Consider the following 141114-nt stretch of genomic DNA (forward strand, 5'->3'; position numbering starts at 1 on the left):
AATATTACATAACAAAATTTACTTTACAATCAAATACAAATTAAAGGAAGGTCCTCCGTGGTTTATATCATTGCCTGGTAAATTATAACTTTAAAACAATGTTCCTATAAAAAAACATCGATAATTTAGACATCCCTGCATTATACCGTATTTATTTGAATAAATGCCCGGGGTTTTTTATTGTTCAAGAGGGTTTTTAGAATGAGTTTAATATTCAGGGAGGCGTTAATTCGGGCGAGGAGTATATTTTGTTGGTGTAATAATATGGTAACATGTATTTCAAAAATATATATTAATATGAAAAAAAATATAAACATAATTATTATCAAGAAGTGATAAAATACAGTAAAATTTGGATCAAAATGCTTGGTAAATTTTAGATCATGTCAATCAATACAAATAGATGTGTTGCATGTGGCGGGGCATTTATTCAAGAAATAAATAAACGCCCCGGGGCGTTTATTCGAGGGGGCGTTTATTCCAAATGATGTTCTATGGAGGGGGCGTTTATTCAAATAAATACGGTATTCACCTTTTGGTATAAAGATTGCTTCAAACATTTATACTGAATCTAGTTTCAAATAATGTGCTCAGCGGATTGGGATGAGATGAGGATTGTGGGATGTTGGGACCATCGGGAACGTTCACAATTCTTCTCATAAGTAAAATTGAAAAACTGATTAAATAACAACAATAAGCTAGATATGATTATATCTGTAACTATTCTGATCCTCATTAACTATACAATACGATACGATTTAATGATCTTTAATTCATTTTACTAACATAGTAAGATACCGTAGTTTATATAAGCTGTTAAAAAATCAGGTTAATACATGGATGGATGTATATCCTCCATGGAATGCGTCCAAAACAATGGGGAAATCCCCTTATGAGCCCTCTGTGCTGTATCCGTACGTACGTTTTTACTGGAATATATACTAGTATTATTTTGCTACTAATCTTATCCAAGTGTCTATTGTTTTATATGAATTAACGTTAACAATAACTACTAAATTCAAATTAGGAAGGGGTGGGGGTCTGCTGTCAAGGCCGTAGCCAGCGTGAGGCAGACGAGGCGCTCGCCCCGTTGATCTGAAATGTTCAATTTTAACTACCTACCCAAATTAATTAATAATTATATTTAAAGCATCTTTGCCTCGCTTGCTATACGGCCTTGCTGTTGCGGATGCACTCCTTTTTTGGGTACCAAAAGCAACACCAATCACGGAGGCTAAAATAAAACGCATTTACTTTTAAAGACTAAAACTCATACGACGTGCGCCCCGCCTCACCCCATCCCCTTTTTTAAAACCCAAATTTTGCGATAGCAATAAATACCCACCAATAGGCCTACCCTCCATCGTTCTAAAAAAAAATATACATTATTTCAAAATCCTGGATTCGCCAATGGTATTTAATTACACATTACTTATTACAACTGACGGAATTATCATGACATGGCTACGTACTACGAATATCTTGTGAATTAATGAAGAGCCGCACATTGCAAATGAACAGTATACGGCTTTTTACAATCGAGATAATATCGCACCTTGCAGCATAAAGCTGGTTAATAAGAAATGCAATGAGCGATGACAACCAACATTAAAAGGCTGATATGATATTGAGCATAAATAATATATAGTTGAAATCATATACCGTAAATTTAAATTTAAAACCACAAACACAGGAATATGGTAATTTAATATTTATTGATATATTACCAAAGATGGATATTGTTTTCTAATGTACCGTACACACAATAACATTTTATATCCCATAAAAAGGGGGTTAGCGCGCGGGGAAGGGGAAAAGGGTAACGATCGTTAAAGTGACATAATGGTCATTCCTACATCTGTAATATTATCATCTTTGGTTTGTTTCGTAGTGTTCAACTTTTGAGCGATGACAATGGAAACATTAGAAGTGTATTGAGCATTATAGAAATCCATACAATACTGTAGATTTCAAACAAAATACAGGAATATTAATATTTTATGAGACATTAGTAAAGAATGAAAAAAAAATAATTTTCTAATTTAAATGATGGGCAACAACTATAATAATTATTTCATATTAATAGACATTTTCAAATTACAATGCTCAATGCATTCTATTTCTTGTTTAAATTAGAAGACTTGGTAATGTCTTTCATACATTTTAAATATTCATCAAGTGTTCCCATGTTGGGCATTTGGCCATCGGGTCTCTCTAGTGCAGTTTGACGGTGACAAAACTATTAATAAACATTTTAATTACGACCAATAGGAACAAGTGTAACTATATAACGCATTACATAACGTGTGTGTGAAACTGTCCTATCAGAAAGGGTAATTCCCCTGATACAGGGGCTATTTTGTGAACAGTTCACCGGGGTAAACCCCTACTCGTTTCAAAAAAACATTTTTTTTTAAAGAACAAATGGTTCAACAGTGAAAATACGTAATTTTTTTTTTTTTTTTTAAATATTTTGTACATAATTTAGTTTCCTTGTAAAATAGGCTATTGTTAAATTATTATGTTTTCTTTAACTTTTACTTACTCTGAATGCAAGGTATATAAGAAGTGTGCCACTGTTTCAAACGTGTAGCTTCCATATATATATTATTTTTATACACTGGACCTACGGTAAGAAGACTTAACATAACGCATGTATCCTACACCTAAGTTATCTTGTTTCATTATTGACGGTTGCACAAATTCGGCCAACGTTTAAACAAATGTATGACACGCCACCGATGTATTTTGAATACATTAAATACATAATGCATAAATGAAAACATTCTCAACCTTGTATGATCATTCAATTTTAAAGCTACGAAAGAAATGTTAAACGTTTAAATACGTTATTACAGATTTTTAAAATGTTATTGATCAATTAATGTCAGACGAAATTATTGTATGTAAATAGACAATACTGTACTATTCAAGTTTCATTAAAACAAGTTTTGAAAAAAAATGTTTGAATGGATTGAGATCTGTATTTATTCTAAATGTAGGAAATGTAGGGAATGAGCGAGTGTACATTAGGTGGTCAGTGTACTACGATGATGTCATATCAGTACCCTATTTGGCATATCACTACCATATTTGAGTCACATCACACTTTTTTGTCAAACTAGTTTGATAGTGTAGACAGAGATTTATCATGGAGTAATTCTCCATGGCTTTAGCCTCCATCCTTGGTATTTTTTCAACCAGGTATTCATTTACATCTGAGTGCACTGGGAATTGAACCTAGGTCATTCTGAATGACAGTAAAGTATCCTAACCACATGGCTACCGTATAATGAAATACAAAATACATTTTTTAAATGCAATATATCTAGACGAATTATTACATCACCACATGGCCACCGTATTAATGAAATAGAAAATACATTTTTTAAATGCAATATATCTAGACGAATTATTACATCACCATATGGCCACCGTATTAATGAAATAGAAAATACATTTTTTTTAAATATGATATAGGCTATCTAGATAAACTATTAGTAAATGACCACACACACAATACATTCACATTGTACATATCCTCAGACTTGATTTATTTTAACGGAAACATACAATAAATATTATAATTTTGAACCTGCTATCATCTGTTTAAAAGGAACTGAAAAATTCCCACATGATTTAACACTGACATTTTCAATTAAATAAAACATCAATTTAAATTTATTTGACTGCAATCATTTTTTTTTATCTTTTGTGTTGACTATAATAATCGTATAATTTGTTTCCAAGAAAAGTACTCCACATGATCAGTGTATTCTCCTCAAAACAATAAAATAATCAACATTTGAACACTGGGTGTCAAAGATAAAGTCAATTAAAAATTAACTATTAAAGATATATTGTCCCCCTGATTTACATGAAAAAACTGCAATTTAAAGCAAAAACAGTCAGATTATCAGTCACACAATGGTTTTAGTTAAGTTTAACTGTTTATTTTGTCAAATGTGAAATCCTTATTTTTGTTCAGGTTTTTTTTCTATGGAACAATTCAAAGTCTGATTTAATTAAGCTTCATTTAGACAATACATTTTTTAACAGTTTTATTAATTAGCGGAAAATCAGTTTTGTAGCGCAAAAACCAACAGTTTGGAAGCGCTACACATTTCTAGCAATATAAATGGACCAAGTTGATGTAATTTTCAGAAACATGGCGACAAAATCTTATTATTCCATAAACAATTTCTTATTTTATTTATTTATTTATTTTATTTTATTCAGTTGTCAACCAACAGCGATGAAACCGCCACTAACAGGTTGAATTCTATTATATAGATTACAAACCACTAAACCAACAAATTAAGGACAATTAAATAAATAAATTAAGTACCCAAAAAAATAAGATAAATCCATAAAAAAATACTTAATTTTGTGCGTGTCATCAATGGTAGTTCTAGCTTATCATTGGGGAGCTTTCGATTTACAACAATTACCTAATAAGGTAAGGTCAAATGATGTGTCATCGCTCATCATGTGGACTTAGAAACCATCAATACTGTATTGATATGGGTAGCATGGAAACGCATCAATACAATATAGGCTCCACAGTGAATAACATGACATACTTTGGCCATTGAAAATTAAAAGCTCCCTAGTATACCACATTCAGATCATCAAATGTATATATCTTCTACATTTCTGGAATACAGTCTACCATTAATTTAACATCCAATCCTCATTATTAGATGGATGTGATATCAAGAAAATACTGGTGAAGCATTAAATTAAAGCTTTTGTTCAAATTGCTCCGAGTGTGACTTTTTAAAGTGGAAGAGTGTTGTTGCATCTATGTCCTTAATGTGTCCCAATGCCTCTGCAAATAACTTGACAACCTGTAAAATATTAAAATATTTGTTGCTCAATAGTATAATATAATCATGTAATAATAATAATAATAATAATGCATATAATAATATAGTTATTCTCATCAACTTTTAATTACTGTATTATTATGTTACCTTAACTATTTCAATTGAACAATTGAAAACCAAGAAAGACATCAAACAACTTAAAAAACTAGCCAATGAAAGATCAGATTGGAAGAAACTGGTAAAAGAGATTTACGGAGCAGCCCAAGCGGAAATGTCGGCAGACTTTTCAGCGGAGAGGCAGTAATCATCATCAACTATTTCAATTTGTATATTTATTATATTATGTACTTATGTTATGATAATAAATATTTTTTACATGATTTGTTTGATATCTGCTTGATGCATGTAGTTGTCTATATTTCACACTATTATATTGATGCTTTTATTCTTATTGATGCTTTTTACTATATTTTCATATAGAAGAATAAAATAAACTTGAGTGAGTGAGTGAGTGGCCGAGTGGTTTAGACATGGAACCGTAATCCATAGCCTTATTTGCAAAGGGTTGATGCTCACTCGCTCCATGGTTCTGAAGATCCAGTGAAACTTGAGTAGGGGTTACCGCAATGTACTAGCTCACATTGCCACCGTCGGACAGACGAAATAGCGCCATAGTTGACATGACGTGACCACTAGGCAGAACCATGTTGTTGAAAAGTGTAACATCTATAACTCCATAGCGCACTTAGGTAACATTTTTGTGGAATGAGCTATAAATATATTAAGAATCATTAACATTTATAATATGGCGTGCAGAGCAAAACTTTCATTCATTCATTGCATGTATACTATACTGTACATTTTGTACAGTAAACTGCAACTACATTTTATGAGATACACTCATTGGCCCTGTTTCTGCTGCCAAGTAAATACCGTATTTACTACGGTATTTTTTTAATACCGTATATAGTATATTTTTGGAAGCGGAAATGGTGCTCATAAAAAATTTACCGTATTTTGTATATCAAATTTTCCCCACCAAAATTGTGGATAAAATACGGTATTTGTAAATTTATACCGTATTTTGGGTACCCCTTTCTGCTGCCAATAAAAATACCGTATATTTTGATTTTCTGTAAGCTTTATACACATGGATGGATAATCTATAGTCAACGAAAGTAAGGAACACCACCACAACATGCAAATAATTGAAAGGCAGGTTGGGTAAAAAGATATAATACTCTTGACATGTGCATATCATATTTTGGACTACAATCTTAAAACGGTAATCTCATCTTACATTATCTCTGTGATACTTGACTGACGTCAAGTATTTGTTTATATTTTTTATAATTTTATATTTTTAATTTATGAGGATATTGGGTTTTCTAGAAATCAAATTCCTTTTAATAATAGAGCTTATTTCTCCATGTTGTAATATAAATGATGATGATGATTATATTAAGCTGTATGTTTGTTATCCTAAACCATTGCTTAAATCATATTTTCCAATAAAAAAAACGTTGGTGTCAATTATGTACATTAAAACAGTCAATGTTCACCATTACTTCATGTAATAAGAAGATGCTGTTGTCACGTTTTATGGCACCGAAGAAAAATTGATGGCTTGTTTTCAACAATTGTACATATAAATCAATAATTTAAATCAAAATCAATAATTTAAATCAAAATCAATCATTTAAAGCAAATATATGTTTGGTTAACCATTGACAGAAAAAAAAATCTTCATGCTTAAAAGTAGAAAGTCTTCGTTCGTATTGTTGGACAGAGAAAAGCTTATTTTACTTTGCAAGACAATTTGTTAGAAAAAATATATAGATTAAATAACATTATATATATATAGGCCTACACATCTGTATACTATATTATTCAAATACATTTTTAAATAAATTCATTTATAACAAAGGACATTTTTTAAATTGCATGTTATCAATTACTGAAAATATAAATAAAAGAAATAATATACCATAATCTATAAAAGCTGGAGTAATATTTCTCATTGCGGAAATATGTATTCATAAAAGCTTTGCTTAATAAACTATAATGGCCAGAGCATTGCATGGGGCCTAAATTGACATAGATGAATGAAAAGTGAAGGCTGTAAGAGATGTAAAAATATTGTAAAATTTCAATAGCTTTGGCAACCCTTCCAAGAACTCTTACTCCCCTCAGACCTAGGTTATTGAATACCAAATAAAATTGATTTTTATGAAAGTGTGAATTGTCGTGGGAGCAGTGGTTTGGTAGCATGGCAATCAAATAAACCTGCCACCTAGGGGCACCTCAAAAGTTAAGTGACATCTCAATTAAATCTTCTAAAAATACACCTGAAATACAAATATTTAATTTCCCGTTTTTCTTTCTTTTATTTTCTTGTTTTGTACAAACTATTGTAATGATATTATAGTCACTCACAAAACGAAGACTTGTATGGTCATTATAATGCATGTTATAAAACATGAAATGCAGACACGGACAGTAGTTTACACATGTACAGTATAGTGGTTTATACTTTACAGGATTTTGGACATGTATGTGTATATGAAGATGGTTTCATAGTAGACCCACACTCTACAAGGGTTGGGCAATCAAGAAAATGGGCAAAGATAGCTGGGTTAAAAGAAGTGGAGGCAACGTTTAGGGAAAAAGATAATTAAAATAGCGTCGCTATTTGATTTCACACAGATTTTTCTTTTCGTACTATTACACGATCATTAAATAGAATGTACTATTGCATGTCAGGTGACCCACAACTGTCCAATCAAATGACAGGAATTTATTTAGACGTTAATAATTCTAGTTATTCCTCAGATAATGGATTCTAGTGAATGGCAAATTAAGCAAGTTTGACATTTCTTGAGGGAACAATAACCATTCATGTTAAAACCTTTCAGTAGGAATGTTCAAGTGAATGTCTAAGAACATAACCTTTTTTTTTTTTAAATAATAGTTTTGCTGATTCGTATTTATTTAACAGCTGCAATTATGAATTGAAATAAGTTTTCTTAAATGATTGACAAGTAAATAGACCCAAAAAGATAAGATGCCAATATGCACCTGATCATTAATCATAAACATATGGTTTTTCAAGAGTGTTTATGATGTCTCTTTACCTAGTTTGCCTCAGTGCATATACAACATTCAAAAACACTTGAAACTTGATAGGTTGCCAGAAAGAATTTCTTAATTTTCACTTGTAATATAAGGGCCTGTTCAGACCTACAGAGTCATGCTTTCATATTGTACGCGACGTACAACTCCATAGGTCTGAACCACCAAAAAATTAGTGGAAGCCACCTCGTACGACACTGATCTTTCGTTCGTTACAACAGCTCGAGGTATAGGATTAGTGGACAACAATTACGAAACAAAAGTCATGCATCAATGATTTTGACCTCTAACCAATCAAAATTACTCCTGCATACCAGATGTTCACCCAAATCGTTGACACTTCAGTTTTAAACGAAAGCGTTAGGTAGGCAAATCTGAACACTTTTCTGTTAAAGTAATTATAATAAATATAACATTGCTTGCGATACGAAAGCATACTTCCATGGATCTGAACATACCCTAAGTTTATCAAATACATTTAAACTTTGTTCTAATAAAGGATGAGATTTAGAACCAGATGTGAATTTACATATCATTGTTGTTAGCTAGTTAACTTTCGCATGGGCTCGTCATACAATTTTAAGCATGTATTATCCTAATCAGTGGCGTAACAGAGAGAGAACAGACCACTGGTTTAGCACTCCTAAGGGGTCCACCAACACTGGGTAGATTTATTGGGGCTGCTTATGCCTGGGCCCTGGATTTAGTCAGTGAGTGCTCCTAGCTGTTATGCCACTTCTCCAGGTTGCGGTGTAAAATGCTGTCTAAATTGGGCTTGCAATTTAATCTGAAATGTTTATCGCTGCCTAAGCAGAAAAATATGACTGGAGTGAAGGTGAATATGTTGAGAGAAAGGCACAACAACAGGTGTATCGTTCTTTTTCCTTCCTGCCAAATATCGTTTATAAGTGCAAACATATTGATTTTTTTTTTCAGTAACCACCACGGCAACTTAAAATTGATTTTCTTTCAAAATGATTCAAATCTCATAATATGACATTATTTCACAATGATTAGAAAACACAATGCACTATATTTACCATTCATGGTAGGATGAAAAATCAAACTTAATGGTGTGACATAATTATAAAATAATAATAAAAAAAAAACAATTTTAAGCATCATATTACCTCAAAGTTGGTCATCAATGGTGTTCCTGTATCGATAGCTGTTCGACGAATTAAATAGTTATCATAAAGAAATTGTGTGTTATGATTTGGTAGATTAATAACTAGATCGATCTGCCCATCCATAATCAACCTATTAAAAAGAGAATAATCAAATAAATTAACACAACATTATTATTAATAACAAGTGTGACACAACATAGCACATGGCATAATGCATTTTTATTAATATTCATAATAGTATTTTATTTTTAAGAAAAACAAATAGCCTAAAACATAGCAGGCTGAATACTGAATTACAAATAATATTTACAATATATCAGCTTGAACATATAGTAGCATATTTAAAAGAGCTATCATAATCAATTTATTTACAATAAGAAATAACGAATGATTACCCATAAGTACCCCAAACCACAAATTTGTTTGCGTTTTGATAATCAAACTCATAATTGTTTATTCTGTAAATTAGTCTTGGCTGCCCCTCATCGTGAAGTTACATTATTATAATAAGTTAACCTTAACACATGTTCAGAATTATCAAAAAATCATATTTAAATTTTTATTTAAATAATAGACTATAACAGTAATTGACATTGATGTATACGTAGTACAGTAGCAAGATTGAAGGAACACAAGAAACCTCAAACTTTATTCTTGTGAGTTTAATAATTGAAAAATTGAAGATCATTAAAGCGTCATCTAGTCTACTCCTTAAGGTGTGTTTATCATAGTATTCCAGTTATATTTGCAATATGTGAAACCAGTCTTCCGAGAATTGGCATGGACCCAAACATAGCCTGTATGGTTAATGAACTGTCGGTATGTTTCGCCCCTTGGCTTCGTAGCCTAGCATTCCTTTAATAAGGTCAAGCTTAAAAAACCTGATTTTAGAATTCATTTCTGTCAAAATCAATTGATACCAAACATTATCTGCCGACACATTTGGTGTCATTTCAGAACTTAATATTTTAATCCCATAAATTATCACGTCTTGTTTTTCTACATCACAATGGTGTCTAATTTCATTTTCAGCTTCATTATTAACTTATCATCTACTTTCTATGATTTCTAGTACAGTAGAACACCTATTAAGGGGACAACTTTGGGACCAAAAAAGTGTCCCCTTAATAGTGGTGTCCATTAAATAGAGGTGTCCCACTGTATTTATATTATAAGAGACAGAGACAATTTTTGTATCTGAAAACTGCTCTGGATGGAGTAGGGGAGGAGGTTCTGCTCTGGTGTGGATATCATTTCTAGTAAAAAATAGATTAATAAACAATATAAGTATCAAAAAGTATCAAAAGGAAATTTTCTCAACAATTCAATCTTTTTATCTTAGTTTCTTCATATACAAGTCTAAAAAAATACCTAATCATCCAAAAAATATATAAGCGGATAAAAAAAAGCTGAAAATAAAATAAAAGATAAATTTATACCGGATTAACTTCTACAATCATTGATTTATTTTCAATTCATAAATAGGGAAAACTGAAAGTAACTATTTTCACGTTCTAGGTCATGTTATAAAATGAAGGAGAGGCACGCTATAGGTGAATATAAAATTTACAACATGAAAACCTTACAAACATAATAATGTTAACCATAAATTCTAAGAGGAAAAGATTTTTGCCGGACAGGTGCAATGCCAATCAATTGGTATCAAAATGTTCAGGGATTTGATTTCACATGCTGAAGAATTATCAACATTACTTTTTGTATCGTAGAATACATTTAACAGCTTTTACTCCAGAGGGCGCTTCTGTAAATACTTCAAAACTTTTCTAAAAGTTTTGCTACTTTTTCAGCATTCAATACATGACAGAGAGGAATCAGTATGTCTCGTAAACTAACGATGATTAGATAGTTTATATTATTGTTATTAAGTAAATTAAAGACACTAGACTAACAATTTTTGATGTTTTGTACAAACAATGCATATACTGTATATTACTTTAAGAACATTAAACCAGTTCATTCCTTATCATAAATGTACGTTTTATGGTTGATTATGAAAAAAAGAGACACAATGCAAATACCTAAGTAGCTCGCGTCGAATGTCCTCTCGTGAATGATCTTAGGTCTATCTTAGCTAGGCTTAGTTGTGTAGTTGTGAACATATTAAAAAAAAAGATTTTTTGATTATAGAAAGATTGATAAACAATTCAAAGATTCACACAAAATAAACATTTTTTAATGTTTATTTTTAAAAATGCCCAAAAGAATGATTCATTGTTTTATATTGGTTGGAAATGTTCAATAAAATTGATTGTTTCTATATGAAAAATGTTTGTAAAAGTTATGAATATGAATACTATTAAAATCAGATTTAAAGCTTATATACATTGATAAACGATTCACTAATTCACACAGAAAAACACTTACAGTATAATTAAACATTGGTTGGAATTGTTTAATAAAAATGAAACTTCTTAAGATCTGTGTATATGTGATGGATAATGTTATTCTAGACTTAGTTACTGTATTTTAAACTGTCTTATAAATGTATAACAAAAACTCCCTTTAGCAAGGTAAACAGGGCAATGTTTCTTGAAACCACTTTCCAGCACGATCTCTTCATTAGCTAGTGGTTCAGGGCCTGCAGGTTAAACACATTGGGCTTAAGATACCAATCTCGATTTGAAAGAAGAATGTATCCTTTTCAAGGTGAAACATTTTCTTAGAAATCCAGCATTGATAAAATATGAATTCCAGTGTCTAGCCCTAAAGTCATTCCATAGAAATCCCTCGCTTATTGGGAGTTGCCACCTGGATTTTAAACCCAGAGTGTCTTAGATTCATTGGTGTTCGTAAATAATATTTTTACTTTATTTTATGTATTTAGGCACATATGGCCAAGGATAACCAATAGTAACTTAATCACTGTCCTATCAGATAGGTGGTAATCCCCCTAGCTATTTTGTGAACTAGTTTACCGGGGTAACCTCCTACTTATCGCGAATGATGAACTGGGTTCTTTAAAGAGCACACAGGTAAACTGTGTACACTGGACCTACGGTTTATAGTCCTTATCCGAGAAGACTTGTTCCACCACCAGAAGGAGCGAGTCTGCCTCGAACCCATGCCAATATTATACTAGGCGCTTTAGGTATGGTAAACATCATTCCTGCCTTAACCACTCAGCCATTTGACTCGTTATATAGTGTTAAGCATGTTCAAAATCGAAAGTACAGTAATTATTAAATATAACTATGACATTTTTGAAATGATAAATTAGCATAACAGACTTTGAATACAGATGATGGCACTTTAGTATGAATACCAACATATGCCTTGGAAAGTTAAAAAAAATGAATTGTAAACAACAAACAGAACATACAAATGCCAAGTACTATTTAAGAAAACAGTAGTAGCATTCCATAGCACAAATCTCTGGTGTGTCAAAAAGAACTACGTATTCTATTTAGACCCTGTTCCAATTGGCTTTTTGCCTGTCTTGATTCATCCATAACTTAATATTTTAGGGGGGAGCTGAGCTTAATCAAAAAGATACATAAATTTATATATAACGCTTTTACTTACTTTTATGACTTTTAATTTTACCCAAAGGAACTGTTGGTACTCAATAATCTATTTAAAATTGGTAAATCATTTTTGTGCATATTCAAATTGTTTGAAGTGAAATTAAATGTTACCTTTTATAGCCTTTAAGTCAGAAAACTCTCCAATGGGATTAGTAAAACCATCTATCTGATTATGTACCTGAGTAGGGGTTGGTCTTAACAAATTGGGTAACAAATATATTTCCGATTTCACAGAAAAGTGTACCATGGGTTCTACTTCATTTTTCAAGCACAAGATAATTGATATGAAAAAAAAAAAAATAATAAAAAATAACAGATCAGATTTCTATATAATAATATAATACTACTCTATTTCTACGTTTGTCTCCTCCACCCCCAGAAAAAAACTTGGAACTTTGGAAAGCAAGTAAATTAGTTATTCCGCTGAAAAATAAAAATTGATTAAATAAATTTGAAGGTCAATGTCATACTTAACAAACGTAACCAACAATTCTACAACCACAAAGGGGTTAAATCCCTGTTGTAATCAGAGTTCACAAACGCCGAAAAATAATTTCACGGATATTTAGCAACGAAGACCTACAACCTTGTCCCTAACCTTGATGTTTATCTCATTCTTTATCTGTGACATTAGATTATTCTGGAAAATATCCAAAAAACAGTTGCAACAGCATCAACAAGAACTCAATCTTACTAGGATGTAGAGTTTATTTAAATATTTATATAGTTTTAGATTCTATAAAAAGAAAATTTGTAAAGCAAATTAAAAAAAAAAAGATTCTAGTTCAAGTTTTATTGAACATTTATACCTGTCATTTATTTAAAAGCATAGTTTGATGGGAAATACATATTCAGAAACTGTAGCATTAATGTACATCCGTGCTCAATAAAGTTAATTGCGAATGATCGTAATAACATAGTGACCAAAGTGATATGTATGTTGGCCAAAAAAGAATAATTTAAAGGATTGAAAATGTATGCAAAGCATCATTTAAACACATTGCAAAGTAGTTAAAGCCTTTTGTACGCAAAATGCTTGAGAACAGTGCATCATGATTAATCAGTGACTTGTGTCAATCAAAATGATTATTATTGGTAAATAAAAAACATTTTACTTGGAAAACTGTTTGCCTGTTATGATTAAGTTTATATGAATTATTTTTAGCACAACCAATCAATTGTCAGTAAGTGATTTTTTTTCTATAAAACTTTGCATTATCTTTTGATAAGGACACTTTATTGACAAAATAAATTATGAACTTATAATTTGGTGACAATCATCATTCAAGTCCATGTGTGTAAATTGTAAACACATCAATAACAAAAAGTATTTTAAAAGCTCTTGATGAAGTAGTCTAATTGGTAAAACTTAGCATAATAATTTATAAAACAGGTTCAATATAGTTTCTAGGAAATTTGCTATTTGTTTTAAAGCTTGTCAACTGAACTTGGCTGATTGATTGATTGAACTATACTATAGAACTAGAAATATTTCATGCAAATCTTTTTTCCATGTTTAATTTATTCTAAATTAAGTTTGAAAATGTTATAATTATATCATTCAATCAACATGCACCTTAATTGCTGGCGTTTAATGAATGTGTATCAATTGAATTGATAATAATTATAATAATAAAGTAATTACTGATTCATCTCAAGATAAAAGCTAATTCTCAAATTTTGAGCAATTGAGCACAAAAAAAAAACCACTAAATCAGTCAGTCAATCAATCACTCAATCAATGCATTTATTCATCTTATTTTCATACAAAATAATATATAAAACTTAAAAGAAAGCACATTTTAATCAATAAAATAAAAGGTAAACAGCATAGAACACAATAAAGATAGTCCTAGGACAAATGCTTATCCTAAGCGAGGACTAGCCAAGCTAGGAACAGGGGGAAAATTTCAATAAAAACAAATTGTATTATTGCTCTTAGAAAATCTTACCTGGATGCATTTTGGTAATCATTAGAACCGGAGTTCATATCAGCCAGAGGCCATGCGACAGTTGTTGCTGGTATATTGTGAGAAGACAGATAATCAGCTGTTGCTTCTGTTGCATACAACTACAAAAATATATAATAAATCAGATCGGTAAAATTATTCCATTGACTACCTAAATTTAAGTTTAAATATCAACCACCATTTGAGTTTTTTTTTTAGTTCCATTCCAATATTGTTTATATCCCTACCAAGCTATCTTCTTAGTATTCCACCCCGTATTCCACTCTTACTCTCTTCACCCTCTATTCACCAGCCTGTGCCTCCTTTGTTTTTATTTCTTTTATTCCAGTCCACTCAGGGAGCACTTTTCTGCTTTATACTATCTACTTTGTCCAAGTACTCACACTTGCACTGATCATGGAGGAAATATATTTCCGCCATGCACTGATGAAGGGCTAGTGGGATTTTGGGCTAGTGTTGCTCGAAAGCTCTGCTAATTCTTCTAGCTGTTTTACTTAATCGTTTTGATTTATCCTTTTGAATTAGCGTTTTGCTTAATTTATTTTGTATCTCCATTGAAATCAAGCCACTGATACCCACAGCATTGTCATTATTTTCAGTAATTTGCCTTCAGATTTATACATAATAAATCAGTATATTTTCAATGAAACTGTAACTAAATTGTTTTATTGTATTGAAGAAGGTATAAAACAGTAGTTGAGTCAAACTTGTCTTAGCCCTTCACCATAATCATTTGGATGTGAATTGTTTTAGTCTTAAATAATCTAATGAAAGCACTCAGAAACTGAGTGAAGTGCTTGGCAAAATGCATCAGGGAAAACTATATTCGGAGGGACAGGGCTCACTACCTTATGTCTCGGCCCATGTTAAAGGGATATAGAGGGCGTGCTATTTAATATTTCAGCCTCATATGGAAGATACATAACTCAGATTTTAATATAATAAGCTTTTGTTATGTCACTAATATATCGATTTTCCTGAAAATCAATAAGCATGTACTGTGAGTATAAACCAATTAACACCTAAACATTCAGGATAATAACTTAAAAATTGTGGATGCTATCGTGCGAACAAACAAAGCACAACAAAAAAACTATACTTTACTTGGCCAAATTCTATTTTGCCAAGTAAAAACAAAAAGATTTCTATCCCAATAAAATTCAGATTAACAGTTTTCATTCAAGTCTTCTGCCTTTTGATAAAATGATTAGACTGCTATTAAAAAGTGGCACAAGCTTCAATCTTGCCACCATCTCTAGTCAATTGCCGCCACCTGACATTGCAAACTCATCAATTATCATTACTTCTGACAAGTAGATAATAGCGATAATCTCCCAAGGTACATCAATCATATCTGGGCACTAACTATTTAGATAATAATTGATTAAACTGCCAATCATAATAAAAGCAGGTGAGATCTTAATTATGTAATTATCACACAGTAACGAATTAAACCAGCATAGAATGGAGTTAAACTGATCCAAGTCATAGAGTTACAACCGACACAAGTGTTTGTGATCAGTTAACTCTGATAAACTCAGAAGTATATCTGATATAATTCCTATAGATCTCAGATGCATCTGTAACATCTATATTGATAACTATTACATAAACATAATATTCTTAATATAAAATTAATAAAATAAAATCTGCACATCCTCAATTTGCGCACGCTCAATCTGCGCACGCTCAATCTGCACACGCTCAATCTGCACACGCTCAATCTGCACACGTTCAATCTGCACACGCTCAATCTGCACACGCTCAATCTGCACACGCTCAATCTGCACACGTTCAATCTGCTCACGTTCAATCTGCACACGCTCAATCTGCACACGCTCAATCTGCACACGCTCAATCTGCACACGTTCAATCTGCACACGTTCAATCTGTGCACACTCAATCTGCGCACGCTCAATCTGCACACGCTCAATCTGCACACTCTCAATCTGCACACATTCAATCTGCACACATTCAATCTGCACACTCTCCATCTGCACACTCTCCATCTGCACATGCTCAATATGCACACGCTCAATATGCACACGCTCAATCTGCACACACCCAATCTGCACATCCTCAAGCTGCACATCCTCAATATTCAGTTATAGTCTGCACACACTCACCTTATATAATAATTCTTGATCTACACACCTTTATCCAGCACACACTGAATACGGAAACCCTAAATGTGCCCCAATGTATGAATTAGGCTTGCATGCATCCGGAAATTTAGCCATGAATGGATGAGAAATAAATAGGATCAATGTCTTTGCAAAAGTATTGGCTTAAATAAGTAACTAGCTATGTTATACACTTCCAAGATGTACTGTACTGTATAATGAGGTGATAGCAATGATATGTTGATGACATTGCCTAATAATGGATAGGATGATGCTACACAATGCCACCACTACACATTTATCAAATGGTATACCCAAAAACGCAATACAAAATTTTATTGATAAAAAAAATCAAAATTTCTTAATGAAATGCTCTGGAATGATGATAATGATGATGATAACGTTTTCAGAAAATGTTAAGTGTGGTGACAAGCCATTCCGCATATACAAGTTACAGGAAATGGTTACGATATAAAATTGACGTTTTAAAAGGAATTTCATAGAATTCTATCGGCTTCTATGAAACGTACACATTTCTAATTTGAATAACCAGTGACACTGACAGTTACAAAGAAAAAGATTTAAACGAGAACTAGAATGATTTAATTTATTTTAATGACTTGAAACTGTTCCATGCTATTGACATTTTATATTCTCAAGATTCTTCTCCAAGGTGTGTTCTTGTTTTTATCCAATTAAATCATTTAATTTGTAAGCTTTGGTAGTTTTCTTTTTCAGCTATTTAAACATAACACAGAGAAAGTTTTTATTGAAATAGATGTGTGTCCCATCCAAAATATGTATTAATGTTGTATTAACAGGTGCATCTAAGTCCATATCCCTGGTGTGTGCACCCTAGAATGGTTCCATGGGGTTAACAAAAAGCAGGCTATAGGTAATTTCATTACTATTTTCAGTAAATGGTAGCAGTTATATTTATTTTTGTCGTTTTGTCTAATAGTAATGATGATTTATGTCTGTAGTAACCTATTTTTGCATGACATTATAAACGAAGCTTTACTATCCATGTCACTGAAATTGAGTAAAATTGTAAACAATGTTATTTGAGTTGAACCTAAAAAAATTAAAATACCTCAAACCAATAAGGATGAGAAATATATATAGAATCTACTACTGTAGTAGTCTATTACAATAAATCACTAAAGAGTAAAATATCTAAAAATAAGACATAAAAAAACAACCCACAAAAAAAATATGTTTATGATAATCTTTCTCTTTTAAATCATCAATAAATTTGGATGCAACTGGGTAAAAAAAAAAAAAAAAATAAGTAAAAACAAAGTAAAAAATGTAATTGGGATTATCTTGACCTCTACCCTTTTATAGCTTTTCATATATTTTGATAGAACTTTTTAGAATTTTTTTACCAAGAAGATCTTAATTTATTTAATGGCAATTTCAACCTCTGAAATGTCTGGAGTGCCATAATTCATAGTAACTTACATGTGTGCATTCAACCCTAACTGATACTGGGTACAGCAGTAGTGAAAGGAATCTCCGTAGAGACATAATCAATTGAAAAAAACATGGGATTGCACTGACCGCAACAAAACAAACCAGAAAAATATTGTAAGATAAGTAATTATCATGTTGTCAGTAATAATAAAACAGCTCAATAAAAAACCTTTGTTTATTTTTTGTTCACTAATAATAGTGCCGCTTAAATACATAATATATTTCCTTGGCCCTGTTCCAATTTCAAATTTTATTTATTTTAAGCCCACCACGAAAAACAAAAACAACAACAAAAAACAATAAATAAATGTATACGTAAAATAGCAAAAAGAGCCTCCTTGGTTTAAACATATACCAGTACCTTAATTTTTCCATTTAAAAGAACATAGAGAATCAGAAAAAAATAATCATTAGTATTTTCTATAGAAAAATAAATTAATTATACAATTTGGGCAATCTACTGTTTAGTAGCATTGACTCGGGAGAATTGAACACCTAGTGATGGAAAGATGAGAATGATACGTTTTAACAAATAAGCATGGAGCCAAAAAGAAAAATGCACGCAAGACGAATAAATCAATCGATATTGATTTTTGTAAAGAGCGTATTGGATATACGTATTAAGAATCTCCTTCATTTATCATTTTTTACATTAAGTGACTTACTTTTATTTACATTTGAAAGAAAATAAATATCTATTTGATTTGGCTACTTTGATTAAACCCTCCACCCCCCACACACACCAAAAAACACTTAAACTATGGAAATACAACTTGTTTTAAAGCCACCTGTAACTCATTCAAAATTCCAAAAGTGATTCCAAATGAACAAACCTATCTATAACACTATTACCATTCAACCTGAACAGATTATTTGAAGAATCCTTTTCTCATATGCAAAATCGATTTCTTTGACATACTTGGCAAGCATCATTATATGGTTCAAGTGATACCAAACCAGAAAATGTGTTCAACTGTGAACAATTTGACCAATGCACTTATTTTGGTTCAATATTATGTGGGCTACAGTAAAACCTAAAATTTCATTTTATTGATTGCACATATGATATAATTTTTAAAAGTAATTATGATAGGACTGATCTAATATATATTCTATTGTTATATTTCTTTTATTCCTGTCCACCCAGGCAGTACTTGCCAACTCATATGCTATGACTTTATCCAAATTCCCTCACTTGCACTGATGAAGGGCTAGTGTTGCCCAAAAGCTCTGCTAACTTTTCTGGCTGTTTACTTTATCGTTTTGATTTAGCTTTTCGCTTTTTATTTTTGTATCTCCATTGAGATCCAGCCACTGATACCCACAGCATTGTCATTTTTTTCAGTAATTTGCCTTTGGATTTATATAATAATAATCTTATATAAATAATGCCTTTTTATTATTATTAGCGGTGGAATTTATAACATTGTATTCATTGGTCAGATGTTTGCTCTACTCTGACCAAAATGTATACATTACACCAAAGTACATTGAACTCAAACAAACTCCAGCTCATTAGCCTGGCGTTCATACCTCTAGACCACTGAGGTTGCGCTGATGTCAATTCAATTCAAAAGACATTTATTTACGTCCAAAAGACAATAAGTATATAAATGAAAGATTGAGATTATTGAAAAAAAATAGAGTAGTTACAAATTACATCAAAATAGGACAAACATCTGACTTATTACTCAACTCCCTGACACAAAGCTAGTATTATCATTCTATTGTAAAGGTAAAGGGCGAGTCCCGTGTTCTCTGAACGTAGGGGAATGAGCTGTTAGGAGCTCATTGTACTAAGCCTCGGCATTATGTGGTAGGGTGGCCAGTTCCTTTCCACGCCGCCTTTTTTCTTCCTAGTATTTTCAACCAGGTACTCATTTTACAGCTGAGTGGACTGGGAGTTGTTGGGCATTGAACCCGGGTCTATCTGTACGACAGTCAAGTGTCCTAACCACTCGGCTATCCAACTCCTCATTGTATTGTATTGTTTTAATACATAAATCCAGTATTAAAATGGATGGATGTGTACCTATCTGTGATTATGAGCCGCTGGTGGCGCTATAACTCTGCTTGATAACAAATGAGGTTCGGAAGTTCAGTGGTTATTAATGGCTTCAATATTTCCCTAAAGCCTCCAATCACTAGGCAGCTCAAAGTCTTTTTCAACTATAATAGCTAATCATATTTGAAGGGAGAATTATTATCATTAAAACATATTAAAATGTAAATTAGGCCTAAAAATGTTTTTAAACTGTATTTGTAACTTTTTTTTCTACGATAAGATGCTTTTATGAATTCTAAGAAAATATGAGTACAATTTGGCTCATTTCAAATTTTTTTTATTGTAATACAAAGGTCTAATTATCCAAAATTAATGTAAAAAATATTAATTCAGTAGAATTCTCGTTCTTTGGAACGACCTTGAGATGATTTTGAGATGATAACCTGTGTTCAATCACCATACGTGACAGAAGTCATAAATGCACTTCCTTGAATTCCTTTTTATTACTTCGTTTATTGCAATCATCTAGCAATCGTTTTAAAATGAATTTGGCAGTCGGTGCAATTCAATTGATATATCTTCATGAAATGCGCTAACTCTTCACGTTCACTTGTTTCTTTGAAAATCAGATACGGTCAAATTGTCAATTTACTTCTAATAAATAATGACTTGTTTACTGTTAGGTTAAGGTAAAGTGTAATATTTATGCAAATGCTTAATTTCATTTAGTCTTGGATGGAATAAACATACTGTAAGTAAATCAGGCGATAATTGTGAATCTAAATGAACAAAAAGTATAGCTCAAACTTTACAGACTAATACTAAACCTGCTACTAAACCAATCTCGAAATTGATGGAGGAAGACCGATGTGGTCAACCTTGGACACTAAAATAAAAATCCTGATGTAATGAATAAAGCCATGTCTACACTATCAAACTAGTTTGACAAAAATATGTGCCCAAATATGGTAGTATATATACTTAAATATGGTAGTAATATGCTTAAGTATGGTAGTAATATGCTTAAGTATGGTAGTAATATGCTTAAATATGGTAGTAATATGCTTAAGTATGGTAGTAATATGCTTAAATATGGTAGTAATATGCTTAAGTATGGTAGTGATATGCTTAAGTATGGTAGTGATATGCTTAAGTATGGTAGTGATATGCTTAAGTATGGTAGTAATATGCTTAAGTATGGTAGTAATATGCTTAAGTATAGTAGTGATATGCTTAAGTATTGTATTAATATGCTTAAGTATGGTAGTAATATGCTTTGCGGTTTCTGACTATCCTGGCGGATTGTCAGAAAGCAAAAATATCGCTGTGGAAGACTCTCTCTCCTCCTCTCTCCCCGATATGACATTATCATGTCCATATATGGCCACATCATATTTTGTTGTCTCTAAAAATTTCCCTATGCTTATACACAGTGCCTTCTCCTCAATGTTTATGTTGCAAAGCTAACAATTCCTGACAGGAAAATGTTGATATAAAGATACACCACATATATATAGTTCTGTTGACTCAACAGTTCTTTTCAAAACTATATCATTTGTTGTACTGCAAACTTTATAACAACATATGATTTCACCATGCAAACCTTCAAACGATAGGAAAATGAAAACTGAGTGTAGACTCTAGGCCCACTATATGCACAGGATATTATATTTTGGCCTTCTAACCATACCACAGCGTTACTTGCACTGTATTTTTTTTACCCAACTTGGCAATTTAGAGTGACATTATATCGGTTCACTATTTCTGTCTATTAACATTAAAATATTTTTTTTTCTAATAGTAGCCTACTACATGACTACATCAGTTGCCTCCTGTTTAAATCCATATCCTACCGCAAAATTTGCAGATATGAAATTTACCAGGTTAGCGTTGAAATTATAATTTTCCAGAAACTGACACTACAGTTTTAAAAAGATGATTAATTGTTACAATATCAACTGAATAAAAATGTCAAATTGAAAGTAATAAATCATAATTGAAAATCTATAAATGATATGTCTATTAAAATAGGATCAAATATTCTACTTTAATCCCTGCCACTAATATGTCTCTGAAAGGAATTGCAACCAGAAGTTAATCTCCTTGCAGACAACAATCTAACTATCTATTAACAATCAAACATTAATAATTACCACAAGTTGCTATCTGTGTATTACCATCTGAAACATCCTATTCTGACCTAGATACTAAGAATAACTGACCTCCGCGCTAGCCCCTATTAAGGATCAGTCATCTATATAACCACAGACGCTAAGAAGCAATGACTTCCATCATTGCAGATACGAAGAATTAGACCTCCTATGCGATTGCTTGAATTCAATGACTTCTGTATGTTAATTTACAAGTAATCTTTCGATTGACCATCAGCAATTAATTTAAAGCGATCAACTTGGTCGGATAAACTGATTGAACTCATTACAACATACATCACTGCACATTCTATAATAGTCATCTATTGCAAGTCAATTCAATGGTGGCTATAAAGAGATGCGGCATTAAAACAAATTGGAAGCTGAATTGTCAAACTAAACAATACATACTTATGATCATTGAGAATCGAATAAAATGAAAACATTAAAAACAGTTTATAATACTCTAGATAAAAAAAATGTTGTTATAACTTATAAGTAGTTGTTATAGGTAACATAAAAATTATATTGTATAAATGATATAAATAAATTGTATTAAAATAAATTAATCTTGATTAAATTTACAGCAAAAAATTTTTAAAACAGAGTTAACCATCAAGTATTGTGACCGCGGTTCTCTATGGTAACATAACAACAAATCAGATGTTGCATTATAACATTCTTGAGAGTAATATGACATACAGAAATAATTTAAAGTCTGTCTAGTCAAGCACATGTTAGAAAACAGACATTCATAAAAAAAAATTTATTTGGTAAACATTCAGGAGACATTGGTGGGTAAAGAGTGCAAATAGTTTAAAGAGGTACAAGTGTAACCTGCATATCACAGTCTATGTTTGAACACCCTATGTATGTTGGCTCTACCACATTTCAGCAAGCATTGCATATACTCACTTTTTAATATTAATATCATTTTAAATCACTCTTAGCATTCTTGGTTTAAAGATATGTTATGTGTTAAATCGTTATTCAAGATTGGAATTTGGATCATCAGTCAATATTTAATTCAAATGATTTTTTGATATGTAAGGTTGTAGCCTTTACATCTACAACATTCTGACTGCCTATCTATAAATATCTATGCATTGTAACCAGGTGTGGACACACTTATTTTATATTTTCTTTTCAATAATTGAAATAGGTTCATATTTTATTATTCTAATTGTTTAATGTTTTTAGCCCTTATTATTTGACTGGAATATAATATATGTAATGCTTAAAGTCTCACCCACTCATAAACGATTTACCCACAGTGTTGTTAGATTTTAAATGTAGGTCATCGATAAATAATGTAGACTTTTTAGTGGAAGCTCTATTTAATACATCATTTGTTACAGTATACTTGTGTGTCAACAAAAGGTTGAAAAGTAAGACACCTGTACAAGGGTCAATCAAATTTAGCAAGAGAAATGGAACACTAATATAATTAATGTCTACCATTTGGACTTAAGATAATGTTCTATAAATAAAGAAATTATACAAATTATGCCTCAATGTAATAGTAGAGTAGATGTGTGTAAATGAGTTTTGTCAGTCGCAGAAAATTCAAGATGAATTATCTTACAGTAATCAATATACAAAAGGAAATCGAAAAACATGGAATATTTTAGGTTTTAGCTAAGGTACAGTCAATATATATCAAAGAAAAATTCACTCTTTAGTAAGTAAGATATAGGATTTATTATTATTATTCCAGTCAGATACTTCATGATGGAATATGGTCTATAAGTAATTTAAAGCAAGAATATTACTGTATGTCAAGAAAAGGTAATAAAAAAGGAAACGTAGTATCTTAAATTAAACTCAAAAGTATTAGAGAGAATAGAAAGACCATTAAAGTATTTAGTTAGATCAGAGAGAAGATGAAATGATCAAACTGGCATTAGCCATTCCTATGTAATTAATCCCTATTCACATTTCAACAATAATCTCCAACATGCAAAAGGTCAATTATGAAATGTTTTCGCATCTTCGCAAGAGTTGAACAAACAGAATATACATTTCAGAACGTAATCAGACGTCTTTTCTTTAATTTAGCTTTTTGTAAATATAGAAATTGCAATTCTAAGAAAACGTTTTGTGTTTTATGTATTTTCTTTGGCAGAGCATGACGTCAATGATTAACAGTCTCAATGCAAAGTAATTTTCCTTCTAAGATATTTGTCAAAATCATTTTTCAAAAACATGTTTTTACAAAATTGTCTATGACTTTGATGATTTTTACCATTAATACCCTCTAGCAGTTTACTGTGGTGGTAAGGTGTATTAAGTTGCCATCTATTCAAGATCATATGCTAACAAGTCAACTTACTAGATGCAACTTCATCAAGGCCTGCTTCATTTGAAGTCTATAACTTCCTACTTTGTTTATTGCAGATTACTTGTGTAATTGATTGCAATGTCTATGATGCCACTCAAAACAAAACAAAAATATTGTGTATACTTAAAAGTAGCATTATTATAAATGCCAACCTTATGTCAATGGCTACCAGATGTGTCTATGTAGATGGTTACTTGTGGCAGTACCAGTTCTTATTTTTTATTTTATAGCGAACGATTAAAATGAAAAAGTATAGGATTTCTGGTTTGAAACGGACACAATAAAAAAAGAGTATATACTTATTCCTAAACAGAATCTGAAAAGTTTATAATAAATTTTCAATCCATTGTGCAATGTCAAAGCTTCTATGACCCGTTTTTAGGCTACATTCATGTGCATTCCTATCAACATACAACATCCACATATCTCATCCACCAATAAAAGATTTCTTATATTTTTTAACTAGGCCAGCCTAAAATAAAATCCACACCAGGAGGCAGGTCTACTTACCTCATATCCCATTTGATGGAATTTATGAGCAGTTGGCAAAAACTTGGGCTGGAAACTCTTCTGGATTCCAATCATGATGGTTTTCTTTGGAATTTTAAAACCAGTTGACATGATTGCTTTCAGGAAAGCAGTGTGGATATTTGAGCCATAACATGCAACCTACAAAGATCATTCCATATGTAAAACCTCTAATACAAATAAGGTACTGTACATGGTACATTTTTTCTTGATGTCTTTAAGCATATGTGGCCAAGGATTACCAATAGTATATAAACCACTGTCATATCAGGTGGTAATCCCCAGATACAGGGGCTATTTTGTGAACTAGATCACTGGGGTAACCCCCTATCCGTCTCGAATGATGAACTTGGTTCTTTTAACTGCAAAGGGGGTTAAAACTACGGTATAGTCCTTATCCGAGAAGACTTGTTCCACCACCAGAACTAAGAGCAAGTTCACCTTGAACCCTTACTGGTATTGCTAAGGTAAGCGGCACCCCCTTAACGGCTAGGTTTTCCTTGATAAATTTGTTGTAAAAGAGTAGATTTATTGTGAGGAAAAATAATAATCAGAAGGGAGTATCATTATCATACAGGTCTTGGAAATGCAACTGTTACCAAAGAAAAAAATTTGGCATTTTAGATTAACCATAATAAAATCAAAGCTAATAAATAATCAAAGAGAGCAGTAAATATACCTCTCCTGTTGAAGCCATCTCGCATCTCAGTAATGGATCTGCATCACGCAGTCTGGGCCATGAAAACATTGGAGCCTAAAATAGAAATTTATAAATAAGCTTTCACACATTAATTTGTAAGTGTTTTATAATTTCCACAAAGGGATTCGTCTATACACATTTTCAACAATAGTACAGTTTTGTAGAGCTATTGAATGTTTTTAGTTTATTTCTTCTTTGTGACCTTTTCAGTACAAGGCCGTTTTTAAATACCCCTTCCCTACAATTTGTGACGTTTTGTAAAAATAATACATATATATTACTTTAAAAACATTAAACTAGGTCATTCCTTGTCTTAAATGTACATTTTATGGTAAAGTATGGTAAAGTATGATAAAAAGTGAGAAACAATGCACGTAGCTAGTGGCGAATGACCTTTTGTGGATGGTCTTTAGGCCTAGCCTAGCTAGGCTTAGTTTTTGTAGGCCTAGCTGGTAAACATCGGTAACGTACGAACATCGTACGGTAGCTATATACCTAGCCTGACGTTGTATAGTTGCTGTATTAATTGTCTTTCTATTTTTGCCAGACTCTGTTGATACAAATTTGGGAAAACCCGGTAATTTTGCTGAAAAGTTAGAAGTCTTCCATTTGTTTTAGCCTCACGATCGATCAAAAAGTGGGTGAATTACAGAAGAAAAACAAAAATATCAATCTGCAAGCAATGCATTTTGGGATTTATAGCGGGCCGCTATAATTATTAGAATCGACTTATTTTTCACATTTTTAACATACAGTATTATTTTTAAATTAAATATAGTTTGTGATCTTAAATTAGATCTAAAAAACGTAGGGAAGAGGTCTTTAAGTTAAGTGTTTAAAAATAGTGCAATGTACGTCCATAGGATCAATAACCCATCCAAAGAAAGTCAAGTATTTTGGATACAAGCCATATGGCACAGCCTCTTGCATGCTGATCCGATAATATTTTACCCTTATGCCATACCACCCTCTAATATCATTACCTTGATTCCAACATAGCCCTTGGGAATGAATGGATGGTCAAGTGTTGGTAAGAGGCTAGTGTCAATTGCTTCTCCCACCATTATCTTTGTTGCTGTGTCAATGAAATCACAGTTGATGGTCTTTGAAACAAATGGGAATGACCGGGATGCTCGCAAGTTGCATTCAATGACCTGAAAGATAATATTAATTCAATTCTGGGTCTTCATAACTTAAAAACAAAACTCCAAATGTACAATATTTCCTTTGGGGTTTCCTACATCAATCAATAGACTTCAAAATTGCAGTGTTTTGTTGTGAAAATCAATTCATTAGACCAGATTTTACCCCAGAAGCTTAGATACACCAACCTGCAATTGCCCTTAAGTTCTTTGCAGGGTAAATAAAATATTTGACATAGTCTAGACAACTGATGTTCCTAATATGGAATCACATGTTATCTGGTAGTAAACTACAAAATTGTGATGATTGTATATTTTATTATTATTCTTTTATAATACATTAGAAACTACTGTTACATACTTTGGATGCATAAAATTCAATGTTTTCAAAACGGAAATTTGAGAATGTCGATGGTGTACTAAATACCTTACTGTGCAGAATACAAACATATTACCATTGAAGTTTAACTCTGAAACTAAGATATACTTTATTTCATTGGTGCCTCTAACTTACCATTACATCATTATCTTTGGCCAAGAACTGCATATTGAAGGGTCCAGATATTTGAAATCTTCTTGCTATTTTTTTAGTGGCATCTCTCACCTATACAAATATTTAACAATAGATAATAAATAATATTAATATAATACAATAAAACTCCTCCTTTGAGACACCCCTATTAAATGGACACTTTTCTGTGAAACGAAGGGAAATATATATGTTCAACCCCTATTCAGGGGATGCCCCTATTAAGGTTTCTACTAGGTGAGGAAGTTTATAATAAAACAATCTCTCATTTTGACTTTTCAATTTAATTTTAAAGGGTGGAGTTGTGGCCTGGTGGTTATGATGCTTGGCTGCCAATCCAAGGGTCCTGGGTTCAAGTCCTGTCATATGTCAGGATTTTTTCTAATGACAATTTACAACTCCACTCCCAAAGACTTGTAATAAAGACTTTGTTTATGTAGAGCATTGTGTGTATATGTTTGTCTCGTGAACGGATTGCCACCTTTAAGAAGGATAGTGATTGAATTTGCTTATGGTTATCCTTGGCAATTTGCCTAAATATATAAATTTAAAAAAATAAAAAATCAATTTTGGACACTGGTTAACGATTCTGGATTTAGCAAAGTATTTATTTATTCTTTCTTTCCACTGGATTGCATTTTCTGTAACGTAGTGCTGCTTTTCAAAAAGGTTTAAAAGGAAAGATAAAATATACATAACACATGAAGCTTGACGAATGCATTGGTCCCTTATGTTATAGTAACATAGGAACCAAAAAAAAAGCATATCAAATTTGAAAGATATATACAGTTACATTTTCTTTTGTATAAAAGACATTACATATATACAATGAAAAATAAAAAACTTTATATGCAGGATATCGTAAGGATTTCACTGACCTTCTGCAGGGCATCTTTACCAATAGTCTGTGTTGGCAGGATCAATGTGGCATCACCAGAATGTACACCAGCATTCTCAACATGCTCTGTGATGGCATGACAAACAACCTGGCAAATGTGTAAATCATGTTAATTAGATTCTCAAAAAATTTCATCTGGTTCCTAAAAATATAGATGATGCGCGAATCACTGAGCCATGACGAATGACAGATGGTAATCACAGAGTCATTTGCATATACCAAGGCTACTGAAAATAGCCGAAACGTAGCAAGTGAGTACTTGATAATTGGTTTATCGAAAGTTAAATTGTTCATACAACATGTTAATTAGGCTGTTCAAGAATGAAGTACTAAATTTATGCGCAAAGATATTTATAGTAGTGATATGCTTAAATATAGTATTTGTATGACATCATCATGTCCATATATGAGCACCGTTGTTTTGTCCCATAAAGTTTGATAGTGTAGACAGAGCTTAATGAGTACAACTTTAAATTGACTAATAACTTGTATCTGTTTAAACTTTTATAAAACTTTCATACCACCCCTTTCTTTGCTACAGCGTCCATTTCGATTTCTCTGGCACCTTCTACAAATTTAGTTATTACTACTGGATGTTCTTGTGAGACTCTTGATGCTTCCTCCAAGAATTTCCGGAGTTGGTCTGGCCCGTAAGCTACATTCATTGCAGAGCCACTGAAAATGTTTGTAAAATCAATAATAAAGCATATGATGTATACAAAACAAGATATAAATAAAATTCAGTTTTAAGCATAGAGAAGAATATTGTTGGTACAGTAGATACATATTATGAGTGAGGGAAAAGCAGTTATATTTTGAGTCAAATAGATGAGTGGTTAAGGCAGGGGCGGTGTTTACTGTACCTAAAGAGCCAACAATATTGGCATGGGTTCGATACCGACTCGCTTCTAGTTGGTGGAACAAGTCTTCTCGGATAGGACAATAAACTGTAGGTTCAGTGTACACAGTTATAACCTGTGTGCACTTTAAAGAACATAGTTCATCATTCAAGACAAGTAGGGCGTACTCCAGTGAACTGTTTCACAACATAGCCCCTGATAGGACAGTGATTAATTTACTATTGGTAATCCTTGGTCACATGTACCAAAGAATATATATCACAAGAATGAGTAATCCGCGATTTTCCCTGTAACAGTAATATTGTCCATGTGGTAGGGCGCCGTCATAAGTGAGGATGTATCTGGGATGTATACAACGGTTTCACTAATCAAAGGCTGGACCACCGGTAGTATTTTCATGATAAAAAATGTTATCAACTACATGCCAACATCATGTTAAATGCTGTTTGGATATTTAATTGTTCGTTTTGTGCAATTTATTTAGTAAAAACTGCCGTATAAACAGTTCGCTTTATCAACCGGGCGCTACGATAGCGTGACCGGGCGTGTTGGTGTTTACGCGTTTTCACGAAGGATAGTTTAATAATATTCCTATATTTAACTTGTTTCTGGTAAAACAAATAAATGTTAATGATATTTAACATTTTATCCTATTAATAACATGTATTTTATACTAATTTATATCATAAAAACAATACTTAATTTACCGGGCGTAGAGTAGTACACGGCAATGGTAAAGAATAGGCTGTGCTGAGTAACGATTCGTTGATTTTTGGTGTTGCTGTGTTAGGCCTTTTTTGTGAACTAATTTAGCATGTTAGTAAATAATTGTCTGTAAAAGTGAATGTACACTAGTTTGTTAATAAATATGTATTATAAAATAGTTTACAATTGCAAAATATATTATCATTCATAATTCTATTTAATGTGACATGTATAATATCTATTAAATCAAGTCTTATTTAGTATGTATACATCCGCCCTTATGAGGGCGGGCATCACTCTCTGGAGCTCTCTGTTACAAATTTCTCATGCAAAAATCGCGGAATACTCATTCTTGTGATATATATTCTTTGCATGTACCTAAAGACATATAATACAAATTAAAATATGCGAGCATAATTAGCAGGAACATGAACAAAAACAATATGGAAGAAGAAATGAGATGAATATAAGAATATGTCACCACAAAGGACAAAGAAATTCTTTATTTCTTCAGGGAGAAAGTACATAAGAAGGCTTCAGGTTGACATGGAATAGGGGAGCAAGTATAGTGACTCCCTCATAAAGAAAGGGAATTTGTGACACTGTGTTATTCTTACCTAAGTACATAAGAAGGCCGAAGAAAACAAGGATAACCAACAGGGCTTCAGGTTGACAGGGAATAGGGGAGCAGGTATAGTGACTCCCTCATGAACAAAGTGAATTTGTGACACTGTGTTATTCTTACCTAAGTACATAAGAAGGCCGAAGAAAACAAGGATAACCAACAGGGCTTCAGGTTGACAGGGAATAGGGGAGCAGGTATAGTGACTCCCTCATAAAGAAAGGGAATTTGTGACACTGTGTTATTCTTACCTAAGTACATAAGAAGGCCGAAGAAAACAAGGATAACCAACAGGGCTTCAGGGTGACATGGAATAGGGGAGCAGGTATAGTGACTCCCTCATAAAGAAAGGGAATTTGTGACACTGTGTTATTCTTACCTAAGTACATAAGAAGGCCGAAGAAAACAAGGATAACCAACAGGGCTTCAGGTTGACAGGGAATAGGGGAGCAGGTATAGTGACTCCCTCATGAACAAAGTGAATTTGTGACACTGTGTTATTCTTACCTAAGTACATAAGAAGGCCGAAGAAAACAAGGATAACCAACAGGGCTTCAGGTTGACAGGGAATAGGGGAGCAGGTATAGTGACTCCCTCATGAACAAAGTGAATTTGTGACACTGTGTTATTCTTACCTAAGTACATAAGAAGGCCGAAGAAAACAAGGATAACCAACAGGGCTTCAGGTTGACAGGGAATAGGGGAGCAGGTATAGTGACTCCCTCATGAACAAAGTGAATTTGTGACACTGTGTTATTCTTACCTAAGTACATAAGAAGGCCGAAGAAAACAAGGATAACCAACAGGGCTTCAGGTTGACAGGGAATAGGGGAGCAGGTATAGTGACTCCCTCATGAACAAAGTGAATTTGTGACACTTTGTTATTCTTACCTAAGTACATAAGAAGGCCGAAGAAAACAAGGATAACCAACAGGGCTTCAGGTTGACAGGGAATAGGGGAGCAGGTATAGTGACTCCCTCATGAACAAAGTGAATTTGTGACACTGTGTTATTCTTACCTAAGTACATAAGAAGGCCGAAGAAAACAAGGATAACCAACAGGGCTTCAGGTTGACAGGGAATAGGGGAGCAGGTATAGTGACTCCCTCATGAACAAAGTGAATTTGTGACACTGTGTTATTCTTACCTAAGTACATAAGAAGGCCGAAGAAAACAAGGATAACCAACAGGGCTTCAGGTTGACAGGGAATAGGGGAGCAGGTATAGTGACTCCCTCATGAACAAAGTGAATTTGTGACACTGTGTTATTCTTACCTAAGTACATAAGAAGGCCGAAGAAAACAAGGATAACCAACAGGGCTTCAGGTTGACAGGGAATAGGGGAGCAGGTATAGTGACTCCCTCATAAAGAAAGGGAATTTGTGACACTGTGTTATTCTTACCTAAGTACATAAGAAGGCCGAAGAAAACAAGGATAACCAACAGGGCTTCAGGGTGACATGGAATAGGGGAGCAGGTATAGTGACTCCCTCATAAAGAAAGGGAATTTGTGACACTATGTTATTCTTACCTAAGTACATAAGAAGGCCGAAGAAAACAAGGATAACCAACAGGGCTTCAGGTTGACAGGGAATAGGGGAGCAGGTATAGTGACTCCCTCATGAACAAAGTGAATTTGTGACACTGTGTTATTCTTACCTAAGTACATAAGAAGGCCGAAGAAAACAAGGATAACCAACAGGGCTTCAGGTTGACAGGGAATAGGGGAGCAGGTATAGTGACTCCCTCATAAAGAAAGGGAATTTGTGACACTGTGTTATTCTTACCTAAGTACATAAGAAGGCCGAAGAAAACAAGGATAACCAACAGGGCTTCAGGTTGACAGGGAATAGGGGAGCAGGTATAGTGACTCCCTCATGAACAAAGTGAATTTGTGACACTGTGTTATTCTTACCTAAGTACATAAGAAGGCCGAAGAAAACAAGGATAACCAACAGGGCTTCAGGTTGACAGGGAATAGGGGAGCAGGTATAGTGACTCCCTCATGAACAAAGTGAATTTGTGACACTTTGTTATTCTTACCTAAGTACATAGGAAGGCCGAAGAAGACAAGGATAACCAACACTGGCAGCAAACTCTAATGCCTCATTCTGTAAGAGCAAATAGTAAGTTATTGCCTAGTAGTAGGTGTTGTTATACAGTCTGCATATATAGTTATGCACATTCAATTATGAAAAACACAACACACAAAATAGAAAATTTCAGCACTTTATTTTAAAATGTTTAAGTCCTGAATCCTGTATGCGTCATGAATAACAAATTCACTAAATGGATTCACTATGTCATTGTTGGTCTATATTTTTTTTCTAAATTCATAGATTTTACCCTGAAGGTGGCAGTACTCAATTCAATTCTATTAGCTACCGATGCCATTAAGGGCAAAAATCCAAATAAACGGAAAATACAATTAAGAGCAGTTTTAATATCATCTGGGAGGGCAGAAAAGGGGTTAATATGACCTTATACGGAAAGGTAGAGTATATTTACCAATGATGTCAGGGCTTTCCAAGGAGCTTGGTTGACATCAATTTCATCTAAGATAGCTGAAAATACAGACCTAAGAACAAATACAGATTTTAACAATTGGCAGATTTAAATAAACTGATAACATACTGATGAATGTTTTTCGCATTTTAATACAAATATATCACTCGTTTTGTATGTTGATGGCAACTACAATATCCAATGTACCTTTCTTCAGCAGCATCAATCTGTAGTGGGTTGGTTCCTAGTACATTTACACCATTGTTATAAAGTGGTAAAGCAAGGTTGTTTGGAATTTGCCCACCAACAGATATAACAAGTCCACCACAAGCCTGCAAGAATTTAAAAATAAATTATTAATTATTATTAATATGTATTCAGCAAGAACTAATTTAACAGGAGTATGTAATAGGCATAAGCCTAAACAGACGAACTACTTTTTTACTGCATCATTAAATATATAGTACAATTTAAACAGTCATTGTTATAGATATACTGTACTATAATAAGTACTAGATAGTTATTCATTAGGGAGAGGGGACCACACGACTACGATCAACTATTCGAGGTTTTATGCATTATGCGCTTAAAAGTCCAAATTTATTATTTATCATTATTACTCAAATTTACGCCCCAAAGCAGTCACACATTACACTGGCATTTACAAGAGCGTAAATGCTAGATAATTTATCAAGAAAATATTTATTTCTGTGGTTTTACAAAAATATGTGTTATGATTTATATATCATTTTCATATACCAAATAATATTTGAACTACTACTGTATTAGAATCTTTTATATATGTGGTTTCAAAATAATAACAGATGATTCACTCTATATAGTAAAAAAGAAAATCAAAATAAAAGTCCAGTATACCATAAAAACAAATCATATGTACAGTAATGACTATGAAATGTAAATTTAAGAGATCAGATTTTAAAAATAAAATAAATCTGGAGTAATAGTTTATGATTAAGTAAAAAGTTGATAATATTTCCACTTACTTCACGTTCGTAGATATCCAACACTCGTTCCAGAGACAACTCTTCAAAGTAGAGACGATCGCATTCATCAAAATCTGTGCTGACTGTTTCGGGGTTGTGATTAACAACAACAGTCTTACGCCCCATTTCACGCAGAGATCGAATACATGATACAGCACACCAATCAAATTCAACGCTGCTTCCTAATAACAACACATAAAATGAAATATACTATTGTTTTTTAATATTATAAGAGTATTATATTTAAATTAACAATAACAATTGTATCTATATCATACCGCAAACCACAAACAAACAAACTGTCTCTTACCAATGTGATAAGGTCCGCATCCGAGTACCATCGTGCCATAATCATTAAATTCAACATCATGTTCCTAAATAAAACATAAGGTATGTATCATGAAAATGTCTGTTTTGTCTGTAATATATAATTTAAATTATCATTATATTAAAATCACTTACCATTCCATTGTACGTGTTATATAAATAATTTGTCTTTGCTGGATATTCGGCTGCCATTGTGTCGATCTATAGAAATGCAAAAATATAAACATTATTTTATTTCTTCTTTATACTGGGTGACCTCTTCATTACAAAACTTTTCTCAGTCTCAGAGGGCCCAGTTCATACATAAGTTGGGAACCCCTCATAAAATGTCACAAAATAAACATGAATATTCATTAATCATATCTATAAGGTGTGACATAAGAATTTATCTACAATACGCTAATGCAAAGGTTTCAGTTGAGCTGTCTGTTTAGTTGAATCATTGAGATATTATCTCTATGGTTGAATAGAATAAACTATTGACTTTTCATGTTGATGTATGGGGTTCGAATCCCATGACAAACTTGGGCTACCTTTTACATAAGGTGTCCTAAACTTATGCACAATCAAAAAAATCAAGAAATAGGGCACAGAAAGGTCTCAAACCAATTGCACATGCGATGTCCCCCAGCAACACCCCTTTCCAAAAAATTTAATAAATATTATGACATTGTCCTGGCTATATTCTATATATAATAAACACACCTGAACACAAATCAAACAAAATGTACATACCTGCTTGACCCATGGTGTTATTTCCATTTTATGTCGAAGTTCTCTAGAAGCAATCTCACTGATATCAAGAGTTTGACCAATTTGTTTGTCTGAGAAACCTGCTTGCTTCGCCTGGACCATTAAATCTTTGGGAAATGTTTGGCTGTCAAAAAAAGGTTCAAGATTTATACTAGAAAATGTTCGGGAAGTTTTTAAAATTTTATTTGGCTTATTGTCAGTCGGTGATAGTAATAAAATTTAAATCTTACCCATCATAGCTACAAACTAGGAATCATACCATGCTACCTATTTAGCTTTACATATGGTTTTAAACAATATCTCTACAATTTCATAGTTATATAATCATATAATAATTACCTATAGTACAAGCCCATCTCCTTTTCTAATGAAACGATCCTGTCTAACTTGTGCAGAAACCACTTGTCAATGGCTGTCCATTCATGAATTTTATCTACACCATAACCAAGATGAATTGCCTGTCAAAAAAGAAACATTCAAACATTAAGGGGAAAATAGCAGATCTTACCCTTTGACATTAAATAAAGAAAATAGAGCAACCAACATAAACAAGGACACATAGTAGTACTACAGTAAATCTGAAAAAGAGCAATAGTACCTTTAAAATATTTAAGTATAAATACTATAAGGTCTGTGCGATAGTACTGACATGATTTTTAGGCAAATCAATAGGAAGCGATCATAAAAGCAAGTGTTGATTACCTGTGCAATGGCATGTATTCTGGTATTCGATGGCACTTTAATGGCCTCTTCCAGTTCAGTTGTTAACTCTTTTCCATTTGGAAACTTTGGAGAGAATCCATCGATTGAGGGATGTACCATTCGCAAAGCTTTCTGTAAGCTTTCTTCAAATGTTCGACCAATGGCCATAACCTAGGCAGTAGTAGTAAAAGAAATCACTATTATAACCAATGGCCACAACCTAAGTTAGTATAGTTATCACTAAACTTCTACTATAGAAACCTGTATAAAAATCTCATATTATTATTATTTATTCTTTATACTGGGTAGCCTCTTCAGTCAAAAACTGTTCTCCCAGAGGGTCCAGTGTATATAATTATGATGAGTTTGTGACAGCGGCTGAACCAGATGTGTACACTTGACCTACGGTTTTTAGTCCTTATCCGAGAAGACTCGTTTTACCACCAGAACCATGGAGCGAGTGAACCTTGAACTCTTGCCCTTCTAATAATGAATGTCAGTAATGTATGTTAATACCAGTTTTGAAAATCCTGGCAAATATACGCGTAAAATATACACATTCGTAGTACCCATACAGTATAACGGATATTGCTTTGTGAAATTGAATCAATGGACAAATACTAGACATGAGGAAATAGTTTTAAAACACTCCAGGAAAATTCATGAACTGACCCAGATTCTATGAATAATGAGGTCACGATGAGTGCTTCAATTTATATTGGAGAAATGCTATTTCAATTTATAAACGAATAACCAGTCTACTGCAATTTAATTTATTTATGTTCACCTCGCCAACACTTTTCATGGAACTACCAATCTGTTTTGAAGTTCCTTGGAACCTATCAAGATCCCAGCGTGGAATCTTAGTGACGATGTAGTCCAGGCTAGGCTCAAAGCATGCTGTGGTAGACTCAGTGGTAGCATTCCTGATCTCAGGAAGTGGGATACCAAGGGCTAGCTTGGCTGCTATGAATGCAAGTGGATAACTAAGCAAAAGAAAAATAAAACATAAAAATATAAATCATAATTACATAGACAATGTAAAACTACATTAGCATATATAAAAATAAAACAAATAAATAAATATTAAAATACCATATATTGCATATACCCATATGAATCATGCAACCTCACGGCCAAGACGAAGAAGAACATATGCTATCATAACCAAATCCATCATCTCTAAATTCTTACCCAGTTGCCTTTGACGCCAGGGCTGAGCTTCGGGAAAGTCTAGCATTTACCTCGATGATACAGTATTCCAGTGATTTGGGATGCAAGGCATACTGGATGTTGCACTCTCCAACGATTCCAAGATGGCGGACGGTTTTAATGGCCGTCTCACGCAAAAGATGGTACTCTTCATTCGATAGAGTCTGACTGGGAGCTACTACAATCGAATCACCTAATCATAGAAAGAAAACAGATGAATATGTTGCCAGCCTGTGGTTTATTTAGATGGATAACACATGAAGAAATCATGGAAGACATTTCAGGGAAATACAGACATTTTGTGTCAATGTCTGTTGTTTGGAGCGCAATAGCTACACTTGCATCTTTTTCTTACCTGTATGAATACCAAGAGGGTCAAAGTTCTCCATGTTACAAATTGTCACGCAGTTATCTGCACTGTCTCTGACGACCTCATATTCGACCTCTTTCCAGCCAAGTAGAGATTGCTCAATGAGAACTTGACTAGACAATGCAAGTGCCTAAAATGTGATGAATTGATTACGATGTATATATATAGAAAAGCGGATGGAAAATGAAGCATAGTTATCTACTAAATTTGTGAAAGATTACAAGTAAAATTAAGAGCAATTAATACTAATATAAATAGGTTCTTTAGTAGTGTCAGCATGATGATATGATGTATCTGGTGAGAATTTAATTGAATTGAATAATGGTGGAATGGAACATGCAGGAAATGAAAATACTAAATATTCAATCAATATTCACAAGAATAAATGAATATTCATAAGGAAAGCTTAAAATGAAATGGTAAGCAATATAGCACCTTACCTGTGTCACTATTTTAGTAAGCTGTGGTCTGTCAGGGGCTAGGCCTGAGCCTAATCCTCCCAGAGCATATGCTGCTCTTACCATTACTGGGTAACCAATCTTATCTGCTGCATTTAAGGCATCCTCGAGCTGGAATAGAAGCATAGAAACATGTTATTTAAGATGAAGCAAATAAGATTTAAAAGAGAGAAATTTTATTATGATAAAACACAAACCGTTTCAACTGCTAAGCTTGGAGCTATCTTCTCTCCAATCTCGTTCAATTTATCATTAAATGTTTGACGATCTTCTGTTGCCATAATGGACTCGACCGATGTACCAAGAACCTGTGAAAGAACAGAATAAAAGATCAGACTTATATTGAAAAGTTTAAACGTATGTTTCCAGTAATGATCTTATCCATTGAAAGAAATGGCAACAGCATACAAATGTATGCCAAGATGGACTGAGTCAACAGACTTCATTTCTTTCTGAACAGAGAAAAACATGCACAACAGTACGGACCAGTTTGGGGTCGTGCACGAAAGCCTGTTTGTTACTCTCTTTCTATGGACATCATTTCCTGCAGATACATCGCCCTGGGGATGGACACACATGCAGCAACTGGTCAGGATCCACACTTAGACTGTCCTTCTAGCTGGTCCTTCGCCTTCAATCAACTGGGTTGAACCATATACCCAATCTCTTATCTTATCTATGCTCGGTTGTATGGTGGCGACCAACCGCCAGTATGCTATGAATTAGCAACTGGATATGGCGCAAAATGCAGCACATTCTTCCATTTTATGTGAGGGATGTATTTACCTTAACATCATATTGTTTTAGAATTCCCTTCTTGTGAAGCTCCACTCCACAGTTGAGTGCAGTCTGTCCTCCCATGGATAGCAGGATTCCGTCAGGCTTTTCTCGTTTGATCACATCCTCTACAAAGTCTGGTGTCACAGGGACAAAGTAAACTTTATCTGCTTGTTTCTCACCATACTCATTTGTTTGCACTGATGCAATGTTTGGATTCATTAAGATCGTCTTCACATTTTCTTCCTAAAATCAATGTTATTGTAAAAATGTAAAAATATAACCTAATAAAAAAACTCTTTATATACTAAACTATACAAAAATACATATACAATAACAATCACACATAGACTTCAGGTTTCAAAATACATTAAATGCCAGTTCATTCATTCATTGCTCAGCCATAAGGGCATTTCTTAAAGAAAAAATGTTCTCTTGTAAAGATATAAGGCCTGCGAATTATATTTTAGGAAATTATGAGACAGATAGCTGGAGAGATGGAATGAGACAGTAACCCCTTAGTGATATGGTTCATACACAAAATTCAATATTGATATATATTAAGGGGTTTATTTACATGTTATGTATGTTAAAGTTAAAGTTAATGTTAAATGACGGGTCAAAATGAATATTGTATGTACTGTATGGTATTAGGTATTCTTGTATTTAAACACAAAATTCAAGACACCTGGAAATACATAAGCTAAAACAGACTGTTGGAAATACATATGCTAATGCATAGTACATTGAATATCTCTACAGAATACAACCCTTAGGTAATCAAATAAATAGAACAACATATTTTAATACCCTGACAATATTATATATTATAATGCCTATTGTATACCTTTAATGCTTTAATTGCTTGAGATCCTGAGTAGTCAAACTCACCAGCTTGACCTATAGATAAACCACCAGATCCCAATACAAGCACTTTAGAAATCTAAAAAGTTAATAAATAATACAGTAGGCTAATCAATGATAACATTGTTTAAAATTATAATAGGCTAATCAATGACAACATTGCCTTAAATCATAATAGGCTAATCAATGATAACATTGCCTTAAATTATAATAGGCTAATCTATGATAAATTTGCCTTAAATCATAATAGGCTTATCAACGATAACTTTGCCTTAAATTACAGTATAATAGGCTAATCAATGATATATTGCTATAAATCATAATAGGCTAATCAATGATAAAATTACCTTAAATCATAATAGGCTAATCAATGATCAATTTGCCTTAAATCATAATAGGCTAATCAATGATAAATTTGCCTTAAATCATAATAGGCTAATCAACGATAACATTACCTTAAATCATAATAGGCTAATCAATGATAAAAGTAAGTAAATAAATCGTCAGACTTTTGAGCATAAATGGGGTATTGATGCAAACATTTATTGAATTAAAATTATATTTATGTACCTTTGGTCTTTCTGGCTTCTGCACAGTCATTGAGCTCATTGATGTTGTGAGGTCAGATTTACCAGTCTTAACCATGTCCATAAATGTATCAAATAAAAACTGCAGAAAAACAAAAAAAAATTGAAAAGAAATTGTGTTGCACACCTATCTTAAAATTCTAGCATCTCAACAATTCAGTAGTAAGACCCACTAAGATCTATAGAAGCTGTTACATACAGTGTTTTGTGTGTAATTTTACTACAGTCTATAAAATAACATTATTTCTAAAAACTTAATAAAGCAAACATTCCACAATCTCCAAAATTATGTAAGCATCTTGTCATGAAATTAAGATCTTATTATTCAACCTTTTAAATTAAACATCCAATTCAATAAGATTACAACCACCAAATTGCAGTCAAACCTTACCTCTGTGTCTGTTGGTCCCCCTTTATGCTCTGGGTGAAACTGCGCTGTGAATATTGGTTTCGTTTCATGCATTATACCCTGTTTTAGGAAGAATTGGAGATCAAGATTGATAAAATAACCAAAAAGCTACATCAAAACAACAAAGTAAAACAGCCAGAACAGCTTTCGTGTAGCGCTAACCCTTTTCTCAGTGCGAGTGAGAGTACTTGGAGATAGGTAACAATATATATACTTGTGATAAAAAACAAAAATATTTACATACATTAAACTAAAATTACATTGTTGATTAGTACTATTATTCTATTATTGAAGTAACCTGACCTCATTTGACCTGTCGTTGGCATTCACAAAAACTGGTTTCCATCCACTGGGTAGTGTGTCAGCATCGATAGCAAAACCATGGTTTTGAGACGTTATAAAAGCTTGCCCATTTAACATGTTAATTACTGGCTGGTTGTGACCTCTGCAACAAAAACAAAGAGTTTGTTAGGAAAATTAGGTACATTAAGCTCTGTCTACACTATCAAACTAGTTTGGCAAAAAAAGTGTGATGTGCCCAAATATGGTAGTGATATACTCAAATATGGTAGTGATATGACATCATCATGTCCATATATGAGCACATCACATTTTTTTGTCGCATAAAGTAGACTACTTATATGTTGCAAATATAAAGCCCCCGAGATTCTAGATCCAGATGATGACTAATGACACAATAGGAGTCGTAAATATAAAGCGGCGTCATCAGTGCTATTACTAAAGCTGATATACCTGTTTCCAAGTGGAAGCTTGAAAGCTGTTGCCCCAGCTGCTAGCCCAGTCAACTGGTTTCCCATGCAGATTCCAAATAAGGGCTTCTGGACATCACTTTCGATAACCTACAGAACAGACAAATAGATGAGAGACTTTACAATTAATTTATTTTAGTTCTTCACTAATCAGTTTCTCAATACCCCTAATAAGGCAACTGTAACCTATTATCTTTTTAAAGTATCTTTCAGTTTGTGTTAACTTTAAATAACCTATTCCATTCATTCATTATCTTATCACATTGTTTCAAGCCCAACACTCAACACTTTCAAACGAACATATGACTCACACATAAAGACTATGAAAGAATAAGAAAGAATACGTGTAATACTCTTGCCTCATAATTTTACTTATGGTAAGCTTTCACCTAAAGTAAGCATTCAATAGACATTTATCTACACTTATCCAGATTCTCACTGTTTTCTTTAAAGAACAATCTTGCACAATATATAATAAATAGTGCATATCTCTAAATTTTAGGCCAGTTATCTCACCTTTTGCAGATGGTTGACAGCTTCCTGCATGAGCGTTGGATCACCTGGGCCATTTGATATAAATAATCCATCATACATTTCTTTGCTTACATCATAATTCCAAGGTACAAGGTGTACTTCAGCGCCCCTCTGTAAAATCAATTTTATTTATCAATTTATTAAATCTATCAAAACAGTATTTTTTAAGAGAAAAAGTCTTCAACATTATGATGCTGTACTCTAGCTGTTCAACCGGTTTTCAGCTATTAAAAACAATTATCGTAGAAGGAAATAGGTAAATGCAAAGCATTCTCATATTATTGTGTGCGGACATTTTTCAAGATGGACATCCATTAGACAGTGTATACTACGAACAGAAAACACCCCTATTTGGGGCAAATCCTTGAACCTAAATTATCTAACTTAATTTAATTAGTAAACAGGGTTACATCAGGTGGTTAAAATCAGTACCGAAAGTATGAACCAACTTTATATACGATCAATTAAACATTCTAGAAGTAACGCATGATTTACCAAATTTTGTCCATACATAAATTTATATATAGATATAGGAAAATTATGAAATTTACGCCAGTTGATTGTGCCGATGTTCACTACACCAAAAATTGATTATCAGCATGGTTAATCATGCCAATAGAAAATCAAAATCCATGGACAGGGACCCTGCATACAAAAAACTTTAAAATTACATGGATGATTGACCAGATCAATAGCCTAATCCATATTTACTGTATGTTTAACTGCATTTACTAAAATGATTGATAAAGAAAAAAACAATTATAATACACTGTACCAACCTTTACAAGACTTCTTATTATGTTGTGTTTAACGCCACAATCAATGGCAATAACTTTATGTGGATTGCCTTTGCCATAAACTCTCACTTCTTTTGTGGAAACCTCTGCTGCTAAGTTGCGTTTATTTGGATCAACAAAATCAACAGGTTGGTCATCAAACTCTATTTTACCTAGAATTGTTCCCTATTTATCAGAAAAAATGTATTTTATATTAGAAACAGACATTAATTTGCAATGCTTGCTTAAAATATTCGTGCCGCACCTTTAGGCAGTTATATTCAAGAGGACGGAAGCATTTAAGGAAACTTATAATGTGGAAGCTTAAGTTTACTACGGCTGAAAAAATGGGTATTTGGAAACTCAGATTGGGCATGCTTAAACTCCTAAGCATGTCTGGAAGAAGAGAGACTATGAGATGTATGCAAACTGTGTAAGACCTGTTCAATAAACAATTTGTTCGTTTTGGCTGTCAATTTATCATTCATCAAAACAATCCTTCTTCTATGGTAAATATTTTTGGGGAATGGTGTGTATAGAGGAGGAATAATTGTTTGATTAGTGAGTAAATTTGTCAGCAGCTGGGAAATTTTTTTTTTACAAAATGTTGTGGCATCTGGGTCAACAAATGACAACATTTCAGACTATATTTACATTAAACAAAATGTTCAGTACTGATTGTTAAAATAATTGATAATAAATATTTATTTCTTAAATTATTAAATAGAATATTAATGAGCATCATTTAATGAAGAACAATAATTAAAATTGTTATGTCAAAAGGTCGAGTGGCGTTTTTTGTAAGAAATATTTCTTGTTTAGTACTATTTTGTTACTTTTTCGTGCAACCATCCATATAATTGTAACTTATATTTTAGCCTTTGACTACAAAAGTTGAATTTTTACAATGAAAGTGCTAACAATAACTTATACCTTGTCTCTTATTTTCTTTGTTAGCATCCTGGTATCAATTCCATAGAGTGCTGGAATTCCTTCCTCATTAAGCCACTGGGACAATGATTTTACAGAATTCCAATGACTGTGTTCATAGGAGTAATCTTGCACTAGCAAACCAGTCACCTACAAAAAAAAAATATAAGATAAGAACTTTGAAATCCTAGGGCAACAAACTATTAAGGATGATTCTGTTATTAGGATGAAATCAGGAGGAAAGTAACCCACTCTGAACACGTCTGTGATTGGTCGATCAAGTAACATGTGTCTTATACATAATAAACTGGATACATTCATATTTTCTAGTGTATTCCTTACATGCATTGAATAAATACATTACAACATGTTTAAATGTACAATGATGGATAAAGCTATACCAAGATACCAATTTATTTATTGCACAGAACATGTCACATTTTAGCTTGTGTCTCGCACACATTTTAGTTGATTTTGTATGCACAAAGTAAATCTTGATTATCACGTATTGTAAGCTAGCAAACCAACAATAAACATTTATTAGGCAATAAAACAAAATAAATGAATATGAACAACATTTTATTATCAATCCAGTTAATAAAAGAAAATTGATTATTGATCAATTAGAGTAAAATTTATCTTACATGTATCTTCTCCGACTCTACATACTTCATAAGGCCCATCTCATCCACTGCTCTTGTGTCCGGTACGCCATAGTTACCAACAAGGGGATAGGTCAAGGTCAATATCTGACCCCTGTAGCTTGGGTCAGTCAGTGCTTCAGGATATCTAGAGATAATAAATATATAATAGATAATAACCATATTAAAACAGTATGTAGAAAAAGAAAAATAATGCGCAGAGGTGGAGAAGGGGGAAAAGAAGAATAAGAGCCTTATAATAATATATGTATTAAAAATATGTATTAAATAAAGAAACATGCGAAGAGGTGGAGAAGGGGGAAAAGAAGAGTAAGAGCCTTATAATAATATATGTATTAAAAATATGTATTAAATAAAGAAACATGCGAAGAGGTGGAGAAGGGTGAAAAGAAGAGTAAGAGCCTTATAATAATATATGTATTAAAAATATGTATTAAATAAAGAAACATGCGAAGAGGTGGAGAAGGGGGAAAAGAAGAGTAAGAGCCTTATAATAATATATGTATTAAAAATATGTATTAAATAAAGAAACATGCGAAGAGGTGGAGAAGGGGGAAAAGAAGAGTAAGAGCCTTATAATAATATATGTATTAAAAATATGTATTAAATAAAGAAACATGCGAAGAGGTGGAGAAGGGGGAAAAGAAGAATAAGAGCCTTATAATAATATATGTATTAAAAATATGTATTAAATAAAGAAACATGCGAAGAGGTGGAGAAGGGGGAAAAGAAGAGTAAGAGCCTTATAATAATATATGTATTAAAAATATGTATTAAATAAAGAAACATGCGAAGAGGTGGAGAAGGGTGAAAAGAAGAGTAAGAGCCTTATAATAATATATGTATTAAAAATATGTATTAAATAAAGAAACATGCGAAGAGGTGGAGAAGGGGGAAAAGAAGAGTAAGAGCCTTATAATAATATATGTATTAAAAATATGTATTAAATATATGTATCAAAAATATTATATATTTAAATTAATTCTTGTATTTTATTATTGCAGATACAAGATAACAAACTTTCTTTTATTTGTAATAAACAATAATAAAAATAATACTAACTATAGAAAACATTTGATAATAAGACTAATTTTAAAATTTAAAACAGTCACTCTGTAACTTATGTTTAATGAATAATAATATAATAATGTTCTGACTAATTAAATAGGAAAATGAAATATCAATATGGTTTGGTACATTACAATGAACAGATGTGTGTTTTACAGCAAGTAGGCACTATTGGGTACTACACTGTAAATAAGGTGCTGGTATTAGGGCAATGTACTTTTGTGTAAATTTTCTTTGCTTTAATTCCTATAAAATTCATACTAACCCAGTTAGACCAGTGTTGAATACCATTTCACCTGATGCAGATGTTGGGTTACCAAATGAGTAACCTTGGTAACGGGTACCATCTTCCAGAATCAGGTTAGCTGATGTTGGCTAGAAAATAATATTTGAATAACTAATTGTAACAATTATTTCACTATTCAACCGACATGAATATTATTTACATTATCAATAGAAATAAATCAGACAATAGAGTAATAACAATATTATTATGTTATTATATTTGTGTTGTGTGGTGTTGGCAATGATGGTTGCCTAATAATTCTAGGCTCTTGGGTTAAAATCCTATCATATCACTCCATTCTTAAAGATCATTAACACTCATTATAATAACTCTCTAGACCACCATTTCCAGAGGCGTGGGCTGGTTGCCGTCTGGAGAAGTCTCCAGGACCAGCCCTACAATAGTTGGGGCTGAGCTAAGACAAATAAAAAAAATAGAGCTGCTAGGTTCCCGGAAATTGCACGTATCAAAATGATACAAAATATATAAATCTGCAAGACCAGCCCACCATGGTTGGGCTGAGCTAAGACAATTTTGAAAAATGGAGTTGGTAGGTCTCCGGAAATTGGACTTAATATAACTTTGAAATATGAAACAAAAGTATCCTAAAGCTGCAGGTCGTCATAAATTGCACCTATACTTTGAAAATATCAGGCCTAATTTGCTATTTTTAGAGGTGTGTCCGCACACCTCTGACATCTCACTACAGTATGTAAATTACCTTTGGGAGCTTTGACTCGCTACCAACAGTCGTTGAAAGAAACCGCAACTTTTTGTTCAAGACATTTTTAAGAAATTTGTCTCGTGTTATGAGTGCTGATGTTCGTATAATATAAGACATAGTCCTATTGGTAGAAAAACAAAAAGAAACAATGTAGTAATAGTTAATAATATAATAATTAATACAGACTTTATTGCATCAAAGAAATACCCGTTTTGTTGTTATTATATTATAAAATACAAAATCTTTATTTATACATGCAAGGCAAATGGAAATTATTCATCAACATTTAAACATTGCCTAGAAGTAATTATATAAAACATTTAATAGGAATTCATCATTTTGTGAGTCTTTATCAATGTAAGCTACTATGACATAGTATATAATGCTGGAATCTTCATTATTTTTTTCACTATATTTTATTTTTTAATGTAAAGTAACTCAATGTTAATATGTTGACAATAATATTAAAGGTGAAGGGATCATTATAAATAAGCATATTATTTTTATTAAGTAAATAAATCAACTTAAAAAACAACTGTGTACTATTAGTATAGTATAAACAGCTGTCTTAATATCAACTTATATTGGTTAAAGAATGATATTTCAAATGTACACTATGTAATTGACATAGCTTACTAGAGTAGTATTTTAAGTTATGGTTATGTGTTGATTTCATGATGAAATCAATACTACAATACTAATCAATCTCAACTCATGCACATTATCAAATGCCCTTTCACTGTAAATATTTCATTAGTGAACTGTAAACTATTTAACATTAACAATGGGTTTTAATCTAGATTTTAAGTATTTGTACAACAAATAATTAGTGTGTTAATAACGTTTAATTGTTGACCTGGGACTGAACTGACTCAATTGAAAAGAACTACTACTGCAAAATGGTTGTAATGCTTTGGTAATTATGATTTGAATCTAATAAAAAAAAGAATATTGAGAAATTCTGTACCTTTATGGAAATATTTTGTATTAATATTAACTCCATTCATGTTACAGAAGTCACATTAGAAACAGATGATGACACAAAAAATAAAGTTATGATTGAAAGAAACAAAGAAAAAAATGTGGCAGAATAATATGATTATTAAACATTAATGCTAGTTTCCAGTCATTAGAAAATCATAGTTCCTATGATTTGATTTGCTATTGACGTAATAGGCCTGAGGGGGAAATTATGTAGCCAATCAGAGTCGAGGAAGGAATGTTCATAAATTTTCACCATTTGGTACTCAATATTATTGCATCATTTATGTATTTTTATTGCCTTTTTTTTTGGTGGTAAAATTAAATTTGGAATTCAAACATAAACCGGCAATATGGCATCATCATTGTAGGCATAAACAATTTATTTCTATGGTAAATTACAGTGCTGGTAATACAGATAAAAATAAATTGTATTATGAATTGTAGGCCTATATGATAAAACATATGTTAACTTTAGGCCTATTATTATTATAATTAAAAATATAATATATAATAGGGGCCTACCTACAGCTAGGCTACTCTCACTGTACTAACTACTATATAACATTCATTATTCTTAATATAATGAAAATGGACAGCATAATAATAATAATGAATATAAAAAGCATATGGCAACATAGATAAATACATACACTCGACTAGACAGTGTAGCCTAGCTAGGCCCAGACCAAACTGAAGCCCTATTTAGATCAAAGCTTTACTGTCACATTATTATATCAGGGAGGTAATATAATAATATGCCTCCTAACTGGGCAGTAGCCTGCATGCAATTACCTACACGACTGTACCTGCCTGCTGTGTACCATCTGTACTGTATGTATGTTATGTAGGCTAGTACCATTAGGCCTCTAACTAGTCTATTAGTAGTAGTAGTAGTAGTAGTAGTACATCATCGTTACCGTATACCTAGGCCTAGGCTACTAAATTCGCAATAAACTCGAAAATAACTAAATGATAGGCATCAATCAAGTCTAAAAGTGTCGGGAAATCCAAGTGTGGCTTAATATCACCATACTCACCTTATATCTTATGTTGTAAAATACAAAACAATACACACCAAAACACAGACTTTTTCTCAAGGGTACCACCGGTCTGCGGTGTGTTTTGATCGTGAATGATGCATGTGCGCACACATGAAACAAAGTTATGCGCATGCCCTTGTAAATAGTTGCATCATCGCGGACGGCTATGGAACGCCATCGCTGCCTTCGGCAGCAAACTTTAATTCTATTCGGCTCTTTTACCATTACGTTCGGCTCTTTTAGCATTTGGCGCATTTCTATTCGGCCCATTTACCATTACGTTCGGCTCTTTCAGCATTCGGCACATTTCTATTTGGCCCATTTACCATTACGTTCGGCTCTTTCAGCATTCGGCTCTTTCAGCATTCGGCTCTTTTTTATTCGGCCCATTTACAATTACGTTCGGCTCTTTTTAATTCGGCCCTTTTTTATTCGGCTCGTTCTGCATTACGTTCGGCTCTTTTTGATTTGGCCCTTTTTTATACGGCGCAATTAAATTCTAACCTTTTACATGGGGTCAAACGGAAGAAAATCAACGGCTGGAAATGAGTCTATGAAAAGTTTACAAAACATATAGATGCAGCATGTAGAGTGTTTGGTTGGTTGAATTAAATGAATTTGAAGGCTATTTCAATATGACTAATCATTTTATTGACATGATTAATGTGTTAGAGAACTTGCAATTTTCCCACCCTATTGACTATTAAATGGGCCGAATAGAAATGCGCCGAATGCTAAAAGAGCCGAACGTAATGGTAAAAGAGCCGAATAGAATTAAAGTTTGCTTCCGGAGGCAGCGATGGCGTTCCATAGACGGCGACGTCAGTGATTTTGTTTTTTTTAATACCGCGAAATTCAAACAAACAAAATCAAAATTATGGTATTCATTTTGTAGCTTTATTTCAAATATTAACTGCACTTTGATTACTATTAACATTATGAACAAATATAAGTAGGCTTAGGAAGTGGGTTGTTCACTACGAACATATTCAGATGTTTGATTTGTGGCTTATTTGAAACATCAAAACACACGACAATTATGTTAATTGTTATGGGTATCAGAGTAGGCCTATATATGAACAAATTTTGAACATATTGTACGAGACATGAGGAGTTTTTGTTTTAATTAACAAAATATCTATTTATTACAATTAGCCTATTTATTAATATAATTTACTGCTTTTTTCGTCAACCTAAGACGTAACAATATTAGGCCTAGTCAATGACATCATTAGAGGCCTATATAGATAAAAGTAACTTGACTCTGTGACGCAAATAAGGGAGGAGTTTATTTGGAGGTGAATTTTAACACCCAAAGTTACCTGAACAAGCTGCTTAAAATAGTTAAAGTTGTTAAGGAACAAGTTGATGTGCTATTCTGATCCTGTTTTTTTTGTTACCTGTAGTTATTTGAACAGCAAATAGGCCTAAGTCCATTATTATGCTGGGAAATGAAGTGAAATATTTTCGAGTTCTTGGGGTAAATATCCGATCTGTTTCATCTTCGTTGTAAACCCATTATTCTCAACGTGTTTTTTATAGGCCTATATAATAGACTTTCCGTTTAATTTCTTTCTTTTATCAAATCATTCTTTAAAGTTCCCCTGAAAAAATAATTCTTAAACATTCTGTTGTTGAATATGCCATTTAAGGCTACATAATAGTTATTATTCACTATTACCAAAAATTGGAAGTGATTAGCCTTTATTAAATCTACAAAATGGCCTATTCAAAGTCGGATTTAATTAATCTTTATTTTTCATGTTTTTGGGGGACAATTTAAATAATGTTTTATGATATTAACACAGAAGCCTCTCTTATATATTTTTGGAACAATATTATATACATTTTACCTTTGTGTCTTTAAGTAGGCCTACTATTATTTTATTATCAACCTGTCATTGATACTATTATATACACTTTATTAAAAAACTTTAAAAAATTAACTCTCAATTTCTGGTAATACATGTATGAAATAAATGTAACATTTTCTTAATGAAAACTAAATAATTTATCTTATATAAATAATAAGTAATGTCTTGATTGCATAGAAAAGTACCGATAGCCTACACTTAGAGTAAATAAGTGTGTTTTAAAAATGTTTGATAACTCATTTGTGGAAAGCATTTTAACATTTTCTTTTACTTTGAATTTACCTTTTATAATGTTAGTTCTACAATTTAAAGCTAAGAGAGATCTGGGCTAGTGAAAATTGTAAATGTATGTTCAAAAATTACAGGATGCTCATTGCAAAAAAATATTTCATTTTTATTTTAGCTAAACGAAAATATATATTGAAACACCGGAACATGCCCTATTTCATGAGTTCGAACTTCTACCACATGATCTTCGGTAGGAAAAAACGAAAACTAAATTCTTTTGTTGCAACTAGTATTAGACTGTTAAACAAAAGTTCCCAATAAATTTGCTCATGGAGGATAGTATTAGGAATTATGAATTTTGTAGATTTAGTCTAAGACGTTACGCTTAAATGTGATTTGATTTTTTTATTTTAAAATTAATTATTACTATGTATCTTTGAAGTCCTTGTTGAGATTACCCCTCGCGGGATGAATAAAGAATTTGAAATATAGGCTCATTGCAATTATAATAACATTGTTCTTTATTCAAGTTAATCCCATATTTATCCTCCAACGTTTAGAACAAACACAAAAGTAATCGAAAAAGTTAGTAATGATCTCACACCAAAATCTACCAATTCGGGAGGTTTTGGAAATCACGTGCCGTTTAGCGATGCATATGGACAACTGAGACAACAATATGAGACTCAATTTATATCCGATTCAACCTAAAGTAATATAAAAACAATCATCTTCATAGAATCGGGTGTAGCTAATAATATTTCGTTTAACATTTATTTAATTTACTTATCTCGTCACTAGACAACGTTTTGTTAAAAAACTTTATTTCGTCTATAAAACCATAAAACAACTGTCCGTCGTCGTTATTTCTGTAGCCTCCTCCAATAGAAACGGGTGTGTTTACTATTGGAATCGAACCGCTACAACAATCAGACCTGTCTTGCTCTTCTGCATTTAAATATAATATCATTTCACTACCATCGTACGTCATCACAAGATGTTGCCACTTTCCCTGAAATCCAGAGGAATCATCTGCACGCAATCTATACCCACCCGTGTTGAATATGGACGCTTTGATGTGCGTTGGTTGTAGATGTGCTATTTCAAATTCACCGTCACTATGCACACCATTATTTAAGATACGATATTTGCCCGATTGGTCAACTTTGAACCAGATACTAATGCTAAATTTCGATCCAAAATCGTAGTTACGGAAAGCATCAACGTATACTAATTGACCAGTAAACGCAGCTGCATTGCCGACCAATCCACTACAGTATGTTAAGTTTGTACCATCATTTACAATAATAACCCTACCGTGACGCCCATTTCCTGATGTATCATCAACGTTGCCTTCAAATGCGTAATGCGCCAACAAATCTTCATCTGGATATCGGTAATCAGTCGTAATGTTAATACTTTCTGGAGTTGTTACAACGTTTTGATCAGTGCTAAGATAGTTATTAACTGATTGTTCATAGTTGGTTATTTCTTCTTCATCAACTGGTGTTCCAACGCTGCGATCATCATTTCGAAGAGAACTCCCGTTATTTTCTGATGTTACATAAAAGTCAGTGATTATTTCTTCATAAGCTTGTGTTCCATTTGTTGTATAATTCAGTTTTAAGCTTGGGTACCGAACGCATTTCCTTTCTTTTATTGTTAGCTTTTTCAAGTTATTTTTTTTAAATGTTGACTCGCCGTTTCCAAATGGATGTATAACCATTATTGTACCAATACACAGTGCAGCCACTTGATAAATCCAAAACATTATTCTAATGAAGAAAAATAATCGAGAAAAATAATCGCGAAGAATAAAAAACATGTTAACAAACAGGTTACTTTTAGACATAATTGATAATTACGAGATGTTTCTGATAGAATAGCCTACAAAACAAACAGTGAACAAACTTTAAATACTAAAATTAACAAATTAAAATCGCAAAATAAACCAATACGCCTAACCAAAACAACAAATAAAAGCATAGAATGAACAAATTAAAATTATAAAATGAATACGTTTTCAAAGTCCCGGTACTGTATCTTGATTTTTGTTGTAAACCAACATCTGTGGACTACACTGACTATTACCGTAAACACATAATGTAGGCCTAGTTTATACAAACCTAACAACATCCAAAGACAATAATCTAAATTCGAAAAGCAACGTGAATACTGTTGACGTACATATGTAGTTCTGAAAAGGAGACGTTTCGATTAATATGCTTCGGTCGTCCTCAGGAGTAAGAGTGCAGATAGTCCAGAAAAAATGGAGCCTATAACAACGGTTAATACTGTGACAGGAGTGCGAGATGTGAGTTTTTTTTATTCGTAGAAGAATGGCCTATCAATGTTAAATAAAAGCACAGAAAATGTAATATCTTTAATTAAGTTATATGCATTAGCATGCATATAACTTTATAGCCAGCAATCGATGTGGTTAGCTTTTCACGGTGCGCTATCAACAATTACACGGTCTACACGCGCGATTTAATGAAATTATGTTGAAATGTATGAAATCATATCTGTCATAATTAAACCAAATTTGGTACTTTCAGTAATTTCAGGTCATATTTCATCATATTGCAATACAATTACGTGTGTAGCGCATATAACGCATGCGTATTACAATTTTAAAATTTGTCAAAATTTATTTTCGATGAAATTAGAGTACGTTTTCAGGCAATTTTAAGCGTTTAATGTGATCGGGTTGTTTTATTCAAGGTCGACGTGCAATGATAAGCAGAAAAGACACTTGGTATAGGCCTATCCTATATACCGGCCATCATTCTTATGACAAAATGAAACACCAAACACGAGAGAAAACAATTGTTGAAATTGTTAAAAGAAATTTATTTAATACATATATCTAAAGTACTGTTATTTACGGTATATTAAGAGTTTCAGTTAATCAATTTTTTTTTTATTATTTGCTATTTAGTTTTAGGCCTATAATAGTTATCGTAGCCTAAAACTTTACATTTATCTTCTTTTTCTTCATATTAAATACGTTAAATTAATTACTTCAACATATGGCATATTTCTTAATTATACTATTTCTTATGCAAGTTGGTGTTAATCTTTGATTAGTTTCTTTTAACTAAATCTTATCAACTTTTGTCAATGTTTATTTTGTTTTTCAAAATCAAACAAGACAGACACTTGATAATATCCTATCATTCTTGTGAAAAAGTGGAACACCGAAAAAAACTACATTTAGGCATATTCTAAAATCCAAAATGTTCCTTTATATATTATTATGTAGGCCAATTTATATAGCATCATAGTATATGAACAAATTCGAAACATAAAAACCAAGGAGATTTTGTATTGAAAGAAATAAAATATCGATTTTGATAAAGATTAATTAATAATGTCTTCAACTTAAGATCACACAACAATAGTATTTATATTAAGAGTTTCAGTTTATCAATTAATATTTTTATTATTTGCTGTTTATTTTTAGGCCTATAATAGTTATCGTAACTTAGGCCTTAAACTTTACATTTATCTTCTTTTTCTTCATATTAAATACGTTTATATTCTTTGGTCATATGACATAGATGTCAAGTAACTTGACTCTGTGGTGCAGCATTGTCTGCTTTTGAATTTAAAAAAAAACCGTCAATATAAATTAGAAAAACTTGAATAAGTTTATTGGTTTGTTGGTAATGTTTCTAATGATTTAGTTGGGGAGCCAGAAATGGTTCATCTGCACCTTCTAGCAAACTGTGTAAACAATGTTTTTTGCTTCCTTATATCAATACAAATAAATTTTTTGTTTGTTGGCCGAAAAAATAATTGGGATGCTTGTCAGTAAAGGGGCCAAAAGGTTATTATGGTCAAAGTTAGTATTGTTCGTAACTACTGGATGTATTGGAATATTTATATATATATACTCTAATGGGCAACTTTTGCCAAAGGTGAACGGAAACCCCTTTTCTGAACACTGGTCAAGAAATTGGCCATATGAATATCCCATCAACCACTGGTCAGAAAGTGATAATTGTGGTCTCAAATTACTTGCAAAGTATATGTTTATATTTGTTCTAATGTAATAAAAATCATAAAACTGTCAATAAACCCCTAATTTTGACCTTTGACATATAGCCGGCACACTTTGGCTTGGAGCACACTTTTCATATCTCAGAAATTGTTGGGCGGATATGGTCGGAGTTGGTGTCAAAATACTCACAAGATACATATTTCTATTCACTTTAAGTGACAACTTTTGCCAAAAATGACCATGAAACATAGAATATAGCCATATCAATATCTCAGCAACCACTAGTCAGAAAGTTATAATTTTAGTCTCAAATTACTTTATTACAGTATTTTGAGACCAAAGCTGTGTGACGTGGTTGCTAAATATTTCTATGGTCATTTTCTTGATCAGTGGTCATGATATGTCTTTTGGCACTTGTTCATTAGAGTGATATCAATATGAGTGTATTTTGATATTAAGCAAAGACAACATTCGCTAGCTATAGAATAGAATACAATAACTATGGCATATAGAGTACCGGTAACATAATAAAAATAAAATATGAGACGTCTATACAACAATGGATCCTCTTTCCATCAGGTTTTATTAAATTGTGTTCTGTTAACTTCTTTAATTATATCTTCTGTAGTTAATGTTTTGTTGAACAATTTAATTTCGTCCAATGCACCAAAGAATAATGGTCCTTTAATAGAAATGGTTCCTCCAATAACAACTGGTGTATTTTTTCTTGGAATCGAACCGTTACAACAATCTGAAGTGTCTTTTTGTTCTGCGTTCAGATACAACACCATATTACTGCCATTGTACGTCATTGCAACGTGATTCCATTCCAGAAACCCAGAATCATCAACTGCATTCATTCTAAGTCCAGACTGCGTGTTAAATATAGATGCTCCGATTTGTGTTCCCTGTTGCAATTGTATCTCAAATCCACCATGACTACGGAAACCATTACTTAAGATGTGTGGTTGATTAGGTACCGTTTTGTTACGCTTAAACCACAAACTTGCTGTAAAACTGGGCCCGAAATCAAAGTTATTAAAATCATGAACTTGAATTTTTTGACCATTAAATATAGCTGCATTGCCGACCAATCCACTACAGTATGTTAAGTTTGTACCATCATTTACAATAATATGAATAACCCTACCGTGACGCCCATTTCCTGATGTATCATCAACGTTGCCTTCAAATGCGTAATGCGCCAACAAATCTTCATCTGGATATCGGTAATCAGTCGTAATGTTAATACTTTCTGGAGTTGTTACAAAGTTTTGGTCAGTGCTAAGATAGTTATTAACTGATGGTTCATAGTTGGTTATTTCTTCTTCATCAACTGGTGTTCCAACGCTGCGATCATCATTTCGAAGAGAACTCCCGTTATTTTCTGATGTTACATAAAAGTCAGTGATTATTTCTTCATAAGCTTGTGTTCCATTTTTTGTATAATTCAGTTTTAAGCTTGGGTACCGAACGCATTTCCTTTCTTTTATTGTTAGCTTTTTCAAGTTATTTTTTTTAAATGTTGACTCGCCGTTTCCAAATGGATGTATAACCATTATTGTACCAATACACAGTGCAGCCACTTGATAAATCCAAAACATTATTCTAATGAAGAAAAATAATCGAGAAAAATAATCGCGAAGAATAAAAAACATGTTAACAAATAGGTTACTTTTAGACATAATTGATAATTACGAGATGTTTCTGATAGAATAGCCTACAAAACAAACAGTGAACAAACTTTAAATACTAAAATTAACAAATTAAAATCGCAAAATAAACCAATACGCCTAACCAAAATAACAAATAAAAGCATAGAATGAACAAATTAAAATTATAAAATGAATACGTTTTCAAAGTCCCGGTACTGTATCTTGGTTTTTGTTGTAAACCAACATCTGTCGACTACACTGACTATTACCGTAAAAACATAATGTAGGCCTAGTTTATACAAACCTAACAACATCCAAAGACAATAATCTAAATTCGTGAATACTGTTGACATATGTAGTTTTCGATTAATATGCTTAGGTCGTCCTCAGGAGTAAGAGTGCAGATAGTCCAGAAAAAATGGAGCCTATAACAACGTGAATACTGTAACAGGAGTGCGAGATGTGAGTTTTTTTTTATTCGTAGAAGAATGGCCTATCAATGTTAAATAAAAGCACAGAAAATGTAATATCTTTAATTAAGTTATATGCATTAGCATGCATATAACTTTATAGTCAGTGTAGTCGACAGATGTTGGTTTACAACAAAAACCAAGATACAGTACCGGGACTTTGAAAACGTATTCATTTTATAATTTTAATTTGTTCATTCTATGCTTTTATTTGTTATTTTGGTTAGGCGTATTGGTTTATTTTGCGATTTTAATTTGTTAATTTTAGTATTTAAAGTTTGTTCACTGTTTGTTTTGTAGGCTATTCTATCAGAAACATCTCGTAATTATCAATTATGTCTAAAAGTAACCTATTTGAAAACATGTTTGTTATGACCCAGTTGATTCATGATAAAACAAGAGTTACGTCACACTCATCAAGTTGTATTGATTTGATACTAACAACAATTCCAGATCAGCACTATTTAAGTGGTGTTGCTAAAATAACTTTAAGCGACCATTTTATGGTTTACAGCTGTTTAAAATTTAAGGAAAAAGAAGCTAAACATAAAACAATATATTATAGAGATTATAAGAACTTTGATGAAGGGGCATTCTTGCATGATATTTCCCATTCTCAGAAATTACAAAATATTCACAATATTAATAACGTTGACAATGCATGGGGTACGTTTAAAAATTGCTTTCTAAATTTAAGTAATAAACATGGGCCTATAAAAAATTCAAGAATAAAAAATAGATTCTCTCCCTGGATAACTCCTGAAATTATAAAGTTAATGTACAAAAGAGATTATACTAAAAGCAAAGTAAATGTTAATAATCCAGGATTAAAAACTGAGTATAGAAGACTTAGAAATCTGGTTAACACTAACATTAAGAAAGCAAAGTATAACTATTTTAATAATGTAAATATAAAATATAAAAATAATCCAAAAAAAATGTGGAACGAGCTAAATAAACTAACTGGTAAAACGAAATCTAACATTAGTAAAACTATTGATTGCGAACATTTTAATGAATACTTTACCAACATAGGAGTTAAGATGGCGCAGTCATTTGACGATACGCTGCCAAGTTGGAATAATCCACCTAGTGAATATTCCTTTAATTTTATAAATGTTGATGTAAATACCATTAAAAGGAAGCTTTATAATTTGCCAGAAAAAAATTTAGATGTTCTTGATTTTGATAGTAAATTGTTAAGGTTAGCAGCTCCGTACATTGCTTATCCATTGTGTCATATTGTGAATCTCTCTCTCATGTCTGGTCTTGTCCCAGCTGATTGGAAAGTAGCAAGGACAACTCCTATATATAAAGGAAAGGGTAGTAAAGACAGTATGAGCAACTACAGACCAATATCTGTCGTTGCTCATATCGCAAAGATTATAGAGAGAGTGGTTCAGGAACAAATCATTTCTTTTCTTAGTTTGTTTGATTTGATTAACATTGATCAATTTGCCTTTTTGAAAAACCATTCTACTGTAACATGCTTGCACAGAGTAGTTGATGATTGGTTAGAAAGTTTTAATGACTCAGAGGTCGTCGGCGCTTGTTTCTTAGATATATCCAAGTGCTTTGACACGATAGATCACTCAATTTTGTTATTTAAGCTTTACAAATATGGTTTCCATGAAAATGTTGTTTACTGGTTTAGTAATTACTTAAAAAACAGAAAACAGTTTGTATACTGTAACAATAACAAATCTACACTTAAAGAAATCAATATTGGTGTTCCACAAGGAAGTGTCCTGGGACCCATCTTGTTTCTCATTTTCATAAATGATATTTCGCAGTCTATAGTAAATGGAACTTGCAGCGTTTTTGCTGATGATGTTGTGGTTTACACCTCAGGTGATACTGCTAAGATAGTAAATGATTCATTACAAATAATTATTGATAACATTGGTAAATGGTATGATGACAACCACCTCTCTATAAATACTGAAAAAACAAAGGTTATGTTACTAAGAAACAATCATACAGCTGACAGTAATGATTTAAATATACAAATTGGAACCAGTAAATTAGAACAAGTTGATAGTATAAGGTATCTGGGAGTCGTAATCGATGAAATGTTAACTTGGAAACAAAATACTCAATGTATTAGTAAAAATATTGGATATAAAATAACAATGCTAGGTAAAATGGCTAGTAGTTTAAGTAAACCGTTACTTGAAACTCTATATATAAGTACAATTCAGCCTTGTAGTGATTATGCTATAACAGTCTGGGGAAATACGACAGAGTTAAACAAAAATATTTTAAAGCGACATCAAAAAAGAGCTGCTCGAATTGTAACTAACAACTTCGATTATATTAATGTAAGGGGTGACAACATCATCCAGAACCTATCGTGGCAAACTCTTGAAGAGAAACGAGATTTCTCCCTAGCATGTCTAATGTATAAATGTGTTTACGGCCTTGCACCAATTAGATTAGTAAATGAAATTGAATTGATTCGCGATATTCACACCCACTTAACACGTGGAGTAGAAAATTTGAATGTAACAATACCTAAATACACCCTTAGTAAAATGAATTCGTCCTTTAAAGTTGCAGGCGCAAAAATATGGAACAATTTACCAATTAATATTAAATCGGCACCAACAATTACGTCCTTTAAGGCTAGATACAAATCTCATTTCTTTTCATAAAAAACTGACATGTATTATATTTAATTAAGTTTCTCTTTTGTATATTTTGATTAAGACAGGACCACAATGTAAAACAGATACACTGTTATCTGATTGTTTTATCCTGTATAAATATATTATTTATTATTATTATTATTATTATTATTATAGCCAGCAATCGATGTGGTTAGCTTTTCACGGTGCGCTATCAACAATTACACGGTCTACGCGCGCGATTTAATGAAATTATGTTGAAATGTATGAAATCATATCTATCATAATTAAACCAAATTTGGTACTTTCAGTAATTTCAGGTCATATTTCATCATATTGCAATGCAATTACGTGCGTAGCGCATATAACGCATGCGTATGTGCGCTTACAATTTTAAAATTTGTCAAAATTTATTTTCGATGAAATTAGAGTACGTTTTCAGGCAATATTTAAGCGTTTAATGTGATCGGGTTGTTTTATTCAAGGTCGACGTGCAATGATACCGACTATTGTATTTGTGCTACCAAGATCCCATCTTTCATAAATAATTAAAGATCATGACAAAATCAATCAATCAATCAATATATCTTTTAAAAAATCAATTATCTGTATTTAGATCAATGCATATAACCTATAATTCGTCATAGTGACGAATTAAATCTAGTTGAAAATAGTACTTTTGCTGCGTATAAATTGAATATCGATAGTCAAAATATATTAAACTATAGAATTTCATAATTTAATTATTTTACAAAATGGTTTGTCAATATCTTTTATTGTAACTTTTGATAACAGATAAAAAATAATACATGCGCCAACAGTCGATTATATTATTCAGCAACATACTATGTTACCGAAAGTTGTTTTTGTAAGACCCTCAATCACCATGAAAACTGAATATTTACAAAATTAATTAATAATAATAATAATAATAATAACTAGATGGTACTACCCGCCTACTGTAAAATTCCCCAACATAAAATGTCCCCTGAAAATATATATATTTTTAAATTTTTGTTATAATAGTTCTAAGTGTAAATAGGCTAACTGCACACTACAAAGTTGTGGATGAGAGTTTGGTGTAATGGTTAGGGCTCTCTCACAGTTGAGATCGCTAGTTCAATTCCCGCTGAGGTTTTTTTATTTTTTTTTTGTGGACCTTGATCTTTGACCCTGACCCTTTAACCACAATTGTATAATGAGTCATTGATCAGTGTGGCTAAGTTTGGTGAGAATCGGATAAAAACTGTGACAGTAAAATAGTTTTTTGTTAGTTGTGACCTGCACCTATGACCTTTCCTCTCAAAATTGAACTGGTCAGAGCTTTTGGAGCATAGATAATTGTGGCCAAATTTGGCCAGATTCGGAGGAAAACTGTGACCTTCGGGCTGTTCACAGACACAAATATACAGGGGTGAAAATATAACCTCCTTGGCGGAGGTAATAATAGGCTAATCACATAACCATCAATCAATAATAACATAATCAAGTAACTCAGATTTGTCAATTTCTTTGTTGGTAATCTCGTCTTTTTTACCCGTTTAGTTTTCATTCCAAAAGAGTGGTCTACTGGCCTTTCTCATTTAGACTACATTCACTTTCTAACCATTTTTAAAAAACTTTTTTGGACCATACATCCATGGACCAACATTCTATATTGTCAGACATTGGCTCACTTTCTTTGGTTAATTTCTTTATTTATATCGTCTCTAGTTAATGCTTTCTTGAATAACTTTATTTCGTACAAATGTCCATAGGCGGACCCTCCTCCAATAAAGGCTGGTTTTTTTTTTTCTTGGAATCGTACCGTTACAACAATCTGAACTGTCTTTTTGTTCTGCGTTTAAATATAACACCATATTACTGCCATTGTACGTCATTGAAACGTGATTCCATTCCAGAAACCCAGAATCATCTACAGCTACAACCATTCTATATCCAGAGTTTAGGTTAAATAGCGAAGATGTTATTTTACGTCCAAATAGGATTATTTCAAATTCACCTCTAGCACGTACACCATTATTTAAGATATGCTGTCTGTAAGTTCCCGTTTCGCTACACTGTAACCAGAAACAGACTGTAAAATTTGGTCCGAAATCAAAGTTATTAAAATCATCAACTTAGAATTACTTGACCACTAAATATAGCTGCGTTGCCGATCGTTCCGTGCAAATAGGTTAAGTTTGTAGGCCTACCATTATTTACAATTATAACTCTACCATGACGCCCATTTCTTGAAGCGTCATCTACGTTGCCTTCAAATGCGTAATCTTCATCTGGGTAAATCTGTCGTAATGTTCATACTTTCTGGAGTCGTTACGACGCTATCAGTGACAAGAATAGATCTCTCGTTATCAACGGTAGTTTGACTTTTATTTCTGAGGGTTGGGTACTGGAAGCATTTACTTTCTTTTATTTTGAACGTCGTTTTCAAGTTGTTTTTTCGTAATGTTACCTGGTCGCTTCTAAATAAATGTACATTCATTAAACCGATAAACAAGACAGACACTTGATAAATCCTGTACATTATTCTTACGGAACACCAAACAAAAAAACACGACAGTAGGCCTACTAGTCAGTAACTCTAATGGCAGAATGTTTCTAATAATATTATTACGTATACCTAATTATGTATCAGAGTAGGCTATAAACAAATTCAGAAATAATCATTACGTGGGATTGATGAGGTTTGAATTGAAATAAGATATTCAAGATAATCAATATAACTTGTACTGATGTTTCCATCAACTCAATTGAGATCACACAATAATGCTATTTAGTCATGCATGAAAAATAGATTATTAACTTGATTCTGTGAAAAGATGATCTATTTTTGTATTTTAAAAGAATAGTAATATCAATTACAAATACTAATGTAGAGATAATAAGTTTATTGGTTATTTATTTTCTCTGATTCTAAGTTTTACCTTGCAATACTCAAACGTTTAAGAAGGAGGCACAGAACAAGTCATGTTAAGTAACTTGTGTTGAGCCTTTTCTATAATTTAGACCGACATACATTTTATATAGTACGGTAACGTATTAAAAGTCAAATACTTGTTGTTATAGTTTGGAAAAATTTGGCCCGAAATCAAAGTTAACAAAATAGTCAACGAATTGACAAATAAATGTTTGTCTTTCCGACATGTGAGTATGTTAAGTTTGTACAATTAATTACAATGAGAAATCCTAATCTGGGTATCGGTAATCTGTCGTAATGTTAAATACTTTCTGTAGTTGTTACAACGTTGTGGTCAGTTAGTGATAAGATCAGATCTGACTTTATTAACGGTAGTTGGAGTTGTTCTGAAGCAGATTGGGTACCGCATTTCATTTCTCTTATTTGAGCGTCGTTTTAATGTTGACTAATCGATTCGAAATAAATGTACCCATAAGCAGAAAATACACTTGATATATCCTATATACCGGCCATCATTCTTATGACAAAATGAAACACCAAACACGAGAGAAAACAATTGTTGAAATTGTTAAAAGAAATTTATTTAATACATATATCTAAAGTACTGTTATTTACAGTATATTAAGAGTTTCAGTTTATCAATTTTTTTTTTATTATTTGCTATTTATTTTTAGGCCTATAATAGTTATCGTAACTTAGGCCTAAAACTTTACATTTATCTTCTTTTTCTTCATATTAAATACATTAAATTAATTACTTCAACATATAGCATATTTCTTAATTATACTATTTCTTATTGTTGGTGTTAAGCTTTGATTAGTTTCTTATAACTAAATCTTATCACCTTTTGTCAATGATATGTTTATTTTGTTTTTCAAAATCAATTTAACTCAATGGCAGAATGTTTCTAATATATATTATTAAGTATACCTGTAATTATGTATCAGAGTATGAACACATTCAGGAACAACAAACAAGACAGACACTTGATAATATCCTATCATTCTTGTGAAAAAGAGGAACACTGAAAAACACTACATTTAGGCATATTCTAAAATCCAAAATGTTCCTAGTTTTATATATTATTATGTAGGCCAATTTATATAGCATCATAGTATATATGAACAAATTGGAAACATAAAAACCAAGGAGTTTTTGTATTGAAAGAAATAAAATATCGATTTTGATTAAGATTAATTAATATAACCGGTACTGACATTTTCCTCAACTTAAGATCACACAACAATAGTATTTATTCATATGACACAGATGTCGAGTAACTTGACTCTGTGGCGCAGCATTGTCTGCTTTTGTATTTAAAAAAAAACCCGTCAATTTCAGTTAGAAAAACTTAAATAAGTTTATTGGTTTTATACTAATGTTTCTAATGCTTTAGTTGGGGAACCAGAAATGGTTCACCTGCACCCTCTCGCAAACTGTGTAAACAATGTTTGTTTGCTTCCTTATATCAATACAAATCAATTTTTTGCTGTTGGCCGAAAAAATAATTGGGATGCTTGTCAGTAAAGGGGCCAAAAGGTTATTATGGTCAAAGTTAGTATTGTGCGTAACTACTGGATGTATTGGAATATTTATATTGTGCAATACTACTCAGAAGACCCATATTTCTATTCACTCTAATGGGCTTGCCAAAGGTGGACGGAAACCCCTTTTCTGAAAACGGGTCAAGAAATTGGCCATATGAATATCCCATCAACCACTGGTCAGAAAGAAATAAATGTGGTCTCAAATTACTCGCAAATTATATGTTTATATTTGTTCTAATGTAATAAAAATCATACAACTGTCAATAAACCCCAAATTTTGACCTTTAACATATAGCCGGCACACTTTGGCTTGGAGCACACTTTTCATATCTCAGAAATTGTTGGGCGGATATGGTCGGAGTTGGTGTCGAAATACTCACAAGATACATATTTCTATTCACTTTAATGGACAACTTTTGCCAAAAATGACCATGAAACATAGAAAATAGCCATATCAATATCTCAGCAACCACTAGTCAGAAAGTTATAATTTTAGTCTCAAATTACTTTATTACAGTATTTTGAGACCAAAGCTGTGCTATATATTTCTATGGTCTATGTTTCATGGTCATTTTTGGCAAAAGTTGTCCATTAAAGTGAATACAAATATGTATCTTCTGAGTATTTTGACACCAACCACGACCATATCCGCCATACAATTTCTGAGATATGAAAAGTGTGCTATAAGCCAAAAATGTTTGTGCTGGCTATGTCAACGGTCAAAATTAAGGGTTTATTGACAGTTTTATGATTTTTTATTACATTAGAAAAAATATAAACATACTTTTTTTTCTCTTTTGTGGCGTTAACCACTATTTATTCATTTCATTACATCAACAGATTAATACAATTATTTCTAATAATAATAATAATAACTATTCATTGTTATTCTTACTTTTGTTTGGTTTATATATATATATATATTTTTTTATTTTTTTATTTTATCAACGTTACTGTTCTTGGAATCAGAACATTAATATTTCTTTTCTGTTATCCACCTTTTTTCATAATTTTCTAGTACTTTTTTTTGTTCTATAATTCTCAACATCTAAAATTGTGAACACTTAACTAATAAATGTACTGTAGGAGATACATTTACTAATGTTGTATAGTTATTTTCGGTAGTATTTTTGACATATAATTCATTTATACCCTATATACAGATTATATACATTATTTTAAAATACGAATATTAAAAAAAACAAAAACAAAAATATTAAAAATGCTTTCTTACTCCTGTGTCTAGTTTTATGTCTTATGGTTATATTTGTTTGCTTATCTTCTCGTGCGTTACTTATGTTGCGTTACGTTTCTTTTTTGTTTTCAATATTAATTTATACAATTTTTTTTTAAATTGATATTTCATATAAGATAAAATGAAACTGCCTATGTGTATTATACAACATTATTATGTAAACATACTTTGCGAGTAATTCGAGACCACAATGGCCAATTTCTTGACCAATGGTCAGAAAAAGTTCCGTCCACTTTTGGTTTCCCATTAGAGTAAATAGAAGTATAGGTCTTCTGAGTAGTTTTGCACAAAAAATATTCCAATACACCCAGTAGTTACCAAGTTACGCACAGTCCTAACTGTGACCATAATTACCTTTTTGTCCCCTGTACTGACCAAGCATCCCAATTTTTTTTCGGCCAACAACAACAAATTGTATTGAAATAAGGAAGCAAAAAAACAAACATTGTTGGCATAGTTTGCTAGAGGGTGCAGGTAACCCCTTTCTGGTTCCCCAACTACTTAGTTCACACTATTAAGGCGCAACACAATGACGTAAGTACAACGTGCTTATATGACCAATCACAGGCGATAGATTATTCCAAACTGTCGATTTTCATTGGTCAACTCGCTTGTATTGCGTCTACGTTTTGCATTGTGTCTCTAGGAACCAAGCTTAAGCAAAACTCAAACGTTTAAAAAGATTGATCATTACCAGTAACAAATCATAAAAAAAATAGGCACATATACTGTCATTCATTTGAGTAACTTTTATTGAAGCTTTTTTTATAGGCCTAAGTCTAATAGAATACAATAACTATAGCATAAATTATAGAGTATCGGTAACATAATAAAAATAAAATATGAGACGTCTATACTACAATGGATCCTCTTTCCATCAGGTTTTATTAAATTGTGTTCTGTTAACTTCTTTAATTATATCTTCTGTAGTTAATGCTTTGTTGAACAATTTGATTTCGTCCAATGCACCAAAGAATAATGGTCCATTAATAGAAATGGTTCCTCCAATAACAACTGGTGTATTTTTTCTTGGAATCGAACCGTTACAACAATCTGAAGTGTCTGTTTGTTCTGCGTTCAGATACAACACCATATTACTGCCATTGTACGTCATTGCAACGTGATTCCATTCCAGAAACCCAGAATCATCAACTGCATTCATTCTAAGTCCAGACTGTGTGTTAAATATAGAAGCTCCGATTTGTGTTCCCTGTCGCAATTGTATCTCAAATCCACCATGACTACGGAAACCATTACTTAAGATGTGTGGTTGATTAGGTACCGTTTCGTTACGCTTAAACCACAAACTTGCTGTAAAACTGGGCCCGAAATCAAAGTTATTAAAATCATGAACTTGAATTTTTTGACCATTAAATATAGCTGCGTTGCCGACCACTCCAGTACAGTATGTTAAGTTTGTACCATCATTTACAATAATAACCCTACCATGACGCCCATTTCCTGATGCGTCATCTACGTTGCTATCAAATGCGTAATGGGCCAACAAATCCTCATCTGGGTATCCGTAATCTGTAGTAATTTCATAACTTTCTGGAACTGTTACGACACTATCAGTAACAAGATCAGATCTTTCGTTAACAACGGTAGTTTGATTTCCATTTCTGAGACTTGGGTACCGAAAGCATCTCGTTTCTTTTACTTTTAGCTTTTTCAGGCTAGTTGTTCTTAATGTTGACGGACCATTCTCAAACGAATGCACAGCCATTATACCCATAAGCAGGACAGACACTTTATAACTCCAATGCATTTTTTTATTGAGAAAATGGAACGGCGAGTAGAACACACAATACGTTCAGTAGGCCTACTTTTATGGGAATGTTTATAATTTTAGATGTAGACATATTTATAGTGTATTGTTGGTTTGAAATAGAAACTCAATACTGAAAGAAAAAAATATCGTAGGCCTACTTACTACTACTAAACCATTTTAATTGGCATTGTCATACATGTTATTAGATAAGTAATTTGACTCTAGATTATTTTTTTTGATATTAAACAAGAACATCAATGTCAATTAGAAATATTGAAGAGATAAGTTTATTGGTTGGTTGGTTGATTATTAATTTATTCGAAATAGATCTCCATCGTGTCACGTGAAATTTGATATAGGCCGAGCCGAGAGAAGGTGTGACGAATAGATGGTTCTATTTACACACAGACAAGCGGTAACGGTAAGCGTACGGTCAAGGAATAACATATTCTATATTTTTATTACCGTTAACGCGCATGGTGCATCTCTATCCATTTAAGTCGGTCATAATGTGTATTTTTAAAAACAAAAACATTGTTATTTCTTTATTTCATTGCTAGTTCCGTGTTTACAATTTGGGAGGTCTGGGAAATAGAATTAGCCCTACAAGAAAAAAAACACTGGTCATACAATTTAGCTATTTTAATTTGATTAGAAACTACATTTCAACGATCTAAAATAGAAGTTACAAAAGGTACGTCTCGTATAAAGGCTAGACCTCGGACAACAATCCCACTCTACCAAATAGGCTAAAAACAGTCACTAAAAAAAAACTAAATGCCTACAAACTCTATAGGCCTACCTTTCAAATATGTGGCGTTTTCTACTAATTATTTAGTTCCTTTGACCGATCGAAGTGGTAGATTAAATGATAATTAAATTGTTTCGAACAGTCGAATAAATACTATGGGTATTACACGGCTTATTCAATAGGAATAACTAAGTTTCGAAGGCCTCAAGAGTTTCATTTCTATACTACTGTATATACTGTACTTGTTTTACTGAATTTAATAACGCTAGGCCTAATTTTAATATTTGATATAAGCCTAGACTGCATACGTATCATTGCGCCATATTAGGCCTATCTACGCAGCTGATAATATTCCCTTCAACATGTATTTAATTTATTTATATCGTGACTAGACAATGTTTTGTTGAAAAACTTTACTTCGTCTATTAAACCATAAAACAATTGTCCGTAATTGTCATTGCTGTAGCCTCCTCCAATAGTAACGGGTGTGTTTGCTATTGGAATTGGACCGCTACAACAACCAGACCTGTCTTGCTCTTCTGCATTTTAAATATAATATATCATTTCACTACCATCATACGTCATCACAAGATGTTGCCACTTCTCCACAAATCCAGAAGTAGTATCAGCTGCATTCAATCTATACCCACCCTGATTGAATATGGACGCTTTGAGTCGATGTACTATTTCAAATTCACCGTCACTATGTACACCATTATTTAAGATACGAGATGGGTAATGTCCCGATTGGTTACCTGTGAACCACATACGAATGCTAAAATTCGATCCGAAATCGTAGTTACGGAAAGCATCAACGTATACTAATTGAAAACCAGTAAATGCAGCTGCATTGCCGATCACTCCGTGAGAGTATATTAAGTTTAATCTGACGTAATTTTAATACATTCTGGAGTTGTTACAACGTTTGGATCAGTGCTAAGATAGTTATTAACTGATGTTTCATAGTTAGTTATTTCTTCATCAACTTGTGTTACAGTGATGCGATCATCAGTGTGAAGAGAGTTCTCGTTATTAACTGATGTTACATAGTTGGTTTTTTCTTCATCAACTTGTGTTCCAGTGCTGTGATCATCAGTGTGAAGAGAGTTCCCGCTTTTAACTGATGTTACATAGCATGGATATGTCTTCATCATCTTGTGTTCCAGTGTTGTGATCATCAGTGTGAAGAGAGTTCCCGTTATTAACTGATGTTACATGGTTATTTCTTCATCAACTTGTGTTCCAGTGATGTGATCATCAGTGCGAAGAGAACTCCCGTTATTAACTGATGTTACATAAAAGTCATTGATTTCTTCAAGCTTCAGTTCCATTTCTTGTATAATTCTGTTTCGGATACCGAACGCATTTCCGTTCCTTTATATTGAGCGTTTTCACGTTGTTTTTTCTTAATGTTGACTCGCCGTTTTCAAATGGATGTATAACCATTATACCAATACACACTTGATAAATCCAAAACATTATTCTAATGAGAAAAATAACAGGAATTGATAAGAATATATCTGGAGCATGTTTCTAATACAGAATAGGCCTAAATCAAACTCAATCAAACAAATTTAAATACAAAAGAACAAATTTAAATGGGAAAATAAACAAATATGCCTACCCTTAAGAATAAAACTATAGACTGGACTAATTGATTTATGATTTGATTTATTCAATATCGGCTCACTTTGTTGTTCTGAAAAGGAGTTACTCGACGTTTCGATCAAAAAGTAATAACATGATAAAATGAATGCAAGATGTGTGTTGATGGATCTTAAAAAGAAGAGGGCTACAAACCCAGTAGCTCTATATCATCAGAACAATATTTACTAATGCTTCCAACACATCACAAATATAGGACAAACAATGTCATTCATGTCACTTGATTCTGCGTCTATTTTTGTTCGTAAAAGTATGCCGGGCCTATTAATGTACGTTTCATAGAAGCACAGATAACTTAATAACTTTATTATTAAAAATTGTACTTTTTTGCGTATTGAGTGAACATCACTAATCAAAATATATTAAAACTAAATCGATATTTTGATCATTTCACAAAATGTGAGGTCTTTCAATGTCCATGTCTTTGTATAAACACTTGACAGTGGACAAACTTTAAATGCGCCAACAGTCGGTTACTTGCATACTTTGACCGACAATCACAATGGAAATGAATAGGCTCTATGTACAACATAGATCTCCGTTACAAAAAGAGATCCACAAAGGAGCCATCACAGGCCTAATGATTTTTGTTAAAGATTTCTCCTTTTTTAGCCCTACCTATTTGGTATTCCTTCTAGTTTGCATCAACTCCAGTAGACACTTCAATTTCCGTTCGTCTTCCGTTCAGTGGAATTGAATTGCAGCCCAATCTCTATTACCAAGCTATAAGGTCTGCAATTTCTGGAATCCATTCGATTCATATGAACAAATCAGGGAGGAGTAACTTTTAAACCAAATATATGAATAAGAATAAGTGTAGGCACCTTTGATATTTTTGAATAAGACTCGGAAGAAGATCGTTTCCGTGTCTTTTCTGTTATTCATATTCATGGCATAATAATCATACAGCAGCCGTACCCGTAGGCTTTATACCTACTAGTACTACCGTGCTTAATTGTTTGTTATAAAATAATTTAAATTCAGAGAGGCTTATTATTTCAGCCCGAGTTAAAACAAGTTAAATTGGGTTTATATAATATAAACCGGCTTGCTTTTTTATTATTCGTAACGTGTTGAGACAAAATACGGCGTAAAAATAATTCTTTCATAAGGTTGTATAATTCGCCGTCTGGTACATGAAGGCTACTGATAAAAGTTTAAGACTTTTTTGTTGAAGGTCGAAGAGGTACGTAGGCCCAGTTGGGTTGGCGTGATTTTTGTTCAATTGTCTGATTACAGAAAATAACTTCAACATGATTTGAATATAACTCTGCTATAAAGATGGACAATTCTAGTTCTGAGAGAAGTCCATCTTATACTGATAGTTCTCCAGGATCTTTTGGTCGAATGAAATTTTGGGAAAACGATGTGAACGCAGCTACCCAACATCACAAACCGACTTACCCGTCGTTTGGTCTTGGTAAGTACTTTGTTTGTCGCGACTTAAGTCCCGGACGATATTAAACGACGCTCATTCAGTCAGGCCTAGACTTCTGTTTTGTAAAATAAAATCTATATTTCTGTGAATCGGCCGTTTTTGACAGAAATAATAGCGAATTAGGCATACCAATTAACGTTTAACCTTTATTTTCAATTTTAATAATACAACAAATCATTTTTGATTTTTTATACTATAATTTAAAAAATATTTTTATAATATTTGATAAAAAGAAAAGAAAATTTGAAAATAATTAAATATCAATATTATTCTTGTTATTGGGGTAATCTAATGCATAACAATAATTATCTTTGATAAACCTACAACAAATTTAAATGGAGCAAATTTGTTTGTAAAAATTGTGTTAATATAGTTTAATGAATACATTTTTAAAATCACTGTTTCACATTGTGTTTGATGTATGGACATTTAAAATGTAAATGTATGAAGAAAATAGTGTTTTTGTAAGAAGAACGCTGGATGATAATAACTAGGCCTATTTTATTCTTAGAAGAAAAAACAACTTTAAAGAAATAGTAATTTTTAATAGGTATCATGGGAATAATTATCATTTTTCTTTTTTCTACAATATTTCTTCAAAACAATTTCAACAAAATTCAATGCATGTTAGTCATTAATTCTGCTTCTTTACAAAATAAATCAGTTGAATCTTGCCTTTGAAACGACAGATTGTTATATGCTACATTAAAGTGTAAATTTACCAAATTTATATTAAAGTAAAACCCACACAATACAGTAAGTGATAAAGATATATTTTGTCCCCCTAAACAATCTTGTAAAGAAATTTGTTTGAATATGCCATTTTAATGTCGAACATATATTTACTTGTTCTTTTTTACCAAAAATTAAATAGAAAAAACATAATAAACACAAAATAATTAACCAAAATTCTATTAAATGTTAATTTTAACCTGAGCTTATTTTGTTTTTTTTATAAGTGAAATCATTATTATTGTTTTTTCTGCGTAAGTGATCTACTGCATAATTTCAATTTGTTTTACAGTATCTACTGTATATACCATTAGTATATACTGAATTTCCATTTTAAATGAATCAATACAATTTCTTGAATCTTAAATTCAAATTTAGATTTTATTCATCTTTATTTGTCGTATTTTGGGGGACAATACATATTCAATAATTTACGGTGTTTTGTAGTCTCGATTTATACAGCTGTTTCATTTTCTTGTTTTGTAGTTTGTCTGAATTGTGTACGTTGTTTAGGAGTAAATGCTTGATTGGCTTTTATTTGTTCTTCTAAAACACCAATGTTCCGTTCACTGCGTCACTTTAACACTCATAGTTTTACTTTGACAATAGAATTTACAATTATTTATTTGTTGTTGTATGTATATATTTCTCTCATATTGTTAGTCATTTAAATCAAAGAATAGGCTTTTATTTATGGGTTTACCTGAATTATTCTGACAAAATTATCATCACAGATCACACAGACTTAATCGTATAACAGGATTGCTTGATTCTGGTTCTGTGTAGAATATGATTGTATATTGAATGATTACTAAATGGAACATTCAGGTAAAACTCGTAAACTCTACAGTAGTTAGAAAAATGTTTCTATTTTTTAAATCTTTATGTTTATTGTTATCAGATTTTGACAGTTTCAAAAAGATGACTGTTAATTGAAAAAGTATATAATAAAATTATTAGGTGTAAAAGATAGAAATTCTGTAAATTAAACTAATTTATATTTAGGTTTGAATTCAACATGTTTATGTATTATTTGTTTAGGTCATCAGATTTCTTTGTCATCTGAGCCATTGCCTACTGCTGTGTAAGGGCAATTTGCTCTGCCTTCAGCAAAGTATCCCGCAAACAGTGCCTTCACTGCTCCTACTTTTTTTCATTTGCATGCTTTTCTCATTCTATTGCAATGTGCTTTAAACATGTTTTGTACCGCAAATCATGAAAATTAAGATTTATAAAATCAGACTTTGAATAGGTCATTTGCAGTTCTAAGTTATTTACTTTCATAAGAAAAAAAATCAATAGTATAAAAATAATGATTTCACCTACAAAATAAACAGTTTCAAAAATTTAACCAAAAACCCATTATCTGACAAAACTACAGACAGTCTGACTATTTGTTTCTTTAAATTACAGTTTTTTCAGGTAATAATTTTGTTGGCAATCCAAATTTTGGTCAAAGTGACTTTGTGTGACATTAAAATGGCATATTAAAATAAAAACATGGTTTAATTATTTTTTCAAGGGACAATAAATCTTTTAAACATCCAAATGTTGAAGCTTTAGTCTATCACAAAATCTATTGGGATGAGTTTCAGAGCTTGTATTATAATCCTTTGTTTCCGTTTGGCGACAACAAAAATGCAGCCTGGGTATGGCATAGCCAACCCCAATAATGCCAAACTTAAATTATTATTAATTACATATTAACAGCAGTACTTTGTCATTGAGGAAATAAACCTCCATGGTTTTAGGTACAGTAATCTGTTATAAAATGTTGTACAGTAAATCGAAATTGTACAATCAACACAAATACATTTCATAATAAAATAATATTATGTGCAATGATTTAAAAACAATCAGTACTTAATTCACAAAAATGTATACTCCTGTCAAGTAATTTGTATTATCTTCTTGATTGATTTTATTTATTAACCAGTCACGCAGTACAAACAATATAAACATAAACAAATTTGTTTACTCAGTATGATAAGACAAGTTAAATGAAGGTTTGCATGGCGAAATCAAATGTTAAATTGATTGATTGATATTGATACTGTACTTATTTCCATTGGGATCACAAGACTAATTTTGCCATATTAGTTTTAATTAGAATGATAAACTTGGCTTTTGTTAGACCATGGAGGAAAAAATGAACCTCCATGGTTGGAAATTGTACATTTAAAACCCTACATTCTTCCAATAAGAAGATTAAAAATTACTTTCTGAAAAGTTTCAAGACAATACAAAAGTAAGCGAATAGTTTTATTTTCAAATCAATTCTAGAATAATTTGTAGGTGTGTAGAATTACAATTCCAACGTGCAATGTTATGAGCCAGGGGTTAACAACATTCAGGTATTTTGATGTTGAAAAAGTTGAGCTAGATAAAATATTTGAGAATATATTTATCAATTGATCAGCTGGGACAGGTTTCAAATTTCATTTCTCCAACTTCACATCGGTCGTTTTTCATTCGTTAATGATGTTCATGGACTCCAACAAAATCATCGCTTGTTGACTTTAAAATAATGAGTTTCGAATCTGCTTCAAGTTTTGCCAGCCCAATCATAATATTGAACATCTCAATGATACAATGTGTCTCGATTTTTTGGCCCTGACCCAGGCAAACTGGGTCGCCTCTCACGGAGCATTCTAGACCAACTCCAGGGTGTTGTGCTCAGAACACAGCAAAAGCAAACAAACACTTTACTGTGTGTACTGAATGTACCTGCTGCAAATTAAAGCCTGTTGAGCTGTGGTGACTACTTATTTCGCTAGCACTACATTTTATTTTTATTTGGCTAAAATCAAAATAACACGCAATTCATGTTCCTCTCGTCAATTAGTCAAAATGTTATTGCACGACTACTTGCTTTAAAAAAATGAGGAAAATTGAGTCATTAAACATCAAAAGTGCATATGCTCCTTTAGAAGGTATGTATTCAGTTTCAAACTTTCTGTTTATTATAGTTACAGTAATTTAAATTCTATTTTAAAAATGAATGTTTACTGTATCTGTAACCATACAGTACATTGCGCCCAGATGGAATTCTTACAAACTATAGTATTATGCATCGATAAGTAATTTTTTTAATGCGAGTACCTGATGGTTTGTGCAAACTACAGTACGGTACCTACTTTTTTACAAATTTATGTAGACATTTTCCTCACTTCAAATTTGTGGAGATTTGTGCTACAAACTAGCACACATAGTCGCGGCACACATATCTGTACTGTACAGTAATTACAGTATTATGATCAATAATATTGGTAAGATGTTGGCAAAGCTACTCCACAGTAGTTTTAATTACAATATTGTTTAGTTATGATAGGAGACCCAACAACCTTCTTGATTGTAGTTTTCACTCCATTTCAATTTTTTTTGGCTGGTACAGCAACTAACTGCACATTTTAATTTAGTGTTTTGTTGGATTGTAAATGTCTTTCATGTTGGCTTCTGGCCTTGGAGGTTACATTTTATCTGTATCAAATTGGTTTTGTGATGCTTAGATAATATTTCAGCAAGACCTACTTTATTGCAATCTCTAAACTTTTTGCTTTTTCAACAAAAGTTTGAACACCAAATGTATGATGAATGCGCATCAAATGTATATAAAAAACACATCAGGCAGAGAACGTGAATTCTAAACTGCCTGGTATTTACACTTTACATAATTTGTTTTTATCGTTAAACATGGTGAAAATGGCTGACATACCTAAGCATACAGTACAATCTTATCCAAATTAAAAAATGTAGACTAAAAATAATATGTTTATGGTAGATACTGTAGCCCGGAGATTGGTATTTAAAATGCACAGACAGTAGAAAATGAATACCGCCGTGTAGTTAGATGATGCTCCAACTGTCGCCTGTAGTATTGTACACTTTAAATGTAGCCTACATACATATTCATGTTTCTGTGGGGCTATAGTCATGTTGTTGGTTAGCAACATATTTTGTAGCCAACATACCGGGAGCAGTGGGAGATTTGTGGTTATGTCTAGCTACGCTGACTTTACAGTTGTTTTTATTGGGTTGCTACTTATTTAAATTCATAATTTGATCATTTTTGGATAAGAAAATCAAGCCATGTCCTCATGAAATAAAAAACCCCTTAGGGTTTTAATGTTTGCAAATTAACTGGCGACGCCTAAAACTGAAAACCGTTCCTGAAAAACATACAGTTTATTACTGAAAAAACATATACGTACTTATTTCTAGTAAGTAACAGATACTTCATTATTTTATTTATGTTTTAACTACTAGATGTTTACAGTAGTATGATCCAGGGAATGATAATTCGGAGAATAGGATATACCTATATTTATCTTGATTAACTAATCATTTTAAAGGCAATGTTATATATCGTTATAGATGTAAATATTTAATTATCAAATCTCAACTATATTGCCATGGTGGATTGACGGGTGCTCATTTCAGAATAATTTCTGAATTAATCATTCGGGTTATTTTTACTTGTGTTACGAGATGTAGACTCGTATGACCAACAAGATTCATCGTATTATTGGAGTTCATTGGCCTTGTTTTAAGATATATTTGTATCAAATTGCTTTCGCAACTGGTTTACACCCAAACTCAAATTCTTGAATGTTTTTACTAAAGTCTCTTTTACCTTTGGGTATTCTTTTTCCCCTAATTAGTAATGTTGAAACAATTTAGTTTAGTTAATTTAATTTCTTTTTTTCATTATACATTTAACAGTACAGTGTAGGTCTACCACAGCGAGTTTCCCACTTTCAAAATGTGACACCATGTTAAAACACACAGTACAATTTATGATTAAAAGGAAGGGTTAAAAACAAAAATTACAGTTAGCATAAACCATTTGATTTAAAATGTTATGTTGACTTTAAAATGCTTAAGTCATTTTAGAAACATTTCCCATGGACATAAAATTTCAGCTAAAAATGATTGAATCATTAATATTTTAAAATAGGAGACAGCATAATACATTGATACATAATTATCTATAGTAAATAAACGAAGACCATTATACCTGCAATTTTTAAGTTTTTAAAAAATAATGCATAACATTAAACCAGGTCATTTTTGTATTGTACGTTCAAAGGTTAATTATGATGAAAAGAGAAAAACAATGTCTCTCGTAGACATTTCTAGTTAATATGAAAATATCATCACGTGTCTGGTATTTATGGCGGGTCGCTTAAATTATTAAAATCAACTTATTTTTCATATTTGTAACCATATAAAAATGAAAAAATTATCGCAAAGGTCCATATAGTATTTATTTCAACATAAAATGTAGTGTGTGACCTGAATTAGGCCGAAAAAAAACATACGTTTAGTGTCTTTAATGGTCACTCACAAATATGAAATAAAAATTATTAAATACAGGTAGTGTTCAGCCATTATGAGTGTTTAAGTTACAAAGTATCTGAATTTGCACACTATCATGGCTTGTATCCATCATATTTACCTATACAAGATCTTTTACAATCTTTTACAATAGTATACATGTCTGTATATTTGCATTTCATCCCACTTTAGATTCAACTATTGTTGGAGACTAATGAACCAAATCTTGCAGTGCCAGTTGTTAGAATTTTTATGAAAACCTGAATAAAATGGCAGTGCTTTCAAAATGAACTTGGGGCAAATGAACACAATAGAAAGTAGATTTGTGAAGACACTTATCTTTAATCTGAATATTCTTATGGAAGCTAAATTTCATACACAATAAAATCCAATTCAAATACTGTACAAAACACCATATGTACAGATGAAGAAATATAAAAGCTAGGAATAAAACTCTGTGTACTGTAATATATGTATAATTGAAGCTAAAAACAGAATTGATTACAAATTGACACACACAAAAAATCAAATACAAAACACCATATATTATATGAAAAAATACAAAATCTAGGAATAAAACTCGGTGTACTGTAATATTTGTGTAATTGAAGCTAAATAGAGAATTGATTACAAATTGGTACAAGGAACTTTAAATGCTCGTTAGAAAGAGAGAGTGGTGGTCAAATGGTTAGGACATCTACATATCAAGCAGAATGTTCGAATTTTGATTGAGGCGGTTCATTCTCATCCTCATAGATTTCTCTTCCTATATTGTTTCTAATTGTTATAAATTGGCAAACGTACAGTAACTAAATGGGGGAAAAAAGAGCGTATACTACTGTATACATAATCAAAATATTAATGGTCATTCAGGCAACGATGAATATCTGAAATTAACTGTATTGTGAAACTATGAAATGTAATTTTAAAAAACCAAATAAAACACTTTACACATAAAATCAAAGAAAATCAAAAGAGAGTAATACTGTAGCTGGTAACTTTGTATGCTTATTTCACATTAATAGCAGAACTATTCAATTGATTGCTAGATAAGGGTACATTTTCATGGATAGTAAAGTTCAAAAATAGTTGAACATATTGAAAAATAGCTCTTTGTAAACATAAGCCACTCCTTAGGGTAGTTCTGCATTACATTTTCTAAGGTCAAGTACATACAGTAAATATATATTTCTACATCTTATGCAGCATACAGTATGTGATGTTATCATTTGTTAAAAAGAGTCTGGGATATTACCTAGAGAATCGTTGGTATAGCCAGCAGTGTTGAGTGTCTTTTAGAAACATAATGTGTTCAATAAACCAAAAATATCTTTTAAAACAATGCCACCTGAGCAGATTTGGAACATAAAACTGAAAAGTTATTACACCTACCATGCACAAATTAGAAAACTAATTGCAAAAGATTAAATATAAAGTTAAATTCAATGCTAAACTAAATTTGAAAGTTTTATTACTGGATAAAAATAAATATACTGTGCTCTCTCTTCACTGAGAAACCTTCCCACTGTTATTCATTGATGTCATGACGTCAAAGCGTACGATGCAACCATTTGTGAATCATGCAATTTAAAACAGGTATATGGCAAATGTGAAAACATTGGCTTGTGTTGATAATGTTTCAGGCAAACAGCACCTCATGCTCCCCTACTAAGATGTTGATGAGATGCGGAAGTTAAGAGGCGTGTCATCGATACTAAACATTCCTAATGATTTTGTCCGAACTAAATAACGAAAGGTTACTATACATGTAACCAACAAACATTTAGATTAAGATTTTTTTTCATGTTTAAGTGTTTTTTTTTATATGGTGATTATTTCTTGTTAGGTTAGAAACTAATTAAATTTTGTAGTAACATGATATCAGTATATTATGTTTAAATAGGACAGTATGAATACCATACATATATTCAATTATAAATGTACTTTTTTGGTAGCAGCATTTAGGAAAATATAGAGTATGTTCACATGTACGACGTACAGTAAGCTGGCGTATGCCTTGCATAACCTACACCTTTGTGTGTGAAGTTGTCAGTGGTGTTTTAAGTCCACTCACTACTAAGCCACGTCCTTGGCGTTATGTATGATAGCTACATACCCCAACTTAACAACGCCACAGAGCTCACTCCAGCCATGCTTGAATAATTTTGACGTTATTTCAAGATAGTAATACCAATGACCTTTTTTTTTTTATTGTAACTAGCCACTCCCTGGTATTCAATTTAAAAGCACATGAATAGTTTAGGGTGAAAAAACGGCTAAAAGCAGAGTGAATTTCAAGAAAGAATCAAACTCAACAATTGGAAAAAATTGAAAAAAGTACCAAAAAAACCCTTAAAAGAGACAGCCATCATGGCTATGTAAAATGAAAAAATAAAAAATGCAATCACGCAATTCATTAATATAATTAATGCTGTATGTGTAAACACCTTGGCATTTCAATCCATGGATTACCTTACCACACCAGTCTTACTGGTACATGTGAACGTACCCTAAGGAAAACATAGTACTAAAAAAGACTTGAGTATCATAATACAAACCACAAACCACATTTTGTTGTCATGGGTTTACATTTGGTTTCAGATTAGATTTAATACCAAATGAACAAAAAATCTTCTGTAAAGTAAATATGTATAAAATATTTTAACTACATTTCTGTTTGTTGCAATACTGTTTGTAAGAAAAAGAAAGGATACACAACATTTACAATATTTTAAGCCGCAAAATTAAAAAGTTTGCACAACTCTGCATTAAGAAGCCAAAACGGTAATTGAAATAGAACCCAAAAGCTATTTTAAATTTTGATGAAAACCTCGAATGTTGTATTTATGTGTTCATTATATTTTATAGATAATGTGAAAGAAATTGAAGGTCTAGTTGAGGACAAAGATGTTGCTTCAAAAGCAGTGACATTTGTGGTGAACGGTACTCGCAAAGGAGTGGTTCGTTTATGTGCAGATGTTGCCGGTTTGATGCGGGCGAAAAAACGGTACATCATCAGTTGATTTATCTATATCGGTTTCATACAAGTGTAGATGACAACTAAATGCATCAACCAACATACAAATAATTTATTCAGTTTTTGTCATTTTAGAAAATAAAAAACATTGACAGCAAAAAAAAAAGAGTTAGAATGATCATCTAAAAAAATATCTCAAATTTCCTTTTCAGATTGGAACAAACTGTTGAGAAACAGAGACGAGAACTTGAACATTTACGGAGTTTGCACAGCTTACGAGTTAGCACGAGAACTAGCCGATCAACAAGTCCTACCCTACCACCAGTCAACTCTGATGGAAAGCATCAAAAACAAAATACATCTGTAAGATTTCCACAACTACTGCATTATTGATTGTATAACCTATAAATTATTATTTTTTTAAAAGTATTGTACCAAATAAAATATGATATTAACCATAATATTAATTAGTTTTATTTGGTGTAAGTTTTCTTATGGTTACACCAATAGTAAAAATATGTCCTACATCTGTACATGTTGCCTAAGATATTCTTACGGGAATATTCAAAAAGTATTTTAGTAAAAAACACTTTATCTTTTAATTTTAGAATTTCCCTTAAGTGCAATAGGGTCGAAGCATTAAATTGTGAATTATGTGTGGTTTAACAGCTGTTCATGACATTATTGTCTCAGTCTCAGCTGATAAATGTTGCAATACCGGCAGACCGGCACATTTAATACCGCCTTTGAATATACAATACTAAAACTACTATGTGTTCCCATATCATACACAATCTAAACTTTTATTTTCAGAATTTAAAAGTACTATTCAAAATGATATAGACATACTCAACATTCTAGGGAATGTGGCCAAAATATATTTATATTAGACTACTATATTTCAATCTCCATTTGTTGTCAGTAATTTGCCTTTGGATTATTGTACACTAAATGGCATGAACATTTTCCCCCTAATAACTAGCCCTATTATCCACCCCTATTATAACAACAAAAATGAGATTGGGTAAAAATATGTTATATATTATTATTAAGAAGAAAAGAATAGGTATAATATTGAGTGATTTTGGGATTTACAGGGGAAATATTTTTAGGTAGAATATTTTTTAAACATCTGCTAACGTTCAATAATGTTTTTTATTAAAAGCATACCAAAAGATAAAAATTAATTGAATAATACATGATTTTTTAATTCTTTTTTATGAAGATGATTACATTCATATTTGTTTATAATTTCACAAATCTATAAATATATTGTGTAGAAAAATGTATGAATATAGTCAAATTGAGGCTGGGTAATCTCTGGCAATTTGTTCTATAAACTTGCACAATATTAATGCAATGAATCAAGGAGACATACCTTCATATAAAATGGTTAAGATTGGTTGATCTTATGGGACACACCTCCAAACAACAACCAGACTTTCATGATAGTTTGTCAAATTCATTTGAGATTTGATAATCTATGTAACAGGCATTTGTAACATATGTTATTGGGTAATATTCTATGACTCTAACTCTTTATAATAAATAGGTTTAATAAGATCGGTTAATCCCAGCAGAGGCACTCCTCCAACGTTTATCCCTACAAGGGATTGTGATTGGTAGGCCTAGACATTTTAATACTCATGGGCACCTTGCCAGTAAAGGTTTATACAGTGTAGGCAAACCCCTTACTAAACAAAACCTTAAATATCAACCACCTATAATACCACCATATTTGACAAATTAAAAAATTTTTTCACTGGGGTTATTGCTTGAAATTGTAGTTGATGATTGAATGTACCCCTCACCGCCACATTAATTTGGGTACATTTCACATGATGTTAATCTCATTAAAGATGCTACTTCCCTACCTCAGGTTGATACTTTACTTTCCTACCTCAGGTAACATACGGTATCAGCCAGTTTAGGTAAACATGATGGAATGTATGTTACCTTAGCAACTTAAATTTAACCCTTGACCTCAGTACTTTTTTAATACCATGACTAGAAATAGAATTGTTACCATGAAAACTAGTGGATGTACTCGCAAATGACTTAATATGTAAAGTGATTTCTATAACTGTATGTAATGGACTATGACCAGATCACAATTTTTTTTTTATGAACGCAATTCATTTTATAACAAGTTTGAATCTGCCTTGATGCACGTGTATGATTGAACTTCAGACAAAATTTTCATTTTGTCCCAAACCCCAACACCAATGTGTCTATAACCGGATAGCAGGAGTATCATGAGATATAGGTACTACTATAGGAAGATAATTATTGTTAGCAGAGCTCAGCCCAAAGGTTGGGATCACCTTTAATGGCCTAAATGTAATGTAAATTTTATTTTTGAAAGGGCACATGGTACAGCCAAATCATTTGTAAAGATGTAGAGGTTGAACCCCTCTTTACATGCCACTTCAAAGAAGGCCTTCAGTTTACTTGATTAATTATTAGACAATAGTACACTAGATGCAATGCCTTCACTACTAACTCATAGCTACAGCAAAAATATAAAAGCTAAACATCATTAGAAATACTGTATAAGGTTTACTTACCATAGAGGCTGAGCTTTGCACAAAACAATATGTGATGATCTTATATATCCTGTAAGTTGTTGTTGTCTGTGTAGTGGTCATGTCTCTACTAAGTTGCACCACAAGACCAAAGAATGTTGAAACAAAAGAAATCTTCACCTGAGTAATTATGTAAATTAACTAAAACAATACAGCAAAGAAATAGCAAGCAAACCTGGTATACATTAGATATAGATTATCATACTGTGTTGTAATATCAGTGTCATTATTTGAATTAAACAATTCTCTAATCTATACATGCCTGGAGGTTGCCATATTAATAATAAAATACAACAGATTTAATAGAAATACAAAGAATAAATAATAATATAATCTGTATTTTTATGTATCTATAATTTGATTCCTTAGTTTCTGCATATGTTAGACCTACTTTTTTTATAGATGATAAATTTCGTTTTAAAATGTTTTATTTTACTTATTACAAAATACATATTTGAATTAAAAGTAAATAACATTATATATAAAATTTGTTTATAAAATTACCAACATTGAATCAAAACAAACTTACATATGCATCAGAAAGATGTTTTTTTTCATACATGAAACGTTGAACATCCGGTGATTCGCTAGCGCTTCGGGAAATATATATTCCCTCGAACAAAATATCATTCCCTCGGGGATGTCAAATCTTATATTTAACCTCTAAGTAGTCAATATCTGTATAATATATATCAGAAAGTACATTATTGACCCTGTAGATTGAACCATTTTAGCACTTTATTTTATATAATCATTTTTTTTTATTATAATCAATTTGGAAGTAAGTTTATATTTTACTTAATCATTATAATCTAAGCTGTCGGAATAGCAGACAGTCATCGCTCACTCTATGTACATGGCCTAGTTTTAACAGATGTGCATTCCATTAAAAAAAAATTAATATTTTATTATCAAATAAAATATTAAACGTGCTCATCACATTTTGAAAATATGCAATTGTTATGCAGTTTTAGTCAAATGACTGAGTGGTTAAGGCGTGGCTTCGTAAAAACCAAATGATTTGCGATTTTTGGTGCTACTGTATATTTGGATGGAAGCCGTGTTAATTCTTTCTTTTACAGTAATCCCATATTAGTTATAAATTTTGAATTTTTTTTAGTGGAAAATTTCTTGAATCAGCTGACTATAATTCTTAAAATCACAGGGCTTCCCATTTTAAATTTCAATAATTTGAAGAAAAATTAATCCTCGGTGATTGTGCATTTGAATTCGTTGCTTCTAAACTTTGGAATTCTCTTAGAAATGCCAAGAGCCTAGGCTGTTTTAAAACTCTTTTAAAAACTCTTTTTACATTCTTTCATTTTATAAATGCGATTCAATTTAATTGTCACTTTTTACTTTTATTGGTTACATTTTATTCTTGTATTTTGGTCATTATAACATTCAAATATTTTATTGTTAAATTGTGCATCATTTAAAAAAATGTTAATGGAATTTGCAAATACAAATAAATAAATAATAATTATTATTATTAATAATTCAAAGTTATTTTTTTTCACATTCAGGTACAATCAGTGTGTTCTCAGTGTAGCCCTGCATCTTCTTACATTTCAACGCCAAATTCAGTGTCATTAGAGCAGAGCTTATCATCACTACAATCCAAGGAAAGCAGTCATTCAACAAATAAAACCAACGATCTATATGACCACCAACAAGTCATCAGGGCAGAAATACATACTATACCTGACAACATAGAAGAGACAGTAAGTCTGAGGTTGATGAACCCCAGATAGAATAGGAGCTGGGTAAAGGCAGTCTGGGGGAAAGACAGCCAGTTTGGGGGAAAGACAGCCAGTTTGGGGTTGATATAAAATGAATGGAGGGGAGGAGAGGGAAAAAACAGCCAGTAAAATTGAATTTTTAAAGCATAAAAGATTAGACTTTTGTAGGTTATTTATAATTTGTAAAAAAAATTATTTTTATTATTGTTATCTACCAGGAAACCCCGGTAGAATGTGACACCAGTTTCCATCAACAGGATGAGGATGAGGACAGTGACCCTGTAACTATTGTTGAGCCTTCTCATCCATATCACTCTGGACCATTAAGGGCGGGTAAGTGTAATAGTAAACACAGTAAAGACCACGCTTCTATAAATGCAACCGCCACTTGTAGTTACAAAAAACCTTCAATTTAACGCATTTCTTCTTCTATAGATTGTAAACTTCAAAGTAAATTAGAGGAAGATTTAGAAGTAGCAAACCAAGAAATTGAAATGCTGAAATTGCAGCTGAAGGATCGTGAAGTAAAAGAAAATGAATTGAAGGAACATGAAAAAGCAGAAGTAAGCTATTTATGAAGAATGTATACAGATAATCTAATTCGATTCAAAAGACATTTATTTATGTCCATTAACCGCTATCTATCTATTGTACACTATCAAACTTTATGTGACAAACCATATATGGACACGATAATTTCATATCACTACCACTATCAATACCTTTTTGTCACATAAAGTTTTATATTTCTAAGACAAATTAGTTTTAAAAAAACAAATTGATCTTTCAAAATAAGGGGCAGGCTAAAATAGTAGGCGAATCCCAAGAAGAGGAAAATCTTGTGCTGGGATTGCCTGTGACAAGTAAATATTATAAACAAAAATAAAAGAAAAAAATATGAATAAATAAGCAAAAGACAAAGATAATACAAAAGTAAAATTGATGAGCAGATAAATGTAAAGCTGAAGCATAATAATTACAAAAATTTAAATGACTAAAAAAGTCACGGACAAGACCGGCTAGGGTGGTGTCAATGACGAGCTCGACTGTCTAGGGTGGCGTCAATGACGAGCTAGGGTGGTGTCAATGACGAGCTCGGCTGCATTGAGTATAGCAGTTTCTTCAAACTATAAACCATTTAAAAACTAATTTAAATTAAATTTATTGCTTTTTTATACTATTAAGGCATAATACGCTATAACTCTTGGAAAATTTAATCAAACTATGTTTACCATCTTTTGTAGATAAAAAGAGAACAATCTAATGACATGTCTCACAAAACAGCACATGAAACAGCATGCGAGATGGCTTGCGAGATAAACGTCATTGATGAGACAAGAAAATCTTTTGGTTCGGAATTGTCATTGGTTAGTCTCCCTCAAATAAAAAAAGGCAGCCAATCAAATTTAGCGTTAGTAACACAGACAAGCAGGTATGTTTAATTGTGTAATAATAATAATTGTGTGTAATCATTATAGAACAGTTGTTTTCATAATATTGAAGCCAAAACGCCAGTACAGAATATTATAAAATAAAATATGCTTTGATGGGATTTTTTTTTAGTAATTTGCAACATTCTTGCAATTGTCATTATGCAAAGTGTAAAGAAAATAAAGAAGGAAAAAGTGAAGATGACACAAACTCTAGCGCAAGTATTGCTGATACATTTGCACTAGAACATCGATCCAAACGCTGCAACGGACATAGGTATTTAAAGTTTTCTTAATTAATAGACTGGAGTAATTATTGTGATCAAGTGTACCACATATAAATAATTTCAATGTAAACATTTGTCTTGTTGTAGTGTACCTGTAGAGTTAAACGACAGGGTGGTGATTCGAGGAGGTCGAATTGGTCATATACGGTATATTGGACCTTTAAATCATGGCAATGGCAATACGAAAACCACAGTTTACCTTGGTCTACAACTAGAAGAGCCACGTAAGTAATATGTAAAAAAAAATACATATGCAACTACATTTGTAGTATCATGGACGGAATCAAAGGGGGCCAAATCGGCCCAGGTCACCTCTAAATTGTGAAAATTATCGATAATTAGCAACTGAATACTGTACAGCATTGCCTTTAATTTAAGTAATGTTTATATTACCGAATTAGTTGACAGTCCAAGTGTGTCTATAGGCTATCAGTAACGCCTATTTTCCTAATCGCACAGATCTCAATATTACTGTATTTCCAGACAAACTAACTAGACTACATTTCACGTTAAGTACATTAAAATGATTCCATGTAGTTTGGAGTGATATAATACATTATTAATACCTTACAGAAGAGAATACAAATACAGAGACAACATTGCAATAAAATATTTCTGTCATAGAAAACATTTTATTATTTTTAGATGGACACCACGATGGCATACACAGCGGCAAACGTTACTTCTGGTGTCACAGAAACCATGGCATATTTATACCAGTGCAAGATGTATTATCAGTAATCAAGGCAAAGGTAAACAAGCTTGCCTTGTAATCCCAGGTGTATGGGTTCAAATCCTTGATCTAACCTAATTTACAAATTTAAACATAAGATCATGTTAAAATAATTAAATAAAATACTTCATATTTTGTTGTTGTATGGCGAAAGTGTTCATTGTTGCAGTTTCTAAAATGAATTTCATATTTCTCATATGCAATGTTATTATAAACATGTTTATTTTGATATTTCTAAAGGCATGCAGACCACAAACAGGACGTAGCATTAGTCATAGAAACATCGATAGTAACAGTAAAGGACAATCTGTTAAAAAGCGTGAAAGGTCTGGCAGCCGTAATCGCGTCGGCCCTGCACTACTACCAACACCCCCATCAACAGCAAAACCTAACAGGTACTGCATGTTTTCAAACATTTACTATTGATTAATTTGTGTATTGTAATAGCAGACCTCCCAACTCTCTCGATAATGGCAATAGTCTCCAAATATTTTGTGTCATCTCCCGCTAAAATATAATTTCTCCCGATATTTTGGATAAAGTTTAAAAAATATCCTAATAATGGCGATATTCTCCCGATATTTTGTGTAACTTCCTGCTAAAATATAATATTCTCAACATTTTCCGCCTTTGGTACACCATAAAATACCCATGTTTGCTATTATAGTTGCCAATAATGTATCTTTCTATTTTGTAATAGCACCCTAATTAGTTTCATAGCATATTATGGCACCTTCTATAGTTTGGACATGCTTTCAAAAATCCTTCCGATATTTTTTTCAAGTTAGGAGTTCTTTAATAGTTTGGTTTGTATAAAATGCAGTTGAACCCCCTTTTTTGGGACACCCCTATTCAAACGGGCTACCCCATAGGGACTCTTTCCTGAGAAACAAAGAGTAATGTTTGATTTAACACTACGCCCAACCCCTAATAAGGGGACAACCCTATTGGGTCCAGATAATACGGTTCTACTGTATTTTTATTTTATTATTTCAACATTTGTGGTGCATGAAATAAAATTATTAAAATCAAATGCGTTTTTCAGAGAATTTCTCGCCAATTCCTGATGCTACCGAAAGAAGTTTTAAGTTTAATACCTCAAAGTTGGTAGATGATTACTGCAACAACAAGAAAATACAAGCCTTGAAAAGTAATTTGTATTTTGGCTAAATGTGTTTTGTTTCACGGAGAATTAAATATATTAAAATAAAAAATTTAATAATAAAATTAATGTACTATTTTAAAGTGATTTGAATGTTAATATACAATTTTATAATTATGCAGAAAGTTTATTTTTACTGTACTTAAAAAAAATGTAGAATACTTTTTTAAGAAATGTTTTACCATTCTGTTGGTATCGGGATATTTTAAGAGATTGTATTATTATACTTGTTCTAAAAAGTAAATTTATCAAATTGTATCCTTATCTGAAATATATATGTATAAATGTCCTAAAATGTATTAGATTTTATAGTTATACAGATGATCTTCCAACGTATGTTTTTTATTCAAAACCAAAATAAATTGTTATATAATTACTTGAATTTACAAATTATAATAGTTAATATAAACTCAAATTTCAGATTAGAGCAGGTAATATTTTTCCATTTTAAATAGAAACTATTGTAGTAATATAAGTTATTAAATTTACAGTTACAGAATCTCCATATGGAATCTTTCGTTAGCAGCTGTTGGTAAAAAAATATATCATTCCATTTATTAACACTACTTAAAAAGACAAAGTACTATTATATATCTATATATCTCAATTATTTTCTACAAGTCATTCCCGTCTAATCTATCAAAAATGACGTTTTAACCATTGTTTCACTTATAAATTACAGTATTAAAAAACACAAAATAAGCGCATGTACCCAAACCTAAATTTACTTTTAATGATTTGAAAGAGTTTTGAATTTTAAAAGTCAAAGACCAACCTAAGTAATTTTAACTGTACTGTATGTGTATGAAAGGAGAGCTTGAAATGACCTAAGTTTAACTGTACTGTATGAATTGGCCAGTATGTACTTTTAACATTAAAACAATAGTACGAAAGGAGAGCTTGAAATGACCTAAGTTTAACTGTACTGTATGAATTAGCCAGTATGTACTTTTTAACATTTAAACAGTACCAAAAGAGAGCTTGAAATGACCTAAGTTTAACTGTACTGTACTGTATGAATTGGCCAGTATGTACTTTTAACATTTAAACAATAGTACGAAAAGAGAGCTTGTAATGACCTAAGTTTAACTGTACTGTATGAATTGGCCAGTATGTACTTTTAACATTTAAACAATAGTACGAAAGGAGAGCTTGAAATGACCTAAGTTTAACTGTACTGTATGAATTGGCCAGTATGTACTTTTTAACATTTAAACAATAGTATGAAAGGAGAGCTTGAAATGACCTAAGTTTAACTGTACTGTATGAATTGGCCAGTATGTACTTTTAACATTTAAACAATAGTACGAAAGGAGAGCTTGAAATGACCTAAGTTTAACTGTACTGTATGAATTGGCCAGTATGTACTTTTTAACATTTAAACAATAGTATGAAAGGAGAGCTTGAAATGACCTAAGTTTAACTGTACTGTATGAATTGGCCAGTATGTACTTTTTAACATTTAAACAATAGTACGAAAGGAGAGCTTGAAATGACCTAAGTTTAACTGTACTGTATGAATTGGCCAGTATGTACTTTTTAACATTTAAACAATAGTACCAAAGGAGAGCTTGAAATGACCTAAGTTTAACTGTACTGTATGAATTGGCCAGTATGTACTTTTTAACATTTAAACAATAGTACGAAAGGAGAGCTTGAAATGACCTAAGTTTAACTGTACTGTATGAATTGGCCAGTATGTACTTTTTAACATTTAAACAATAGTATGAAAGGAGAGCTTGAAATGACCTAAGTTTAACTGTACTGTATGAATTAGCCAGTATGTACTTTTAACATTTAAACAATAGTACGAAAGGAGAGCTTGAAATGACCTAAGTTTAACTGTACTGTATGAATTGGCCAGTATGTACTTTTTAACATTTAAACAATAGTACGAAAGGAGAGCTTGAAATGACCTAAGTTTAACTGTACTGTATGAATTGGCCAGTATGTACTTTTAACATTTAAACAGTACCAAAGGAGAGCTTGAAATGAGGTCTCAATAGCAAAATTATTGGACACTAAAATAATGAAATCAGGGAGGTTTCGAGCGACAACATAGGAAGTAATTACGTCATGATAATTCATTGTGCGCATTCAAAATGCAAATGTTTAAATTGACAAAACTTAGGAAGTTTGAATGAAGTAGTTGCATTTATGCAATCTATTTTAGGAGTGTATGTGGTAAACATGGACAAAACCAGCCTAGAACTGGGACCTACTCTGGAAATAGTTGCAAAACACCTCTACCTCCAAAAAATCAACCTTGCCTATCAGATCTTTATAATTATGCTGCATAAGAAAATGCCATAAAAGGTTGTATTCTGTTTAAAACATTTTTTAATACTTGAAAGAATAAGTTAAAAATGAAAATAATTGTATGAATATATTGTTATGTATGTTTGTATCTGCTTTTATTCAAATTCATCTAGGCATTTTTTTGTTGTACACTACACTATATCGCCTTTTTGTTAGCTTTGTAAAATGCTTTATTTTTTCTGACTGGCCAATCCCCGGCGACTTAAAGGGACTTTTTTCTTTTTATTAGATAGTTTTATTAGATTCAATCATTCAAATTTAATGCTTGTAAATATTTTGTTATAGCAAAATTTATAAAATGAAATTCTTTAAAGTCTTAATTTTGTTATAAATTTAGGGACATTTATATTTAATGAGGAAGGGGGTATTGCAATTTATGTTAAGTTGTTTAATATTGCTACGGATGTGTGTGTGTTCTCTTTGTCATTGTAAGTTTTGATTTTATTTCAAGAACGTTACAGGGTACCTTTAAGTCCTAACTAAAAATTGTTATTTACTAAACATTCTTGCCAACTAATTAATGCACATTAAGGGAATATGGCTGATAATTAGTTTCATGAATAATAAAGTTTGGTTCCCACTAGATACGCAACCTACGCAACGTAAGAAAATGCCCTTCCAATAATTGTGTTTGCCCTCGTCTGCGTGAAATCACACCATGCTTGCAGCAATTTTGTGACGTCGGTTCCCACTTGTGATTACGCAATACAGCACTTTGCGTCAATACATTGCGTTCTAGTGGGAACCAAGATTTATTAGTTAAAACCCTATATGCATATTTGAATATTTCATTACAATAACAATAATTGGTATACTTATTTTGATTGATCAGTTTGGTACATTGTTATGAATGGTAAATTTTGAATTTACTGTATTATTATTATTTATTTTAAATTGATTAAAATGTTAAAGATGTATTGTTCCTTTGACTACTGTAATTCCAAAAAAAAAAAAAAGATTTCCAAAAAAAGTCTGTCATTTTAAAGTATCATAATGGTTTTTGAATTTCACCAAAAATTAGTGAGAAAAAAAATTCATTTAACTGAAATACAGACGTTTTTTTGTTCAAAAAATAACCTTGACTTCCAGTCAAAGTTTTTGATCAAAACATATCTCATAATGCAACGCGCTTGTTTGGCTACTCTGTAAACTTGTTGTTTTTGGCTCGAATTTTCAACTTAAAGAGAATAACTTTAATATTACTTTTATATGGCCAATTTAAATTTAGAATATTTTGACGTTCATTTTTTGTGTTTTAAGGAACAATACATCTTTAATAATTTAATCATAGATTAATTTATGCATTTATTACAGTAGTGCTTGTATATTATAGGCACACATACTGTATCAACTATCTCAGCTTCTAAGACTAAAAACAGTAAAGTTTTTAGCAGGAATTTTGAGAAAGCACTTTTATAATATAGAATTATTTTATAATCTGGTGATGGGTGATTTGATTAAGAAAATAAACCAGTAATTATTACTATATATTATGATACATGTACTGTAATATATAAATTACATTAGTACAACAGAGAAGTTCTTTTTGCAGAACACGATCTAAAATATTCTATGCATGTTATTTTTTTACAAGAAAGTTTCCAAATAATCTCATAAATACAGTATGTATTCAGTCTTTCTTATATATCGGACATGCAATGAAATAAACAAAACCTAAATTAAATTGTTTTAGCTGTTTATTCTTCCTTTTTTTAAATTTAGCAATTCACAATTATTTTGAAGGGCAATACCCTTTTCACATCTGCATAAATTGTTACAACTTGTAACCAGGTTTGATCTCCAGAAAAATCATATTTGCTTACTATTTGATTACTATGATTGGTCAGTTTAATACCAGGGCAATACACTTTTGGAAAAATTGTCTTCACACTATGCAAACCTACTTTTTGCCGGTGCTAAAAGGGTATAACATTTTTCTTTCACATTCTCGATTCCGTCTAAAACTGTCAGACCTCTGAATGTATTAAGTTTTGCAATTGAATTTATTTTCAGTATTCACTACTTCAACCCATAGTTCTGGATGTATGTGATCAACTGGGAAAAAACCATAAAAAAGACACTATAATGCTTTAAAGTTAAATTCAATTTATTACAGATCTGGTTTTAAAACTGATCACACACATTATAAATTCAATATCTCATTTTAAGGGTCTTTCATAGCTGTTCCGGCATGGGTCCAGTTCGGCGCCGGCAATTCAAATCAAATGTTTTCATTTTTCATGCAGCTATGCGCCAATCATTATGTGCGTAGCCGCATGAAAAAAAAATTAAGTTTGATTCGATTTTCCAGAACTGTGTCAGAACAGGTGTGAAAGGCACTTTATGCATTGATTTTTTAAATACTGTTCAGCAAATATGTGTCCCATTCAACCATCAGGTTTACATTTAGGAACAAACCCTTTTCTCTGCGGAACACCAGCTACCAACGCTTCGCACCAGCTATCGCCATTGTAAACATTAAGAAGAATTTCAAATACTGGAAATCAAAATTGATAATTCATGTTACTGAATAAAAAATTGATAAAGCTCTCTCAAAACCGGACTCAAATAAAGCAAAAACTCAAAAGGAGAATATTACACTTGAAATACAAAACTTTCCAAAAATGTTAAGAGTTTGACTGCATTTAAAAAACTTAATTCTTATTTATAGTATAGTACTTACCTTGATTGACAGCTAATATTTTGTTATGTGAGCTATTAGGGAGCCGCTGCATGTACTCATCTATTGGTAGTCGTGCTGTTGCTAGGTTACATTGTTTTGCATTATTCAATGTATGTTGTTTGATTGGATTCTCATCAACCAATCCACCAATCACATACACTTTACTTTCATCAAGAGTATCTAGAACTGTGAGAAGTAAAAGATAAAATAAATATGATTTTTACTGTAATCAGACAATTAATGTAAATCTCGAAAAATGTGGGATTCTTCTGGTACAGTTATGAGATCCATGGAGGTACAAATTTATACTATTAAAAGCCTATATCTTGTTATTCTAAGGGCATGTGGCGCAGAATGTTGGACGTTGGACTACTGATCGTGAGATTGTAGGTTTGAATCCAATGCTCGTAGCATTGCTTGTATCCTTAGGCAAGGCACTTACGTTTGCCTCTCTCCGCCCAATTATATAAATGGATACGTAGATACAAATACAACTGCGATGATTACTGGTTGCAACCTTATGTCGTGAGGTGGTTTCCCGAATGATCGTAAAATCAAAACGGTACTGGGTATGACCAACTAGCGTTCTTGTCACCAACTAGTCATCCATTCATAGAAGTACTGATGTAGTAGCCTATCTGTACGGTGACCATAGAATGTGACCCCGAGACATGACTAACTACGACTTTTAGATGATAGAAAGTTGAGAAAATTTGTTACGAGTAGTTGTACGATATGAGGATGGTTTATGAAAATATGTTAAAGATGTAAAACATACTACACTAGGCACATAAACAGTAATGTTTGTTAGTATAAACAATTTTACGTTAATTAAGAAATAAGGAAGAAAAGCAAAGAGATTATGGAGCGGCTGTACCAGAATATACAATACAAGTATTGTAAGGTTAAAATACTAGAAATTTAGGCGATCTTGTCAAAGGTCAAGCGCCTTCAGCCTGCCACGTTTCGATATTCAATATTGAACTTGAACTATGTTTCCAGACGTATTTGATAAAAAAACGGGGGTAATAATGTGAAGCACTTAGCTTTTTGCATTACAGCAGGTGCTAAATAAGAACGATGTATTATTATAATACTTTCAAATTATAAATGGAGCATACAGATTATTATTCTTTATGGCACTATCAACATCAACATCTCTTCCCTCATCATTCTTATCATATTTGCTCTCAATATTAGTGTACCTTTGTCAGAATCTGGACTGAGGTAAACAACTTCCTCCACTGAAAACATCTCTAATAGTGATGTGTCACTTCTTTCAATCTATAAAATAAAAACAAAAAAATATCTACATTACAATTTCTATAAACCATAAAAATTATGTCATATATAGTTTTCTAGATTTTATATTATATTTAAATGGATAAAGATGAAAAAAAGCTGCCCCAACCAAGATTCATACTCAGAATCCCTTTTTACAGCGAACTCCTCTGTCTACGTTAAAGAGTTAACAATACAAGGTAAGTATATACAATTAATATAAGTTGCATTAATTGATTATAATTACGAGAATTTATTACCGTGCCAGGAATACACTAACTTCAGAGGCTTTCTCTTTATCAGGGATTCCACATTGAACAAAAAAATGTTGTCCATAGTTATATAGTTAGGTGATGTTTACCGGCAGAAAAAGTATGATCATTTTACTGATTGATAAGATAGTGCCCTATGGTAGTGTAATTTCCAGCCAACTAGGGATGTCATTTAATTCATGAATTATACATGCGCAAGTACCATTTTCAGCCATCTAAGCCTCCACCATAAAAATATATATATAGTTTTATATATTCTACTTTGAAAGGATAAAGAATGGGAAATCTGAGAGTGAGAGAAAGCTGCCCAAAAGATTTGAATTCGGAACCTTCTGTTTGGTCTGCATATATCCCAACCATTAGACCACAGTCGCCATATTCACCAATCACACTTAAGTTTAGACATTTCCCTTAAATCATAAGAATTTCCCTTAAATCAAGAAAAAATTAGTGAAGCTTGATATCATTTTATATAGATATCCAAATGCTATATGTACTTACCAAGTAATTGTTAAATCCTTCATTTTTTTGGACACAGGCTTTATAAATATCACTATCAGGTGCTAAGTTTGCTAGCATTAAATGCACAGGTTTTCCTGCTTTCTTATTTGCACCATATACCCGGCCAACCTGTTGTGCTAGTTTACCAATTTCCTATTCCAAAAAAAAAATTAAATTTTGAATTTCAATCTGTGTTTCCAGAATACAACATAATATACATGAATTTGCAAAGAAATTTACTAGATATGGTTTTGACAAATAATACTGGGTTTTGATACTTTATGTGAAAACATGCTTATATAAAGAACTATTTTTTATTTATAACTGTTATATTTGTAACAATTAAAATCTTCCTGTTTGGGTGCATGCATGTTATTTTCTTGAAATGAAATGCATCATTGCTAAATTATTGTACATGAAATTTTTCTTCTTTTTGGTTAATATTTATAATGTTATAAAAGACTGTAATGACATGGTGTGACTTCCCGTGTTTGTGGCCATTGGTTGGCCTTAATGGAAGTCTTCCTGATCCAATCTTAAGTATTATTGATATTTGTTTGTATTGGATCAAATAAACATTCTTCTTCCATTAAAATATAAATACAGTACAGTATACTGAAAATGATCTTATCCTATAATAAGAATTATTTAAAAATATTACAAGCACAATTTAGAAACAATTGAAACTAACATATTTTATTCATATCTGAGTTAGGTTTCAACTGATCTAAATGTTTGCTCACCTTTGAACTCATTACACTTGACATGCTAAGGTCAATGCAGACTCTCTGTCCACCAACCAAAGCATCTTTCAGTTTTTTTCTCTTTTGTTGCAACTCTTCCTGTTTTGATAATCTCTGAACTGGTTCTTGGCCTATTAACAAATGTAAAGATCTATGAAAATGTGGCAATAACACATTTGCACAGCACTACCACCCCAGCTACAATGCACCAACATTATTTCAACTACTGACAAAACTACTAACGTCACTGTAGCAACTATCAACGTCACTGTAGCAACTATCAACGTCACTGCAGCAACTATCAACGTCACTGCAGCAACTATCAACGTCACTGCAGCAACTTTCAACATCTCTGCAGCAACTATCAACATCACTGCAGCAACTATCAACGTCACTGCAGCAATATCAACGTCACTGCAGCAACTATCAACGTCACTGCAGCAACTTTCAACATCTCTGCAGCAACTATCAACATCACTGCAGCAACTATCAACATCACTGCAGCAACTATCAACATCACTGCAGCAACTATCAACATCACTGCAGTAACTATCAACATCACTGCAGCAACTATCAACATCACTGCAGCAACAAAAAACACTGCCATTTAACTCACCTACCTTCAGTTTTCCTTAACTGCCGTAACCGTTCTCTCCTAGCTTTTCTTTTCTCAGCACGCACAGCCTGTTTTCGCAAGAGGTACTGTTTGTGATTTTCTTCCCTTTTAAGATATTTCTTCTATAAATTGCAAAAACTTTCATAATAAAATAACTTTATATCAAACTAAAAGGTAAATATTAAGGCTTGGATTAGTTTATACAATTATAGAATATTGAATAGAATTACGTAGAATGAGATAGAATAATCCCATCTTTTATTTATCGTGAAATTTTACACAAATCAAACCACAAAGCAAATTCTATTAAACCTCCTTCAATTAATAATTAAATAAAATATTTACAAACATTTTGGTATCAAAGTCTTCAGTTATTTCAACCTCACAATTCCACTCACCGATTTTGAGACAGTTCGTGAACTTGCCTCTTCTTCTTCCTAGTTTTAAGATGGAAAAAACAAGGTAATAACATATTGCGGTGGTCCGCTTTGTTTCCTTGTTGTTCCTTTTTTATTTTCAGTATATGTGTGCATAAACTGACTTAAAAGATTACTCTAGAAATCCAAAGCTTTCCATGGATCTCGTCCGGGTCCCTAGATGGCCCACTGGCCCCACCGGCCTATTGTTGCTCTCAAAGATTGCAAAACTACTCCATTACTACTTGACTTTAGTGCTGGCTGCGTACCTAGAACTAGACACTGGTTTTATTATTAACAACAAAAAATAAACTAGAATGTGATTTATGAATATTATGACGGAATCGCATTCATTGTTGATAATGAATTATAATTGTTGATGCATGAAATTAATAGCCTAACTTAACAAAGCCTAGTCTAAGCATGGAGGTATAAATACCTCCATGGTCTAAGTTAGTCGGTCAGCGAACTGGTTGGTCAGCGAAACTCACCTCTCCTTGTTTTCTTGAAACCTCATGATCCTGCAGGTCATGGTGCTGCTGGGTGTTTTTATTGTTTACACTCATTCTCTAAAAAAGTAATAGGCCACCAAGGGCAAGGCTATTAATAAGTTAATTATGAATATTTTCTAACCTTAAATAGCCTAGAAACACAGTCATTCTACCTACACAGGTTCGGTACTGTAAGCTTGTAGGGGAACGATTTGCTCCAAAAAGTGGGCCGAATCGTCCAGAATTCATTATCGAAAGCTTATTAGGATTGGCGGGTGGAGGCTCTAGGCCTAGGCCTAGGCCTAGTAGGCCTAGGCCTATTAATTAGGCTAGGTTAGTATTATTAAATATTAATACATTAAGTCTAGGCCTAGGCCTAGCTTAACTTTAGTTTAAGGCTAGCCTAAGCGCATTCTAGTTAGGTCTACTTTCTGCTTCTTAAACCTTGATCATTAAACTTACAAGGCCCGTATTTATAAATAAAGGCCCAGACCTAGCCAATACAGTCGGACTAGAGAGGCTGCTTCGCTAGTGTTTTTTTTTAATCATCACATGTCAAATTTTACCACACCGCCCTCATATCAAGTTTATATAATAAACACATGTCGTATTTTTGGAATTTTATTAGTGTGTTACACAAGTTTGTTGAAAATTTAGGCCTATTACTAATAATTAATAAAGATTCCTAATAAAGACAGTTGAAATAGTAAATTTTCATTATTTTATACTAAAATTCTCAGGGATATTTTTAAAACGCAAGCACAACTAAATAATAAACAATAATACAATTTTTATTTTAAAACGGAGACTTGTCACAACAACAAAATGTGTTCTTCCATGAGGCCGTATGAAACTACAATATCACAATTACCAAACTGATGAACAAACAAGAAAATTATACATTGAAAGGAGAAAAAAGTATATGTATATTAGTGGAGTAGTAGACAAAATTTAAACAGAAATGCTAACAATTATAAAACTCACTACAACAAAACAGGCTTTTGAAATTATTATTATTTGTGTTTTATATCAATTTCGATCCAAATTTTGGCTTCTACGGAAAGAAAAACTTCTCTTTTTATATTCTGTATTTGGCTTTACTAGATTTTTAGATCTTGTATCATGTGAGGATTTTCCATTGACGTGATTGTTGGTCACAGTATGCAAGTAACCGACTGTTGGCGCAATTGTCCGCTGTCAAGGGTTTATACAAAGATAGTGACATATTGGAAGACCTCACATGTTGTGAAATGATCAAAATATCTATTTAGTTTTAATATATTTTGATTAGTGATGTTCACGCAATACGAAAAAAGGAAAAATTTTAATAATAAAGTTATTAAGTTATCTGTGCTTCTAAATAGACGCAGAATCAAGTTACACTTTTTAATAAAGTGATATGAATGACATTGTTTGTCGTATATTTGTGATATGTTGGAAGTAAATATTGTTGTGATGATATAGAGCTACTAATTGGCTACTGTGTTGTAGCCCTCTTCTTTTTAAGATGCATCAACTTCTCGCATTTTTTTTTATCAAGTTATTACTTTTTGATCGAAACGTCGAGTAACTCCTTCAGAACAACAAAGTGGTGTATACTGCAAACTCTACAGTATATTAACGTTGCTTTTTTAATGTTTTAGGTTTGTTTAATACATTAAGTTTGTCAGTGTAGATTGGCATAAAGAATCATAAAAATATTTGTTTAAACCAACAATGAAAATACCGCACTCCGGCAGTTAGAAGGGGGTTACTATTAGAGTAGTGGGTTACTATTACTAATCTTAAATTAGGCACCTGAAAATAGTAACCCACCCCAACTTTTCTGGTCAACAACTCATAGCAAAATAATAAAAAGAGGAGTGGGTTATTATAGATTGACTTATAAGATGGGTTACTATTAGAGTAGTAAGTTACTATTAGAGTAGTAAGTTACTATTACTAATCTTAAATTAGGCACCTGAAAATAGTAACCCACCCCAACTTTTCTGGTCAACAACTCATAGCAAAATAATAAAAAGAGGAGTGGGTTATTATAGATTGACTTATAAGATGGGTTACTATTAGAGTAGTAAGTTACTATTACTAATCTTAAATTAGGCACCTGAAAATAGTAATCCATCCCAACTTTTCCGGTCAGCAACTCATAGCAAAATAATAAAAAGAGGAGTGGGTTATTATAGATTGACTAATAAGGTGGGTTAATATTAGAAGGGGGTTACTATTAGAGTATGGGTTACTATTAGAAGGGGGTTACTATTAGAGTATGGGTTACTATTAGAAGATTTACGGTATGTTCATTTTATAAGTTTAATTAGTCCAGTCTATAGTTTTATTTCTTCTTAAGGATAAGCATATTTGTTCCTTTTTGCCATTTAAATTTGTTCTTTTATGTTTAAAGTGTAAGATAAATTGTAATTTTTAACTTTTATATCCTATACCAATTTTTTAAAAGATTTCTAATGTTGTAATTTGTATGTTCTTTTTATCAGTTCCTTGTATTTAGGACCCACGTGGAAATATGTTTTTAAATTTTTTGGCATCCCTTGTGATCAAGGCCTGTTTATCCGTGCAATTGTTTTTCTATTTTCTATGTATTATTATTATTGTTTTTTAACCTTGATTACCATGATAAAAAATTTTAAAAAAAATCAATCAATTTGTTAATGATTTTGATTTGTAGGCCTATTCTGTATTAGAAACATACTCCACACATATTCTTATCAATTCCCGTTATTTTTCTCATTAGAATAATGTTTTGGATTTATCAAGTGTGTATTGGTATAATGGTTATACATCAATTTGAAAACGTCGAGTCAACATTAAGAAAAAAATAACGTGAAAACACTCAATATAAAAGAACGGAAATGCGTTCGGTATCCAAAACAGAGTTATACAAAAAATAGAACTGAAGCTTATGAAGAAATAATCACTGACTTTTATGTAACATCAGTTAATAACGGGAGTTCTCTTGACACTGATGATTACAGCGCTGGAACACAAGTTGATGAAGAAATAACCAACTATGTAACATCAGTTAATAACGGGAGTTCTCTTTGCACTGATGATCACAGCGCTGGAACACAAGTTGATAAACAAATAACCAACTATGTAACATCAGTTAATAACGGGAGTTCTCTTCGCACTGATGATCACAGCGCTGGAACACAAGTTGATAAACAAATAACCAACTATGTAACATCAGTTAATAACGGGAGTTCTCTTCGCACTGATGATCACAGCGCTGGAACACAAGTTGATAAACAAATAACCAACTATGTAACATCAGTTAATAACGGGAACTCTCTTCACACTGATGATCACAGCGCTGGAACACAAGTTGATGAAATAACCAACTATGTAACATCAGTTAATAACGGGAGATCTCTTCGCACTGATGATCACAGCGCTGGAACACAAGTTGATAAACAAATAACCAACTATGTAACATCAGTTAATAACGGGAGTTCTCTTCGCACTGATGATCACAGCGCTGGAACACAAGTTGATAAACAAATAACCAACTATGTAACATCAGTTAATAACGGGAGATCTCTTCGCACTGATGATCACAGCGCTGGAACACAAGTTGATAAACAAATAACCAACTATGTAACATCAGTTAATAACGGGAGATCTCTTCGCACTGATGATCACAGCGCTGGAACACAAGTTGATAAACAAATAACCAACTATGTAACATCAGTTAATAACGGGAGATCTCTTCGCACTGATGATCACAGCGCTGGAACACAAGTTGATAAACAAATAACCAACTATGTAACATCAGTTAATAACGGGAGTTCTCTTCGCACTGATGATCACAGCGCTGGAACACAAGTTGATGAAATAACCAACTATGTAACATCAGTTAATAACGGGAGATCTCTTCGCACTGATGATCACAGCGCTGGAACACAAGTTGATAAACAAATAACCAACTATGTAACATCAGTTAATAACGGGAGTTCTCTTCGCACTGATGATCACAGCGCTGGAACACAAGTTGATGAAATAACCAACTATGTAACATCAGTTAATAACGGGAGTTCTCTACGCACTGATGATCACAGCGCTGGAACACAAGTTGATAAACAAATAACCAACTATGTAACATCAGTTAATAACGGGAGTTCTCTTCGCACTGATGATCACAGCGCTGGAACACAAGTTGATGAAATAACCAACTATGTAACATCAGTTAATAACGGGAGATCTCTTCGCACTGATGATCACAGCGCTGGAACACAAGTTGATAAACAAATAACCAACTATGTAACATCAGTTAATAACGGGAGTTCTCTTCGCACTGATGATCACAGCGCTGGAACACAAGTTGATGAAATAACCAACTATGTAACATCAGTTAATAACGGGAGTTCTCTTCACACTGATGATCACAGCGCTGGAACACAAGTTGATGAAGAAATAACCAACTATGTAACATCAGTTAATAACGGGAGTTCTCTTCGCACTGATGATCACAGCGCTGGAACACAAGTTGATAAACAAATAACCAACTATGTAACATCAGTTAATAACGGGAGTTCTCTTCGCACTGATGATCACAGCGCTGGAACACAAGTTGATAAACAAATAACCAACTATGTAACATCAGTTAATAACGGGAGTTCTCTTCACACTGATGATCACAGCGCTGGAACACAAGTTGATAAACAAATAACCAACTATGTAACATCAGTTAATAACGGGAGTTCTCTTCGCACTGATGATCACAGCGCTGGAACACAAGTTGATAAACAAATAACCAACTATGTAACATCAGTTAATAACGGGAGTTCTCTTCGCACTGATGATCACAGCGCTGGAACACAAGTTGATAAACAAATAACCAACTATGTAACATCAGTTAATAACGGGAGTTCTCTTCGCACTGATGATCACAGCGCTGGAACACAAGTTGATAAACAAATAACCAACTATGTAACATCAGTTAATAACGGGAGTTCTCTTCGCACTGATGATCACAGCGCTGGAACACAAGTTGATAAACAAATAACCAACTATGTAACATCAGTTAATAACGGGAGTTCTCTTCGCACTGATGATCACAGCGCTGAAACACAAGTTGATGAAATAACCAACTATGTAACATCAGTTAATAACGGGAACTCTCTTCACCTGATGATCACAGCGCTGGAACACAAAGTTGATGAAGAATTAATAACCAACTATGTAACATCAGTTAATAACGGGAACTCTCTTCACACTCATGATCACAGCGCTGGAACACAAGTTGATGAAGAAATAACCAACTATGTAACATCAGTTAATAACGGGAGTTCTCTTCACACTGATGATCACAGCGCTGGAACACAAGTTGATGAAGAAATAACCAACTATGTAACATCAGTTAATAACGGGAGTTCTCTTCACACTGATGATCATAGCGCTGGAACACAAGTTAATGAAGAAATAACCAACTATGTAACATCAGTTAATAACGGGAGTTCTCTTCACACTGATGATCACAGCGCTGGAACACAAGTTGATAAAGAAATAACCAACTATGTAACATCAGTTAATAACGGGAGTTCTCTTTTCAATCGAACAAATGGTAATATTAAAAAAACATGGAATGTTATAAATGATGTAATTGATCCGAATAAAGGAAAAACTAAAGTTCCATCTTCTTTTACACATAGCAATGAAACTATACATGGTTGCGAAAATGTTGTAAATCATATTAATGATTATTTTATTAATGTAGGTTGTAAGGTTCGAGACAATATTGAGTGTACTACGACAAAATATTCTGAATACCTCACAAACAAACAACGCAACTCAATGTTTTTTTGCTATGTTGATGAGGAGGAGGTACTAAAAGTTATTGAATCTCTCGATTCAAACAAAGCCTCCGGATTTGATGACATTTCAGCTAAAGTTGTAAAGGAAGTAAAATACAATATTTTAAAGCCGCTGACATATATTTTTAATTTATCACTTCAAACTGGACTAATACCAGGGAAGTTGAAAATTTCCAAAGTAGTTCCCATACATAAAAAAGGGGACCGCCATTTGGCCTCAAACTATCGTCCCATATCGCTGTTGCCCATTTTTTCGAAAGTTTTTGAAAAGATTATCCATAATCAATTATACAATTATCTTACAAAATGTAAAATGTTAAGCAACAATCAATATGGATTTAGAAACAAACACTCAACTTCTCATGCTATGATCGACTTGGTCCATAAAATATTAAATGCATTTGAAAAAAAGGAATATGCACTTACTACCTTTATGGATTTGTCAAAAGCGTTTGACATTATCGATCACAGTATTCTGTTGAGCAAATTGGCGCATTATGGTATAAGAGGCATCGTTTTAATGTGGTTTAGAAACTATTTAAGTGGCCGCAAACAATATGTTTATGCCAACGGTAGATCATCATGTTTAAAAGACACCAATATAGGGGTGCCACAGGGTTCTGTTTTAGGACCACTTTTGTTTTTAATTTACATCAATGATATAAGTCGAGCAAGTAGTAAAATAGATATAATTAGTTTTGCTGACGACACAACTTGTATAACAAGGGGAGATGACCCTACAATGTTAAACCATACTATGAATATTGAACTAGAAAAAATAAACGTATGGCTTAAAGCAAATAAGCTGTTACTGAATGTCAGCAAAACTAATTACGTTGTTTTTAGAACTAGCCAAAAGAACTTTGACAAAAACCAGTTTAAAATAAAAATGAATAATGTGTTATTACATAGAAAAGAAAATGTGACATTTCTAGGTGTAATGTTAAACGAAAATCTTAACTGGAAACATCACATACAGCTTATTAGGAAAAAAATGTCTAGGGCAATTGGTATACTTTTAAAAGTAAGAGAATTCTTTCCTCATAAAGTCCGTATTAGTCTTTATAACACCTTAGTATTACCTCACCTTCAGTATGGTAACTTAATATGGGGAAATACATACAAGAGCACGTTAGAAGTAATACTAAAACTCCAAAAGAGAGCTGTAAAATGCATTACCTTCTCTAAATCCAGACAAGCCTCAGAGCCACTGTTTAAGAAACTAAAAATACGTTTATGATATTTACAAAGTAAACGTCATAGGATTTATGGCAAACGTAAAATTCAATGAATTACCACATCACATTTTAAATATTTTTAATTACTGTGACAGTATTAGGCCTACTCATAACATCAGAACAGAAACTGAATTCGAAATTCCCTTCACAAGACTAACTTGCAGTCAACAGTTTATACACATATATGGACCAAAATTGTGGAAAGAATTCACTTGTAATGGTGGTAATAAACCGGTTATCTTAAAGAAACAAAATGAATGTATAAAAAAAACAGGTTAAAAAATACTTTTTATCACTATATGCTGATTAACAACACCTTTGTTTATTTAAGTTCTATATACTTGTTCTTACGTAAAAGGGTCCTACAAAAAAACGAAGCTATAGCTTTTTTATGCAGGATCCCTGTTCTCAGTTGCACTGTAATTATGATGTACTGTAATTGATGACTAAATAAATGTGGAATAAATAAAAATAAATACCCCATAGTATTTATTCGACTGTTCAAAACAATTTAATCATAATTGAATCTACCTACCACTTCGATCGGTTAAAGGAACTAAATAATTAGTAGAAAACCCCACATATTTGAAAGGCATAGGGTTTGTAGGTATTTAGTTTTTTTTAGTGATTCTTTATAAAAGCCTATTACGTAGAGAGGGATTTAAATTCAGTAGGATTGTTGTCTGAGGTCTAAGCGGTGCATACGAGACGTACCTTTTGTGACTTCTATTGTAGATCGCTGAAATGTAGTTTCTAATCAAATTAAAATAGCTAATTGTATGACCAGTGGTTTTTTCTATGTTTCACGGTCATTTTTGGCAAAATTTGTCCATTAAAGTGAATAGAAATATGTATCTTCTGAGTATTACGACACCAACTATGACCATATCCGCCCAACAATTTCTGAGATATGAAAAGTGTGCTCCAGGCCAAATTGTGCCGGCTATATGTCAAAGGTCAAAATTAGGGGTTTATTGACAGTTTTATGATTTTTATTACATTAGAACAAACATACTTTGCGACTAATTTGAGATATTCATATGGCAAATTTCTTGACCAGTGGACAAAAAAGGTGTTCTGAGTAGTTTGCACAAAAAATATTCCAATACACCCAGTAGTTACCAAGTTAAGCATAGTCCTAACTTTGACCATAATGACCTTTTGGCCCCTGTACGCCTACTGACCAAGCATCCTAATTTGTTTTCGGCCAACAGCAAAAAATTGATTTGTATTGATATAAGGAAGCAAAAAACATTGTTTACACTGTTTGCTAGAGGGTGCAGGTGAACCATTTCTGGCTCCCCAACTAAAGCATTAGAAACATTACCAACAAACCAATAAACTTATTCAAGTTTTTCTAACTGATATTGACGTCTGACGGGGTTTTTTTTATTCAAAAGCAGACAATGCTGCGCCAAGTCAAGTTACTCGACATGTATGTCATATGACTAAATACTGTGACCTTAAGTTGCGGAAAACGGCAGTACCGGTTATATTAATTAATCTTAATCAAAATAATGGATATTTTATTTCAATACAAAAACTCCTTAGTCTTTATGTTTCCAATTTGTTCATATAGACCTACTCTGATGCGATATAATTAGGGCCTACATAATAATATAAACAATTATGAACATTCTGGCTTTGGGATTAAATGTGCTCAAACGTAGCCTATACTGTCGTGTTTTTTGCCCCTGTGTTTCATTAGTCAACATTACGAAAAAAATAACTTTAAAACGACGCTAAAAATAAAAGAAAGGAAATGCGGTACCCAATCTGCTTCAGAAGAACTCCAACTACCGTTAATAACGATAGATCTGATGTTATCACTGACCACAACGCGTTAGTGTTGTTACAACGTTGCAACTTTTTTTTCTTCCTAATTGTTTGTAGTTTTCTTTTACCTGATTGTAGAATCCTGTATAAACAACAAGTATTTGATTTTAACACGTTACCGGTACTATATACAATGTCGGCTTATGTACAATTCTAAATTAAGGCTCAACACAAGTTACTTAACATGACTTGTTCTGTCTCTCTCTCTTAAACGTTTGAGTATCACCAGGAAAAACTTAGAATCAGGGAAAATAAATAACCAATACACTTATTATCTCTTCATTAGTATTTGTAATTGATATTACTATTCTTTTAAAATACAAAAATAGATCATCTTTTCACAGAATCAAGTTAATAATCTATTTTTCATGCATGACTAAATAGCATTATTGTGTGATCTCAATTAAGTTGATGAAAACATCAGTACAAGTTATATTGATTATCTTGAATATCTTATTTCAATTCAAACCTCATCAATCCCACATAATGATTATTCCTGAATTTGTTCATAGCCTACTCTGATACATAATTAGGTATACGTAATAATATTATTAGAAACATTCTGCCATTAGAGTTACTGACTAGTAGGCCTACTGTCGTGTTTTTTTGTTTGGTGTTCCGTAAGAATAATGTACAGGATTTATCAAGTGTCTGTCCTGTTTATCGGTTTAATGACTGTACATTTATTTAGAAGCGACCAGGTAACATTACGAAAAAACAACTTGAAAACGACGCTGAAAATAAAAGAAAGCACATGCTTTCGGTACCCAACCCTCAGAAATGGAAGTCAAACTACCGTTGATAACGAAAGATCTGATCTTGTCACTGATAGCGTCGTAACAATTCCAGAAAGTATTGAAATTACTACAGATTACGGATACCCAGATGAGGATTTGTTGGCGCATTACGCATTTGAAGGCAACGTAGATGATACATCAGGAAATGGGCGTCATGGTAGGGTTATTATTGTAAATAATGGTACAAACTTAACATACTGTAGTGGATTGGTCGGCAATGCAGCTATATTTAGTGGTCAAGTAATTCAAATTGATGATTTTAATAACTTTGATTTCGGACCAAATTTTACACTATGTTTCTGGTTACAGTGTAGCGGAACGGGAACTTACAGACAGCATATCTTAAATAATGGTTTACGTGCTGGAGGTGAATTTGAAATAAGCCTATTTGGACGTAAAATAAAATCTTCGCTATTTAACCTAAACTCTGAACATAGAATGATTTTAGTTGATGAGTCTGGGTTTCTGGAATGGAATCACGTTGCAATGACGTACAATGGCAGTAATATGGTATTATATTTAAACGCAGAACAAAAAGACAGTTCAGATTGTTGTAACGGTCCGATTCCAAGAACAAATTTACCAGTCTTTATTGGAGGAGGGTTCAACTATGGACATTTGTTCTTCGGTTTAATGGACGAAATAAAGTTATTCAAGAAAGCATTAACTAGAGACGATATAAATAAAGAAATTAACAGAAGAAAGTGAGGCAATGTCTGACAATATAGAATGTTGGTCTATGGATGTATGGTCTTGGATAAGTTTTACACTAAATTTCTTAAGTTAAAAAAGTGAATGTTGGCTAAATGAGAGGCCAGTAGACCACTCTTTTGGAATGAAAACTAAATAGGGTAGAAAAGACTATATATAGATTATAAAAAACATAAAAGAAAGACAAATCCAACACACTTGATTATGTTATTACTGATTGATGGTTAGGTGACCATTATTATTTAATTTTGTAAATATTCAGTTTTCATTGCGATTGTGGGTCTTACAAAAACAACTATCGGTAACATAGTATGTTGCTGAATAATATAATCGACTGTTGGCGCATGTATTTATGGTTTATCTGCTATCAAATGTTGCAATACAAAGATAGTGACAAACCATTTTATAAAATAATCAAAATATCTAATTCTATATTTTAATGTATTTTGACTAGCGATGTTCACTTTATACGCAACAAAAGTACAATTTTTAACTAGATTTAATTCGTCACTATGACGAATTATAGGTTATATGCATTGATTTAAATACAGATAATTGATTTTTAAAAAGGTCGAGCCACTTGAATAAAACAACGCGATCGCCGATCCGCGTAATATCATAACCACCTTTGTTACATAATAATAAAGACATAACTTTTTTTCCTCTAGATTTCATTATAAATCAGCCGTATAATTTATCGGTACCTCGAATGCTATAGACGCGATCACAGAAAAGTGAAAAATATGATGAAATTGCAAAAAGAGTGTGCACTACCGTTTAACGCGCACACGTCATGGCAACGCTTAAAATTGCCTGAAACGTACTCTAATTTCATCGAAAATAATTTTTGACAATTTTTTAAATTGTAAGCGCCCTTACGCATGCGTGATATGCGCTACGCACATAATTGTATTGCAATATGATGAAATATGACCTGAAATGTATAAGTACAAAATTTGGTTTAATTATGATACATTCTTGTGAAGATATGATTTCATACATTTCAACATAATGTCATTAAATCGCGCGCGTCCTTATTATATATAGCGCATGAGACTTGCAATGCTGTTGTGCCCTGAAAAACGCACGAGAACAAAATTTGAGAAGACGAAACGCATTATGACATGTTACGACGGAATAAGGGTGACGATCATCAGATCTCGATTGACCCTATAACACAAATGAACCACTACAAAAACTAAGGTCGTTCCTCCTACACGAATTGTTATTAAAATATTCACACATTTAGAGTCAAAATAAAAGGCAGGTGTGAAAGGGAGCTATTGGCAATATAAGGTCTTGATCTTAGTTTTCTTGATCTTAGGTCTTATTAGGAGGTCTTAGTTTTCGTGATCTTAGGTCTTATTACGGGGTCTTAGTTTTCTTGATCTTAGGTCTTATTAGAAGGTCTTAGTTTTCGTGATCTTAGGTCTTATTAGAAGGTCTTAATTTTCGTGATCTTAGGTCTTATTAGGGGGTCTTAGTTTTCTTGATCTTAGGTCTTATTAGGGGGTCTTAGTTTTCGTGATCTTAGGTCTTATTACGGGGTCTTAGTTTTCGTGACCTTAGGTCTTATTAGGGGGTCTTAATTTTCGTGATCTTAGGTCTTATTAGGGGGTCTTAGTTTTCTTGATCTTAGGTCTTATTAGGGGGTCTTAGTTTTCGTGATCTTAGGTCTTATTACGGGGTCTTAGTTTTCGTGATCTTAGGTCTTATTACGGGGTCTTAGTTTTCGTGACCTTAGGTCTTATTAGGGGGTCTTAGTTTTCGTGATCTTAAGTTTCGTGACTTTCTTTCATCATTGCATTTTACGCAATGCTATTGCTACGTTTTGACCTGTCAACGTTTCAATACAAACATTAGGGTCTGTTAATTCTGGCTCTGGCTTTTTAAGTAAAAAAGACAAACAAATAAACCAACATAAATTTTTAAGAACACTTTCAGTTCGTTATACAATACCGTAGTGGTACCAAATAGTTATGGAATTTTCATTTTTTATTTTATTTTATTTTATTTTATTCAATCAAAACCAACAGCGATAAATACCGCCACTAACAGGTTTGAAACATAAAACAATACAACATCAAAAACGGTTAACAATAAAATACAGATAAAATATATATATATATATATATATAAAACATAGATTGGCATGCCATAAATAATTTCAATTAAAACAGGTTATGCAGACTGTTCAAGAAGTGAACACATCATCGTCCTCTTAAAATAACCAAGTCTATCATTAAAAATATCGATATGATTGCTATTTAGATTATTAAATGTATAAGGTAGTCTATGAAAAAGTCCCCTCTTAGTACAGTCGACACGGCTAAAAGGAATATGCAATAAATGTCTATTTCGTGTACGACCAGGAACATTTAAACTAAATAGTGAAATTAATGAACAGTCATATTTAGAATTTAAAATATTATATAAAATTTTTTTTTTTATAATAGATATACCGAATAGGCTATAAAAAAGCTGCGCTTGCTTTTACTTTTCACAAGGCCTTTCATTTCATATATTTATTTGACCAACAAACCATAATATAAAATATACAGAGATGAATTGGTCAGAGACTGCTAAAGTAAATAAAATTGCTATAACTGCAAGAGTCAGCAGTCAGCAGTTTCATGAACTAAAATAAATTCATAATAAACAGTAATTTAACTTGAATATGTTAAGAACAATTCGTGCACGTGGGAACTAGTTTAGTTTTTGTAGTGAGTCATTGTGTCATGGAACAGTCGAGATCTGATAATCGGCACTATATGCCAACTTTCCGTCGTTCTGCAGTCGGGAATTTCGTCAGTAAGTAATGGAGTAAAGAGAGACGTCAACATTGTGTCCTATGCTTTTTATATAGGTAAGGTACGTAACTTATCACGTGCGCTTTTCTAGGCACGTCAGCATTGCAGTCTCTCATGCGCTTTAATATTCACGTCGACGCATATATCCGCCTCTCATGCGCTTTTATTATGGAGCGTCAATCAAAGATGTCTCATACGTCTCATAATTACAAAATATATTGTATATTTTTTGTCTGCAAATCAGTATCTTTTATTAGTAAGAGCAACTATAAAAAATAATTTTGTAATATAGAATCGAGAAATGATAAATCAGTTGTTGCTTTGTTATAGTTTGAATGTAACAAAAATTAGCAAAACATTTTCATTTTCGTCAGAAAAGTTGATTTCGTTAACTATAAAGGAACGCACATTCAAAGATTCTTACCGGAGTTAATAATAATGTTAGTTTTCTGTTTAAGTTGTAAACCAATGTATGGAAAACCTTGGACCTGACTGTCCTTTACCTCAGATTTACGAAACACCTTTTCCTGACGACGGACATAAACAACCTTAACATAACACCACGGATTAACAAAATAAAAAATGTTGGATTATGGTATTAAAAAAAGGAAATCTAACAGGACATAAGTTTATTATAAATACGGCGATAGTTTTTTCTGAGATGAACATTCATTTTATCATCATTTAGTCACAATGAAGGTGTGGGTAGGATTATTCTACATACTGTTTCTTATCGTCAACGGGATTCAGTCCTGTAAAGAGAGATGCGACACAAGTTTGAACGTCAATCTTTCTGGTACGGATGACTCACAATGCGCATACGTGTTTTCGATTCCCGCTAAAGTTAATGGAAAATGTCCTCCATTAAAAGAGGCCGTAAAACAACTCTGCGATAAATACGATTCGGAAGACACACTGGCCCAACACCTGATTGGATACTACCCGTTTGACAGGGATTCCCTGGACTACTCTGGAAATGAACGAAACGGTGCCATAACCGGAGGATTGTCGTACGACAGCGGAATAAAAGGCAAAGCTGGTAAATTCGATGGCAGCACTAAAGTTGTTGTAGACGACTTTCGTAATTTCAACTTCGGATCAAAGTTTTCTGTCAGCGCATGGTTCCAACGAACAACCACAACCAACTACCAAGGTATTGTCAACAATGGGTATTACAGTACCGGCGGCTGGGAGATTCGAATGGGCAGAGAATTTTCTGGACAAATGCTTGGTGGAGGAATCATAACCAGTGATAGTTCCACAGCGTGGGATTATATCAATCTTAGAGCCGCCCCGAATACATGGCATCATGTTGTTATGACATATGATGGACAATTACTTTCGTTCTATCTTGATGGTGAAAAACAAGTTGGTGATGAAGACTGCTGTAGTGGAACCATTTTGGTGAAGAACACTCCGGTAACGATTGGACAAGCAGGCGTAGGTATGAACCTGGAGTACTTTGTTGGTCTTATTGATGAAGTGAAGCTCTTCGATATATCTTTAACGGCTGACCAAGTGGATGCTCTCTACAAGGACAATAACATTGGTTTACCTCAATAGATGTTTTTTCTGTCTAATACTGTACTAAAATTAATTAATTTTAATTTTAATTAATTAAAACTGATTTGTTTATTAATACCACTTTGTTTACAACTTAAACAGAAAACTAACATTATTATTAACTCCGGTAAGAATCTTTGAATGTGCGTTCCTTTATAGTTAACGAAATCAACTTTTCTGACGAAAATGAAAATGTTTTGCTAATTTTTGTTACATTCAAACTATAACAAAGCAACAACTGATTTATCATTTCTCGATTCTATATTACAAAATTATTTTTTATAGTTGCTCTTACTAATAAAAGATACTGATTTGCAGACAAAAAATATACAATATATTTTGTAATTATGAGACGTATGAGACATCTTTGATTGACGCTCCATAATAAAAGCGCATGAGAGGCGGATATATGCGTCGACGTGAATATTAAAGCGCATGAGAGACTGCAATGCTGACGTGCCTAGAAAAGCGCACGTGATAAGTTACGTACCTTACCTATATAAAAAGCATAGGACACAATGTTGACGTCTCTCTTTACTCCATTACTTACTGACGAAATTCCCGACTGCAGAACGACGGAAAGTTGGCATATAGTGCCGATTATCAGATCTCGACTGGTCCCATGACACAATGACTCACTACAAAAACTAAACTAGTTCCCACGTGCACGAATTGTTCTTAACATATTCAAGTTAAATTACTGTTTATTATGAATTTATTTTAGTTCATGAAACTGCTGACTGCTGACTCTTGCAGTTATAGCAATTTTATTTACTTTAGCAGTCTCTGACCAATTCATCTCTGTATATTTTATATTATGGTTTGTTGGTCAAATAAATATATGAAATGAAAGGCCTTGTGAAAAGTAAAAGCAAGCGCAGCTTTTTTATAGCCTATTCGGTATATCTTTATTAAAAAAAAATTCAAATGACACAAACAGCCGATGGCTGAAACCGTAGTCGTACATTATAAAGCTTTTTTGAATTGGTAGCCAACTTTCTTTCATCATTGCATTTCCGCAATCCTTTTCCAGCCCGTTGTGTACAGCAGTCGGCTCTGTCAACCTTACTCGGGTCTGTTAATTCTTTTGACATCGGCTTCTTAAACGTAAAAGACGCCCTTTAGGTCGGCCAAAAACAAATCTTTATTATAATACCGATTTACATTGGATGATTATGGTAATATATATTTATAACAAAAAATACATTATATTTTGCTGTAGTTCTGTTCTCGAACCCTTACGTCTATTGAAACCACCCCGTCAAAGCGCATGATACGGTTATGCCGATGTGCCATATAAAATCGTTTGAGAATGCAATGTCGACGTAACCATATAAAATCGCATGCGACACAAGGCCGACGTACCATATAAAATCGCATGCGACACAACGCCGACGTACTATATAAAATCGCATGCGACACAAGTCCGACGTACTATATAAAATCGCATGCGACACAAGTCCGACGTACTATATAAAATCGCATGCGACACAAGTCCGACGTCCCATTATAAAATCGCATGCGACACAACGCCGACGTACCATACAAAATCGCATGCGACACCAGGCCGACATACTATATAAAATCGGATGCGACACAACGCCGACGTACTATATAAAATCGCATGCGACACAAGGTCGATGTACCATTATATGCGACGCACGATATGTATAGTAAAACAGCTCTTCACAACAACATCTGTTGTTTATTGATCAATTCATACACTCACATTATACAGTATTCTTGATAAATGGGACTAACACAGCTTTTTATTGATTTTATAATTACCGCTAATGGATAGGGATTCACCACATCGATGTATCCTATTGAAATTGAACGTCGGATTATTTAGTATATAGTTCACTCAAAATTAAGTAATAACAGTTTTAAAATGGCTTCCGACCGTTCAGACGAATATATGCGACTCATCGTGTGTCAGCTCTGTAAAGATGTTTACAACGTGCCGAAACTTTTAAATTGTCTTCATAGCTTTTGTGAACAATGCTTGCCATTAACGGATACCAATGAGGTGATTTGTAATATTTGTAATCTGTCTACACCTGTCCCGGATGGAACTGGAAAACTTAAAACAAACAATTTTCTCTTAAAGTTGTCTGGAAAGATTGCTAGTTTTAGCAAATCAATTTTAAGCGATAACCCAATAGTTTGCACGAGTTGCGACAACGAAGAAGCATTCTTCTGCTGTAATGAGTGCGATGACTTTTTCTGCGACGACTGCAGACACGCCCATTCTAAGGTCAGATTGACGCGTAGTCATTTCATCTTTAGCGTCAGTGATATAAAGAACGGCCTGTTTGATATAAGGCATGTTGCAAGAACACTGTTAGAAGAGTGTCCTAGACATACTGGTGAGGAAATCCGGTTCTTCTGCAAGACGTGTGGTTATCTCATATGCCGTGACTGCTTATTATGCGATAACCATCTCAAAGGAGATCACGAGTGCATCTCTGTGAGGGATGTAGTGAGTTCTTCTAAAAAGGAACTCGATAAGGCGCTGGCGACTGTTCACCAGAAGAAAAAAGAATTAGTAACAGCTTCTGAGGCAATAGAGAGTCTATTAGATGATATCGAAAGTGCTGTTTCTGAAGAAGAAAGTAGAGTAAATTTAAGTGCAATACAACGTATTAGAACCATCGAAGAGGAGCGAGAACAGAAGTTGAAGTTCATTAGATCGAAGAAAAACGACAATGTGAAAGATCTTTCTACTATTCTTGAACAAATCGACATTGGTTTAAGAAATATTACAGACATTACGTCCTTTTCGAGCAACCTTGTTGATTTTGGTCAAGCTACTGATATTCTAGTTTTTAAGAATCGAGTTATTACACATGCTAATACGATAGCTTCAGTAGTAAGTGTACCAACGATTCCTTCTTATGTCAATAACATCACTGTGCCAGAGGTTAAACAGGAGTCGTTTGAAAAGATAGATAAAGCGACACAGATCACATCGATAGTGGAAGCAAAAGTAATTGGAGAGGTTCAATCTATTGGAACTTCGACAGATGATTTAGAGGTGATTTGTGAGTTTGAAGAAAATACGAAAAACGAAACGCCAGACACAAACGGTGATGACGAAGATGATGAAGTTACTATTATCGAGGACAACATGTGCGACACGATACGACAATTTGTATTTGATATCATAACTAAAACATTTATCGAACACAAAGAGTATTCTGCTGATGTCATTTCGTCAATCAAACGTGTTCTGGAAAATAAGTTTGGACCTTTTTGGCATATATTTACCGGCAAAGCATTCGCTTGGAACATAGCACCGTTGAATTTAGATTACGCAGTACTTGAAGCAGGGGACCAACGTGTCACTGTGTTCTGTTCCGGTTCTGTCAACGTTCCGAGGCAAACACTGGATCAAAAGGCTATTATCGTTGAAACAGACATGGCTGAGACTATGAAACGAGACGTAGTGCGCTTCTCGAAGCAGGCCATGTCCAGGTATCCGAACCGTTCCGACATTGCCAAAAACGTTGCTGACGTTTTTCGTAGAAAATATGGAGGAAAGTGGCAGTGTTTTGTTTTGGGTAAAGGCTCAATGGTTGGGTTCTCTAAATTACTAACTGCTACAAATAGTTGTATATATATTACAATTGGTCCAGAGGTTGTGCTTCTTCTAAAGCTGTCCAGTAGATGAAGAGACAACTGTATCATGAATAACCAATTGCATTTTGTTTTAAAGCAAGCCTGCAGAAAAACATAATGGGAAGGTTGTGGGATTAAAGTAGGATTAGAAATAGGGGCAGAAAATCCTGTGAAACATTTCTTAATCTAATCACAACTTTACCAATAAACAATATTGTTATATATATATTTAATATTAAATTATTCTTATTATATACATATACATTGTACAGTATACATCAGATAAAATAACACATAAAATAATCAAACCAAATTCAATGTCTTTGGTGTTTACAAGTGCTAGAAATATGTCAATATGCGTACAAAATAATTTGTTTCAGGTCATACTAATCTTTGCCCAGTAGGACCCTGCAGGGTTTCATCATACAGTACATCCTAAAATTATATTTAAGGTTATTTTAATATTTTATACATTTTTAAATAAAAAATAGTTAATTTAAGTCAAAATACTGATTAGATTTATTCCGAAAAACTGAAGACCGCCTTCTGTGATGAGTGATGTTTTGTGGGGTTGAAGCTGACGATTGATGCATTTAGAATGAAAAGTTTAACAATTACTAATTTCAACTAGTTTCTGGAAATATAAATATATATATAAGTTTAATTTACCACTAAAGCATGTTAATAATATATACTTGAAATCATTTTATATCATAAAATCAGGCGATACTGGGTCTACCGGACGAAGATTAATATGATTGTTTGTTTTTCGCATACACCTGGCATACCGTCAAAGTTACTCCATCCATGTGTCATACGTCAGTATTGTCCTGCTTCAGACACAAAAGCATGGTAGTAATATTAAATTTTTAAATCAATCATCTTTCTTGCTATAGTCTCTATAAAGCTGCATATATGACGAAATTGATTATTAAGGCAAAAATGTGCATTTTAAAAATACAAAGCAGTGGTTTCATTTCTATGTTTAGAAAACATAAATCTTCACGCTTGGTTGAACGGCTCTAATCAATCATAAAAGTCATTCATTGATACGAATCTATTGGCAGACAAAAAGCTCTTAGCCAACCAATATGCCTTTTCACAAAGAAATATCCATGTGTAACAACCTTTACAAGGCACACACACTAGATAAAGTAGAAGCCTCATTAGGGACCCACAAAGTGTTCCCTTAATAGGGGTGTCCAAAATGTGGAGTTCAACTATATTGTTTAAAGTTGTTATCTCTTAAATTAAATGTATATATAAATAACAAAAAATAATTAAGTACTATTTATTACTATTTACACATTTCAATGATTTTTTAGCGATTATTTCACAACTAAAGATGTCTAAAATATTGATGTGATTTTCTATAGAATTCGTTAATATTGCAAGTCAAATAACGCACAAGTCTAACTTCATATGAAGCGCACTCTCGGGTATTCACAATGTTGTACATGTCGCACCATTGTAAATACCCTCGAGTGCGAGTGCGCTCCACTAACGCACTCCGACTTCTGCATTATTGGTATATTATCAGAATCACTGTGGTATCGATACATCGTTTCCATTTGAATCACTTTTGACTACTGTTTTTCCATGCTAGTCACGTTAATCGGTGAAAGTAAAATTGTTTCAACTTTCATCGATTACACAATGATTGAATGACATATTTCCAAAATTGCTTTACAAATTTGTACATAAATTATCAAAATGGACAAAATGAAAGCATGAATTTCTTTTTTTTTGGTCACAAGCTTCTAAAAGTTGTCTACAAATTTCTCACCTCTCGGTAGGCCTATTGCTGTCATGCATACCTTTAACAACAGCTTCCAAATTAAACATTTTAAATAACATATGCTGTTGATAATTAACTGTGCCACCCTCATACACCACGGCAAAGAATGTAAACTTGCGATGGTTTATGGTTAATTCAAATGTAGTGATGTCCGAGTATCCGGCCAAATCCTCGTGGAATATCCATGGTTCTGACCACGTTGAGCAGTCATCCTTGCTAAGACGAACAGACAGAAACTTACGTGTCATCCTGTGGGCGGGGTTTGACATTATCATCCAGTATGTAGGATTGACTGGGTTTGAGTTTGGTGCAGGAAAACGAACAAGACCAGCCTAATAAAAATACATAAAATAACAATAAATTCAGGATTGGATATTTATCGTATAAACTAAAAAAAATAATTAAAATGATTTAAGTACAGTATCTCTTAAATGAGGATACAAATTCAAATCTTGTACTCTCCCCAATTACAAGCCAAAAAAATTTAGTCCATGACATATAAGTCAAGTAATCTTTATTATGTTTTCAACAACTGGTATAAAAATATATATTAAAACCCCTCCTTTGAGAAACCCTTATTAAGGAGAGACACTTTCCCATGAAACAAATGGAAGGGAAGGAATTTGTTCCTTTAATAGGGGTTCTATTGTATGATGACTCATTTGCTACATGGATATCGCAATTTTTTGTACAATGATCAATGCAGATACATTGTGTACTGTATATGAAATGTGAATCTCTCATAAAGGGTACAGTACATGTGTGAAAACTATGCACAGTTCATACGAATCTGTATGCTATGTAGGGGAGAAAGATAAAATAAAACAGCTTGTGTCTTCTCGGGTTCCTAAGATTACTAAACTTACTGCACACCCTCCAGCAGATGCTCTATGCCACTTGTTCTTCTTCTTCTTATAGCCAGGCTCAAAGACTGACGTTAGTAAAGGTTTTGATAGTGTAACGCCAGCATCAAAGCTATATGCTTGAGACCTTGTGTGATCAGCATCAATCGTGCGACTGTTAATACACACAGCTCCATTATTCAATTCCACTGCCTGAAAATTATGAACAAGATTAGATATTTCTACTGTAGTTCATTGGCTAACAATTAAAATTAAAGATTTTGAGGCCTACACTTTATTACGTAACTAAATGCTTTAGCAAAGGTATGCCTATATACATATAAAAATACTGTAGGCCTACACATAGTTTCATTATTGAACTAACCCCATTGCCTTAAGCTCTGTCTACACTATCAAACTAGTTTGAAAAAAAGAGTGTGATGTGTCTAAATATGGTAATGATGACATCATAGTGTCCACATTTGGGCACATCACATTTTTTGTCACATACTGTGAAGTTTTGATATAATAGTGTAGACAGAGCATAATAATCATAAAACAGAGAACATAAGCCTTCATTACTAAGTTTCATTATTAAACTTTATTGCCTAACAATTCTAACACCCGTATTCTTAAACCGGACTTTAGTTGTAGTTCGAGCTAAAACCTTAAAAATGACGTCATTTTAATTCATAAACCGAACTTCAACTAAATCGCCGACTAATTCAGGCCAACCTCGACTAAATCGGGACGGATTTTGGTCGATTTTTTTAGTCCTGGAGGGGGCAGGCTAAATGGTCGACTAAATGGTTTTTAAACAATGTTTATGAAAAACGTAACAGTCATTGAGTTTTTATATTGGCCAGATATTGAAGAATGAAATAACTATCTTTATATTAGCTTAATTAAATATACATTGGTATAAGTTATAATAATGAAAATCATCTTTATTTACAACCGTATACAAATTACATTATTTTCTTTGCGCAAGTCCTACGTCACGCCATTGCGACAATGGCAGATGAGGAAATTAACCACGCGATGGAATGTTTAGGGGGCCTAGCGCTTTCTTGTCACACTATGAAGTGCGTGGTTCGTCGCGATCATACTTTGGCTGCTCCTCAAATACTCTCTTGTCATTGGCCAATGTATAGCCTTTGTTACCCAGACGTGTGCAACTCGACTAAAAGCTTGACTTCATTAAGTCGAACTGCAAAATTTGACTACTTTGTTTATGAATCGGTCTTGAAGTAATAACTCAAACTCCTTTTTTAAGTCGAACTAAAGTCCGGTTTAAGAATACGGGCGTAATACTTTTAATAGGTACGCCTGCATACATGGTTAATTATTTTACATGGTTAGGAATAAGTAAGTAATGTAAGCTTACGCAAATCTTAATTATTATTTAACTTTACTGTCTACAAACCGCCTGGAAACTGCCTGGACAGAACACTCATTAAGGTCTTCTTGTCAAGGCAGGTAGTGGGGTATGTGAAACAAGCAGCCCTAGTATTTAATTCACTGCGCTGTGTAGAAATTATGTAAATAACATTTTGTAAAGCCATGCAAAAGGAGATATACTTTATATATCATCCAAGACAACAAAATATGACAAAGCTATTAAAAAAACTGATAACAGCTTTTTAATATTTTTGTTAGATTCAAGAAGCTAGTAGTTTACAGTACCAAAATAGAAATTCGGAACAATCCCTCCTTGAGACACCCCTATTAAGGGAACATCCCTATTAAGACGTTGGGTCCCGAAAGTGTCCCTTTAAAAGAGCTTATATGATTGTGATTACCTGGACTTCATTTGGCTGGATTGGGATTCCCTGCTGATCTTCCGTGTAAGGGGTTGATCCACCAGCGTGCCAGGAAACACCGCCGTCATCACTGTAGAATATATTGCAGTAGTTGGTACAGTTTCTACAGAGATGAGGATATTCTCCTGAAATGTAGTTTTAAATTAAATAATGTTTAAAACACAAAGCAACATATGCAAATCTTTTTAATATAAATTGAATGTGGATTTATTTTAATTAATATGCATTAAGTAAATTTAATCATGTATTGAGCACAAATAAATGCATTTTCAAAAGCATTGTTGTTATCTCTGAATGTCATTGTAAATATAATTATAAGCAGTAGCTCCAGGTAATGAATCTATAGCTTGTTGTAATTTGCATGCCTTTCAATCCAAAGATACAAGGTGTACTCCTGGCCCAGCGCCAGGGTTCACTTCTGGCCTAGTGCCATGTTTCAATCCTTACCTGGAATTGGCAAGTTACTTTGGATATGTATGAAATAAAAATTAAGAAAATCAAAAATTAAAAACAGTACTTACTGCTATATCTATCTACTTGAAAATAATTGCCTGGTACTATAATGCGACCACAGCTTAACTGTATAGAATGACCAGGCCCTGATAAAAAGGAAAAGAATCAAATAAAAAAGTGCATAAATCAAATGACTTCAGCACAATATACTTATTAGTATAATATTCGTTCTTCTATAGCGCTTATTGCACAATGTTCTAAGCGCTTCACATTATTACCCCTGTCATTTTTTGGGATCAAGAGCGTATGGAAACATACTCCAATAATGCAGCTAGTAATCGGTGCGAAGACAATAGACAGATTCAGGAATCTGGGGTATAATCTAAATCAAAAATTTCACACAAAAATGGTCCATGTAGACAAAGTACATTTTAGCTGGTTGCTAAATTGTATACGAAAGTGGGACTCCTGTATAGTGTACAAATAATGCATGAGTGCATTAGTGGAGATACGGCGCACTCGAGGGTATTTACAATTGCACAAATAATGCATGAGTGCATTAGTGGAGATACGGCGCACTCGAGGGTATTTACAAATAATGCATGAGTGCATTAGTAGAGATACGGCGCACTCGAGGGTATTTACAATTGCACAAATAATGCATGAGTGCATTAGTAGAGATACGGCGCACTCGAGGGTATTTACAATTGCACAAATAATGCATGACTGCATTAGTAGAGATACGGCGCACTCGAGGGTATTTACAAATAATGCATGAGTGCATTAGTAGAGATACGGCGCACTCGAGGGTATTTACAATTGCACAAATAATGCATGAGTGCATTAGTAGAGATACGGCGCACTCGAGGGTATTTACAAATAATACATGAGTGCATTAGTAGAGATACGGCGCACTCGAGGGTATTTACAATTGCACAACATTGTATTGTACTCCAGTGCATGATAGTGAAAAATTAAAGACAGGGCTGCAAATTAAGGGGTATTTGGTCGCATTTGCGACCTAATTTTTCTGTTTGCGACTAAAGCAACAGAATAGGTCGCGCATAGCGCGACAAGATCGTCTGCTTGTGCGAGTTGTTTCAAATTGAAGTCAGGTGTGTTTTCCCTATTTAACTGTGTTGTAATTTAATCTCTCTCTACTCTTACGGAAGGCTCAGGAGTTTCCACTAGTCACCGCCGCCGCAAAGGAGTCAGGTTCATTCAAGCGTACAAAGCCCCTAAACATTTTACACTCGTTGTGATTGGAAGTTCGTCCATTTATTGTATGCTGCCTTACCCAATCACACAAAAGGACACCAAATACACAGCACAGTGTGACGCGCGGGCGACACAAACCTCGTGGAAAAATCACCTCCGTTTTAAAGAAGGAATATAAAAAAACAATTGTACCGCCGTACACAGAAGTTAGCCAGGGCGGGCGCGGCAGATACTAAGGATTGTCGCCGCGCAGCCATCAGCATTTTTTAGGCAGTATAATGGTTCATGATTACTAAATAATGTAATTAATGATATATATAATAATATCTATTCATTATATAGATTAAACAGCAGTATTGTTTATCAGTAGATTTAATACTTTATTCCAGATTCTGATTATCGAAAATTATATATCAGAGAAAATACCGCAGCTTTTCCTACGAAGTAGCTTCGTAGATAAAACAGGCTACGTTGTTGGCTTTGTAGGTTACATTGTTTGGCTTCGTTAGTAACCTCAATAAACAACCTCACGATGTTCTATAGTAAGTAAGGTGTGAAAACTATTATTTAATGTGTTAATTTTGACTGGCGGAGGAGGACCAATTTGTACATTACTAAGAAATATATAATATAATATTTTTTATTCGTAAATGTTTCATTCGTGTGTGTTTTTTTACTCTCAACAACGGTGAATATAAATTTCCTACAATGTATACGAGACACGATCCAACACAATGAACTATGCCAACTAATAAAAATAATATAGCGAACGTCCAGTCGATCCAAAAACATGCAAACAAAAAGATCGTAAACAATTCATTCTAAATATAGTATCAGAACGTTCAATCGGTCGCTCAAAAAGACTGCCGACAGAAGATCGTAATTAATACAGACCTAGTTTTTTGGTCACATGTCATGAAACGCGATACTCTGTTTTACCACGTGGCTACAAAACAGAGTACCTGAATTTTGCGTCACATGAAACGTAATACAGCTCTATAAACTGTTCCCACGATTCGCACGTTTTTCCCCTCCAAATTCTGGTCGGGCCTTTTATCGTAATAATAATTTACAAAGGCCTATGTTAAATCTTAACATGGAATATATATTTATTTTGCATATATTTTGTTTGCGTCCTAGCCAAGGTGTTGTTGTTTTTATAATTCGCTAAACCAAGGTAGGATTGAATGGCCGGATTGAATCATGTAGGCCGCCGAAACTCTCTCTGCGTGAGTTGAGGGCCTTGGGCCCGATGTCGTCTCGTCGGCGGATGTCCTGCCAAATTAGGACAACCGATGTGTAGGGCGGCTACAAAAATTAACGTCTTCTACTAGGATTTTAATTAGCCAACAAATACATGTTTGTTTCCATTATTCATGCTCCTAAAGGCGATGACATTGGTGTATCGACGCGTAGATATTATCATAAACAATACATCGTAGGCAACGAACAATACTTTGTAAATTGCAGGATACGTTTAGAGAACAATGACCTACGGTCTATTTACGCGTAGGCTACGAAAGGTTACGCGTATATACTGTACAAAGCAGTAATTTCTTTCCGTACCGTAAAAAGAATAAATCTTGCGTGAATATAAGTGGCGCATCAGGACCAGTGCCTAAAATGTGCATAACCCAATTTATGTGCTCAGAAATCGATTGAAACAACATATAATTACTTAAAAATCCCCACCCCCCCAAGCGCCGGGGGGGGGGGGGGGGCTTTTATTTTTATACCTCCTCCCCCCCCCCCCCAACTAAACTAAAAACGGATCTGCGCGGATGGGGTTTGAGGGAAGGGGGTTGTTGTCGATGAAAAGGTGCTACTAAAAAAATTGGTGGTGCTACCAAAAATTATTATGAGCCATCATACAAATTTGATAGTGCTACCAAGTAAAAAAGTTAATTTGCAGCCCTGAAAGAGCACACACGTGACTTATTTCAGCACGTCTGATTGGTTTACATCCTTGTTGAATGTTATAAAAATGAATAAATATCATAGGTGATGATTTTAAATAACATTCTTTACCTGGAACAAATAAGGTTGGAAATGGCTCTAATCTAGCTATTGTGCTGTGTGTTATAGACACTGGATCAGTCCAGGATAGACCTAAATCATAACTCTGTAAAAGTAAAAACAATTAATTATTATATTGAACGACTTATATAAATAATGGTATTCAATATGGTATTCTAACTACATACATCAGATAGTTGTTTCCCTTCGAACTCCAGCATCTGCCAAGAGTCACTATTAGGAAATTACACAACTATGACTAAATCGCAACACATACCATTTTAATTATCATTCATGCGTGCATACAAAATGCATACCATTCATTGTTAGTGATAAACTTAAAATGACAGTATTATTCTTGTTGGAATAAATCATCATTTCACATGCCTTTTACTACAGACAAATGTTATATTTATCCCTTGTCTAAACTATACAATACAAAAGTTAAGTATCCACCACAGGATATCATTACACACTGTAACTTTTTACTTAATTGTTACTTAATTAATATATATATTATTATTGTATGTTGTGAATACTATTAGCATTTTGCAAAGCACGCTCGTTGAGTTTGGGCACTCTTTGTGTTCATAATCAGTGTATCATGTCCCGCATACCTGGCTCAGCCTATATATTGTGCCAGTTCTGCAGTACATTTCATTTCGAAACCTGAGCTGCACTGACGAGATCTAATAAGATTGAACCAGTACTGTCTGCAGATTGGATATTATACAAATAATGAATGTTTATGAGTGTAATGGTACAAATAATGGCATGAGGTGAATGATGAAAGGTTATATCAACGAGGCAACGCCGAGTTGATATAACTTTTCATCATTCACCAAATGCCTTTATTTTTACCATTACACGAATATAAAACATTCATTATTTGTTTTATATAACATATAAATAGATTCCTGTCATTTGAATCAAAAAAAGGTAGCCCTAGTCAACAAGAGGCCTACATTTCATTCACAATTGATTAAAACAGTAACATTTGGTTTTTAATATTATATTAAATGTTATATTTATATGGATTTTATAAACACTCCTACTTTAGTGTTAATTATGACAACAAACAACCAAACAATCCTAAAACGCCTAGGCTAGGCCTAGCCTAATACTAACAGGCCTAGCTAGGCTAGACCTATGAAATTAGTACATATATATCTCCAAATCGTAAACCAAAATCTGCTGCTGTTGCATATCTCGCGGTGGTGTTTACAAACAACAGAGGCAGGACAACAGGTGGCGCTGTTGTATTTCACAGTAATTTTTATATACTAGATTTTTTTTCATCCGCGAAACATTTTTTTTTTCGTACACAAAAATGTTTAAAAAAGTACTATTAAACGATTGTTTAATAGTGCATACTATTGCACGCCATGTGACCCACAATCGTCCAATCAAATGACAGGAATTTATTTAGGTGTTATATAATATTGTATATATATTGCTTATATATACTGTAAATTGTGGCCTTGAGGAAAAAAATATAAATTAGTATCTTGAATCAAATTAAACATCTGACAAAATGTTCAGATCAGTATATAAAATACTAAATAAACAATCATGAGTGATAATGAATTTTCCTTACTTACCTTAACTACATATACATCAGATAGCTGTTTCCCTTGAAACTCAAGCATCTGCCGAAAGTCCATATCAGTAGGAAAGGTACTGAACACAACTAGTATAACATCACGTTGTTTATCTACTACCGGGCTTGGATTCATAGTCCTGACGAAGGTATAAACAAAAGAATTATTTCAATCAATTGAAGACAGTAAAATCCCTGAAAACATGACTGTACTACACAACATTTAAATAAAGTGTTATTGAATGTCGCTCTAGCATAACATGACATTGTTTATCTACTACAGGGCTTGGATTCACAGACCTGACAAAGGTATAAAGAAAACAATTCAATCAATTATTAAAGGCACTAAATCCTTGAAAACATACGACTGTACTATACACAACATTAATAAAGTGTTATTGAATGTCGCTCTAGCATAACATGACATTGCTTATCTACTACATGGCTTGGATTCACAGACCTGACAAAGGTATAAAGAAAAGAATTCAATCAATTATTAAAGGCAAAAAATACCTGAAAACATATGGCTGTACTACAACATTGATAAATTATTATCAAATCATCTACATTCATATTCTATTGTATTGGTTTATTGATCAGGTGCTGTTTTAATGTTGATTTAATGTTTGTTACACAAATTAGATTATTGTGTGTTTAATATAAATAATTTACACAACTGTACACTACAAAATCAACTCTAATATTTGGAACATACAGTATTAATCATTATTGAGCACTAACTCGCAGTACAATTATCTACTGATAGTAAAGCCTCTGGCTAGCAAACATATCGCAGATGCAAAAATGGTGTACTTGTATATGCTAAAATAGAAGGCTATTTTAGCTATCTAATCCCCCTATCCAGCTAATTTGAAAATATTATGAAAGATCCTACACATACATTACTGTTGCAATTTTAATAGATCTGGCATTAGACTAGGACCCACAAAAACCAATCTATGTACAGGAAGTCGTTTGTTGTAAATAAAATATGTACAATTCTAATGGTTGACAATAAATCTTATTTTGAATTTTAATTGTTTCAATAGTATTTTACAGGGCCTATGGCGTTTCTGCAATCTGAATTTTTTAATAGTTAACAGTATTTTAACATAGGCCTATAAATAGTATTTTAACATTACCTTTTGCAATTTGATGTATTTTTCTTTGTTGTCTTATCTATATATAAATTTACGTAAGGGCAAAATTCGGTAAATCTCGGTTTATTTCTAGAATTTCTACTCGATGGTTGGTTCATACTTTCGGTACTGATTTTAACCATCTGATGTAACCCTGTTTACTAATTAAATTGAGTTAGGTAATTAGTTATTGACGATTAAAACGAATTTAGGTTCAACGATTTGCCCCAAATAGGGGTGTTTTCCGATCGTGGTATACACTGTCTAATGGATGTCCATCTTGAAAAATACCCGCCACAAAAATACGAGGAGGCTTCGCATTTTCCTATCTCCTCCTACGATAATTGTTTTTAATAGCTGAAAACTGGTTGAACAGCTAGAGTACAGCATCATAATGTTGAAGACAGGCCGATTTTCTTAAAAAAATACTATTTTGATAGATTTAATATACGATTATACAAATGTATTGATTTGCGATGAATGGAACATTCCAATCTCTGTTTCACAAGTGTCTATTCCCTCAGGCGTCGTAAAGGCAAGTACAGTACTGTATACTCGAAATTCGATCCATTTTTGTTTTCAATCTGTGCTGCAGAGGTTGGATATAATTCAACAAAGTATTACTTCGCAATGTTTTACTGTGTTTAGTGGTATATTATTTGTAAAACATGAAAGCAATTAATATTTCGTTACTAAATGGATAAAGAATATATTTTAACATTGTTCCTCTTTGCACCCATCCTCTTCCCCATCCCTCAACCCTAATGTTACATACAAAACACAAATTAAGTTTGTTTAAATTTGACTTAAACAATTGGTCTTATTTGTGATAAGTTTCTCTTTCGGAAGTAATAGGGTGCTGATTTTAGTTGAGTACATAAATCACAGTGTCTATTTATTCGTTCCTGTACACGACATGTATTATTGTCCTGCGGTACGTACATTTGAAATCGCCAGTTTTTTAACGCTGAAATTATTATGTATTCGAGAACCATCTGTGGGCACGACCTAGATGGTACGCGAGCGAAGCGAGCGTACCATCTAGTTGTCTTAATTATGTCAAGAAAAACAAATTTCCATTTTAAAGTGGACCAATAAAATTTCTTGAATTTGAATAATTACTGGTGTACTGGTGCATCTTATCCCCTGCCATAATGGACAGATGAATGAGCACTGTTTGGTGTAAGTTTGAAAAGAAGGGAAGATAGAAGATTGTTGTATGTGTCTTTGAGATGGTTATAGTATAAAGTGCAATATAAAAAATACAAATACATTACATTCCATTTTATATCCAGGGCTATTGAATTTGGATGTTGAAACTTACCTGACATATGGCAGAGAGGCAATTACCTGAAACCTCTCCCATTCCACCTCTAATCCTTGACGAATTCCTCGTCTTAAAACAAGTTTCATTCGGCCATAATCTTGGCTACCTTCTAATCTTGCCTCGCAGAAAACAAAAAATATATCTCGGTGGTAAACTATTGCTGGTATTCTAATAAAAAATAAAGAAAATTTGAGTTTATTTACACTTAATAAAAAGTAAGCTTTGTGGTTGAAACGGCTGCTTATTAAACCCAAAGCAACATGGTTAAAATTTTAGCTAATTTATCAAGATTCAGTATCTCTCATAGCTGTTACGGAGCTTTGAATTTGCGACGACCGACAACTAACCTAGGTCAGGTCAATTGATTGTCGTCAGTCAATGCCTGGACCTAGCTAGCAGAAACTATCAAATCTGCATCGAGGTGAGGAGCCAGGACACACGTCTCAATATTTCTGCATGCGCACAATGAACTAACATGACGTAGTTTGGTCATCGGTCATACTGTAGCTAAGCTCCCTATTAATACAGCCTCTACTCATACAAAAAAAGAAAGTATGCGGTCGTTTTTCAAGTTTACTTGCTGTTGGACTTTTTTTTAAACTGTCTATACATACAAAATAACATTTACAAGTTGGTCTTTCCTATTTACACAGATTTCTTATCTCTTAAAACATATTCTACTTCTCTGTCTCGGTTTTACTTTACTATTGTAAAGTATAGACACATATCTTATCAATCACGCATCACATACTGTAATATACTAGTATAATATATATTCCATTTAAAATGTTATTTATTATTGTACAATTCTTTAAAAAATCATTCCTTACCTTGCCTTAAATAATGTGAAGGAAGGTGAATCATATATAGATTGCGTATAAATAACTGAAAATATAAATTATTAAATCATTTAATCACACTGTACATTATATCAGGAAGTTGTTACTCCCTGATTATATTATGCATACTTTGATATTATACTAATATCTAATAATAAAAGCCTCACAAGCATAGTATTCATACAATCACCACCTTAGATTTACATTGTATTGTTCTAATCAAATGTCAACAATGTTTTAAATATAATTATTAGCCTGTCTCAATTGTTAAGACTGTATAAAGCAGGCTTGGAGAATTTGAACCCTGTGATTATTTTAAATTCACAATTACAATATATTGTACTTTTATTATATACTGTATGTTTTTAAAATTAATTTACACATTCAGTATATTCATTAAGGCATATTCATACAATACACCATGCTTAATTGTAATGATCAATAAAGTGTTCTTTTACAGTAGTAAAGCATAAAGAAATATAAGCATCTTTTATTTTAGCTTCTAGATTTTTTTATTATTTACAATTTACATTTCCTGTGAATGTTCTCATACTCATTGCAGCTGTGTAATTCTGATTATCAAATATTGACATAAAAAATGTGAATATGGCAGCGAATATTAATTCTTCTTTTTTAAAAATTTTATTTATTTGTTGGAGTGGCACGCCTAACATGGCAACAGAAGCTGTTGGACTCTTTTGCCACTTCTTGGCGCAATCAATCTGTTGTTGTTGTCTGTTTATGTTTGCCAAAATTAATAAAATGAAATTAATATTATAATTATTCTTCACTGCAACCAAAGATTTTTTTTTTCTCTTTTGTTGGGGTCACTCACATTTATTCATTCTGTTAATGTTATACGGTACCTTATACAAAAATATATATATTATACATACATTTTTGTAAAAATATAAAAAGAATAAAATTCAATGTAACCAAAGGTAATAATAAAAAGAGAGAGAAAAAAACCAATAAGCAGTGAAAAGAAATGGAAACAGGTGGCAAGCATCCCTACACTACACCCCCAACTACCTTTAAAGGCATCATAATATTGAAAAATCACATAATTACCTCCGCCAAGGAGGTTATGTTTTCACCCCTGTATGTTTGTGTGTTTGTGTGTCTGTGAACAGCCTGGAGGCCACAGTTTTTATCCGATTCTCACCAAATTTGGCCACAATGATCTATGCCCCAAAAGCTCGGACGAGTTCGAATTTGAGGGGAAAAGGTCATAGGTCAAGGTCACAACTAACAAAAAACTATTTTACTGCCTAGAGACTACAGTTTTTATCCGATTCTCACCAAACTTAGCCACAATGATCAATGACTCATCATATAATTGTGGTTACATTTTGAAGGATCAGGGTTAAAGATCAAGACCCACAAAAAAAAAAAATAATTTAAAAAAAAACCTCAGCGGGACTTGAACCAGGGATCTCAACTGTAAGAGGCTGGATACATAACCATTACACCAAACTCTCATCCACTACTTTGTAGTGTGCAGTTAGCCTATTTACACTTAGAACTAATAAAAAGTGTAAAAAAAACAAAAAAACATTTTCAAGGGGAATTTTATGTAGGGGAATTTTACAGTAGGCGGAGGTTTGTACTCTCTGAGTACCCTCTAGTTTATCCCATATGTACATACTGTACATGGAAAAAAAATGTGATTTTCATATTAATAGAATAATTGCGAACTTGGCCTTTGAAACACAATCTATAAAACAGGTGTGGCTGTGCTGAATCACATTATAATGTTTGTTAAAGACGTTTTTATTATAAACATTTTGTTCTTTATTTTTTATTTCATGGCAATACAAAGCATCAATAATAGGTTGAATATAACATAAACAAGTTTTTAAATATGCATTAACTGGGTACAAGGCTGTGTACTTACTACTACAAGGTAATATGTTTTGAATCATAATTTAATGTACAGTACTAAGTAAGAAGCTTACCTTTAGATGGTGTCTGCCAACCTTTATTTAGATCTAATGAATGCATTGTAAAATTATCAAATAAAGGATTCACTTTAAGCGTGCTATTTACATCAGCAAAAGGTGTTGAACATTTCTCTGCAATAAAGTAAAAAAAAATAAACAAATGTGACATATAATATTCTGTAATATAGCAACATTAATTCACCTTGTAACATTAACAATAATCAAAGACAGATCGTGTTTGCATTAGTTTGTGTTTTGATTACCTGTACATAAACATCTTGTGCCTACATTTAAATCTAATATTTTAACATTTCTTCTAGAAAGACGTATATGAACCTGTTATTGAAATCAACTTCATAGTGAATCATCATCATCATCATCTATATTTAACGCTACTAAATATTTTGCATTATGTGTTCACATTTGGCACACTGATGTTTATAGATGGGCCGCACACGATAGGCTATGTCACTTTCCTGAATTTTAAGGAAACACTAAAAAAAGGCAAAAAATAGCAGTAATTTGACGTCTCAGCGACCATGTTATGTCACAAACGACGCAACCTCCTCCATTGTGTAAAATTTAAATGAATAAACTTAACAATTCATGTTTCCGCACAATGTGTTTCATTCGATTTGTGTCCAATTTTTTATTTTATCCCTATGTATCAAAAAATAATTAATACACCACTAAAAACACCCAAAATAATATAGTTTGGCATTTTATACTTTGTTATGTGTTTGCATGCATCATCTAATTCACACAGCACAATTTTTCTTTAGCGTCTTTTATTTTCATAAAATCTGAAGTGAACAGTCAAAAGTAAAGTAAGTCTAAAGTTCCATATCCACTATTGCTTTAATGTTTTAGCCTACATATATTTTAAAGTGAAGGGATAGTGTATAACAGATCAATGGCCGTAAATACAGTAGTTCCGAATTTTATTCGTGATAATTTGTTTTTATTTTAATAATTTACTTTAATCAGAGTGCGCTTTTATACTTGCCCATGCAAAGTATATAACCACATATTAAGGCAGAAGAAGAAGACAGTGTGGAGCACGGGTTACTGCTAGTTTATTATAATTATATTTTTCAGTTTTTATCTTTTTTTTAGAACTTTCTTTTTGTATTGTATACATATACAGTAAATTGCAAAAAAAAAAAGGTAAAAACACACTTTTTGTTTTTTCAACCCATGGAGAAATGTCTCCATGCTCACCCGAAGGGTTATTTAACAGATAGGGGTTGGCTGTAGTGTTAAAACATATATTCTATTCTACTCATTTGGTTATATAATAAGGAAAGTGTCTCCTTTATAGAGTATACAGTACAAAAGGTTCTAATGTAACATATTTCAAAATAGATCATTAATTGAAATAAAAAAATCTTGTATGACGTATTGATCATTAATTTGTACATGAATTTGAAACTGTTTCATTAACCAGCGAACAGTAGCTAGTTTTGAAACTCTAAATTATACATGGATTCTTCAAAAGTAAACTTCATTATCTTTGGAATGACTTTGGTAACATATGCAAGTTGTGGACATATTAGTTTTTAATGAGTTAATATTCTGAATAGACTGACTGCTAATATATACAATTACATTATACTGTAATACTGAAATCAAGTAGACTGTAATGATTAAGAGTTCTATTAGTTGTGAAGCAATATAAACCAGCCTAAATCAATATCTTAATGTACACAAAAGTAAACGAACCCATTGAAATAAGGCCTCTTTAAGTAAACAATACCAAGTGGAAACATGTACATGTATTTGGTTAATTTCCAGATTCATAAACCCATCTGAGATGGAAGAAATGTTTAGTAATACAGCACTAAAATTACATATAAATATACAGTCAACTCGTTTTACTTTATTTACCTATGACTGTGTTACCTACTACAGTAGTCATATCGCTAAATTCGCGGATTATTCTACCATTTGTAGGTCTAATCAATGATGACAGTGATGATTCTAATTATCGCAACCAAGTTAAACGAGTTGTAGACTGGTGTAACAAAAACAATCTGTTCTTGAATGTATCTAAGACCAAAGAAATGGTTGTAGACTTCCGAAAATCACTTAATGTTGTGGGTGTACCACAAACTGATTTTAAGTTAGTTTGTGGTACACCGCATAGTTCTGTAAGAATTAATTAATAATAATACTTTGATCGTCGACATTGATGTTTTGTCATACAAACCTTCATCACACAACATATAAACAGACATTACTTTTTTTTACTTTACTCATTATGTTGTGTGTACTTTATTAAATATATTATTTCATATATCATTCATAATGAGTGGGTTTTGGTTTGAGTCTGTATTTAAAAGCAAAATTAGTTTTGTTCATTCTTCTTGTTGCCAAAAAGTTTGATAAAAATACACTTTTAATAATTAAATGTGATTTTAAATACTGTACTTACCCTGTAAAACGCCTAAAACAGGACGGTTATTAAATGTATTCCTCAGCGTATCCCCAAATTGACGAATCTTATTATTGGAATAACGCATCATGAATGGAACCTTATTGCCTAGGTCAAACTGTAAGTAACTAAACATCATGAAGAAAGAAAACGATGACAAAAACATGAGGAGAACAAACATGTGATGTAGAAAAGTTGTAGTGTCTTTCCGCATCTTGAAAACTTGATGTTGCATGTAACAAGTTGAACTTTCCGCAGCATTACAGTTAGCCTGTGAAATCGATTTAAATTGCGTATAATTTAGTGTGTCCAATGCCTTTCTATTGGCTACAACCATAAAAAACATCATTTATTCTATTGTCTCAGCATAGAGTTTGAGAACTAGACTGTCACTGTGTGTTACGATAATAACTTCTCCAGTAATGACCGCAATAAATCCTTAACTTTTAATATATATATATATGTATTCCGAGTGTAAAACCCTAAATTTACCGTACCTTTCTTTAGTTACTGTAGACTTAGAAATATACGACGGCACTAAACGTATCAAAATAACATTGTGGGGAATTTTGTACAAAATGTTGGGTTTACATTATGGCCGTCATAACCTACCTAGCGTACTAGCAAGCAAGGAGAGGCCTCTACCTAGGCCTACACCAAAGATAATAAAGGGAGAAGATACAGTACAACAGTTCCGTTGGCGGTGTAAACCACATCCGGGTTACTATTTGCCTACGCCTGAAGGTGGCACATTTCTTTTTCGCTAGAAGAAGTGCGCCACCTTCAGGCGTGGGTAAGGTAAAACTTTTATTGTAAATATCTATAAAAATGCAAACGATGATTATTTATCAAAATGATTATCAAAATATTAATATCGAGAACACATCAGATCATCACGATCCATCGAAACGTGGGATTAGACGGGAACCATATCTAGAGCCCGCCGTCGTTCGGCTGCTGGATTCTTACGCATCCATGAAAGCACGTCCGCGTTTCCTATCCTTCTATGTATAACAGCGCGTACTGTTGATTCTTTACCTATTTATATTCTTTGCCTTCTACACCTATTATTAATAAGCTATTGACTGCCACCTTACCTATATTGTTGTAGTAACTAGTAGGGTGGGTAGGTAAACTATATATCTACTAGCTAGCTAGGCCTATTACTATTATTAGGCCTAGCGCATATAGAGACATCGTTTATTTGCGCTATATAAATCTATCTAGCCTCTAGGCCTATTATTATTATTATTAGCTAGTACGTTGCCTAGGCAGTGCTAATGCACCTTCGCACCACAATCTGTCTAGCTTACCAAATTTAAAAACATTCACATGGTGGTGGCGAGTAACTAATGCCCTGTTTTAGGTGCGCAAGTGTAGTAGCGCCGCCTGGGGTAGGTAGGCCCAGCTAGACCTAGTAAAGTAGACTAGAACTTAGCACTATACAGCTAATTGTCATTTATGATTTATTTAATATTTGTTTTACCTAATTTATACTACTAGGAAGAGCCTTTCCCTTCTTCTCTCTCCGTCGTGTGTACCCCTTCTTCCTTCTTCTCAACTTCTTCCCACATACTCGACTCTACTCTCTCAGCTTGAGGGCGCTCTGCTACTCGACTCGGTTTTTTCCTCCTTAAACAGGTATATAAACTATACCAAACTGGCGAGTAAATCATGTTTTACTTTTAAAACCTCGCAACGTCTGGTTGAAAAGGCTACTCGGACCAATAATTTCTATTAGCCTAGGGGTTATTGCGATTTGGACGTTTCTGATTGACTGTAGCCATGGACTATATTGATTAACACTGTTCTGATTGGTTGTAGCTTTGAATACATCTTCTCGGAACTCGTCCTTAATACAATAGCAATTTAGCACAGTGTTTTACTATAATTAAATAGCAATTTAGGTAAATGTCTTTTGAAATAAAATTAAATAAATTATAACCAATTTGGTTAGAGTAAAACACAATGATAAAGAATAGGAAACATTTAATAATATGATAAATTACATTTACATAGCAATTTAGCACTGTGTTTTACTATAACCAATTTGGTTAGAGTAAAACACAATGATAAAGAATAAGAAACATTTAATAACATGATAAATGACATTTAGCAATTTAGCACTGTGTTTTACTATAACCAATTTGGTTAGAGTAAAGCACAATGATAAAGAATAGGAAACATTTAATAACATGATAAATGACATTCACATAGCAATTTAGCACTGTGTTTTACTATAACCAATCAGATTAGAGTAAAACACAATGATAAAGAATAGGAAACATTTAATAATATGATATATAACATTTACATAGCAATTTAGCACTGTGTTTTACTATAACCAATTTGGTTAGAGTAAAACACAATGATAAAGAATAGGAAACATTTAATAATATGATAAATTAAATTTACATAGCAATTTATCACTGTGTTTTACTATAACCAATTTGGTTAGAGTAAAACACAATGATAAAGAATAAGAAACATTTAAGAATATGATAAATGACATTCACATAGCAATTTAGCACTGTGTTTTACTATACCAATTTGATTAGAGTAAAACACAATGATAAAGAATATGAAACATTTAATAATATGATAAATTGCTAGCACTGTGTTTTACTATACCAATTTAGTTTTGGATAAAGAATATGAATTTAAAGAATGGATATAATATGATATGATACAATATGATTTTCTCCCAATTAGTAAGACATTTTGGAATACTGCGTGCGTAGTGCACCTAACAAGATCATGTTCGCTATTTAAAACTCACATTTTAAAACCGTAAACGCATAAATTTGCGGACATACTCGTAAAACACACTTCCAGAGATTTAATAATTTTAACAGTACTACAAAATCCATAATATAAAGTAGTATAGATTTGTACAAAAAGAGCAGAACAATTAAATTAACTGTCATTTCATCTACTGAACTGTCTCATTACATCTACTGAAAAATTCATCGCGATGAATTTATTTATAATACACCAATCAGATCACACGCAATTAGTATGGAATGCCAGTTTAGGCGATGATAAAATCGCGTCGATGATGCAATGAAAATTGCGTCGATGTGATGAAAATTGCGTCGATGAATATAGTATTGATGTAATGATGTGATGAACATTGCGTCGATGAAAATTGCGTCGATGTAATGAAAATTGCGTTAATGTGATGAAAATTGCGTCGATGAAAATTGCGTCGATGAAAACTGCATCGATGAAAACTGCATCGATGAAAAAAAAAATAATTTTCATCGATGCAGTTTTCATCGATGAAAATTGCGATCTCCCTGCCGGTATGATTTGAATATGATGTCATGGATGCTGGACATCTGGATTTTATGTACTGAACTGGTGGATTAACGGAAGCAATTAGCTAGAAGATATAATGTGTCCGAAAGGACAATAATGGATCCATTGCTAAAATGTGTTGACAATAAATCACTAAAATGTTAATCAGTGCATATATTTCAACATTGTTTTAGTGCGCGATCACTGTGCGCTTGTCTATAACGCGCGCTAGCGCAAGCGGTAAACATGTTTATCATATCAAAATATTCAGAAACCGTCAATTTTTAGCAACATAATAACATTATTAACATCATTATTAACATCATCATTTACTTTACTAGTAGTCATTTTCATCATTGATTGAATTAAAACCATTTGGAATTTTCATAATCAATTAAATTCATCACATCAATTTTCATCGATGCAGTTTTCATCGACGCAATTTTCATCGATGCAGTTTTCATCGACGCAATTTTCATCGACGCAATTTTCATCGATGCAATTTTCATCGACGCAATGTAAATTGCGTCGACGCAATCTACATTGCATCGACGCAATCTACATTGCGTCGATGCAATTTTCATCGACGCAATTTCATCATCGACGCAATTTTTATCATCGCCAAAAACTTGTGTAAAACGGCGTTCCATAAGTGACGAATCGCATATTCGCCGTTTATTGTTGAGGCGCGTAAACAGTGTGCGCAATGCACGTTTTCTTCCCATGACGAGACGAATCGATATTCGACTCTTCGTGTGACGAATAATCGCCAAATTATAATTAATATAATTAATTAATGAAATAAGATACGCAGTTGATGTTTGCATCAATTGTTCTTTAGAATAAATACTTTCGAAATACAAAACAAAAAATGTGTGGTGAGTGACGATATGTTCAATCATGGACCTATAAATTACTAATTTATAGGTCCATGATTCAATATCTGTAGCTTCAATTCAAACATAATGTAACAGAAAATTCGAAGCGTAAAAAACGTTCGTTTACACAACACTTTTTTTATACTTTATTATTGATTATTATATTATACAGGAATACTATTTATTTCCTCATTTCTACCCAAGAATAAACAATTTTTGGATACAAAACTTTGTGAATTACATTACCAAAATATTAAAATGAGGATAAAAAAACATCGCGTAAAATACTCGTACTCAAAAGCTTCTGAAATTTGTAGATATATGTCATGAAAAAGAAATTTGACATTCCCAATAATTTTTTTTGGCAAAAATGTAATATATGAAACATACAATTTACATAGTTTATCATTGTTTTTTATTAGAACCAATATGGTTACACAGTTAAACATAGTGATAAAGAATAGATACTTGTTAGGTTACTACCCTACCCTCTAGTTTGAAGCGACATTATAAATTCATCGAGAAAAAAAACGTATCGTATTCAGAAACGTTTGACATTTTGTATAGATATGTTCAATAAGACAAAACAAATTATAAATTTCAAGACAAATCGATGATTTCCATTATTTGCATTTCTAAAAATTCACACTTATGAAAAACCATACATTTTCAACATTTCCTTTTTTCTGTGTACCGAGTTTAGAAACTTTTTGAATATATACCAGACGTATTTTTTTGTGATGCTTTTTCATTTGAATTGTAGTATAAAATGTCATTGAAACGAGATAAAAATCATACAAGACATGTTATAATAGGTTGCTCTATATACATAACAAAATTAGTTCTTTTTTTTGGTAAGAATCGCCAATGAAGTAGAAAGTTATTTCAGATGTAGTGTGCATTTATACGTCATTAATAGTAGGCCTAAAATATAATATTAAATATTATAAAGAATATCAAACATTTTATGTTATGAAAAATAAAATTGACATATAAGTTTATCATTGTGTTTTACTATAACCATTTTGGTTAAAAGTTAAACACAGTGAGTGATAAAGAATAGAACTGTTTTAGTTTATTTAACCCTAACCCTAGTTTGAAGCGATCACATATTTAATATTCATCGCTAAAAATACGTATCGTCTTGAAAAACGTTTGATATTTGGTAGATATGTTCAATATAGGTTCTTACATCTATAATGCAAAAGAAATATCCTAATAGTTTTATTTTGATTTCTGAGAATCATCAATGAAGTAAAAATGTGTTGGAAATGTATTGTCTTTCATAAGTGTAAATGTTTAGAAATGCAAATTATTAAAATCACGAATTTGTCTTGAAACTTTTATTTTTTGTTTGTTTTATAGACGTAAGAACCTATTGAACATATTTACCAAATTTCAAATGTTTCTGAATACGATACGTATTTTTTCGCGATGAATTAAGTATGTGATCGCTTCAAACTAGGGTTAGAGTTATATAACCTAAAACAGTGTCTATTCTTTATCATTGTGTTTAACTGTGTAACCAAATTGGTTCTGTAAAACAAGATGATAAACTATGTAACTTGTATTTATTATTATTACATTATATGTATCCTATAATGTAATATGAAAAATAAAATGTACATAGTTTATCATTGTGTTGTACTAAAACCAATTTGGTTAAAAGTTAAACACAGTGTTAAAGAATGAACTGTTAGGTTATTTAACCCTAACCCTAGTTTGAAGCGATCACATACTTAATTCATCGATAAAAATACGTATCGTCTTAAAAAACGTTTGAAATTTGGTACATGTTCAATATAGGTTCTTACATCTATAATGTAAAAGAAATATCATAATTTGTTTTATTTTGATTTCTGGGAATCATCAATGAAGTAAAAATGTGTTGGAAAATGTATGGTATTTCATAAGTGTACATTTTTAGAAATGCAAATTATTAAAATCACGAATTTTTTGTGAAATTTATATTTTTTGTTTGTTTTATAGACGTAAGAACCTATTAAACATATCTAACAAATTTCAAAAGTTTCTAAATACGATACGTACTTTTTCGCGATGAATTTATTATGTCGCTTCAAACTAGGGTTAGGGTTATATAACCTAAAACAGTATCTATTCTTTATCACTGTGTTTAACTGTGTCACCAAATTGGTTCTGTAAAACAAGATGATAAACTATGTAACTTGTATTTATTATATTATTACATTATATGTATCCTATTCTTTTCATAACGTTTAGATAATAAGATATGTTTAATATAATATTTTGCTATGTAAATAATATCATATAATAAATGTTTCATTATCATTGTGTTTTACTGTAACCAAATTGGCTATAGTAAAACACAATACTAAATTTGTATGTAAATGTATCATATTATTATATGTTTCCTATTCTTAATTTGTGTTTTACTGTATCCAGCACAGTGCTAAATATCATTTATCATAGTTAAAATGTTTTACTCTAACCAAATTGGTTATAGTAAAACACAGTGATAAATTACTATGTAAATGTCATTTATCATATTATTAAATGTTTCATATTCTTTATCATTGTGCTTTACTCTAATCAAATTGGTTTTAGTAAAACACAGTGCTAAATTTCTATGTGAATGTCATTTATCATGTTATTAAATGTTTCCTATTCTTTATCATTGTGTTTTACTCTAACCAAATTGGTTATAGTAAAACACAGTGCTAAATTGCTATGTAATGACATTTATCATATTATTAAATGTTTCCTATTCTATATCATTGTGCTTTACCATAACCAAATTGGTTATAGTAAAACATTGTGCTAAATTGCTAGCTATGTAAATAATCATTATTATTAAATGTTTCCTATTCTTTGTCATTGTGTTTTACTCTAACCAAATTGGTTATAGTAAAACACAGTGCTAAATTGCTATGTAATGACATTTATCATATTATTAAATGTTTCCTATTCTATATCATTGTGCTTTACCATAACCAAATTGGTTATAGTAAAACATGGTGCTAAATTGCTATGTAAATAATCATTATTATTAAATGTTTCCTATTCTATATCATTGTGCTTTACCATAACCAAATTGGTTATAGTAAAACACAGTGATAAATTGCTATGTAAATGTCATTTATCATATTATTAAATGTTTCCTATTCTTTATCATTATGTTTTACTTTAACCAAATTGGTTATAGTAAAACACAGTGCTAAATTGCTATGTAAATGTCATTTATCATATTATTAAATGTTTCCTATTCTATATCATTGTGCTTTACCATAACCAAATTGGTTATAGTAAAACACAGTGATAAATTGCTATGTAAATGTCATTTATCATATTATTAAATGTTTCCTATTCTATATCATTGTGTTTTACTATAACCAAATTGGTTATAGTAAAACACAGTGCTAAATTGCTATGTAAATAATCATTATTATTAAATATTTCCTATTCTTTATCATTGTGTTTTACTCTAACCAAATTGGTTATATTAAAACACAGTGCTAAATTGCTATGTAAATGTCATATATCATATTATTAAATTCCTATTCTTTATCATTCTGCTTTACTTTAACCAAATTGGTTATAGTAAAACACAGTGCTAAATTGCTATGTAAATGTCATTTATCATATTATTAAGTGTTTCCTATTCTTTATCATTGTGTTTTACTCTAACCAAATTGGTTATAGTAAAACACAGTGATAAATTGCTATGTAAATGTCATTTATCATATTATTAAATGTTTCCTATTCTATATCATTGTGTTTTACTATAACCAAATTGGTTATAGTAAAACACAGTGCTAAATTGCTATGTAAATAATCATTATTATTAAATATTTCCTATTCTTTATCATTGTGTTTTACTCTAACCAAATTGGTTATAGTAAAACACAGTGCTAAATTGCTATGTAAATGTCATTTATCATATTATTAAGTGTTTCCTATTCTTTATCATTGTGTTTTACTTTAACCAAATTGGTTATAGTAAAACACAGTGCTAAATTGCTATGTAAATGTCATTTATCAAATTATTAAATGTTTCCTATTCTATATCATTGTGTTTTACTCTAACCAAATTGGTTATAGTAAAACACAGTGCTAAATTGCTATGTGAATGTCATATATCATATTATTAAATGTTTCCTATTCTTTATCATTGTGTTTT

The 141114-nt window shown here is 32.4% G+C and overlaps 6 protein-coding genes across 7 annotated transcripts; 3 read left to right on the forward strand and 3 right to left on the reverse strand.

Moving 5' to 3' along the window:
• Nucleotides 1–3825: 3825 nt before the first annotated feature.
• LOC140040589 (carbamoyl-phosphate synthase [ammonia], mitochondrial-like) lies at nucleotides 3826–69829 on the reverse strand. Of its 2 annotated transcripts, none has more exons than XM_072086637.1 (36): nucleotides 69815–69829; nucleotides 46401–46524; nucleotides 45659–45768; nucleotides 44308–44452; nucleotides 43667–43813; nucleotides 42737–42919; nucleotides 41940–42068; nucleotides 41407–41513; nucleotides 40957–41098; nucleotides 40636–40713; nucleotides 40228–40326; nucleotides 39641–39736; nucleotides 38803–39039; nucleotides 38214–38324; nucleotides 37999–38127; nucleotides 37544–37688; nucleotides 37171–37381; nucleotides 36764–36962; nucleotides 35977–36147; nucleotides 35614–35732; nucleotides 35257–35398; nucleotides 34657–34722; nucleotides 34505–34568; nucleotides 34195–34376; nucleotides 33398–33522; nucleotides 33194–33263; nucleotides 32729–32796; nucleotides 29020–29173; nucleotides 28479–28586; nucleotides 27586–27675; nucleotides 26913–27083; nucleotides 25909–25983; nucleotides 25212–25370; nucleotides 14589–14707; nucleotides 9092–9221; nucleotides 3826–4850 (listed from the first exon to the last, which is right to left on the reverse strand). In XM_072086637.1, the coding sequence occupies exons 2-36, from the start codon at nucleotides 46518–46520 to the stop codon at nucleotides 4743–4745; spliced, it is 4509 nt and encodes a 1502-aa protein (XP_071942738.1). In that variant the 5' UTR covers nucleotides 46521–46524; nucleotides 69815–69829; the 3' UTR covers nucleotides 3826–4742. The 2 variants fall into 2 exon arrangements, with proteins under 2 accessions (XP_071942738.1, XP_071942737.1); XM_072086636.1 differs by lacking the exon at nucleotides 69815–69829 and adding an exon at nucleotides 48425–48502.
• Nucleotides 69830–70278: 449 nt separating this feature from the next.
• On the forward strand, nucleotides 70279–87822 carry LOC140040593 (uncharacterized). The gene is made up of 12 exons (XM_072086646.1): nucleotides 70279–70616; nucleotides 79572–79710; nucleotides 79893–80043; nucleotides 83792–83989; nucleotides 84226–84340; nucleotides 84443–84570; nucleotides 85252–85439; nucleotides 85571–85714; nucleotides 85812–85948; nucleotides 86370–86476; nucleotides 86698–86852; nucleotides 87503–87822. The coding sequence occupies exons 1-12, from the start codon at nucleotides 70478–70480 to the stop codon at nucleotides 87522–87524; spliced, it is 1623 nt and encodes a 540-aa protein (XP_071942747.1). The 5' UTR covers nucleotides 70279–70477; the 3' UTR covers nucleotides 87525–87822.
• Nucleotides 87823–91610: 3788 nt separating this feature from the next.
• Nucleotides 91611–97480, reverse strand: LOC140040595 (tRNA methyltransferase 10 homolog B-like). Its single transcript, XM_072086647.1, has 9 exons — nucleotides 97404–97480; nucleotides 96942–97019; nucleotides 96433–96471; nucleotides 96039–96156; nucleotides 95419–95549; nucleotides 94676–94828; nucleotides 93827–93905; nucleotides 92622–92807; nucleotides 91611–92435 (listed from the first exon to the last, which is right to left on the reverse strand). Exons 2-9 carry the CDS (start codon nucleotides 97014–97016, stop codon nucleotides 92326–92328), a joined length of 891 nt encoding a protein of 296 aa, XP_071942748.1. The 5' UTR covers nucleotides 97017–97019; nucleotides 97404–97480; the 3' UTR covers nucleotides 91611–92325.
• A 13340-nt stretch (nucleotides 97481–110820) lies between these two features.
• Nucleotides 110821–112452, forward strand: LOC140039730 (uncharacterized). The gene has a single exon (XM_072085342.1). It carries the CDS (start codon nucleotides 110855–110857, stop codon nucleotides 111722–111724), a length of 870 nt encoding a protein of 289 aa, XP_071941443.1. The 5' UTR covers nucleotides 110821–110854; the 3' UTR covers nucleotides 111725–112452.
• A 779-nt stretch (nucleotides 112453–113231) lies between these two features.
• LOC140040596 (transcription intermediary factor 1-alpha-like) lies at nucleotides 113232–115480 on the forward strand. The gene has a single exon (XM_072086648.1). The coding sequence runs from the start codon at nucleotides 113616–113618 to the stop codon at nucleotides 115395–115397; it is 1782 nt and encodes a 593-aa protein (XP_071942749.1). The 5' UTR covers nucleotides 113232–113615; the 3' UTR covers nucleotides 115398–115480.
• Nucleotides 115481–116866: 1386 nt separating this feature from the next.
• On the reverse strand, nucleotides 116867–134349 carry LOC140040597 (sialidase-3-like). Its single transcript, XM_072086649.1, has 11 exons — nucleotides 134264–134349; nucleotides 132778–133048; nucleotides 130359–130475; nucleotides 128392–128446; nucleotides 127559–127729; nucleotides 125097–125235; nucleotides 123508–123601; nucleotides 120330–120407; nucleotides 119788–119933; nucleotides 118010–118198; nucleotides 116867–117475 (listed from the first exon to the last, which is right to left on the reverse strand). Exons 2-11 carry the CDS (start codon nucleotides 133010–133012, stop codon nucleotides 117128–117130), a joined length of 1572 nt encoding a protein of 523 aa, XP_071942750.1. The 5' UTR covers nucleotides 133013–133048; nucleotides 134264–134349; the 3' UTR covers nucleotides 116867–117127.
• Nucleotides 134350–141114: the final 6765 nt, after the last annotated feature.

Source organism: Antedon mediterranea, chromosome 2, assembly GCF_964355755.1.
Source record: "Antedon mediterranea chromosome 2, ecAntMedi1.1, whole genome shotgun sequence".
NCBI lineage: Eukaryota > Metazoa > Echinodermata > Crinoidea > Comatulida > Antedonidae > Antedon > Antedon mediterranea.

Excerpts from the sequence above, each read along its gene's own strand:
- LOC140040589 (XM_072086637.1), bottom strand. The coding sequence starts at position 46,520 with ATGTCTTATATTATACGAACATCAGCACTCATAACACGAGACAAATTT. Across the intron at positions 34,377-34,504 it reads ATGCGGACCTTATCACATTG|GAAGCAGCGTTGAATTTGAT; the intron begins GTAAGAGACAGT and ends TGTTGTTATTAG. Across the intron at positions 14,708-25,211 it reads TCCATCAAATGGGATATGAG|TTGTATGCAACAGAAGCAAC; the intron begins GTAAGTAGACCT and ends ATATTTTTGTAG.
- LOC140040593 (XM_072086646.1), top strand. The coding sequence starts at position 70,478 with ATGGACAATTCTAGTTCTGAGAGAAGTCCATCTTATACTGATAGTTCT. Across the intron at positions 79,711-79,892 it reads TTGATGCGGGCGAAAAAACG|ATTGGAACAAACTGTTGAGA; the intron begins GTACATCATCAG and ends TTTCCTTTTCAG. Across the intron at positions 80,044-83,791 it reads ATCAAAAACAAAATACATCT|GTACAATCAGTGTGTTCTCA; the intron begins GTAAGATTTCCA and ends TTTCACATTCAG.
- LOC140040595 (XM_072086647.1), bottom strand. The coding sequence starts at position 97,016 with ATGAGTGTAAACAATAAAAACACCCAGCAGCACCATGACCTGCAGGAT. Across the intron at positions 96,157-96,432 it reads CACGAACTGTCTCAAAATCG|AAGAAATATCTTAAAAGGGA; the intron begins GTGAGTGGAATT and ends TGCAATTTATAG. Across the intron at positions 92,436-92,621 it reads AATATTAGCTGTCAATCAAG|TATTTGAAATTCTTCTTAAT; the intron begins GTAAGTACTATA and ends TTTGATTTCCAG.
- LOC140039730 (XM_072085342.1), top strand. The coding sequence starts at position 110,855 with ATGAAGGTGTGGGTAGGATTATTCTACATACTGTTTCTTATCGTCAAC.
- LOC140040596 (XM_072086648.1), top strand. The coding sequence starts at position 113,616 with ATGGCTTCCGACCGTTCAGACGAATATATGCGACTCATCGTGTGTCAG.
- LOC140040597 (XM_072086649.1), bottom strand. The coding sequence starts at position 133,012 with ATGCAACATCAAGTTTTCAAGATGCGGAAAGACACTACAACTTTTCTA. Across the intron at positions 123,602-125,096 it reads CTGATGTATATGTAGTTAAG|AGTTATGATTTAGGTCTATC; the intron begins GTAAGTAAGGAA and ends TTACTTTTACAG. Across the intron at positions 118,199-119,787 it reads TCCAGCCAAATGAAGTCCAG|GCAGTGGAATTGAATAATGG; the intron begins GTAATCACAATC and ends CATAATTTTCAG.